Below are 144,179 nucleotides of genomic sequence, written 5' to 3' on the forward strand. Positions count from 1 at the left end.
TGAACGTGACACTACATGTATTTTAATGTTTGGGAGGGTGGTCACTACAGAGTCGCCCGTCCGGCAAGTGTGTCTCAAACGATGAAAGCACGAGCAATGCATGCTATAAAAAGAAAAGTTGTTAACTTCAACTGTGCAAAATGTATTAGGAGAATTGGTCGCTTTAATTAAGAGCCAATTTGAGACATTCTTCTGAAATGATATTCGTCCACTGGGTAATCTGTAAACTTGATCACATTAATTAAACAGAAAACGATGGTGTTAAAATATGCCAAGCTATTCCCTAGATTGACAAGATCCGTGTACTTTTAGAAATAGATCTTGGAATATAACGGTATTAATTTAGAAAGTGCATGACAAACTATGTATACAATGTGTGCTGACTGAACGAGGATTACAATCTGTGCCAGTTGTTATGCTGATAAAACCCATCATCACTGATCAATTAAGTGTATAAAGATGTTTATTAGAAGTTGTTTTAACAACAGAAACGCTTAAGGAATAATAGAGAGTTGTCCAAAATACTCTATATGTTACTATTTTGAAACAAAGAAAACCATTGTGAATAAAACATAGCATATTATATTTATTGTATTATCCTGAAAACTTTCTCACGACAATAATCCTTACTGTATACCGTTAAACTTTCGTCCAAGATACCGTTTTATTTAAGCGTAGAACATCAATCGTAACAACTCGGCCATCTCCGGCAAGCTTCGAGATAGACCTCGTAAATAGTAGTAAGGATATACGAAAGTGCGATGCGGCTGCCGGCGATTAACACCGTTTTCAATCCGCGTAAAGAAGGCCCATTGTAACAACAAGGAAATGGATTGTGTTAAATTAAACGTGCTTATTTTAAAGAATGTTCGTTTTATGAATATTTAGATGTTTCCTTATAGTTGAAGCACTCTATTTTCTCTAGAAAAATCGTGAGCACACAGAAAATGTACTTGACAGTCATTGAAATGATCATACGGTTCATGGCATGCATGAATCATTACATCGGATTAAATGCATGCATGGACTAAATGTCAACATTTTCTCAACAGTTATAGGAATACCCTAGGATGGGTGTGAGCTTGGCACCCAGTCAGCTTTACCAGCTGAAATCTATGCATGCCTTTACTTCAGCATTGTTGGGTTTGGGCTGCAGATTTTTTTTTTGTAAACAGTTCTGTGGGGTTGGGGTGGGGCGGTGACTATCCACGCAGTAAGCTCAATTGTTAGAGTACCAGTACAACGTTCATGTGGATATGCACCAGACAATTGTAACCACGCCCCCCCCCCCCAGGTCTGGGGAATAGTGGGGACTTTGACTTTCAATACAGCCAACCCCGGCTAAAATCCCCACCCTGCGCGGACGATCCAATGGCAAAATCCTTGCCAAATGCCCCCACACCCCAGGGACTCTAGGTAAGGTCCATTTCCCTCTATATTTTAAGCGAAGATAAAACCACCGCATTCACCCAGCACTGCAGGGCCACCTGATAGGTAAAAACACGGCCCATTTCTTCGGGTTAACCCCAGTATTCCCCAGGACCTGGGGTGGGGGGGGGGGGTTACAATTGACTGGTGCACTAAGTTGACAGAACTTGTCTTAAAATTGTATTTGTTCAAGGCAGATCATGCTTCACTTTACCTCCTAAGCTGTGGATAAACCCACTCATTAGAAGTTTCCTTACACATTATATTTGTCTTAATCTATAATTGTTAGTCTCAATATCTTTGAGTAAATTGTCATTTTTTATTAAAAACAACAACACCAAAAGAGTAACTGATAAGATACTCAACTGAATTATTTTTTTGTAAATAAAAGCCTTAAACAAATATTTAGCCAGGTTACTAAGCTTTTCAGCAATGTATACCAGACTTTTTTCAATAATACTTAATCTATTTTGAATAATTAGCCTTTAGATCACTCTTCACCAAATGACTCTTTTATGTCCAACTCCATAAAATGCAAACAAGAATAATTACAGTTTGGATCAACATGTCTCTTAATTTTATTTTTAATATTAGTCAAGTAATAACAGAGCCATCTGTATGCAATCCAATGTAAAATTAATGATAAATTAGGTTTTGCTCCCATTTTTACTTTCATTTCTGTGCCAAGCCCTTTTAAGTGCATTGAGTATTTTGGGAGACTTCACAATATTTCTGGCGTTTAATCCCCATATATGGCTTTAAGTTGCCATACAAATTTAAGTCTTCATTATAAAAAATACTGTATGTCTCCACTTAAACCATAAACACACAATGAGAGGACTATTTAAAGCATTACCATGTGTCAGAATCACAACAATGATGATGATGATGATGATGATGATGATGACACTATGCTATGCCAAAACCTCAACACATTTTCTTCAAACAAAAAAGGACAGTCATTCAGAATAACTTTTATTACATCATTTGAGAAAATAAACTCATACAATCAACGAAATAAACATGCATCTAATAAAGAAAATAAATTGTGGTTGCAGTAAGCAATGCGCATCACTTCTAATAAACATTCCAACAGACTGAAAAATAAATCAACACAAATGGAAAAACTGTTTGCAAGTCAGCTAGTATCTTATTTTATGCCTTATCAGATTGCTATGCAAGCTGGAAGCTTACAAGATCACTCTTAAGTCTGTTGCCTAAGTAGAAACAAGTATGGACATCCTTTTCCTGAGGTCAAGAGAAAGTATCTTGGAGGTCTTGAACTCACAACCTTGAATTTGAGGCTTATCCTCTAGACCACTTTCACCTTTTCACTTTTTAAAGAGCCCAGTTTACAATATGGCATTTGCACGGATGTGCCCTATAAACGGATTTTCTGAAGTCTTAAAAATTGAACTGAACAAAATAGTTCTCCTTTATTTGGTCTGCCGATGCCATCTGTTTCTGTTTTTGTAGTTATCTTCCCTCCATAATATAGGAAAACCACTTTAAGCGTAGATATATCCTTTACCATATTACCCTTTTAAAATATATGTTCGGATTTATTTAATAATCACAGACCAACAGATGACTTTTATCTTCAACTTCACATCAGTATGTAAGTCATCAAATATTTGAGATAACAAGATGTTCCACTGAACGCTTTGTTTCCATCTTGCACTCATTTTTCCAAGGTAGGCATTGCAGTTGTGTTAGATGATTTCCATGCATTGCAGGTCAATCCTCATACCACGGCATTTTTGATTACATTCGGATTCCAGTGCCTGAAATAGAAAACAGAAAATACAACAATAATAGGAATTATATTTTCAGATCAATTATTTTAAAAGCTGGTACAACAACAGAAAAGTATTCACAAAACATTAAGTGCAACACCAATTTAAAGCTGCATCCTCACAGTTTTACTGTTCTGACACCTTTTTTTATTTTTATCTTACGAGCCAATTGGCAATTATTGTGCAAATGTATGGAAACCAGTGATATTAGACTGCTGACATAATATCAGATCACAGTCTTTCATATACAAGTTTGAAAATTTGGTAAAAATTCCTCCAACTAGTCATATAAGGTCACACATAATAGAACAGATTTCAATTGTTTGGAAACTATTTTTTTGCTGCTTTAAGCCATATAATTAATTATATGTGTAAATTTAATTTAATTACTCCTTTGGGCTTTTGAAGAATGACAAGAAGAACTGTCAATCTGTGAGAGAGCAGCTTTTAGCTCTTGACTACTGGTATATTAAAAAATATGAAATGAAATTGTTATCATGTTTAAATTCATCTACAATGTTGATATTTTAATACTGTCGATCCTTGTTGGTTAATTTTACAAACATGCAGGTACTTTTGGGCTTAAACCAATAGGATACTTGACTGTTAAATTATTGTCCGAATTTCGAAAATAGCACAACCATTACCTCATCTGCCTTTTTTCATTAGAAGAAGCCGGGAATCAGAGTCAGCTGTACCCCTGGTACCATACTCTTCTCTGAAAATGACAATAAGATTAAAATTTAAATGTCTGCATTTCATTGGCACAGTAAAAATGTCAGCATTTTTCAATGTTTCTGCATCACCACCACTGGTGGATATCATAGAATTTAGTCTTGAAAGAAATGTGTGCTGGTTTATGCGTTCAAACTCATTTTGTTAAACCAATAGAATGAACTTCAAGATCTAATTTATTTGTAGAGAGCTATATTAGTGAGCAGGCCGAGGCATTCAATTGTGCCATTACATTAAGTTGTTCGATACCAACACTCACGGCATATAAACCATACATCCTTGGTTAAAAGAATGTAAATTTTAATTATAATAATCAAAATTGAAGTTAATGATATGAAATGTATGAGATAAATACACTGAGAAAGAAAGTCTAACCTATTATCGATCTAAGTTAAGTCAGATTCAGACTTATTTGTTATTAAAAAAATCAAATAGAGTATTTGTTTTCTTATTTTTTGCCACTGATCACTGGAGCTTCAAAATTGTTATTTACTATATTGGAATCTGTCAAATGAAAGAAGACTTTACCCCTTTATATAACATATAATGTCAACGTGTATGTAAAGTAACAGATAATGCAATTTATGCATCTCTTGTATTTATGTTACTATCATAAAATAGCTACTATATTAATTGTCATGAAGCTTAAAAGTCAATTTCTAACAGCTAAATAAACATCTTTAACAGTGTAGCGTGTGAAGTCTAGCATTCAAATGGCGATAATTACTATTTATTATCACCTTTCAGGCAGTGTGCCATCACACAATAGCCACTATATAATACATATGTGGTTCACTTGGTCCTGAAATGGTACACTTAGGAACTGGTTCACTTGTGAAATGGTTCACTTCGTCCTGCACCCACCCATTAAGAATTAATGACATTTCCAATTAGTTTCTCATTAGGGCTCTTTTAAAACTATTTTTATATTTTATTAAAATACAATAAGTATAAAAATAACACTTACACACAAATAAGTGGTAAAAGTTCGCTCCTCATTCTGTCTTTGGACTAACATATCTCTTGGTTGTTTGAACATCATCTTGGTCGGCCATGATGGACTATTTTCTTACGACCCGTATTATATCCGAGGCCATATCTTGATACTAGCCGAGGAGTCCCGATTGGTAGAACATAGACACCGGAAAAATCGTACTACAGTCTGTGCTGTCTATGTCTGTGTCTGTATTTCAATTTAAAGCAACTGTGCACCAGATTACTGGGTATGTCTACCTAGTAGAATTCATTCCTTATGCGTGATTGGCTAGTCGGTGTTATCACGTGATTTTTTTGGTGCCAATCTGGTGTAAAGTCCCTTTAAAGCTGCACTCTAACATATTGATCGTTTTGACATTTTATTTTATTTTGTTTTCTTAATCTTGGAATGAGCCAAATTTTGCAAAAATGTCTGGAAACCAGTGAAATAAAAAGGCTGACGAAAGATTATATCGCAGTTATGCATATATGGTCGAAAATTATGTTTAACGGCTAAAGGCGTTACTAACGCTTAAAGAAAATTGAAATATACGGCCGTTTTTCGAACAGTTGAGAATTGTTCTATTGTGAGTTATTTTATATGACTGAATTGAAGAGGCGTTAGTGCCAAAAATCGGCTGATTCTAAGACAAAAATTAAGAAATGCCACTAATTCCAATTTGTGAAAGTGCAATTTTAATGGAAGTGTTTGACAAAAGGCCCAAATTGACGGTGTAAAATGTGTTAAAAACATTAATGGCATTAATTAACACTGTCAGCGCAGTCGATTTGAGACTCTCTTTTGTCATAAAAATCGTCCACTGAGTAAAATTGATCGCATTAGTTATACAGAAAACGATAATGTATAATGTGCAAAGCTATTCCCTAGATTGACGAGATCCCTGTGCTTTTGTTAAACAAGACGATGTTTATTCCCAGAGTTGTCTGTCTGAATTTAGATTATTTTGAAATCATTAAATTTTGCATGAGCAAACATATTTTTGTTGTCAAATAACAAGCCTAGAAACATCATTCAGAGAGAAAATTCTCAACAAATATCTCTTAAAGCAGATTGCAAATAATGAGGGGATAAAATTTGATGGCTGTAGTCAAGTACGTTTCGATGTTTCGAGTTAGAAAGGTTATTTTAGCAAGGAAAAGGGTCAAAATCCACCGTTTTTCTAACTGGAAACTCACTACCCACTAATTAATAAATCTTGTCCAATAAAAAGATATAACCCTTCACAGTCACACAGATAGGCCAAGCCAAAGGTATTTCGGATAAAAGATCATGCAAAATAAAATTATTTCCTTCAACCGTAGTAATTTAACGTTTGTATATTTTCATTGATTGCATGTTTATCTTTTTTATGGAATAAAAGGACAAACCGAATTGAATTGACAATATGGTTTTAACCATCAAAATATGCGTGCCAATTAATGAAACATTTACCACACAATCGTTCGTTGGTCTCCGTTATGACCATAAAAGGTCTGCATATAGCTTCTACAACAGAGAAATTTCGGGTAATTGTTCAAGGCCGTGCCGTCAAATTAGTCCAGCACGTTCATTCTAAATTCATGTTGGTAACCTTTCGGTGTTGATAGGGTCGATACGTTATCGGCATACGTCACGTCACCCGCAAAAAAACCGTTTCAACCGTGCATTGTGTGCAATGCACATAATGCTAAATCCGCGAGAGTCCTCAACCTCCTGCTGGAGATCATCGTTAATAAAACATGTAAACGATCAAACACTCAATTAGTTAATACAGTTTCCAATGCCAGTGACCCCAAAAAAGCGATTAAAGTAAGCCCATATAAACGATGATAGTGAGCCCATATAAACGATGATAGTGAGCCCATATAAACGATGATAGTGAGCTCGTATAAACGATGATAGTGAGCCCATATAAACGATGATAGTGAGCCCATATAAACTGTGATAGTGAGCTCGTATAAACGATGATAGTGAGCTCATATAAACGATGATAGTGAACCCATATAAACGATGATAGTGAACCCATATAAACGATGATAGTGAGCTCATATAAACGATGATAGTGAGCCCATATAAACGATGTTAGTGAACCCATATAAACGATGATAGTGAGCTCATATAAACGATGATAGTGAACCCATATAAACGATGATAGTGAGCCCATATAAACGATGATAGTGAACCCATATAAACGATGATAGTGAGCTCATATAAACGATGATAGTGAGCTCGTATAAACGATGATAGTGAACCCATATACACGATGATAGTGAGCTCATATACACGATGATAGTGAACCCATATAAACGATGATAGTGAACCCATATACACGATGATAGTGAACCCATATATACGATGATAGTGAGCTCATATACACGATGATAGTGAACCCATATAAACGATGATAGTGAGCTCGTATAAACGATGATAGTGAGCCCATATAAACTATGATAGTGAGCTCATATACACGATGATAGTGAACCTATATACACGATGATAGTGAACCCATATACACGATGATAGTGAGCTCATATACACGATGATAGTGAACCCATATAAACGATGATAGTGAGCTCGTATAAACGATGATAGTGAGCCCATATAAACTATGATAGTGAGCTCATATACACGATGATAGTGAGCCCATATAAACGATGATAGTGAACCCATAAAAACGATGATAGTGAGCCCATATACACGATGATAGTGAGCTCGTATAAACGATGATAGTGAACCCATATAAACGATGATAGTGAACCCATATAAACGATGATAGTGAGCTCATATAAACAATGATAGTGAACCCATATAAACGATGATAGTGAACCCATATAAACGATGATAGTGAGCCCATATAAACGATGATAGTGAGCCCATATACACGATGATAGTGAGCCAATATAAACGATGATAGTGAGCCCATATAAACGATGATAGTGAACCCATATAAACGATGATAGTGAGCTCATATAAACGATGATAGTGAACCCGTATAAACGATGATAGTGAACCCATATAAACGATGATAGTGAGCTCGTATAAACGATGATAGTGAGCTCATATAAACGATGATAGTGAGCTCGTATAAACGATGATAGTGAGCCCATATAAAGATGATAGTGAGCCCATATCAACGATGATAGTGAGGCCATATAAACGATGATAGTGAGCTCATATAAACGATGATAGTGAGCTCATATAAACGATGATAGTGAGCCCATATAAACGATGATAGTGAACCCATATCAACGATGATAGTGAGGCCATATAAACGATGATAGTGAGCTCATATAAACGATGATAGTGAGCTCATATAAACGATGATAGTGAGCCCATATAAACGATGATAGTGAACCCATATAAACGATGATAGTGAGCCCATATAAACGATGATAGTGATTCCATATAAACGATGATAGTGAACCCATATAAACGATGATAGTGAGCCCATATAAACGATGATAGTGAGCTCATATAAACGATGATAGTGAGCTCATATAAACGATGATAGTGAGCCCATATAAACGATGATAGTGAACCCATATAAACGATGATAGTGAGCCCATATAAACGATGATAGTGAGCCCATATAAACGATGATAGTGAAGCCATATAAACGATGATAGTGAGCCCATATAAACGATGATAGTGAGCCCATATAAACGATGATAGTGAGCTCGTATAAGCGATGATAGTGAGCTCATATAAACGATGATAGTGAACCCATATAAACGATGATAGTGAGCCCATATAAACGATGATAGTGAGCCCATATAAACGATGATAGTGAGCCCATATACACGATGATAGTGAGCCCATATAAACGATGATAGTGAGCCCATATAAACGATGATAGTGAGCTCGTATAAACGATGACAGTGAGCTCGTATAAACGATGATAGTGAGCCCATATAAACGATGATAGTGAGCCCATATAAACGATGATAGTGAGCCCATATAAACGATGATAGTGAGCCCATATAAACGATGATAGTGAGCCCATATGAACGATCATAGTGTGCCCATATAAACGATGATAGTGAGCCCATATAAACGATGATAGTGAGCCCATATAAACGATGATAGTGAGCTCGTATATACGATGACAGTGAGCCCATATAAACTGTGATAGTGAGCCCATTTACACGATGATAGTGAACCCATATAAACGGTGACAGTGAGCTCATATACACGATGACATTCAGCTCATATACACGGTGACGGTGAACCCATATACACGATGACAGTGAACCCATGTAAACGATGACAGTGAGCCCATATACACGATGACAGTGAACCCATATAAACGGTGACAGTGAGCTCATATAAACGGTGACAGTGAACCCGTATACATGGTGTCAGTGGATCTATATACATGGCGATAGTGAACCCATATACACGGTGATTGTGAACCCATAAACATCGTTTCAGTGAGCTCATATACACGGTGTCAGTGAGCCCATATACACGGTGACAGTAAGCCCATATACACGATGACAGTGAGCTCATATACACGGTGACAGTGAGCCCATATACATGGTGACAGTGAGCCCATATACACGGTGACAGTGAGCTCATATTCACGATGACAGTGAACCCATATACACGGTGACAGTGAGCCCATATACACGGTGACAGTGAACCCATATACACGGTGACAGTTAACCCATATACACGGTGAAAGTGAACCCATATACATGGTGACAGTGGACCTATATAAACGGTGACAGTGGACCTTCATACACGGTGACACTGAGCTCATATACACGGTGACAGTGAACCCGTATACATGGTGTCAGTGGATCTATATACATGGCGATAGTGAACCCATATACACGGTGATTGTGAACCCATAAACATCGTTTCAGTGAGCTCATATACACGGTGTCAGTGAGCCCATATACACGGTGACAGTGAACTCATATACACGGTGACAGTTGACCTATATACACGGTGACAGTGAACTCATATACACGGTGACAGTTGACCTATATACACGGTGACAGTGAACCCATGTACATGGTGACAGTGAATCCATATAAACGGTGACATTGGACCCATATACACGGTGACAGTGAACTCATATACATGGTGAAAGTGAACCCATATACACTGTGACAGTGAACCCATATTCACGGTGGCAGTGAGCCCATATACACGGTGTCAGTGAGCTCATATACACGGTGTCAGTGAGCTCATATACACGGTGTTAATGGGCTCATACACATGTTGTCAGTGAGCTCATATACACGGTGTCAGTGAGTCCATATATATGATGTCTGTTATCTAATATACACGGTGACAGTGAGCTCATAAACACGGTGTCAGTGAGCTCATATACACGGTGTCAGTGAGCTCATATACACGGTGTCAGTGAGCTCATATACACGGTGTCAGTGAGCGCATGTACACGGTGTCAGTGAGCTCATATACACGGTGTCAAGGAGCCCATATACACGGTGTCAGTGAGCCCATATACACGGTGTCAGTGAGCTCATATACACGTTGTCAAGGAGCCCATATACACGGTGTCAGTGAGCTCATATACACGGTGACAGTGAGCTCATAAACACGGTGTCAGTGAGTCTATATACAAGGTGACAGTGAGTCCATATACACGTTGACAGTCAGTCCATATACACGTTGACAGTCAGTCCATATACACGTTGACAGTCAGTCCATATACACGGTGACAGTGAGTCCATTTACACGGTGTCAGTGAGCTCATATACACGATGACAGTGAGTCCATATACACGGTGACAGTGAGTCCATATAAACGATGACAATGAGTCCATATACACGGTGACAGTGAGCGCATATACACGGTGACAGTGAACCCATATACACGATGACAGTGAGCCCATATACACGGTGACAGTGAACCCATATACACGATGACAGTGAGCGCATATACACGGTGACAGTGAACCCATATACACGATGACAGTGAGCGCAAATACACGATGACAGTGAACCCATATACACGATGACAGTGAGCGCATATACACGGTGACAGTGAACCCATATACACGATGACAGTGAGCCCATATACACGATGACAGTGAGCCCATATACACGGTGACAGTGAACCCATATACACGGTGACAGTGAGCCCATTTACACGATGACAGTGAGTCCATATACACGATGACAGTGAGTCCATAGACACGGTGACAGTAAGCCCATATACACGATGACAGTGAGCTCATATACACGGTGACAGTGAGCCCATATACATGGTGACAGTGAGCCAATATACACGGTGACAGTGAACCCATATACACGGTGACAGTGAGTCCATATACACGGTGACAGTGAACCCATATACACGGTGACAGTGAGCCCATTTACACGATGACAGTGAGTCCATATACACGGTGACAGTGAACCCATATACACGGTGACAGTGAACCCATATACACGATGACAGTGAGCCCATATACACGGTGACAGTGAACCCATATACACGGTGACAGTGAGTCCATTTACACGATGACAGTGAGTCCATATACACGGTGACAGTGAACCCATATACACGATGACAGTGAGCCCATATACACGGTGACAGTGAACCCATATACACGGTGACAGTGAGCCCATTTACACGATGACAGTGAGTCCATATAAACGATGACAGTGAGTCCATATATACGGTGTCAGTGAGCTCATATACACGGTGTCATACTGTTATTAGTAATCGTTATTATATGGAAAATTGTACTTTGGTCATATCCTATATATGCAGAAAGTTCATCGTAAACGCTGTGCTTATTCCAATTATACAAGAAAATAAGGATTTGCAGTTCCGAATCATGAGTCTCAAATTAAGACTAGGGTGATAGTGAATATGGGCCCTGTTCATAATCTTCCGCACTCTACTATTACATCAGCATAGATGATGAATATAATGTATCGGCATTCATTCAATATGGTATTTATTAAATAAAATTGATTAAAACAAGCCTAATTTACAAAGGGTTGTTTCATGATAATGATACGTATAGTTTTATAGTCACTCTAAGAGAAAATCGTTTTCATATTTACAAACATTTCAGTCATATTAAAATAAACAGACTCTTGAGTTCAAGATTATCGACATATTTACCCACTGTTATCTGGCCGCTATCATCATATCCCGGACATACCCTTTTCAGGACGTGATAAGAAGGTGGCACATGGCCGCTGTGGCCCCTTAGGAATCAATAGAATGTACTTAAACGTATAACCATCTTAGGGACAAAGGGTCAAATGAGAATGTGTTAATTTACAAGGTGTTTCGATAGTCAAGAATTTTGGAGTACATTGGCTTGGACAACAACGACATCGGCTTAGCTTACGTCACAGCGCGTAGCTAGCTACCTATACACAATTATGTTAAAGCTGCACTCTCACAGATTGTACGTTTTGCCAACTTTTTTATTTTTTGTCTTGGAACGAACCAAATTTTGCGAAAATCCATGGAAACCAGTTATATAAGACTGCTGACAAAAAATAAGATCGCAGATTTTTATATTTAAGTTCAAGAATTGATGTTTTATACATTGTTATTAAACCGTTAGTAACGGTTTAAGCCACAAAACATTAATTTTCGAACGGAAATATAAAAATCTACGATCTGATTTTTTGTCAGCAATCTTATATCATTGGTGTACAGATATTTACTCAAAAATTTGCTCTTTCCAAGACAAAAAATAAAAAAGTTGTAAAAACAGTGAATCTGTGAGAGTGCATCTTTAATACAAGCGTTCATATACAAGGAATATCATGACATGACGTCCTGTTTCATGTCGAGTTCCGTGTTCACACGAATCCGTCGGGACAGAAGATTACGGACTCCATGATATGCCGTCTGTCGTTATATGTCGTGCTTTCCTTTTAGTTTAAACCAACAAAACTCCATCCATAGCTTCTACACAACATTTCACGTAATTAATGAATGCATTTTTCTGAAAACAAACATGCAGCTGCATTCTTTAAGAAATAAATCTTATTTCATAAACGTTTGTTTTTTTAATAATACTTCATCAATAAGTAACAAAATTATGGAAGCGTCCAGGTGCCAGAGTGAAAAATATTTTCCAGTATACTATCTCCTAATTAGGAGATACTAACTCATAATTATGACTTACTAAGTCCTAATTACGAGATACTATCTCATAATTAGGAGATACTATCTCCTAATTACGACTTATTAACTCATAATTATGACTTACTAAGTTCTTACTACGAGATACTATCTCATAATTAGGAGATACTATCTCCTAATTACGACTTATTAAGTCCTAATTAGGAGATACTAACTCATAATTATGACTTACAAACTGCTAATTAGGAGATACTAACTCATAATTAGGACTTACTATCTCCTAATTACGAGATACTATCTCATAATTAGGAGATACTATCTCCTAATTACGACTTATTAACTCATAATTATGACTTACTAAGTTCTTAATACGAGATACTATCTCATAATTAGGAGTTAGTATCTCCTAATTAGGACTTAATAAGTCCTAATTAGGAGATACTAACTCATAATTATGACTTACTGAGTCCTTATTACGAAATACTATCTCATAATTAGGAGATACTAACTCATAATTATGACTTACAAACTGCTAATTAGGAGATACTAACTCATAATTAGGACTTACTATCTCCTAATTAGGAGATACTAACTCATAATTAGGACTTACTATCTTCTAATTAGGAGATACTAACTCATAATTAGGAGATACTAACTCATAATTATGACTTACTAAGTCCTAATTACGAGATACTATCTCATAATTAGGAGATACTATCTCCTAATTATGACAAAAACGATGGTGATGACGTTGATGATGATGATGATGATGATGATGATGGTGGTGGTGGTGGTGGTGGTGGTGGTGGTGGTGGTGGTGGTGGTGGTGATGATGATGATGATGATGATGATGATGATGATGATGATGATGATGATGATGATGATGATGATTGTGGGGATGATTGTGGAGATCATAATGGTGGTAGTGGTTATGATTGTGGTGATGATGATGTTGGTTGTGATGATGTTGTTGATAATGGTGATGATTAATATTAGGGCTTTGCATATTACTGTCATTTTTAAAAAAATATTGGACAAGTTGGCAGCCAAGTTGAGCCAAAATGGCAGTTAAAAAAACCCATGGAGTGTTCAAATGAATAGTGCATAGAAACACAATCAATGAAAGAAAGAAGTCCATGATGACCCTATTATTAGTTTGAAATGACGTTGAAAGTATGTACGTGAAGTTAGCGGCCTAGCGGCCCACCGGCTCAGCGGCGTGAAGTTAGCGTCATCGCGTCCTAGCGGCCTAAAGTAAGCGGCCCAAAATGCTATCCTATTTTCTTAAAAAAAATCAAAGAAATATCAACTGAGTTTTAAGCACACACTATCACTCTGAGGCGATTTTCAACATTTTAAAAAATAATCGAACAAGCAGTCAGCTTTTCAAAGCATGTGAACATGCCTTTCCTTCTATTCTTTTATATGTATATTCTGTTTTAATGCCCAAATTATCACTCTTAAGCAATTATAAACTTTTTTTTTTAAAAAGTCGATCGAGCACTTAAGCGGCCTAGCGGCGTGAAGTTGTCGGCCTGGCGGCCTAGCAGCCTAAAATGGTTTCCTATTTCAAAGTATGTATACATGCGTTTTCTTCCAAAACTGTAATAATCGCGAGTTAGTATCTCGTAATTAGCACTTAGTAAGTCCTAATTATGAGTTAGTATCTCCTAATTAGGAGATAGTAAGTCCTAATTATGAGTTAGTATCTCCTAATTGGGAGATAGTAAGTCCTAATTATGAGTTAGTATCTCCTAATTATGGGATAGTATCTCGTAATTAGAACTTAGTAAGTCATAATTATGATTTAGTTTCTCCTAATTAGGAGATAGTATACTGGAAAATATTTTTCACTTTGGCACCTGGACGCTTCCATACAAAATACATGCGGCTTGTAGTTTACATGTATTCATAGACAGACATCCTGCTAGCAATACAATTATTATATAGAACATTTGGAAGAACTGCAAAATTTTGTGAAAAAGCAACTTGTATCTATGTAACATGATGTTAATAAATAAAAATGACCTCTAATTAGTCATTTTCTTCCAAATTCATGTCAGATCAGATCCAGCATACGCCATACGCCACTGCAATGGCACAGGAGGAAAGGTAGCTGTTAGGACAACCTACAACATTCTGACTACTGTGTTATGGAATGGGTTTATAGCTGATCGGGACAGACAAACATTCAATATATAGTTCCACCCTTAAATATGTATTTTCATGAAATGAAGGTAACCTTGTTATGAATTATATATATTTGCCTGCAGCTGTATCCTGAAGGTACATTTGATTCAGATAAAGTGTTTCTAGCCAAAAAGGTTATGTGATAATTTATCTGGTCGTGGCGTCTATTTACAACTTAACAAAGTACAGGCGCCCAGAGGTCCGCCAGGGGTTGAACTGGTGTTTGTTTTCATTTTGCGACAAAAGAATGTCAAGTACAATCAACCTAATGATCCCACATGTCACATACGGTGGAAGTTCGTAATCTAAAAGTACACCGATCAGTCCGGTTCATCCAGTATTTGGCCCTATCGCCCTGCACTTGTAATCCCACAAGGCTAAGACCCTCACCTGGTCCTTAGATAGCCCCCCGGTAGCTGGGAGATACTGGACCGTGGGAATCTATGCCAATGGAACTATGTGTGGTTTGGGAGCAATGAGGACATATTTTCTTTATTGGTGATTTTGTTATGTAAATATATGCTGGCGGGTCTATAATTTAACCAAGGCTAATAGCCATCTGCAGATAAGGTATATCAAAAAAGTACAATCGACCAGCTTATGACGTATTTAAGTCGGCTTATTCACCTGCATTTTCTCTCTAACTAATTTTACTCTTGAAAGTGTAAAATTTATTAGAGAAATACACTCTATCGAGAGAAAAAAATCGGATGCATAATGAAATAACAGGGATATCAAAGAAAATATATATAAGTGCATTTAATAAGTAAGTCAAAAAATAATTGGTATAAACATGAATTAGTTAAGCACAACAAACATGGTTTCTACAGTTAGTATATACAAGTGCATGTATCTACCATACAAAATGGTCAAAGAAAAAGAATTGTCATCGTTATAATAAAAAATAAGACTGTCAAACGCAAAAAGATAGACGTAATTTATATTTCAAAAAAACTTAAAAATACAGACGTTTTGTTAAAACTTTGTTATTATAGCAAACGATTGCGTATAACATTGCCAAATTTAACCGGTAAAAAACACACCAGTATTCACAACAGTTTATGTGTGCAATGTTTTACCCCCGTCTAAAATAGTGCAGCTTTTATAGCAATAACATTCAAGGTAATTGTCTGTCCTTAATCATTCAGTTTAGGGTCAGGACAGTGCTGAGTCTCTTATATTGCTGATCCATAGACAGAGGGCAATTGAGCACATCACAGGGCAGCCAGCCATCCATAGACAGAGGGCAATTGAGCATATCACAGGGCAACCAGCCATCCATTATGTATTTCGTGGCCGTTGTTTACAGTCTGTTTTGGTGCCAAATTTCAAGAGTCCTCCATCATACTTGTCATCAACAAACGACTGCGTGCCGCATTATTTCTGCTGTAATAGGTTGGAAGTATATCAAGAGGCCTCAGGGAAATAAACCAGAGCTAAATAGCATTTAAGAAACCATGTCATATAACCGTTGTCTAGGAAACAGACAATGAGACATATCTATCAACTTATGAGGTCTTCTGTGGCTTCTGTCGGTGCTATGTGGTTATTACATATATAAAACATCCACCCAGATATGATCCTTTGGAAAAACTACATGTGTATATAAAATAGTTTAGAACACTTTTATGACATTTTGAATAAATGCCCTTTTTTCCTTTAATCAACGTGTTTGTTTTTCCCTTCGTCCATACTAGTTCGCCTTAGACTGGTTTTCGTTCTACCTAACCTTGGTCAATATATAAATAAAACACCGAACCTGAAATGCCACAGAGTGGAAAATGGAATCTTTGCAAGGAACTCATTGTTTGCTTTCGCACCCAATGCAATCCTTTGCACGCTGTGAACTCAAGAAATCAAATCAGCCAGATTATATTTAACGTTAGTATATTTTCCAATTTATCGCAATCAGTTAGTTTGTCGATTTGAAATAAATTGTTTGCGGTATTTGTTTTAGTGTAAAAGCGTGTCCTAATTTTAGCGGATAACCGGGTCATTCATAACACTATTGTCTGCAGATGTTTGGGTTGTAACGACGTATTATCATCAAATCTGAAGTGTCTTGAGCAGCGTATCGATACTCTCTGATAAGCCCGGTATAAAAACATCCTGAGTTGTTTTAAACATTTATTCCATTGTAAGACGTTGAGTTAAGGATGACGTCTGTAACTTCTCTACTGTTGGCATTCAGTGCCATAACATGTAAGCATGTGTCTGATTGGATTATAGTATTAAGTATATTTCGCCTGTTTACATCATGTATTGTATAGATTTCTAATTATAATTAATTTTAAACGTAAAGTAAAAATAATAATAGAAATGATTATGATAATGATGATGATGATGATGATGATGATGATGATGATGATGATGATGATGATGATGATAATAACAATAACATAATAATAATAATAATAATAATAATAATAATAATAATAATAATAACAATAGTAATAATAAGCAGCATAATAAGTAAAATTATAACGAAAATCACCATCGTTATCATCTATATATTCGTTTTATTAATAACCACTTTAAACAAGGTTTCAAAGAAAATTGAATATATAATCATTATCATAGAACTTGGTCATCACCTTAAAAATTGTGTGTGGTACTTCTCATGGTCACTACCAACGTGTTATCAACTTTATTTTTAAATTAGTGAATATCAAATTTATAATACTTATTTATAATTAACATGAGCTCTCAGTATAAAAGCATTTCGCACGCTGTTGTGATTTTCATTTGTATCTGTAGTATGACTAAAATCCAGTTTTCTGTGGATTTCGATCTGTGCTTTACAAAAGCATCTAACAATTTCATCAAGCCATACATCGCATTGTGGTATTATAATACCAGTCTGAATTCTGCCTTGCATGGCCTGCCTTGGGGACACACACCTTAGAGAACTAAGTGAACTTTTCCCTGTCGTCCGTTATATCTCTTTGCAGTAAATATTCCAGAAACAGATGCCTGCCTTCACTAAATAAGGACATATCATGTAAAAGAACACCTGCCGCTACTTACATTCAATCTACTTCACATAAAACGGCTAATATAAATAGAGAATATACTTTACAAAAGCGCCTAGAACTCCTTTGTGAATATTTACTGCCTCTACGTACAATTTACTTAATGTTAAGAACGATTAAATAACTCTTGTTAAACATAGCTATATTGCATAAATAGTACACATACCTATAGTACATCATTATTACACAGACACACATATATATATATTCATATACATACATTATTATACACAACAAATATATTATCCGAGAACTAAAGCATTTCTCCCCTGTAAAATATTGTTTATTTAAGTGTATTTCTCATAAGCCATTTTTAGTCCGTCAATACATGTATACCTGCCGCTGGCCGTCTCCTGTCCACATCAGGACGGTTTGTCTCGTGACCTGTTTCAACTCAACCCAACCCAGTGTGTTGCATCAAACACACTCTATATCATCTTTATAAAAAAAATCAACTTATAATCTTATCTTTGTGAAGGCAAGAATTTATGTAATGTCAAACACACCGGCGGCATTGGATTTGTATTCCAGTTGCTTCTTCGACACGAAACAACCGTAACTAATGGTTCAAAGAGCGTTACTATATGACGTAAATAAGATAAACGAGTACGCTCTCCATAAACCCGCACATTAATTGTAGAAATATGGGAAGATATTTGGGTGATACCATGCAAACCAATGTTCAAATATCATAAAAGATATAAAAACACAAATGGCGAGTCTGGTATGTCGATTGTAAACTATCGAGGGAGGAAATGAGACAAAAGATAGCATTATCAATTCTGAATTATTTAGCACTATGTTCGCAACGCGCGTTTCTATTTAGTGTATTTTTAAATTGAGAGTTTTTAGGAGATTTAGTTTAGAAATGCTAACATGTGTCTATAAATTTAAATTACCAATAGCACTAGCAACAACAGGAAAAAGATACCATCAATATTAGGACACTGTAAAAGCTATATCATTATTTTGCAAATCGAGGAATGAAAACACTGCCATTAAAATAAATGTTAAAGTCTTTAAAAGATACACGCTTACTCACAAATAAGATTTACCACAATTAATACAATTGTTTTAATTTACCAAAAACGATAAAAAAAATATGTCGAAAACAATTATTTTTATGACTGATACCGAGTTTAATTTGAAAGAAAGGTGCAGAAAACACGGTATTTCTACCTTAAACATGTGTATGTATTGATTTTGAATAAGAGTGTCACTTTAAATTTAAAATTTGAATATAGTGTTCTGTTGTCATAGTAAAAATGCACACAATAGATAGACCCCATGTTTACCTGTTGCACAATTATGTGTTAAATAGAGATTTTCATTCAAAACTCAGAAATGATTTAATGAAACAAGTCAGTTTTAAAAATAAACAACAACATGTTGTGTGGTAATCTGAAGTTGTAGTTGTGTTGCGTTTGATGATGTCAGGAAATAGATTTCCAACGATTCCTTCAAACAACAGTTTGGAGGGTGCGGAACATTCCCGCTTATGCAATTTGAATTGAACTTGGAAAACTTGCGAAAACTCAAAAGGATTTTTTTTCATTTTGTTAAAAATCATACATTTTTATTTTTTTTTAACTTTTTGTATGTCTGAAAATAAATTTACTGCTGCGTTTTTATTGTATAGTTTATATGTAAATTATTTTCTGTCTGTGATATTGCTTTCAAGTTTTTCCTTGAACTAATTGAAATAGAGGTAAAACTTTATAGATATGGTAGCGCTTCAACTGAACTAAAACATCTAAAAAATATGTAATTTATTAAAAATACATTAAAATCTGAATTACAAGACAAAATTTCTTTCAGCATCCCCGAAGTTAAGTCGCCAGATTTATGATTGGACATGCGTTATTTAGAGTGCTATTATGTTACCAAATGAACTCTCGTCTGTGATCATGTCCTTGAAGTGGCATGCCCCTTCTGTTGTTGTTGATTTTTTAATTAGACAAAGCAAATTGTTTGAACAATCATGTCTTGAAAATTATTTGCAAAAGAGTCTGGACAAAACACTCCCCATTGTGAACTCTGCACCTATTTTCTAATTTACCGCTAGCGTTTGACAGTGTTGCCTACATGTATATTATATCTGTCAATGAACTGTCTTAATCACATCAATACTTCTGTTTTCATAGTTTGGATGCATATAGTGCTTCCAAAAACATCTCTCTTCCTTAATGAATAATTATACTGGTAACCCCTCGTGTGGGCGTGTTTCAGTGGTAGCAGCGGCTGACCCCGACTGGATGACGTTCCAGCCTATGAGTCAGTGTTCTAACATGGACGCCAACGGCTGTTACACCTGCAAAATGTGCATGACCAAAGGTGAGGACACCTATATTAGCTTAAATGTATATATCAAAAGATGATGGTATGCCGGTTCAGGAACATAATGAATAAAAAAACAAACGACATCGCACTGGTGTATCCTATTTTGTTTGGCAAATAGATACATATATCGAAATGTTTCGATCACCATTACCTGCCGCCAAGTGAAGAGTATGCGAAATAAATTCGTGTTATTTGACATTACAAGTAGAAACAATAAGAACGTTTTGGTTTCGCCCTTCAAACTTTAATGACTGTGTTTAATTTCGAACAAACAGATTTTTATGGTTCGATGTATTATTCTTTTTGTTTCTATGACTTGTGACGAAACAAATCCATTTACATTTTTGAAAATTATATTAATATCAGACTCGTGAGTTATATGTCAATGTGATAAAAACACAAACTTCAGCCTATGAATAACATTGTGTTAATTTATTCCAGTCACACCCATACCTACCTGTGCCCCACCCTCGACCCCGCCTCCACAGATCAAAATCGTCAAAGAGCCGTGCAGCTGTAGCTCAACACAAGGCCCAACTACATCTACAACGACCACAACTCTGCCAACAACAACAACATCTACTACCACTAAAGCTACAACAACAACAACAACAACAACTACTCCGAAACCGACAACGACTACTACGACTACCACTCCAAAACCGACGACAACAACGACGATGAAGGCAACAAGTGCTGCGAACCATTCAGGCAACCATGGGAAATCGCAGAACGCCACTGCTCAGAACAACACCGTCTCTAACTGGTCACAGGTAAAATCGTACGTTCTGAAATCATATTCAAAGAGCATTTCCTGATAAAAATGGGTGGTATTTGAGGTCTGATCGGGAGCAAAGCTTTGGTAAAATGCTTCAAACTATGCTGTTGTGTTCACTGAAATCTTCGGCTGGTACTGCTGCGAGAACTATATTATCTTAACAACATCGTGAACTTTACCGAAAGAAACACAACTATTATTAACTATATGCCGAGAATAAACATAAAAACTAACCCAGCATTCACTATATATGTTCCATCCAAAGCATACACTGTCCTATATCATCCCAAACCAGGGTCCACTATGGGAGTACCATTCGGCGACGACGACGACGACGGATGGTGACAAAGAGACGGTGGTGACCACCAACATCACCACCGCCGACGGCAAGGAGGTTAACAGAACCATCGAGACAACCGTCACACAGCATGGACACGTGACCGGGCACAATGTCAAGGTAGGTCTTCCGTCACACAGCAAGGACACGTGACCGGGCACAATGTCAAGGTAGGTCTACCGTCACACAGCATGGACACGTGACCGGGCATAATGTCAAGGCATGTCCATCGTCACACAGCATGGACACGTGACCGGGCACAATGTCAAGGTAGGTCTACCGTCACACAGCATGGCTACGTGACCGGGCACAATGTTAAGGTAGGTCTACCGTCACAAAGCATGGGCACGTGACCGGGCATAATGTCAAGGTCGGTCTACCGTCACACAGCAAGGACACGTGACCGGGCATAATGTCAAGGAAGGTCTACCGTCACACAGCATAGACACGTGACCGGGCACAATGTCAATGTATGTCTAACGTCACACAGCATGGACACGTGACCGGGCACAATGTCAAGGTCGGTCTACCGTCACACAGCATGGACACGTGACCGGGCACAATGTCAAGGTATGTCTACCGTCACACAGCATGGACACGTGACCGGGCACAATGTCAAGGCATGTCTACCGTCACACAGCATGGACACGTGACCGGGCATAATGTCAAGGCATGTCTACCGTCACACAGCATGGACACGTGACCGGGCACAATGTCAAGGTATGTCTACCGTCACACAGCATGGACACGTGACCGGGCACAATGTCAAGGTCGGTCTAACGTCACACAGCATGGACACGTGACCGGGCATAATGTCAAGGTAGGTCTACCGTCACACAGCATGGACACGTGACCGGGCATAATGTCAAGGTAGGTCTACCGTCACACAGCATGGACACGTGACCGGGCACAATGTCAATGTATGTCTACCGTCACACAGCATGGACACGTGACCGGACACATTGTCAATGTCGGTCTAACGTCACACAGCATGGACACGTGACCGGGCACAATGTCAAGGTAGGTCTACCGTCACACAGCATGGACACGTGACCGGACACATTGTCAAGGTCGGTCTAACATCACACAGCATGGACACGTGACCGGGCACAATGTCAAGGTATGTCTTAAAGGGGTAATACAAGTGTATCTGTATATGAGACGACTAAATTCCAAAACGGTACACAGCGTCTGTTTCAACTGATTCGGCGATACCCGCGTCACCTAGCAAATTACGGGGCAAATGAAACCAAACAACAATCCCATTGTCGTCGTATACAGACAAGGACACTATATTACTGGATTTAATAAAAAGAAAGTAGCGAATGGCACAAGGGAAAATACTCGATGAGGCTTGAATTCCTGAGCTGCTGTGTAGTTATAGCGCATATATAGGTAACTCCTTTATCTTTGATAAACGAACAATTTGCTTTTGATTTGTTGTTTTTTTACAAAATGTTTTCTTGACATGTGCATGTCCATCGTCGGATACCCCCGTCACACGGCTGCACTATGCTTCGTTGTATACCATGGGCGATTTGGCTTTGACAAAATCTCTCATTTTTTCCACGGCATGCATGAGGTGTAACGGAAGAAGTGCCGTGCTTGCAAGCGATGTATGCCTAAGATACACAAACTTACTTGATACGCAGGTTGTGGATTCCAATGCTACAGTGCACGGCCATGGAGGCTCCAACAGCTCCCATCATTCAAGCAACAGCAGCAGTGGCAGCAACGGCAGCAACACCACTACCAGCATCACCTCCAGCCAGACCAGCAGTAACCAGACAGCCGGCCACCACGGAACAGGTAGGAGGGGATAGTAAGAAATGAAACTTAAAGTATGGACAAGTTAACGTATATACTACATGTATAACCATGTATTGACGACAGTTGTGAGAACTAAGACGGATCTAATGATGTGTAGCAGTTTCACAAATGTTGTAGAACGAAAGCTTTTTCTGGCGGTATTTGACATTGCAAATTTTACATTTATAGACATTTTGTCCGCCCATTTAAACCAATCTTGATATTTTTTTCCACTTTAAACAATTTAATTTTCCATTCAAAATAAGTTAGTGAACAAAGAATTTATAACTTAGCATTTGTCGCACGAAAATATTTACAGTAGTAAGTGCGATCATGCTTGCCTTTTCGAACTAAAACTGACTAAGCGAACTTGCCCCTAGTAGGGTTCCAAACCACGACCTCTAGCAGTTTAAAGTCGGCCACATTGTAAGCTTATGCACCATAAAATAATAATTAGCGTTTTAATTGTCTATTTAATATATACGGGAGATGGTAAATATCAAATATCATGAAATCATTTTCTTCGTTGAAGGCGGTCATGGAGGCACCAGCGGAACAAACAGCTCCAGTACGAGTCACACCTCTTTTTCTTCACAAAACAGCACCTCGGGGACGCATGGAACAGGAAGTCACTCGTCTAACACCCACGGTAGTTCCGCTACCAACAACACGGCCGGTACGTCTGGCACGAAGGGATCTGGTGGGAACAACTCCACATCGTCCAGCACATCTCAATCCTCGTCCTCCTCTTCGAAGACTTCCGGTTCAAACACTTCAGGCAGCCAGAGTAGCGGCAGCTCCCAGAGCTCCCAGGCCGCCTCATCGAGTACGGCTGCGACGACGAAGGCTGCTCCTACAACGACTAAGGCAACCCCAACGACCACAAAGGCGACTAAGGCCACCACCCATAGGCCACACACACACCGCCCGCCCACCACCACCAAGCCAACAACGACATCGACGACAAAAGCGACCACGACCAAAACAACTACAAAGCCGACCCCAACGACGACAAAAGCTACTAAGGCCACCACCCATAGGCCACACACACACCGCCCGCCCACCACCACCAAGCCAACAACGACATCGACGACGGCGGGCACCACCAAGAAGGCCAACAGCTCCTCTCACACCTCTCATCAGAGCTCATCCCACCAATCCTCTAGCTCCAGGTGAGCGCTCAGTTTGTTCTCATTGGTTTTTTAAATAAAGAAACATGGAGAACTTAAGCACTTGCTAGTTATTTTCGAATGCCGCATAGTGTGATGATGGGGCCAAATGCATGCTATTTTTGAGCGGCACAATCTGGTATTGCTTATGAGTCACAATAATGTTAAGACAATGTGAAACAACAGCTAGGTAATTAAAATTTAGTCAATCCTTAGCTACCTTTCTCCGTCTTGTTCCTAGCTAAACAGCTCGAAAATGTGTCGTTTTTTTTGTTTTCTTGTATTCTCAAATTTATTCCTTTCAGTCGATAAAATTGACCACATACATATTGTACAATATAGCATAAAATGTATATTGTTTGCAGTTAATCAATCTGGTATATAACTAATATTTATTAATAAGAACCACACTACATGTACCTCTCTTTCAGCTCTTCACAATCCGGTAGCTCCAGTTCCCAGCAGAACGGAACTTCCGCAAACAACCACAACTCGAGGTAAAAAGACAACAACACTTTTTTAAAAACTATTCAGGAAACAGTGCCTAAAGTTTCTTTTGCAAAAATCCATCTTCCCTCAATTGAATTAAAACACGTCGATTCTTTTTCAGCGCATCAAACGCCAACTCACATATGACCCAGCCAACTCAGCCAAAGATGACACAGCCTACGATCCCCAAGGCCACATCACGCATGACACAACCGACAGCACCCAAGGTATTGCATCAAATTAGGCCACTAAATAGCTGACTAACGCAGTTGCCAACAGCTCCAGTTACCGACTGTCAACTGTTCGAGCTACGAAATTGTCAACGGTTGGAGTTACACTCTGGTCAACTGTTCGAGCTACGACGCTGGCAACTGTTCGAGTACAAAGTTGATAACTGTTCGAGTTTTGCAGTTATCAACTGTTCGAGCTAAAAAGTTGTCAAATGTTCGAGTTTTGCAGCTATCAACTGTTCGAGCTACACAGTTGTCAAATGTTCGAGCTACGAAGTTATCAAATGTTCGAGCTACGAAGTTATCAACTGTTCGGGTAACGCAGTTGTCAAATGTTCGAGCTACTAAGTTATCAACTGTTCGAGTAACGCAGTTATCAAATGTTCGAGCTACGAAGTTATCAACTGTTCGAGTTACGCAGTTGTCAAATGTTCGAGCTACTAAGTTATCAACTGTTCGAGTAACGCAGTTATCAACTGTTGGAACACATCAGTTGTCAGCTACGCACTTTTCAACTGATAGAGTTACGCAGTTGTCAACGGTTCGGGCTACACAGTTGTCAGCTGTTCGAATATTAGTTTTAATATATTAAACAAGATATAAACAAGCCGTCTGTTTAAAGAGCAACTGTTGCAAAAAACAAGCTGTATTGTTTAACACAAAAAATGAAAGTAGCATATATGTCACATGCTCGAGCTTCACAGATGCCAAATATTTCAAGTCCCACAATTAACAAATGCCAGTGCATTTTCAGAAACTATTTACCTTACAAAACGCTCTTAGGTTTACTCATAAGTAGCTCCAGCTCTTAATTATTGATTATAAAATTGCTGTTAATGAAACCTCGTTTTCTCGATAGCTGACTGCCAAGCTGACCAAGCCGACGGCAGTGGCGGGAATGACAAGCCCGACAACGGCGGGTAAGGCCGCGACTGCCTCGACCACTCAGGGGCCGACAACCACATGGAATGGTAGGGGAAGACACTCTGTCTTTCAGGCAGATTTTTTTGTTCTCTTAATATATTTTTTAAAATGATTAAAGCGTTCACATAAATATCCTCCTAAATTTAGCTATTTGTGTGAGAAAAATAATGCAAGTTGTTAATTACTTGCTTCTGTCCACCTTGTTAATTCAGAAGTTACAATAATTGAACAACATACTACTTTTATTACCCAACTCGTGTAATTATTTAAATAGTACAGTTTCTTTTTATCGAAATCTATGCAGTATGCCTGTCCGTATTTCTGATACATATATCACTTAAATGTTTTATTATCATTTGTCATCCATCCTTGTGTTTATTCTTTGTATGTATTTTCTATAATAGTGATGTCCACATGGGCCTTGTTCTTGAATGAAAACTGGGACCTATAAAGGTTTAAATAGGTCCGTGATGAAACTGAAACTCAAAACTGTTAAAATTAGACAGGTTTCAGTTAAAATACAAAACCGGATTGGCATTTATTTCGAGGCTTTTCAATATTCAACATAATGTCTTATTCTGGAGATGGTACTAGTTAAATCACATTCTTCTAGATGTACAAGACAATTTTTCATACAATCAATTAGACTTTTTCCAGAAGGGAACTTTTAAAGAACATAAAATTATCTGAATATTATACACCAAAGTATCCGTTAATTAACCATATACAGGTATCTGCCCGGACTTCCCTCCTGATTGCCCAGCGTCTAACGGCTGTGCTACATTCGACGAGAATTGGTGTCCCATCTGCGTCTGCCCCCGTAAGTAGACCGGCATGACCGCAAACCTGTCATAGTCGAGTTCACCCTTGTTTCAGTTAATTAGCATTCTGAAGTTAAATGCAGTTACGTTTAACGCATGGTTGGCGTAAAACAAATCCAATGTTAAAGATATATTAATAACTGAATATGGTAAAGGATTAAGAAAGGGTAAAAATCATTGATTGTGATTAAAAGTTTACAAATGCATTTGCTAATTCGAGACGAAGGTTAGAAGCGAGCATATTCTAAGCATAAGACACACAGTGCTGCATACTTCATTTCACTATAGACAAGTGTACTGTATTCGTGCGTATTTCATGAACAAACACATGTTCTATTTTTTTGTTTCAGCTGGAAAATAAAGATCTTCGAACAAACCATTTGAATCTGACTGTTATACCTCACACAATAAATGTATATTCATCGAATATATTCCGTTTGGGTTTTTGTCTCCCCCTCCTTGCCGAAACAACCTTCTTATTTTGTACACTGCTCTCATTTGTTTGCAAACGAGCATGATCTACATGATGGACTGTTGTTGTGGAATCGTGTAAACTTTAATAACGACATAATTATCTACAATCATAGATGAAAGGACCTACTTTGTTACTCCATCCATTTCTGATTGATTTCTACAAAACGGTCTTCAAACGGGTGCAGGAGAAGTCGTACTACTACGAAATCGTACTAACACGGCGAACTCGTACCATTACGAAGACGTACCAACACGAACTGGTACCACTACAAAGTCGTTACATCTCAAACTCATGCCATTACGAAGACGTATCGACACGAACTCATACCACTACAAAGACGTATTAACACGAACTCATACCATAACGAAACCGTACCAACACGAACTCGTACCATAACAAAGACGTACCAAAACGAACTCATACCATAACAAAACCGTACCAACACGAACTCGTACCATTACGAAGACTTACCAACACGAACTCGTACCATAACGAAGACGTACCAACACGAACTCGTACCATAACAACGACGTACCAACACAAACTCGTACCATTACGAAGACGTACCAACACGAACTCGTTCCATTACGAAGAAGTACCAACACGATCTCGTACCATTACGAAGACGTAGCAACACGAACTCGTACCATTACGAAAACGTAGCAACACGATCTCGTACCATTACGAAGACGTACCAACACGAACTCGTATCATTACAAAGACGTACCAACACGATTCGTACCATTACGGAGACGTACCTACACGAACTCATACCACTACGAGGACTTACCAACACGAACTCGTACCATTACGAAGACGTACCAACACGAACTCGTACCATTACGAAGACGTACCAACGCGATCTCATACCATTACGAAGACGTACCAACACGAACTCGTACCATTACGAAAACTTACCAACACGAACTCGTTTCATTACGAAGAAGTATCAAGACGAACACGTACCAACACGAGCTCGTATCATTACAAAGACGTACCAACACGAACTCGTACCAGATCTCGAACCATTACGAAGACGTAGAAACACGATCTCGTACCATTACGAAGACTTACCAACACGAACTCGTACCATTACGAAGACGTAGAAACACGATCTCGTACCATTACGAAGACTTACCAACACGAACTCGTACCATTACGAAGACGTACCAACACGAACTCGTACCATTACGGAGACGTACCAACACGAACTCGTACCATTACGAAAACTTACCAACACGAACTCGTACCATTACGAAGACTTACCAACACGAACTCATACCATTACGAAGACATACCAACACGAACTCGTACCATTACGAAGACTTACCAACACGATCTCGTACCATTACGAAGAAGTACCAACACGAACTCATACCATTACGAAGACTTACCAATACGATCTCATTCCATTACGAAGAAGTACCAACACGAGCTCATACCATTGCGAAGACTTACCAACACGACACGAACTCATACCATTACGATGACTTACCAACACGATCTCATACCATTACGAAGAAGTACCAACACGATCTCGTACCATTACGAAGACGTACCAACATGATCTCGTACCATTACGAAGACGTACCAACACGAACTCGTACCATAACAAAGACTTACCAACACGAACACGTACCATTACGAAGACTTACCAACACGAACTCGTACCATTACGAAGACGTACCAACACGAATTCGTACCATTACGAAGACGTACCAACACGAACTCGTACTATTACGGAGACGTACCAACACGAACTCGTACCATTACGGAGACGTACCAACACGAACTCGTATCATTACGGAGACGTACCAACACGAACTCGTACCATTACGGAGACGTACCAACACGAACTCGTATCATTACGGAGACGTAGCAACACGAACTCGTATCATTACGGAGACGTAGCAACACGAACTCGTATCATTACGGAGACGTACCAACACGAACTCGTACCATAACGGAGACGTACCAACACGAACTCGTACTAGTACAAATACGTACCAACACGAACTCGTACCATTACGGAGACGTAGCAACACGAACTCGTATCATTACAAAGACGTACCAACACGAACTCGTACCATAACGGAGACGTACCAACACGAACTCGTACTAGTACAAATACGTACCAAAACGAACTCGTACCATTACTAAGTCGTCCCAACACGAACTCGTACTTCTTCAAAATTATTCAGCACAAACTCGTTCCATTAAGAAATCGTACCAACACGAAGGAATTTACATTACGAAAACGTAGCAACACGAACTCGTTCCATTACGAAGTCTTGCAACACGAACTCGTACTACTTCAAAATTATTCAGCACAAACCCGTTCCATTACGAAAACGTACCAACACGAAGGAATTCCATTACGAAAACGTACCAACACGAACTCGTTCCATTACGAAGTCGTACCAACACGAACTCGTACCACTACAAAGTCGTACCAGCACAAACTCGTTCATTACGAAAACGTACCAATACGAACTCTTACCACTCCGAAGTTGTACCATATTTGGAGAACTCATCTCAAATATATTTTATTGTTTAGCTTTTATGTGTTAACATATATAGGGCGCAATTCGTCGTAAATTCGGACTTTCGGCAATGTTTTTATATCAAATTATCTAAACTTTGAAAAACATAAATAAAATTATTGTAGTAACCTTATGTTCGGTAATATTTCACTATGAAGCATACATATGGGACAACGTCTCCAAATACAACGTATGGAACAAATTTGCATTGGTTCGACATCTCTTATTATTCTGCATGAGATATATAGGCAGAAATTATACTGTGTTAACATCCACACTGAACAAGTTTTCAACAAGTCATTTGCTCGCCCATTTCTCAGTAGAGAAAAGCCTCTATCAATATCTCAATTTATGGATTTATGAGTTATGTGACTTAGTACAGGTAATGCGCATAGTTATTGTTTATACATGTACCTGGGATTTCAACGCTGTTTAATGTAATTTGTGTAATAAGAAAGTAAAATAGAAAATACACTCCTAGTGAAATGAATTAACCATTTCATTTGGAATTCTGGCAGTAATGTCGTACAATGTTAGAACTGCATTGCTGACAATCCTCTTAAGTACGAAATGGCTACTAAGATTCTTGGTAAAACGTTACCCAACACGGTTAAAACTCTTTCCTAGGTACGAAATCCGCAAAGGGATCTTGGTAAAACAGTCCCCTGCATTACATTATAGGTGTCTCTAGTGCCATGTAATACATTCTAGATGTCTTTAGTGCCCTGCATTACATTCAAAGTGTCCTTGGTGCCCTGCATTACATTCTAGTTATGCTTGGAGTCCTGAATTACATTATATGTATCTTAAGTGCCCTGCACTCTAGGTGTTCTATATTACAGTTAAGGTGTCCATGGTCTCCTGCAATACATTCAAGGTAGCCTTGGTCCACTGAATTACATTATTTAAGTCCTTGGTGCCCAGAAATACATTTTAGATGTCCTTGGTGCCTGCATTACATTCTAGGTGTCCTTAGTGCCTGCTTTACATTTTATGTGTCTGGTTCCCTGCATTACATTTTAGGTGTTTTCGGTGCCCTTCACAACATTCTAGGTGTTCTACATTACATTATATAAGTCCTTGCTGCCCTATATTACGTTCTAGATGTCCTTGGTGACCAGTATTCCACTCTAGGTGCCCATGGTGCCCGGCATTACACTATACGTGTCATTGGCACCTAGCATTAGACTCTAGGTGTCCTTGGTCCCCTGCATTACACTCTAAGTGTCATGAGTGCCCAAAATTAGACTCTAGGTTTCGTAGGTGCCCAACATTACATTCTAGGTGTCCTTGGTGTCCAGCTTTAGACTCTATGTGTCCTTGGTGCCCAGCATTACACTCTATGTGTCCTTGATGCCCAGCATTACATTCTAGATGTCCTTGGTGCCCAGCATTACACTCTATGTGTCCTTGGTGCCGAGCTTTATACTCTATGTGTCCTTGGTGCCTGTATTACACTCTATGTGTCCTTGGTGCCTGTATTATCTATATGTGTCCTTGGTGCCTGTATTACACTCTATGTGTCCTTGGTGCCTGTATTACACTCTATGTGTCCTTGGTGCCTGTATTACACTCTATGTGTCCTTGGTGCCTGTATTACACTCTATGTGTTCTTGGTGCCTGTTTTACACTCTACGTATCCTTGGTGCCCAGCATTACCCTCTTTGTGTCCTTTGTGCCTGCATTACATTCTAGGTGTTCTTGGTGCCCAGTATTACATTCTATGTGTCATTGGTGCCTGCATTACACTCTATGTGTTCTTGGTGCCCAGCATTACACTATAGGTGTACTTGGTGCCCAGCATTACACTCTAAGTTTCTTTGATGCCTGCATTACATTCTAGGTGTCCTTGGTGCCTTCATTACATTTTAGTAGTCCTTGGTGACCAGTATTCAACTCTACGTGTCATTGGTGCCTGCATTACACTCTATGTGTCCTTGATGCCTGCATTACACTCTATGTGTCATTGGTGCCTGTATTACACTCTTTGTGTCCTTGGTGCTCAGTATTACTCTCTATGTGTCATTGGGCCCAGAATTTACACTCTGTGTGTCCTTGGTGCCTGCATTACACTCTTTGTGTCCTTGGTGCTCAGTATTACACTATATGTGTCCTTGGTGTTCAGTATTGCACTCTATGTGGCCTTGGTGCCCAGTAGTACACTTTATGTGTCTTTGGTGTCCAGCATTACACTCTAAGTGTCTTTTGATCCCTGCATTACTCTCTATGTGTCCTTGGTGCCTGCATTACACTCTATATGTCCTTGGTGCCTGAATTACACTTTGTGTCCTTTGTGCCTGCATTACACTCTATATGTACTTGGTGCCTGAATTACACTATATGTGTCCTTGATGCCTGAATTACACTGTATGTGTCCTTGATGCCTGCATTACATTCTAGGTGTTCTTGATGCCCAGTTTTACATTCTATGTGTCCTTGGTGCCTGCGATACACTCTATGTGTCCTTGGTGCCTGCATTACACTCTATGTGTCCTTGGTGCCTGCGATACATTCTATGTGTCCTTGGTGCCTGCGATACATTCTATGTGTCCTTGGTGCCTGCGATACATTCTATGTGTCCTTGGTGCCTGCGATACACTCTATGTGTCCTTGGTGCCTGCATTACACTCTATGTGTCCTTGGTGCTCAGTATTACACTCTATGTGCCCTTGGTGCCCAGCATTACACTATGTGTTCTTGGTGCCTGCATGACATTCTAGGTGTCCTTGGTACCCAGAATTACATTCTAAGTGTCATTGGTGCCAAGTATTACACTTTATGCGTCCTTGGTGCCCGCAATACATTCTAGGTGTCCTTGGTGCCCTGCATTACACTCTATGTGACCTTGGTGCCCAGCATTACACTCTACATGTCCTTTGTGCCCAGCATTACACTAGGTGTTCTTGGTGCCACGCATACACTCTACGTGTCCTTCGTGCCCTGCATTACATTTTATGTGTCTTTGGTGAACTGCATTACGTTCTAGGTGTCTTTGGTGCCTGCATTACATTCTATGTCTTTGGTTAAACAGTAATCTGCACTGCATTCTTGGTGTCTTTAGTGCCCAGAATTACATTCAATGTGTCCTTGGTAAAACAGTAACCTGCATTACATTATTTGTGTAATTTGTAAAACAGTAACCTGCATTACATTATAGGTGTCTTTGGTGCACTGCATTATATTCTACGCGTCCGTGGTAATACAGTAACCTGCATAACATTCTGTGAATCTTTGGTGCCCTGCATTACATTCTATGTGTCCATGGGAAAAGAGTAACCTGCATTACATAATAGGTGTCTTCCGTGCCTTGCACTCATTCTGTGTGCTTTACTTTACATTTAAGGTGTGCTTGGTCCCCTGTAATGCATTCAAGGTAGCCGTGGTCCCCTGTATTACATTCTTATAGTCCTTCGTGCCATAAACTATATTCTTGATGACCTTGGATGCTCTCCATTAGATTCTAGATGTTCTTGGTGAATTGTATTGCATTTGAGGTGTCATTGGTGCCCTGCATTAAATTCTACGAGTTATTGGTGCCCTGCATTACACTCTATGTGTCATAGATGCCCTGCATTACGCTCTACATGAAATTAGTGCAATGAAATACATTCTAGATGGCATTGATGCTTTGCATTACATTCTAGTTGTTCTTGGTTAAATTTATTATCTTTGAGGTGTCCTCGGTGCATTACATTCTATAAATCCTAACACTTCCCTGCATTACATTCTAGGTGTCATTGGTCCCCTGCATTACATTGTATGTGTCTTTGGTGCTCTGCATTATAATCTAAATCTCCTTGATAAAACCCGTCAACTGAATTACTTTTTAGGCATCCTTGGCGCCATGCAATACATTCTATGTGACATTGGTGCCCTGCATAACATTATGGCCTTGGTATAACAGTAACATGCAATACATTCTATGTGTCTTTGGTGCCCTTCATTACACTCTAGGTATCCTTTGGGCCCTGAAATAATACATTCTAGAGCGCCTTGGTGTCCTGCGATTCGTTCTCGTTGTCCCTTGTTAAACAGAATCCTGCATTACATTCTAGGTATCCTCGGTGCCCTGGATTACAGAGCGCAATTTGTGCACTGCATTACATTCTAGACCAGAGTAAACATTTGAGATGTCCATGGTGCCCTGCATTATATTCTAGCCTGAACTTAACAATCTGAATGTCCTTAGTGCCCTGCATTACATTTAGATACCCTTAGTGCCCTGCATAACATTCTAGATGTCATTGGTGCCCTGCAATACATTCTAGGTGTCCTTGGTGCCCTGCATAACATTCTAAATGTCCTTTGTGCCCTACATTACATTCTAGATGTCCTTGGTGCCCTGCATAACATTTTAGGTGTCCTTGGTGCCCTGCATTACACTCGAGGTGTCCTTGGTGCCCAGCATTACACTACACATGACATTGGTGGCCAGCATTACATTCTAGATGTCCTATGTGCCATGGATTACATTCTAGATGTACTTGGTGCCTTGCATAGCATTTAAGGTATCCTTGGTGCCCTGAATTACATTCTAAATGTCCTTGGTGCCCTGCATTACATTCTGGAAGTCCTTGGTGCCCTGCATAGCATTCTAGATGTCCTTGGTGCCCTGCATAGCATTCTAGGTGTCCTTGGTGCCCTGCATAGCATTCTAGGTGTCCTTGGTACCCTGCATTACATTCTAGGTGTCCTTGGTGCCCTGCATAGCATTCTAGATGTCCTTGGTGTCCTGCATTACATTCTAACTGTCCTTGGTGCCCTGCATTACATTCTAGGTGTCCTTGGTACCCTGCATTATATTCTAAGTGTCCTTGGTGCCCTGCATTACATTCTAGGTGTCCTTGGTACCCTGCATTACATTCTAGGTGTCCTTGGTACCCTGCATTACATTCTAGGTGTACTTGGTGCCCTGCATTACATTCTAAGTGTCCCTGCATAGCATTCTAGATGTCCTTGGTGTCCTGCATTACATTCTAAGTGTCCTTGGTGCCCTGCATTACATTATAGGCCTTACTAACATTTAAGATGTCCTTGGTGAATTAAGCGCGGTATTTAAAACTAATGCGATACTGGTAATGGTGAATCTTTATTTATGAATGAAAAGCAAAGTAAATACTCTCATTTATTTCAACAAATTACACAGTACAGTCACTAGCAGTCTTGAATATGGTGGTCATAAATTATACATTCTCATTGTAATGGATAGATTAGAAGTAATTACTGTAATTATATTCCAGCCTACATGTACATCTTACTATCAAAGTATACAATTTCAATTCCAATATGCATGTACATCTAGCTATCAAATATTAGAAATATTGTTTCAATGTATCTATTATTTGAGAGGGAAAAGTGTACAGAAAAATTGTATAATACCCTAAAATAATACAAACTTATATCAGCCTAATAATAAAAAAAAATACTACAAGTGTACATAACACACAAATAATATGAAATCAGAATGCTAAGTAAAATGTAATAATAATTAAAAGCTCTTAAAGAAGGTATGATACTGTTACAGGTTAATTACTGAACAAACAAGTAAATCACAATGGGAAAAACAACACACACAAACTGAACTATCTGCAATGCTGTTTTTTCATGTGGTTGAATAATAATAAATTTACTCAAAACTTTTATGAATGTTCATTCAATTTCTAGTAGTACTAGTTTTCATGTATTTTGGCACATGGCATTTCTTGATGGGTCTAATGTTGAAGTAAAAGCATTGTTAAAAAAATAAGCTTTGGTTTCAAAGCTTACAAAGTAAAATTGTCGCCAGATATTATTACAGAATACTTTCAAATTTAAATGTAGAAGCTATGGATGTTTCAAAATGTTAAAGCAATTTAAGAAACTTAGTCTTTTCAAAAAATACAAAATTTCAAATATAACCAATTAAGATAAAAACTTGAAAAAGTTGTTTCTGGTTTTCTATTTCATAACAAATTGCTTTAATAGTAACTTTTCAAGAGAATAGAATATCACCTTTTCAAAATGTGGATAACAAATATTCAACATTATAAAGAGGCTAGTATGTAAACAGTGTATAACAGTGAGGATGGCAAGTGCAACAATAAAATTCATCCTCAACAAAAATTCATTCATTATTCTCAAAGTGTGTTAAATGTAGACAATTAATCGACAAAATAATCGATTAAATCCAATGCAAATATCACAGACAACTTCAGTTTAAAGTCCAAGGTAAAAGGAGACAAAAGCATTCAAAGCTCTGCTTGACATATTTTTCCAGCCACCAGAAATACACAAGTTAATATAGAAAGTACACAATCTTACCAATTTCCAAAGCATGTGCAAAGAACACATTTAATTTCTTTTTAACATATACATGCACTTTTACTACTAAAGGCCTTTTATGATGCGTGAGAAGATAAGAAAGTGCAAGTTTCAAATTTAACAACTATGGAAGCGACCAGAGGACTCACACTTCATGTTATGAATGTTGCATTGTTCAAAAACTGTAAAATAAGGCAATGGCATGGTTGCATTATAATTAAAACAACAAAAAAACATTTGATATTTGTATGTTTTTAAGCAAAATGTTTTGCAGAAAAATTTAATGGTCCCAAAACATTTCCATTCTTTAAGCAGAAAATACAATTTTACGAAGATAAATTCAAACTCATGATCTATGTTATTGAAATTGGTTATTCATATCTTACAAGCACTTACCAAGAATAGTCTCCTTTAGTATTTCACCTGAGAAACAACTCAATACAAGAAATACTCAAGATGAGCACTTATACACATGTTGTTGCCTTTTGTGTCACAAAACTGAATGCAATCAAACATTTTTATTAGCTTTTTGTGTACATGTGTATGTTTATGGAGGAACTTTGCCTGGACAACATTCCTTGGCATATGCAAATTATGTATCATTTTAGTATGTATAACCAATTAAGGAACAATTCATTAAACATTGAGTTTGAATGTTCTTTCGTAGAGGTGCACTTTCTGTTTATTTGTCTCAGTATGTATCGCTATTTCCACAATGTCAATACTAAAATGTTGCCTGAACTATGAATCTGTGTATAATATTGTCAGTGTCATGATTTATATTGCCAGTGTTTCTGAGTATGCTCTGCTTCTTCTGCAACTGTATCTATGTAAATTCTAGGTATTTCTAATGCCGTTAACAAACTTCATGTAATATAACCACTAAAATCACAGCTAAAAACAAGAAAATAAATATAGTTCAACATGTGTCAAATTCTTACTTTTATCCTATATTTCTCCCAATATTCTTTGCGCAACAGTTATATACATCTTATTGTGTATATTCTTTGTAAAAAAAGTTTATTCCCGCCTTTTTCCCGGCAATTTGTACAGTATTGTAACTAACAAATTAATAAGCCACTAATGTTAGATGCCACTTTGATGTATTTGATGTGATGAACACATTACTTAGTGTGTTAAAAATAACTAATGTTACCGGTATATGCAATTAGCATTCCAAGCTAAATGCTTTATGAATGTCCCTGATAAGACTTCAAAATAAATACAAATGCTAAATCTCAGCATCTGATAAGAAATAAATGTAATACAGTTAAAATAAATACAAATCTACTTGTAATCAAACACAAATATGAGTACCCCTTTGACAAATGGTTGTTTCGAAACAAGAAAAATGGTAGTTTAGAAACAGTTTGTACCTGTGATAAATAATATACCCGATAAAATCATTTGGTGATTATTCATAAATACTCCAAAACAATACTCCAACATGGGCAGCTTGCAATCAAATTTGGTAAGCAAGATATAAAAAGAAAAAAAGAAAAAAAAGAAACACTTAAGATCAATTTACATGTACAAGACTTAAATAATTTACCAGATTTCTGATATAGAATGAAACCCTTGGATCAATTTAGCTTTATTTCACATTACTCATTATCCCTTTATGAAGAAAAGAACTATCCATAGAAACAAATGCTATAGATATGAAATATATATAGTTACTATTTTCTACACAAACTATCAATAGGTTCAAATGGTAAACACTGTTCGACAATGGACAGTGATTAATATAAGCACAAGCCAACAAGCCCCAAAGAAGAACTGGACTTGTTCAAAAGCACCTGAGTTTTTGTTGTATGTGTTAATATGTTCAGGTTTCCAGATTATTATCTTGTATTAAAATAGTACTTGGCCTTGTTCACAAAAATCTTAATTCCGATGACTGCAGACACTAAGACTAAAAAAACATTTCTAAATGAGGGACGGTAATGACGGGTATTATGTGGATTATCTAATAACCTAAAATTAAGAGATGAACTCAGTTCCAGCTGTTGTGCATTATACACGTGCTTGGGGTGGTTCTCTACATGTGCTCGGGGTGGTTCTTTAGACAGTTGATGAACTCCTCCACAGGCAGCTCCCCCTTGCATATCTTGTGTACAGCTGTGAACATTGGAAACCTGGAATATACCAACGGGCAAAAATAACTTCTCAGGTTAAAAAAACTCTCACTGAAATGAACAAACATAGATTGCACTTTTAAATGTGTACCGTAATTCACCTTAGAGTTAGGACACCTTAAAACAAATATTTTTGCTGTCCGAATTCATAGAAAATTACCATTTTTTACACTTTATCTATGTCCGAAAATAAAAATAAAACTTGCCTTTTTTCATTGTGTTTGCATTTTACCACTTATTAATTAAACCGTAGTTATCAATGGTTATAAACTTATTAATTATGCCTATAAGTGTAAATCCCTTATCAAGTTAATTAAAATCCACTTTTAATAAACATCGATTTATACATGCATCGAAATGAATAAACACCTTCTATCGGCTTCAGATCCAACAGTCACACTGTGTGACGTCACATAACTCAAAGTTATACCCATGAGGATCTCGTGGAGAACATGGACATTGTTATACATGATTGATGTTTCTGAGTGGTGTTTTCCATTGTAAATTCAGTATTGCATTTCTAACTTTAATTCATCACGTTAAATAGTTACCTGTATCATTGGAAGTGTTGACTTTTACGTTCTATTAATGTTTCAATAAGTATAACTGTACGATTATTGCTTCATACAGTCTATAAGTATGGTACAAGTTTTAAAGATTATTGGCAGATTGTTTTTAATACAAACATGTCATGTCTTTGTTTTCTTAATCGCCTGATTGCCCGTGTGGATTCTTTAAACCTCCAATAAATATATCACACCTCCCTTTTCAACAGACAATTAATCATTTAGGATGGTTAGTAACCAATTAACTTGTATTATTATTATTATTATTATATACCAGATTTTTATAGCGCTCATTTCATGTACAAAATACACGTTCAAAAGCGCTTTACAAATTTCATATCACATAGAATGAAAACAGAATAACATTACTTGATATATAATGCTTAAAATATATTCCCAATTCCGAATTGTAAATTAAACAGATAAAACACTTTAAACAAAGATAATTTTATAAAACATTACAAAATAATTAAAACAGTTGTAAACGTTAATGTGGTTTAAATATAAAAACTAGATATATGATAAAGTTTTAAAATTATATATTGTCTTTTTAATATCAATTTGATATTGTAGATATAATCTTGTATATATATAAACTTGTAGTGGTGTATACGGTTAGGTAATCTAGCCAGGTATTGTAAAGATAAAAATCAATACTCTTCCGTCTGTGAAACTTGGTAACTGCGAAAGTTATGATTGATGACCTCTGGGTGTCCGAAAATTAGGTACGCAAAATTAATTATTTTTGAAAATTATTATGGGTGTCCGAATTTTTAGAGTGTCCGAACTCTAAGGTGAATTACGGTAAAATCAAATTCAACTAGAGCTGTCAGAGATGTGATGAATATCCCTATACGCTGCTATGTTTTGGAATTAACAACATTAGCATGTGCATTATAACGCTAACCAACATTTTTATTGTTATGGGCATGTAGTTGTATCGATATGTAAAGTATTGTGTGATGACCATATCATCTCAGGATGACACAAGATAAACAAAAGGGGCTACAATGTTCTTTCATTTGTCAGACACAAATAAGCTTCTTATTTGTTCAACTCTAATGAATACTTCACTAAAGATGTTCTGTTGTCTCTCAGATACTCAATCAATATCAAGCCTACCTGTCCTCATTGTTTTTGCTCTTGAGCATGAAGTTGACCTCTTCTGCAGTGGGCGGGCCCTGCAGCTTCTGGCCGTTCAACATCTCACCTTCCAGCTGCTCTATGGACTATAACAAAAACAACATTTGTTTTATTTGCATTTGTAAAGTTTCCTTTTATCATTTTTTGACAACGATTTCATGCCAGAGGTATACATCGAAATGATGTACACAGGGGCGGGGTGATAAAATATGCATCGAGAAGTTGTAAATATGTTGCAACAAGAGACCAAAAGTTCCAAAACATCCATCTATATTAGAGAGTTGTAAACACTTGAAGTTGTCATCATCTTCAAAAAAATAAAAGTATGCCAGTCAGTGGGTTTGGCTAAAAGTTTGCATCTTATAACTTTGTTTTATATGATCTACAACATCGTACACTTGGTTTTATGTATCATTTTTTGTATGTCAATTTGGGCAATAAAATCACAAACCAGAAAAAAAATCTAAATGTTGCTCAAGTCCCACATGAGACCATTGTACTAAGTCTTGTTCTGCGTTCATGAGCTAGATTAGTAACGACTGTTCTACTCTATACCGGTACTCACCTTTTTAGATTTGACAAACGCTTCAGCGACCCTCCTGTTTCGACCTGCGTAGCATGTTGTGACTAGATCTGCCACTCCACAGCTTTCCAGAAATGTGCTCTGTGTGGACCCTGTAATATACACGATAAGTGTTTGACAAACAAGAATGCAGCAGAGCAAATGCTGGTTGTTGTTTTTTATTCCAATCGAAAAGGGACATAATCCTGACAATTATTAAAATCAGCGTTAAGAGCATTGTTATACATGTGCATACTGTCTCTGGCAACATATGTAGAATGTTTCATTTGAATATCATCTATGGTTTGTGAGTTATGTCTTATATCTTTCCCTATGACAAAGCCGATAACAACAACAAGACGAGGACAATAACTAATTTATTTTCTCTTTGAAAAAATGAAGAGTAACAAAAAACGTTGGATGCTTCTTTGACTTTCTAGGTCAATAAAGAGGTATAACAGTAAATAAATCTAAGCCAAATTAATGGGATTTGCAACACATGTGTTTTATCACTAATAAACATGTAGCAAGTTTCATATTTTTATTTATATGAAAACAGCTTTGGAACACTTTTTGAGTAATGGCCAAGGTGTTTATGTGAAAAAAAGAAAATCTCTTGACTGCAAGCTTCCATGAAAATTTAAGCAGCTAAAAGGTTACCTACCATGATAGAAGACTTCACAGAACTTCACCATCTCCATGAGACCCAGTCTTATCACAGCTGCCTTTGTGTTGTCACCATAGCCAAGACCATCTGCAAACCCTGCACCAACCGCTACTATGTTCTGTTCAGGAGGAGAAATATACTCTTTCAATTCGCTTGAATATAAATTGTAAGATTCAGATTGAGTCTTAAAGCTGTCTTTGAGTAATATCTGAAACTGTCCACAAAACCAGCAATGACTGCCACTAAGTTCTAGAGAAGAGAAAATATACAAAACACTGCTTGAAAACATAACTAGTGAAGATGAATCAGAGCTGCCTTTGTGTTGTCACCACTACGTCCTGGCAAACCTGATGGTTCCTTTGTGTAGGAACAGTTGACTGAAGAAAACAAGTAAAATTTCATTTTGAAACCAAGTGTAACAATATAGAAGACTGAGCTTTTGAATTCTCATAATGCATTAACAGGTATTTTCTATCAAACATACATATTAGCAACAACAATTATTTTATAATTCTACTAAATAAACAGAGTTTGAGTCAAATTGACCCTTATCATGCCCTTGATCTCGAGGACACCAAATTCATGGAGCGACACTTATGAACCTTAAAGTAAGAGTCCAAACTATAAAGCAGAACTAAATTAGTAATCATTAAATAGAGGTTCCATCCCACAAGACAAAAGAATGCAGTACAGTTTTCTGCTTATCCAACAGATTGGAGTGTGATTCATATCAGCTTTCAGCTTTCTTAACAATTTAGTTGTTATGAACAATTATAAACCAAGTAAGCTCCACTCATGTATGTTATCGAGAAACCCAGACATTAAGCCCACCTTAAGGGCTCCACAGATCTCAACAGTGTCTTCATCATCACAAACAACAATGCGGAAATAGTCAGCTTGGAACAGTTTCTTCAAGATTTGACCATGCTCTTTGTGTTTGATTCCTGAAAAACATAGGAGGGGTTAGCTAGATATGTTGGGATACAATAAAGGATCATGTTTAAATGATAAATACTGAAAACAGTTTGAAAATTATTTTTTCATATTTCATTTCACGAAACAAAATCTGGCAACATACACAAAATTACTAAGTAATTTTTTTTTTTATTATATATATTTTATGAGGCGAAATTCCTTTAGTAAGGTATTACTTACATGTCAATTTCAATATTTCAGTTACATTTTTTTAACATAATTTGTCATGTCTAAATCACATGGTGTCTGATTCTGAAAGCATGACTTTTGATTTGACAGTTGTGTTTCCACAGTCAATCAAATTACGCCTTAAAAGCAATCATCGTGAATGGTCTATATCGACCAGGCACTATCAATTTTAATAACATAGAAAGCATCCGATCAGGTTTATTCACTTTTGAAACTCACTATTTGCAAAGCCTAAGCAATGTAAATTTTATGAAACAAGAACAAGTTTTATATTTAAACATTGCAGATTTGTACTTGTGCGCATCAGGGTATGTATTGATATAATGCTACCAGGAAACATAGTTTTACAAGTTGAGCTGCTTTCTATACGAATTATGTCATAAAACATCAAACAAATCTTACGTTAGATTGTGTCCAGATATTTAACAAATATAGCCACCAAAGTAATTCAATATACATAGAGTTCTACCTATGGTTGCTTCACAGTAGTTCTCAGCGGCGACCTCGTTTGCAATATTGGCCCCCATCAGCACGGCGCATGGGATCTTGAGGGTGTCTTCTACCACGGATGAGATGAGGGCAATACCTCCACCTGGCTTCATGTTGAAACCCTGAACACAAATATGTGTATACACCATTAAACTATTCTTTGTGATAGTGTCATATATAAGTAAGGAAGTCACAAAGTCATACACCAATTGACCTGTACACATGTTTGTGCACCAACTTTTATTTACCTGTGTTTAATGTTATCTTTCCTTCATACATTATTATTATTGACAAAAATATACATAATCCTATTAAAACTGCAGTAGTATAGTTATTGTGGACCTAGAAACATTTAAGTACTGTCATAATGCACATTAAAATATTAAGCATTTAAACTATGATTGCAAAAACTACTGTGGTATGTCTATAATGGAGACAACTGACACGACAAGAGTGCCACAAGCAGGGGCTAGCAAGAGGCATAACTCACAGTGTTTAAGCTAAAGCAAACATAAAGCAACACCAACACAATTCTATGACAAGTCTAAATTGTATTTTCTTCTTCTCCCAAATATACCTGCAAGCAGGGCTTCTAAAAAACGGCAATTTGCCAGTCTGGATCGATTTTGACCAAGCCAGACCGATTTCAGTTTCAATAAGTGTAAAAAAAATCAGTACGAAATTTTCTAAAAAAAAATGTAATTTCGGTCCAAAACGACTAAGTCAGTAAAAGATGTAGAAATTGTAATACACAAACATTCATGGGTCATTCACACATTCAAAACTACATCCAATAGGTCATAAAAGTGTCTTGGTTACCATGAGACCGATGCGACCAGCTGCTTTTTCCGCTACGCTGATCACTCTATAGCCTATCTGTTAATTAGCAGACGCTTGCAATCGGTCACGTGTTTTGGTATAAGCAGAAGACACAATTAAACAAACTATGTGTTAATTATCTGCTTGCAGCTTTCCTGATTAAGTGTTAAACTTTCACATGGCAATATGCTATGTCGTTGTCGATCATAACATGATATCCGTTTAATTGTTGATTACAAAACGGTTAAAATTAAATTGTTATAAAGAGATAAATGCATGTCATTGTTAATCCGTGAAAGCATTAAAATACCGAATTAATTAAACGTAATAATATAGGATATCAACAGCATTACGCTTGATTAACTACATAGTCTGACAGCTGCGTCCGCCGCTTACGTCATATTTATTCGCAGTAATGAAAAAATCGTTGTTGATATCACACTTTAAGCTTGTTGCCCCAATTATAAATCTAGATATATATACTATTATTCAAGATTATCAGTTGAATGTTGACCCACTAAAGAAGTATTAAGCAAATAAATCATAATATTGTTTCACTTTTTGTCGTCTGACCGCCTCCCAACAGCCCCAGTTAATTACGATCGCAGTCTTTCTTGTTAGAAATGCCGCAGAACTCGATGAGAATCTCATCTGAATTAAACTTGTATCAATGACTATCCGAATTGGCTATGCTGGCTCTAGAGGCCTCTTACAAATTGCCACATCGCAAAAAATATTGACAGAAAAGACGTCGCGAAAATGTATGACATTTCTATAAAATCGGACTATTGAACAGGTCTTTCTTTTTTTTGAAGGGGGGGGGGGGGGGGGATGGGTTTTTTTTGGGTGGGGGGTCATCGCCTGGTCCAGACCGATTGAGGTTCCAAAGTTTTAGAAGCCCTGCCTGCAAGTATTACCTTAATAAGTGATATGCCGACAGCTGAGGATTTGACAACATCTTTCAGTTGATCGCAAACTTTTGGCAAGAACTGGTGGGGGATGACAAAAATGTAGATGTCTGCGTCCTTTGCAGCATCTACCACATCGGGAATTGCAATCTGTGTAAAAGAAAATTCAATTATAACAGCTTTTGACTGAAGTCAGTGTACCTGTATGTTATTGTCAAATGCCATCACACATTTTCAGATTTTAAAACCTTCTATGAACAGAACAAAATACTATTCATCCACATCTTTCAAATAGTTTTACCAATTAACATCAAAATAGGATGAAGTAAGCAAAATATGTTTTTAAAAAGTGTATTAACTTTCCATTTCAACATGTACATGTAAAGAAAATAATGACATTAACAGCAGCATATTTATATATTACAATACTGGTAAGTTTAGCCTGCAGTGAGCCCACAAGCCCTGCACTTGTATATTGATTTCCAGGCATGTTCAATTTCTGTATTTTATACAGTGGGCTTGTTGTAAATAATTCATGCAAAGCAACAAAATTCAGGCTTATGTTCACCTAAAAGTCTAACTTTGATGACTACCGTAATTTAAGCACGCAATTCATTAATAACTTCAGTATGCTATTATTCTTTAAATTTACACATATCAACCTATTGTAGTCTATAAATATCATTTGAATAGATTAAAATCTACATGTAGAACAGAAAATGTTGTGAATTATATATATTTCATTTTCTGACACAGTAATCTTGTTAACCAAGCTGAGGATATTAACAAAGACTTACTGTTTTTTTTAGTTTACATTCCTAACGCTCTAAACAAGAAAATACTTTGGACTTTGGATCCATTTTATCAACAGGTGTACCACAAAATATTGCAATATCAAGATAATTAGTTGAATAATATATCTGGGCATCCATTTTTATTAAACTTATTAATCACAACATCAATGAAACATTAAAACAAGAGGCCCATGAGGGCATGTGCGCTACTGGCTTACCTAATTTGGTCACTTTCTGTTTAAAGACATTTATAAGTAATTGAAGTAAAGTATAGCAATTCTGACAATTTCAATCCAGTCATTTATGGGCAAATCCTGATGATTTAAGACAGGAACCAAGCTCTTACAGATACCAGTAGCATACAAATTACATTGATTTAATACTTGCCTTCAATACTCGCATGTGCAATTTCCCATTAAGGGGCGTTTACATGCTTATGACTTTGCAGAATTTCATGGGCTAAAATTTCCCACAGTGAAAAGGCTAAGTCTCTTCCAATTTTTAGGTAAAAAAAAAGCCCTGGATCGTATCACTATTTAAGTTTGATAACAAGAGCCTTCGTAAGACAGCGCGCTCGACTACGCCGCTTTGACTTAGAATACAATAACGATGTAATAATACCAAGTTTGGTCTCTTTATGTCAAACCTAACTAAAATTATTCGATACGTAAGGTGACTTTGATGCTGCCCTCCCACCAGCCCGCCCAAACAATGACGCAAGTCATTCAAATAACTTGATTTCCCATTATGAAAATGTGGTTAAGAATATACAAATATGCCTTTCAAAGGAAATTAAATTTTTTTTTTTAAAAATCAAGGGCCATAATTTGTATTTAGGCTTAAAACAGAGTTATGTTTCTTGTTGTAAGATGGTCGCAAATAATTTTGAATTTTATTAAGTGTTTTTTTATTAAAATCCCAACTTGCACTTAACTTTTACTTGCCTAAAACTTTAACCTAAGTCAATCAGGGGCCATAACTTGTATTAAGGATATGGAGTTATGTAACCTCATTGATGATGGTCCTGAACAATTGTGTGAAGTATTAAGTCAATTGAATGAAGGGTATAGAAGTTATTAAACAATATCCCAACCTGCCCTAAAACTTTAACCTAAGTTCCATAGTCAATCAGGGGCAATAATTTGTATAAAAGATAATATGGAGTTATCTAATCTCATTATGTGATGGCTCTGAACATCTGTGTGAAGTATTAAGTCAATTGAATGAATGGTATTGGAGTTTTAAGTGAAAATCCCAACTTGCCCTAAAACTTTAACCTGCCCTAAAACTTTAACCTAAGTCAATCAGGGGCTATAACTTGTATTTAGGATAATATGGAGTTATGTAACCTCATTGTGTGATGGTCCTGAACAACTGTGTGAAGTATTAAGTCAATTGAACAAAGGATATAGAAGTTATTAATAAATCTTCCAACTTGCCCTAAAACTTAAACCTAAGTTCCATAGTCAATCAGGGGCCATAATCTGTGTAAAGAATAATATGGAGTTATCTAACCTCATCATGTGATGGCCCTGAACAACTGTGTGAAGTATTAAGTCAATTGAATGTAGGGTATTGGACTTATAACTGAAAATCCCAACTTGCCCTAAAACTTTAACCAGACGCCGACGCTGGGGCGATTAGTATAGCCCACCTATTCTTCGAATAATCGAGCTAATAAATGAAGGCATGGATAAATGTGTCTGGTTTTTAAAAGGAACAGAGCTTTCATACTTTCATAGATATCAAGCTGCTGTAAAAGTTTGATAAACATTGGATAATAAATGTAGGCTGTATAGTGTTCAAAAGTTCAACGACCATTACCCTGTCATGCATGGAAGGATCTATACTGTAAAAGTTTTGTAAATATTAGATAATAAATGAAGACTTTCTCATGTTAATAAGGTCAATTAGTGCAATTACGACTATTTTAAAGGGTCATAATTCTGGCATGCATGGACAGGTCTGGCTGGTTTTGGAAAGGAACCGAGGACTCATAGATCTCTAGGTACTACATATATTTTTCATAAAGTCAATTATTACAATTTTGCCAATTTCAAAGGGCCTTATACAATCATGCATGTACAGATCTGACTGGTTTACGAAACGAACCAAGCTCTTATAAATAACTAGCTACTGTATAAGCAAGGATAATTTTAGTAAGCAATTTCTCCCATGAAAATTGTTTGAATCACATTGAAAATACATAGATGGGCTGTTTCAAAAAAAAACAACACCAGAGGCTGAAAAAATCGTAATTCTATGTTTACATCACTTCATTTAACATATCCAAATGATGTACAATTATCAAAGTATACAAAAATGCAAATGGTCCAGTGAAAACAACCAACATATTTTTTTTGGCGGAACTTTTAATGAACTTGATCAAGGAAAAACATATGAATTACTTGATCAGCTAACATATCAACAATTTGGAAAACTACTTGAACAGTAAACAAAGATGGTTTTGAGTTTCAGTGGCAAAGAAGTTTTACACAATTTAACACTTCCGAAACATTTGTATGTCCAATTTTGCACTAGAAATATATTACAAAATTGTGTTTTTTTCACAGCGTATGTACACAAAAGTTTATGCCTTGGTTAAAATAATAGCCAAATTAAAATATTACTATCCAAAATGTTTAATTGAATGACAACTTGGTACTATTAGAAAGTTTCAAAACAGTTAATCATTGTTTAACTTTTTGATGCCACAATTCATTAACATACATGTCTAAATTGCCAGAAATGTTGCACTCCTAACAAAAAAAATGAAAGAAACTGGCCTATAACACATTTTTCAAACTATGTGCATCAGCTTATATAAATGATGATCTTCATTCGAAATCAATCATATGTGTTAAAACAATAAACCTTTGTATTCTGAAAAGGAATAATTCTTATTGGAATTACGTGAAAAAATACTTATCTATCATTTACATGATGGGATAAGTTTTGAATTAAACAAACAAAGTGTGATCATATCATTCTGTAATGATGGTTTACCTTGATAAACATACCTAGTTTTTTATATATAGTATGTATGCACTGTGCTGCTTGTTAAGTTTTGTGCTGTTCTTCAATATTTCTTGTTTGTGATTTTATGTTCTATGACTTTGACGTTTACCCAGTGCCATTAAATTGGGTTTATGTTTTAACTTTTTGCTACTGGGCTTGTTTCTGTAGTTTTTCTCATAAATATTGTAGTTTTTCTCATAAATATTGCATAAAGAACAAAAACAGAAACAACACTCAATAACTTTTGTTACTAGAAACTGTGTGAGTTTATCTTTTCATATTTCCTTGTAAGCTTTAACCTTTGTCTTTCACTTGTTTAACTGTTCTTTTTTTCTGTTCACATATCTGTTTAGAACTTTTCTATCTAGTTGTGAATCCATGGTGGAAAATACCAGCTTCTGCTAAACTTAGCAACATCTGACACCCCTTTTCTTGGTCTTCCAACTTTGTTCAAGTTCAATACTGACTGACAGTTCTCTTTTCCTTTCTCACTGCTTTCTCGTCGCAGCTTGGATTTTCTTCTTGGGGTTGCTTTTTTGATCAGGTGTGCAATAGTTTTTCCCCATGCTCTTGGACTAAGGTGCTTGCCTGCATGCTCGGCTCTCTTTTTAAAACCATCTGCTGCTTGATAAACTCTAGACTTACGGTTTTAATTGGAAGTTTTACAGGTTTGTTTTGTTGTCAGCTTTCTAGTCTTCTCTGTTATAGCTTTCCTCTTGCAGCTAACTTTCTGACATCTTCTGATATCTGACTTAGCCTTTGCATCATAAGTAGGATTCAACAGTCTTTGGTGTTTCATTTTTTATTTATACTTCTGGTTTTCCTCTTTCTTTCTGTTTTTCATTTTCTTAAGGTTTTCGCTGTCACATTTCAATTAAACTCCAAATCTCCTGGATCTCTCTGATCAGGCATTTGTTTGCACTTTGGTATGTGTCTTTAGTTTTATTTATGATCTCCTTATGGCAGATATTAGTCAACAATAAGTCTCTTCATTATATACAGTCAAAGTAGTTCTTCAAATAACACTAGAGTCACTGCAAAAAGTTAAAATGTGTTTTTGTTGAATACAACTTTTGCTCTCAATTATAAAATTTTGTCGGGAGTGCAACAAGTAAAGCTGTATTACTTATCAAAAAAATGTGATTGAACCTGTCTTTAAAATTCAACTTAAATTAAATTCATTACATTTATTTCCATGTTATTCATTAGTTAAGTTTAATTTTGAAATGTCCATATTTTTATTTTTCATAGTTCAGATTCAATAAAAATTTAGATATGGATTTAATAAATCAATTTTATCACTTAAAACTCATTTCATAACCAGTGTTGTTATTTAATAAAAATAATTTATGTCTTCTTTAAAACAAACAACAACAGGTTAGTACCAGCAATTAACTTACTTTTTCCTATCAGTCAAAACAGCATGTCACATAAATGCTTCAAAAAGCGTTGCACTCCTGACATGCACATATCAACCTCATGCTGATAGTGAGTGCATCAAGTACAGTTATTAGTATTGAATTCTGAAAGTATTGATCTAATAATACCAGGAATGCAACTTAACCAATTTCTATCTCACCTTTATAAACTTTATACACTGTGGTCACTAAGTAGTAAATGTTGCACTCCTGACAAACTCTGGTTGTCATCATATAGTGTCAGATATTGGAGGGATCGTAGTTCACAATGTACATTTAATGGCCGGAATGGAAAGATTACATGTATAGCTTTACATATTTCACATTTAAAATCTCAAGAAAAATACTTGCACTAGAAGTTTTATCCTTTCTTTTGAAAAGTTTCCTTAATTGATTGGGCGATTTTTTATAGTATATTGTTCATTGACATTGTTTTACAAGATAACTACAAATACCAGCATTCTGAGGAAAATCAGCTCAAGTTAAGATATTAAACTAATGGACAAAGTTCGATTTAAACTTATAAATGAAATATTTTCTTAATAAGGGTCATTTATATTACCCATGTTATTGTAAAAGTCCCAAATATCTGTTGCACTCCTGACATTTTTGCTTTTTTGGGTCTGACATATTTTAATCAAACTTTGCAAAGTAGTGCAAAAAATTGGTACATAAATGAAAAACAGTGAATTGTGCATATTGCTTATCAAGAAATAATTATACAATAGAAAAACTTAAAAGTGCCATTTTTTTAAACAGCCCAGATGCAAGATATTCTCCGGCTCTTTTGCACCCTGGGTATTTTGTGCCTTTCTGCTTTTGTTTTTTATCAAATACAAGCGCCATTGTTGCCTATTCTATTTATAAAATTTCAGCATCTGCAGCTGTTGTATGGTCTGCCTGTGCTCTTTTGAATATTCTCATAGATATCGTCTACGCACTTGTTTTCAAGCGTTTTTGCAAACCGGGTTAGTGCATGATACGTGAACTGTTATCATTGTCCCAAGTGATTAAATAATACTGTGAGATGTAATATTTAAAAACAAGTGTTTCATTCTAGTCAAAGAAATATATATATATTAATACATATAATTGATAATAATATAATCATGATTTCAATTACTGTTTAGTTTTGTTTTATCTTAATGCATTATCAATTTCTCAATTCTTATATATAAAAAAACCTCATTGAAACAAAAATTGATTTTACAAACATCTTGTTCATATTTATCGATAACTACATAATCAAAATTTATTTGAAAAAAACACCACCAAACTTTAATATCTCATTATATCAGGAAGAGTATTGACAGTCTGGAAAATGATTTCTGGCAAATATGTTTTTCAAACAGTATAGTATTGCTCGACAAGGGAGATCACTACATCAGAAAACATCCGTACCAATGAGAAATTATCCAGCAGTCGGTAAAAGGTGTAGAGGTAAACATCAACCTGACAAATGTTTCAATCAACAAGCCTAATAATTTCATCGCAAATCTTAAAGGATTTCTTCATGGCCTGAATGTCAGTTTTTTTACCCCTAGGGCGATTAAGCTACCGTTATTTCGCACACTCGTAATTGAGCTTACCATGTACTGTCAGGTATATATGAATTTGCATAATGAGCAAATTATTGACGTAATAGAGGTTTAATGACAGCTGACACGGTTAGCAAGATCGGTATCAAATGTCACTTTGGGTGTTAATTGCACTTGACATTTGTATACTGTGAATAAAGTTCAATCAACAGGTATTCATCAAACATTTCATGAATTTGGAAAAGAAGGCTTTTTCGTCCCAAAAGCGAATCGGACAGTAGATCTAGTTACTTGAAAATATTGTAAAACCTTTAAACTTTTACCAATCAGGTCTGACAGTTGGACAGGATCAGCAGTGTCTGCTAAATAGAATTAGAATCCATTTCCCAAAAAGACACCTACCACATTTTCTGGTATTTTATGGCCTGGGAGGTATTTGACGTTTTCATGGTCTGTGTTGATTATTTCTGTGAGTTTTCTGCCATTCACTTCCTCCTCAAACACCCACATTTTAATCTCTTGCTCAAAGTCATTCTGTTGTGTCTTTACATTGTTCCCCACAACTTTGGCTATAGCTGAGCCCCTGAAAAGATAAATACAGCTATTTAAATCATGACTAACTTATCATGTTGCTTTTGGTGCTGCCATCCATGTTCTTTTGCATCCTTATTGGGGCCTTTTAGCCCCATACCCCTCCTTTAAGTATAAAATCACCCCTACCCAGGTAAAAAATCAAATTTTAAGGGAATGGTGGCAGGCTTCTTTGATAGGGGAAAAACAGTGTGAGCTTGTTTTCAAACCTTTTATTCAACAAACCTATCGACATAGCCATGAAAAGAACTTTATTGCTACATTTGCTAAATGTTAAGATGTAAATGCTCTTCCAAAAACAAAAAAATAAAGAGGATTTTATGACATGGGTAGGGGAGAAATATACACTTTTTCAGGAAGGGGAATGGGGCAGAATTTAGGCCCTAAAATGGCCTAAAAATCAGCAACACTGTATCTACCATCTATCTAAATGAAAAAGGGGAAAAAACTCACCCAGAATGAAGTGCAATGAGACATACTGCAGAGGTTTGAGCACTTTCAAACAACCTATACAACGGTAAATTCTCTAATAGAATTATGCAGCACTTATATGGCACTCTCTGTCTATGTAACTTGCCTCACTCCACAAACAAAATATTGATGATGCGATTTTTAAAGTTATTATAGAGTTGGACAAAGACTGAATGCTGGGTATATAAATCATTTTAATCCTAGATTAGTTCATATCATTACATTTTTCTGAAAATTATTGTTTTTAAAAAAAAAGTTAAACCTCTACTATCTCTCCTATTTTACTGCGAATGGATTCCAATTTCGGCCAAATTCACTCACAATCCCAAAAAGTACTCTTTTTACCAAAACTGTATCCTAAATTCATGAGACTAAAACACAAAACTGTTCATACCTTAAACCAAGTCGACTAGTGCATGAAGATATTAATAATCACCTTAGTGCAAGAACCTTCTTCTTTTTCTATATATGCAGATTTTATTGCACTAAGGTGTTGTTTAAATGCAGTCTATTTCTCTTAAAAATATCTTCAAACCAAGGATTTTAAAGGACCTTTGCTTTGTTTCTTTATTTGAAATTAACCTTGGTATATTAACCATTTTATGCATTTTGTAGCTATTTTCACAATTCTAGTACCTCTGGCCCCATTCATGAAATGTTAGAAAAAAACATGGTTTAGGTTATTGATACCCTTCATTATCACTTATAAATGCAATAACTTTAATTCTAAATATTAATTTTGCTATTTTTGAAATCACATTATTGATTTACATTGCAATGACCTTCCAGTAGTACAATGTTCATAACATATAGAATAGTATATTTTTGATGATTTATGGAAATACTCTTTCTATTGTAGAGATTTCTAGAAAAGAAGGTTTATACATTGTCCAAACATGGAAAGCTAGTATTGTTACATGAAGATAATCACTAAAGCAAACATTCAACTGCTCCTTTCTGCTCTAAACTGTTTAAAGTATCTAAAATGGGCGGCAGTGAGGTTTTCTGCAGGTGTTGACAACAAGATTGACAACATGCTCCACATAATAGCTTAAGTTACTGTAAAACATTTTTCTGTGCACATCTACAAAATTCCATAATGTTAACATCACCTTCAATGGCGGCATGGTAAAGCCAATATTGTTGCCGATTAACTTTTCTAAAGATAATTCATGTTAATGAATATATCAAAACATATCTGTACTAAATGTTAAGAGCTTTTTTTAAAGGATTGTTAATTTTGAGTTCAATTTTGGTGAGTACAGTGTTCTTTTTTTCTTTAACCCTAACCCTATTGTAAATGGGGCTGAATGTTGGCCCTTTCTCTGTTGGACCCCCCCCCCCACCCCTCCACACACACACTGTATATCCTATTATACATTTGTTTAAAGACAATGTATTAAAAGCATTACCAGAATAGACTGGTTTCAGTTTAAACTACTAACCTAAATATTAATGCATAAAAGTCAGTTTAAAGTGGCCACACAAATTATCAAATTCAGCTGACGTTAGCAAACAAGTTATTTATGGCTTTATCTTTTACTTGTAATACCTGACCTTCTAAAACAAAATTAGAAAGAAAAAAGGTATCTAAAGGTGATTGAAGATCATCTGACATCAATATCTTATGCATATATACTTATCAGTCTTAACTGATAAGAACATTTATTAACCTTATTACATATATACATTTTCAGCCTATACCGATTTAAAAATCATAAAAAAAAAATACTTAAATAACTGGAAAACAAACCAAAATTGAAAAATCTGGAAACAAGATACCAATTTAAATAGGGCTAACACTCAGCTTCTGGCCCCAATTTCTCCAAACTTCTTAAGCTTAACAGGCTTAATTGACTTATTTCAATTAGCCCAAATACATACTTAAATTTGATTTTGTTACATGAAAAATGGTTTATTGTAATTATATTAAACATACTTCCTATCTAAAGTATAAAAATCTTTAAAGAAGTTAATATTTTGCAAATTATTGAAAAAAAAATAGTGAGTTTAGCTTAATCCTGTTATAAGGGACTTAAGAAGTTTCGAGAAATTGGGGCCAGGAGAATAGGGATAGAGACCAATTTTGCAAGCAAAAGGGAAGTTTGAATAAGTAAATTATATATAGATTCTTAAAATTCAATAATAACTTGTCATGTCATATAAATGAAGTCAAAATTTCAGCATAATGCAGTAGAAAAGTGTCTCTGTCTTGGCTTTTTCATCCAATCTTGCATGGTCAAATGTTTTTTCATAAATAGTCCAATCTGATTGAAATTTGTGCTGAAATATATTTCTTTTAAATGCCATTAGCCATAATGTTAAATTTTGATGTCAGGTGAACCACAAAATTTTGACATCATTTGAAAGGGTATTGGTTGGGGTTACAATAACTTTTCAAAAACAGGAAGGGTAAATAGGCTTTTCATTTTTTATTAGGCTTTGGAGAATGGTGTTACGATTAATCTTCTGTAAAAGCTTTAAAGGTTTTTAACTACATATTAATAATGCACCAGTCATTTGTAAGCACGCCCCCCCCCCCCCCAGGTCCGGGGAATAGCGGGGACTTTGACTTTCGGTCTAGCCAAGCCCGGGCAAAATCCCCGCCCTGCGTTGACGATCTGCTGGTAAACCCCTGCCAAATGCCCCCGCACCCAAGGGACCCTTGATAAGGCCAATTTCCCGCTATATTTGGCATGAAGACAAAACCACCACAGTCACCCGGTACTGCGGGGCCACCTGGAAGGTAAAAACACGGCCCATTTCCCCGGCTATCCCCGGTATACCCCCGGACCTGGGGGGGCTGTGGTTACAATTGACTGGTGCATAAAACACACACTTTAAAAAATAAAAAAAGTTTTGTTGGGTTTTTCCAAATGACTAGATATAAACAGTAGGGTCAGCACTTATTTCATAGGTATGGCTGGGTAACTGGAGGGAAATGTATTTTTTTAAGGTCTTACTCATATGTAAAAATTATTATATGATTGAAAATATGATGGTACAGATAAAGTTATGGCAGTTTGTATTTTGTTCCTATATTTCAACAAAAATTGGAAGTGAAATTACCCTTTTTCAATCTTTTTTTTGGTTTGCAATACTTGATTCGCTATGAGAATTTTGTCACTCATGTTTGGCAACATAGTGATTCATAAGCGGTACCTCCCTTATAAAGATAAATTTGACAAGGCACAAAGTCTATAGACCCTATGGGTAAAATTTTAGACAATTTTTCGGTGTGCAGTAAATGAATTATTGCTTTGCGAAGAAATAAAACGAACATATATAAAAGAACTAGTGTCATTATTTTTACAACATTTAATTTTCAACTTTGAGAAGTAACTGACTCTGTGTCATTTTGTCACATGCTGTTCTAACTAGTCATCTGCATCAAATCCTGGCTGCTGGGAAGAATACTCAATTACTCTTACTAGTGTATTTAGCAGTGTCTGGTTTGAAAGGAAACCCCACCCTAACCTGGTGTTGCACTATTCGACTGATTTTCTTCTGTGATTTTGTTTACAGATTTTTTTTTGGTAAATGTCAAAATACCATGTGAATTGAAACCTGCCAAACTTTAATAAAGGCACATTAAATTTAAAAATCACGCACTCATTTGGCCATCTTCAGCAATGTTACAGACGTAAACTAAGGGTTTATTTTTAGAAATGGTTCAAAATGCAAAAACATGCAGATTGATGTTAGCATATAAATTAAGAACAATTCAATTTTGAACATAGAACTTCAGATTGCACTGATGAAATTTCAGCACGCCATGGACCTATAAACCATGTGGATTGGCAACTCTCATCTGTGTTAATGCGATAATCTCAAACTCACGCGTGCAGTGGGATTTCATTCCGAGATCTTACCGGGTGGTCATTTTCGAGACGTCCGACATCGGCCGAATATATACATGTAGTAAAACATTAATTAAAATTGACTCAAATGCGCGGTACTTTCATTTGAGTTGATAATAGTCCAACTGAATCTGATTAAAATCACAGTTATACGAACAAGGCGTTATTAGCAGAGTTGGCGGAAATAACCGAAGATCGCCGTTAATCACTGATTGGAGATTCAGCGGAATTTTCCGATATTTGCCGAGCACACGCTATGGATTGTGGGTAAATTATTATTTCTTATCCTTTCACCGAAATGGGGCAGTTGCCAATCCATGGTTTATAGGTCCATGAGCACGCTTGGTGTCAAATTTTGAGCTTGAAAATCTTTTTTCTAAGTGAATAAACGCACACGTCATATGTTGATCACCTTTCTCAAAATTTTCCTATCACTGTCACTTTTTTAATTGTAACTACCCGTCGCATAAAGGTCATATGTGACTGAAACAACGTATAGATGCAAATGCCAAACATTGACTCGGTGGTTCGAATGAAGTTGGGTACGAGCATTCCGAATTACGTTAAAATCAACTGAAATGTTTTATAACTGGACATAATGTCATAAAATTACCAATTTCCAGAGCCGACAATGCATATACGTTTACGATCTCCCATCTTCCTGAGCGATAACACTTCAGTCTTCCAAAATTTCGTCTGCCCCTGCGTCTCTGTACAATCCGGATATGCTGATTAACCCAAAGCAAATTTAACGACAACTGGCTACATTACACCAAATGTTTGATATGGGGAGCAGGACCTTTCAACCTCTTCAATGAACGATTCTTTTCAAACCTTAGACATTTCAACCCCTGTTTTAAAGACTTTTCAACTCCTACCTCTTTGGACTTTTCAACCCCTATATCGAAGACTTTTCAATCCACAGACTTGTCATGAATATACATACAATCTTCAATATATTGTTAGAAAATGTGTTTAATGTTGTTAATAAACAAATAACAACAACACATCTTTAGCCTTTAAGAACGTCTTTATAGTAAGCAAATCATAAAATAAATAATTCAAAATAGCAATGCGTTTTTTCTCTCCTATCGCTGGTGTACAGTAGTATGTTTTATATAAATAGACTAGCAAATTTGACTCAATACAATAATATTGGGGCAATTATACTCTTATTGGTATCTGATATTCTACCAAGATGGATTTTATGTTCTTGGGAAATCTGTTTATACCACATTTTTAAAAAGGAGTTTATGGTATTCCAAAAAGTGGTTAAAGTAGAACATTGTAAAAAAAAAGTTCACAATCTTCTTCTTCGTGGCAATAAATGTCTTACGTGCGACGTCAAAGACGCAGCAGATCCCTTCAGACAAAAGCATGCTCGACCATGAAGGGGTCCAATGGTCTTTATATACAGTAAATTCTCAATCCACACGGAGCCCTGGATTTGCTTATTTGCAAATTACCAACCAAGTAAATATAATTATGTACGTACTATGAATGTACATTTCCGTTTGTAACGTAATGTTATATTACGAACACACATCCGCTTACAGCGGACCGTTACATATGCACAAAGTCCAGTCTCTTAATTTCTGGCCCCAATTTCTCAAAACTTCTTAAGCTAGACAGACTTATGTAGTCTATTTAAATTAGCCAAAATACATACTTAAATTGTATTTTGATAATTGAAAAATGGTTTATTATGATTATCATAAAGATACTTCCTATTTTGAGTATAAAAACTCTTAAAGAAGTAAATGTAACAACCTATTCGTTCATCATTTCATCATTAAGATAAACGCTCGATAGTAGTCAATGTCTTGTAAATGTAATGTCAATATATCGTCTAAAGGTCGTGCATGTATCTGTCATGTACTTGTATAGTATGCATGTGGTCATTCCGGTTCTCGTATGAGATATATAGGGGGCGCTTTATCTAACCAAATTAACCGTGCTAACCTTCCCGGCTAAATCACTACCAACTAAAGAACCGACATGAACGAACGCACTATCCTGACGTATAATATAATCTTGCAAAAGATTATTTATCATATTGCTGCCGGTACCACTGGTTATATTTACTTTCGTCTATAACGGAAAGTTATACTATGAACGCACAGCCGTTACAAAGGTATTTCGCATTTGGATTGATGTCCAAATACAAAGAAATGAATCAAAATATCTTGAAACGTATTGATACTCAGTTAACATGGCTTGTAGAATGTCCTAGATTACAATAATTTTCGATATCCTTCTTATAAATTCGGTTATCACCTTTTGCGAAGCACTCTGGAAATAACTGTGCTTGACAATCGAAAGACGTTTTCACTAAATCCTTTTTCAAGCGCGTAGTGATATAGATGTCCAAAATCGCAAAAATGGCGGGTAAGAATTGTGTAATTTTCATAAAAATAGAAAGAAGTAGTTTTATATTCGAACAAAAATCAAATTAATAACTTTTAGATACATAAAACTAACGATATCTAAATACTTACGTACAAATTATGCATGCCACCGTCTAAGTATTGAGTCTATACCGTTCTTCATAGACGCTTCATTTCGGTAGCTGTCACTGTCACTGTCAGACTTTTCAACCCAATGACTTCTCAATCCACTAGCGGACTAATGACGGGGTGGGGAAGGGAGTCGTACCCGGTGTGTTCCATCCACTTAAATCGCACAAGTGTACGCTTTATTACAATGCAGAAAAAAGTAATAAAATACCCCCAAAATCCACCATATTGGACTAGAAATTGTAAATTTTTCATGGGGGAGTACCCTTAAACCACACTGCTATCACTTTCAACTTAATGAACACTTGCTTTTGTGGGAGGAATGTAAGTAAAAACCTTAAGTAACACCCCTCTAATGTTAAATCATGGATCTGCACATGCAACCACTTTGTTGTTTGGGAAATCAAAGACTAAATGTCATTTCAACTCTTGAAATGGGTTGGTCTTTTCAACTTCTCCTAAATCAAATACATCAAGACTTCTCACATATAAGAAAGATTATAAATATGTAAACAATTTACAATTTATTTTCAAAATGAATAATAAAAATAGTGACTTTTTATTGAAAATAATAAAATTAACTATTTGTAATAATTATAGGTGAATATGGGTTTTTTTCAGGAATAGTTCCAAATTCCTTTGAAGATTACAAGTGTGATGCAAATGAAGTACTTAAGTTTAGATTGGGTAAGAAGATCTATTTTATATATCAAACAGTTAATTGAAAACAAACTTTATTCCTTGCCTGAGTTACGTCTATATTTCTTTGTTATTGCATAAATAAATCAGAAAAAAACATGGCATTGTTATTGTAGAATGTGTAATGTTGCGAACAAACAATGTGGTTATGGGAACTAGGTGGAATAAACACCTTTTTTTGCGGAGATAACGTAGGTAATAACTTAACATATTTAACATATCAAATAAAAATACACATTCAGCAAGCATTCCACCTTGGCTTGATATTCCCAAGGCTTGAAGTATTTTGGCCAGTCCCTGGAATATCGAGCCATCAGGTTTCAGCTGTATGTGTAGATCTCTAAAATGTTTTTTTATCTTTTTCCAGTGCGGGAGGAGGCGGACATAACAAGCCATCACTGGTTCAGACCAGACATGTCTCATCAGGTCTTTGGAGACCAGTGAGTCACATGATATAATATTATTATACGCCACAAAAATAAAGTTTTTTGGGGGTATATATATAGGAGTTAACCTCTGTCAGCCAATCCCCTGGATTTGTCCGAACAATAACTCTTAAAGGGTTGATGGATTTAAAAAGAATTTGGTACACATGCTTAACACCATGAAATAAAGGTCAAGTTTGACTAAGGCTACAATAGTTTTTTGACAGAGTTAGAGCCTGTTTTCAACAAAATGTGTCCTGGTAATGACCCATGAAAGGGTTGAGCGATTTATAAAAATGATTGTACACATCTTTAATACATTAGATTACATGTCACGCTTGACTTTGGTTAAAAACTAAAAAAATATATGTTGTTGTAAAATGTGATCTCATCAACTGTCATATATTTTTCGAAACTGAAATGCTTATTAAAGGATATCACTATTTTATTTAAGGGAGAGTATTTTTGGGTACAAAAACTTGGAAATTCAGATGTACTACACTGCTGCCCGGCTGAACACCTATCTTAATATACGCTACAAAGACAAAGTCTCCCCAGAGAAGCATGAAGGATTGAAGGTAGCCAACTTTAGAAAGACTATCAGTCTGTCAACTTCATGCATAAAGCTACTTTCACATAGTCTGTGAAGGATAACAGTAATAAATCAGTTTAAGTGAGTGTAACTAGGTAAACGTTAGCATGATTTTTGTATTTGAATCTGTCATCTTTAAAATTTGTTACCTATACATGTATTTGCAAGGCCTTCTTTGCTATTTTACGAAATGCCAGGTAATACTTAAAACATTTATATATATAAGTTATAAATTTATAGAGAATTTTTATTTATTTTACATGTGTAAATAAGGTAAATAAGGAATAAATGGTATTATCCACAGGGCTTTTTCACCAAAAATTGTGAAGAGGCCTAGCCTTTTCATTTTGGGAAATTTAAACGCGGGAAATTTAAATGCGTAAACGTCTCAAAATGGGAAATTCAACATATGAGGATTGAAGACACCTTTTAAACACGGTTCAAGGTATCCATATGAAACTTGGAACTCATGTTAGAAAAAACAGGCTCATATCTTACATGTGAGTCTATTTCTAGCTGATTTTTTTCAATTATGACCTTTTTAATAGAAAGTGTGTACACGCACTCCACAGGGTCAAGTTTGAAAGGTCCAGGGCTTTTTCTATAGTACCCACGGGTCCGACTATCGGACCCATTCCCAAAGCAAAATATAAGATATTTTTCCCAATTTTCATAAAAAAATCCCAATCAAAATTAAAAAAAAAAAAATATTTTTTTTTATTTTTTTTTAGAAAGTCTTTTTACATATACTGGATCATTTTCAACATCATATCAATTATGTGATGTTAAGTTTTTTTTGATAATTGAATTCGGCAATCATTGATTTTCATCACATTCAGATATCTGTATGAAATATTATCTGTCATGATCGATTTATTGCAATAGATATTTACACCCAAGGATTGATATTTCAGCCATTTTGGGTCTTTTAAAGGGAAATAAACTAATATAAACCCTTTCCTAATTCGCTGGAGACTAGACAGATTTTTCTTTTAACTGTAAAATTTCCCAATTTCGGCATTTTCACGACGCAAAATTTCCCAAAATGTCTAGGGTCTTTTTCCCAAATTGGGCAGAAAAAGCCCTGAGGTCTAAAATGTATGGACTTCCAATTGATTCACATGTAGATCTTATTGGGGGAGAAATCATGTCTTTGACTTCGCTTTTTTAATATGACGCAATGACAAGAGAGGGAGAGAGATTAGTTTTAATCTTCATAGAGTTGATTCTAAATCGAGGGAAAGAATTGATAACAATATATGGACTAATTGGTCCTCGAATAACGTTTAAATTATACAGCATTCTTCTTATGTTAATTTAAAAGATAAAAAGAATAATTTGCTCAAACAGAATAAATTTTTATTGTAAATTTTTGAAGTAAGATCTTCCTTTTTGGGAAAAATATCTGGGAAATGCGAAAAAAATATCTGGAGATTGGGAAAATATGCCATTTTCCCTTATTGTGAAGTAGCCTAATTTCGGCCCCTAGCAAAGAAGGTGAAAAAGTCCTGATCCATTAAGCCTAGAATTTCAACCATTAATGATTCACATTGTGGAAAAAAATGTAATTTTTTAGCCTATGAACATTTATTGACAAATAACAGTACTTAACAAAAACAGGTGCATAGGGCCCTGAATTGATAAGTTACATTACATATGTGTACACAAAGGCAGTATTAAACATATACATATTTTGGAGCTCAAGAATGATAAAAAAAAGTGGTCAGTAGTTTGTATTAGTACTATCATTGCCAATCATGTTTCCCTACAGCCAGATGATGTGATTGGGTCTCTGGCCAAGGAGATACCACCGGGATACTACTCAAACATTGACGACTTCAGTGCTGCAATCGCCAAAGACACAACTTTCAAACCATTTGGCGAGAAACTTCACTCATACACTGTCGATGAAGGTATTGTATGTTAAGGGTGTTTAAGATTTCTTAAGCCCTTTATATCCAGTTAGTAATCTAAGAGCAGACCTCTGGTTGCCATGGCAACCGGAAAGAAAAACTTTTTAAAAAAAAACTTGACAAAAACAGGATGCCTAGAGCTGAGATACCTGTGTGTTACATTATCTAGTGCCTAAGTGGTGTTCTACCAAGAGTGTTTAAAGTATGCCCCTTGGTTTAAAATTGGCCCTGCCCCAAGAGTCACCTGTGTAACACATAGATATAAACGGCTTCTTGTCTGAAACCGAAAGTCCTAGAGCTTAGTTATTTGATGTAACATTGTCTAGTGGTAATAAAATTTTAAATCAGGTGAGCGCTCTTGATTTGGACAGCTTTTGGCTTTAAGCTGGTGCATGACTTACTCAGCTTGCCCTAAGGCGCTCGATGTATAGAAAAAAATAAGTCGAGTGCTCCAACAGTGAAATTTATACTCAGATTATGGTGTTGGCTTCTGACAGATCTATAAATAGATGGTGTTAAATTTTCTTGATTTTATTGTTCAGATGGTGAGAAGCGAGAGTTTGAGATTTACAAGACTGACATAGAATGTCCAGGGTTTCGGGAGTACCATCAGCGCCTCCAGACATTTGTCCTCTTCTTCATTGATGCTGCCTCATTCATCGATGTGGATGACGACAGATGGAGTTTTTATCTCCTGTAAGTAAACAATTAAAGACTTATAAATGAAATCAACAATATCACTATCAGTAAATCAGGCATTTATTTTTTAGCCCTGCTTATTAAAATTCACCATTTCAGCAAGCTTTGAAAATGTTTTAAATGCTTGCAAGCTTGTGCTTATTTCGACCACAGTACAATTATTATGTCTCCCCCTCTCTGGGGGAGACATATTGTTTTTGCCCTGTCCGGTAGTCCGTCCGTACGTCACACTTCGTTTCCGATCGATAACTGGAAAACCGCATGACCTAGGATCACCAAACTTGGTAGGGAGTTTGGTCGTGAGGTGTAGAGGATCCCTATTGTTTTTGGGGTCACTAGGTCAAAGGTCAAGGTCGCGGCGACCCCCAATATAAAAAACATTTCTGCTCAAAATCTTGAGAACGGTTTGACCTAGGTTCACCAAACTTGGTAGGGAGGTTGGTCATGAGGTGTAGAAGATCCCTATTGTTTTTGGGGTCACTAGGTCAAAGGTCAAGGTCGCGGCGACCCCCAATGTAAAAAACATTTCCGCTCAATATCTTGAGAATGGTTTGACCTAGGTTCACCAAACTTGGTAGGGAGGTTGATCATGAGGTTTAGAAAACTCCTATATTTTGGGGGGTCACAAGGTCAAAGGTCAACGTCGCTGTGACCTCTAATGTAAAAAAATATTTCCGTGCAATATCAGGAGAATGCTTTGATCTAGGTTCACCAAACTTTGAAGTGAGGTTGGTCATGATGTCTAGATGATCCCAATTGTTTTGGGGGTAACAAGGTCAATAGTCAAGGTCGTGGTGACCTTCCATGTAAAAATCATTTGCGTGTAATATCTTTATGTCTCCCCCATTCATGGGGAGACATATTGTTTTTTGCCCTGTCCGTCAGTCAGTCCATCAGTCTGTCAGTCAGTCAGTCAGTACGTCACACTTCGTTTCCGCCCAATAACTATAGAACTCTTAGACCCAGGAACTTCATACTTGGTATGCTAGTTGGTCATGACTAGTAGATGACCCCTATTGAATTTGGGGTCACTAGGTCAAAGATCAGGGTCAACGTGACCTTGAGGTGAAGAAACGGTTTCCACTCAATAACTAAAGATCCTTTGGGTCCAGGAACTTCATACTTGGTATGCTAGTTGTTCATGACTATTAGATGACTCCTATTGATTTTGAGATCAAAAGGTCAAAGGTCAAGGTTACCTTCAGGTAAAAAATGTTATGTTGGCAGTGACCTTAAGCTTAAAAATGGTTTCTGCTCAATAACTAAAGAAAGCTTGTACCCAGGAACTTCATAGTTGTTCATGACTAGTAGATGACTCCTATTGATTTTGAGATCAGTAGGTCAATGGTCAAGGTCACCGTGACCTTGAGGTGAAGAAACTGTTTCCGCTCAATAACTAGAGAACGCTTGCAACCAGGAATTTCATACTTGGTATGCTAGTTGGTCATGACTAGAAGATGACCCATATTGATTTTGAGATCACTAGGTCAAAGGTCAAGGTTGCCATGACCTTGAAGTGAAGAAAAAGTTTCCGCTCAATAACTAAAGATTCTTTGGTTTCAGGAACTTCATACTTGGTAAGCTAGTTGTTCATGACTAGAAGATGACCCCTATTGATTTTCAGATCAAAAGGTCAAAGGTCAAGGTTACCTTCAGGTAAAAAATGATACGTTGGCGGTGACCTTAAGCTTAAAAATGGTTTCTGCTCAATAACTTAAGAACGCTTGTACCCAGGAACTTCATTCTTGGTACGCTAGTCTGTCATGACTAGTAGATGACCCCTATTGATTTTGAGATCAGTAGGTCAAAGGTCAAGGTTGCCATGACCTTGAGTTGAAGAAATGGTTACCGCTCAGTAACTAAAGAACACTTGCACCCAAGAACTTAATACTTGGTATGCAAGTTGGTTATGTAGATGATCCCTATTGATGTTGTGATCAGTAGGTAAAAGGTCATGGTCACGATGACTGTGAGCTGAAAAATGGTTTCCGATCAATAATTGAATAACGCTTGCGCCCAGGAACTTCATACAATGCAAACTTCGTTTACATTTTCCATGATTAATCAACAACACTTTCTTCTCTTCACTATTTAATATAATCGAATAAACCAAACTTCACTGTTGGTTTGTCTCCAGTCCAAAGTTACAAATTTCATGTCCATCATTTATTTTTTCTCAGCTACGACCACACAATAGGGGAGACAAGCGCTTTTTCAAAAAAGCAATCTCTAGTTAGAACTGACTTTTTCAAATATCCTTATTACACATAATATCCCTAGCCATATAACGCTGAATCTTGAAGCAGCTTATGTGTTGAAGCAGCTTATGTGTTGCAAATACTGTAAAATCATTACATTCGAATCGTCAGCATAAAAAATTGTGGTTTTTCAAGACATTTTGTTGGTACATAAATTTGTTAAATGAATAAATAAGCACAATAAAGATGAGAAAAAATGAAATTGCAATTATTAATCGTCTGCATTATGACCACATGACCGTAGCATGGCTTTATTGCTTCTGTCACACGATATATGATACTACAGTGGGACAATATACCAGTAAAGAGCCATGAAGATGCACCCTAATGATTGACATTGGCGAAGTCATTGAATGTTGATTCAACATTATTGCAAACTGAGAAAAAAAGTGACAAAATGTAATTTTGAGTCAATCATCATAGAAGATAGCTGACCTTTACAAATTAAAGTTCATGTTCATAGTATATTTATTATACCCCCACAAACAAAGATTGAGGGGGTATATAGGAGTGAGCTAGTCGGTCGGTCGGTCGGTCGGTCTGTCTTGTCGGTTTTCATGGTTTCCTGACGATAACACATGAAAGGCTTGACAGATTTATAAAAATTTTGGTACACAGGTGTAACATCAGAAGATACAGGTCAAGTTCGATATTGGGGCTGGTGGGGCCAAGGTCAAGGTCACTGTTACTAAAAATAGAAAAACGGTTTCCGGACGATAAATCATGAAAGGCTAGACAGATTTGAACAATTTTTGGTACACAGGTGTAACATCAGAAGATACAGGTCAAGTTCGTTATTGGGGCTGGTGGGGCCAAGGTCAAGGTCACTGTTACTAAAAATAGAAAAACGGTTTCCAGACGATAACTCATGAAAGGCTAGACAGATTTGAACAATTTTTGGTACACAGGTTTAACATCAGAAGATACAGGTCAAGTTCCATATTGGGGCTGGTAAGGTCAAGGTCACTGTTACTAAAAATAGAAAAACGGTTTCCGGACGATAACTCATGAAAGGGTAGACAGATTTGAACAATTTTTGGCACACAGGTGTAACATCAGAAGATACAGTTTGGTTCACAGGTGTAACATCAGAAGTTATAGGTCAAGTTCGATTTTGGGGCTGGTGGGGCCAAGGTCAAGGTCACTGTTACTAAAAATAGAAAAACGGTTTCCGGAAGATAACTCATGAAAGGCTTGACAGATTTGAACACTTTTTGGTACACAGGTGTAACATCAGAAGATACAGGTCAAGTTCGATATTGGGGCTGGTAAGGTCAAGGTCACTGTTACTAAAAATAGAAAAACGGTTTGCGGACGATAACTCATGAAAGGCTAGACAGATTTGAACAATTTTTGGTACACAGGTGTAACATCAGAAGATACAGTTTGGTACACAGGTGTAACATCAGAAGATATAGGTCAAGTTCGATATTGGGGCTGGTGGGGCCAAGGTCAAGGTCACTGTTACTAAAAATAGAAAAACGGTTTCCGGACGATAACTCATGAAAGGCTTGACAGATTTGAACAATTTTTGGTACACAGGTATAACATCAGAAGATATAGGTCAAGTTCGATATTGGGGCTGGTGGGGCCAAAGTCAAGGTCACTGTTACTAAAAATAGAATAACGGTTTCAGGACGATAAATCATGAAAGGCTTGACAGATTTGAACAATTTTTGGTACACAGGTGTAACATCAAAAGATACAGGTCAAGTTCGTTATTGGGGCTGGTGGGGCCAAGGTCAAGGGCACTGTTACTAAAAATAGAAAAACGGTTTCCGGACGATAACTCCTGAAAGGCTAGTTTTTCTTGTCAGCAGTGTAACTTCTAAATTACTCAACAGATTTAAATAAAAGAATACATGCATGATAAAAGAAGATGCAGTGTGCAGTAACCTTGGAGTTATGGCCTCTTTTCAAAGGAATGGTTTGCCATTCCTGTGTCCAGGCGGCATTTGGGGGTATTCGTCACTCCTGTGACAGCTCTAGTTTGAGTTGTTTATTTTTTTGCCTTACTAAGGGTATTTCATGTTTTGTTCATTGTAAATTTATCCATACATTTTTAATATTTATTTCCATGTTATTTTTATTATTCAATTAATAGGTTTTTTTTAAAGCATTCTTGTTCATTTATTAGTAAAAAATGTCATTTACACAAGGAAGACAACTCAGAAATTAATTAACTTGATTAAAGAAAAAGTTCAGAGATTTAACTCAAGTGTCATTTCAATCAAACATGAAAGATTTACAGTAACACATCATGTGAATATTGAAAAGGATACATAACTTGTATACAAAGCTAGTTCAATTTATTACTTCTAAAAGTTTATTCCATTTCCTTCATACATAAACCTTTTAAGCTAGTCCATCTATCGAATAAAAAAAGTTGTAATAAGGGTGTTGTAATCACGTTGGTGCGCATAAACTTGGCCATAATTCATAAACGGTTCAAAATGTTCAAATGAAATTTGTTACACATGGTGCCATGGACAATATGCACATGTATAGCAATACCCCTTTAACAATACCAAACTATTGTAGGCCTCTGGTAACAAAATGCTAGACTGAAAGCAAAATGGAAAGGAACAAAGAAGAATCTCCCTATAACACTCACTGTTCAATGCCATATTTTATTTCAGGTTTGAGAAATATAAGAGTGCTGGAAACACAATGTATGCAATAGGTGGCTACATGACCGTCTACAACTACTATGCCTACCCAAGCAGACACAGACCAAGAATAAGGTAGCAGGGCTTTCTTTCTAATGTGAAGAACGGATTTGTGAATCTAGGGATTGATTATCAGAAATAGAAATGGGCAGATTGCATATTAGCCCCAAATTCATCCTCGAGTGTATTTCAAAGTTGGCATTTTCGTTCATTTCATTAGCCCCAAATTCATCCTCGAGTGTATTGAAACCAAGAAATGAACGAAAATGCCAACTTTGAAATACACTCGAGGATGAATTTCATTTCCTTCTAGAACGTGCATTATACCATGAATTAAGACTTTTATACATTTAGCAATTTTATTTGCGCAATCCAAACATTAAAAAATTGATCAAACTTATTTCAAGCAAAAATGAAACTATTATATTTATTAGAAAACTTCGTTGTTTTGTCTAAGGGCTTTCAAATGTGTCAGTATAGATACTAGACACTTGTCTCCACTAACTTTACTTTTCTGCTTTATACGCATAAGCAAATGTGTTATAACTTTATTTTGTTTATACATTTAATATCATTGATTTCAAATGCCATTCTCGATTATTGAAAATAATAATGGAAACTCACTTTAAAGTGGGAGGGGGTGTTGAACAATAGTTATTATGTCTCCCCCTCTCTGGGGGAGACATATTGTTTTTGCCCTGTCCGTCAGTCCGGTAGTCCGTCAGTCCGTCCGTACGTCACACTTCGTTTCCGATCGATAAATGGAAAACCGCATGACCTAGGATCACCAAACTTGGTAGGGAGGTTGGTCGTGAGGTGTAGAGGATCCCTATTGTTTTTGGGGTCACTAGGTCAAAGGTCAAGGTCGCAGCGACCCCCAATATAAAAAACATTTCTGCTCAAAATCTTGAGAACGGTTTGACCTAGGTTCACCAAACTTGGTAGGGAGGTTGGTCGTGAGGTGTAGAGGATCCCTATTGTTTTTGGGGTCACTAGGTCAAAGGTCAAGGTCGCGGCGACCCCCAATATAAAAAACATTTCTGCTCAAAATCTTGAGAACGGTTTGACCTAGGTTCACCAAACTTGGTAGGGAGGTTGGTCATGAGGTGTAGAAGATCCCTATTGTTTTTGGGGTCACTAGGTCAAAGGTCAAGGTCGCGGCGACCCCCAATGTAAAAAACATTTCCGCTCAATATCTTGAGAATGGTTTGACCTAGGTTCACCAAACTTGGTAGGGAGGTTGATCATGAGGTTTAGAAAACTCCTATATTTTGGGGGGTCACAAGGTCAAAGGTCAACGTCGCTGTGACCTCTAATGTAAAAAAATATTTCCGTGCAATATCAGGAGAATGCTTTGATCTAGGTTCACCAAACTTTGAAGTGAGGTTGGTCATGATGTCTAGTTGATTTTGCGATCAGTTGGTCAAAGGTCAAGGTCACTGACCTTGAGGTGAAGAACCGGTTTCTGCTCAATAACTCAAGAACGTTTACACCCAGGAACTTCATACTTGGTATGCCAGTTAGTCATGACTAGTTGATGGCCCCTATTGATTTTGGGATCAGAAGGTCAAAGATATTGATTATTTCTCACCTACGACCACACAATGGGGGAGACATGCGCTTTTTCAAAAAAGCAATCTCTAGTTTTATAACTTAATATGACGATGTGACAGTACTGACTGACTCATGTCAGAGGGTATTGGAGTTTTCTGGGGTGGGTTCTTCAGTTAGAAGAGTTGTTGCAATCAGTGGATCCTGGATTCAATCCCCAAACTGGCAGTACTTTTCTGAGCCTGTGACATAAATGTTTTCTAGGTGTGACATTCCAGATCATTATGAATGTCATTAGGCATTGCTGTACAGTAACAGTAACTAAACTCACGAACATACTGAAATTAGACACATGTGTCCAACATTAGACAGTTATATAATTTCAATCACTAGACTTCTGGGTCTAGTTGCTGTTTACAGTACTGGGTTGAAACATTGTACAAAATTTGAATGTGGGTTAAGAAACTTGTGGGCGGAAATTGCAATGTTAAAAACTTAGAAAATAATGAGAGTGAGCAGAAATCCTGGTCATGATATTCCTGGAGAAGTTCAACATAGTTAAAATTGTCCTCATTGGCATCAATCAGTTATGTTTATTATCTGGTTGTCTTATTACTTTCGAAAGAAGTTTCATCGAAGTGTATGTCCCACAAACTTTATGTGTTGGTACAAGGCAAAGATTATACTTTTAATATAACAGTTGTTGACTTGCCTTTCAGTCAGGTTCTGGTGTTGCCTCCATTTCAAAAGCAGGGCCATGGAGCACAGCTACTCCAGACATTCTACAACCGTTGCTATGGCGACTCAGACATACTTGACATCACAGGTACATGTATTTACACTTAGCAAAAAGTTGACTTTTGAAGGAAACGATCTCTGAACAAATTTTAGTTTATTTAGCATAAAAAATTTCATAGCCTCGATGTCATCAGGGGGTAGCTTGAACTTTAGGTAGATTGCTTATAAGATATTCAGCTGCAACTTAATACACACTTTTTTCAGATGATAATGTGCATTATTTTTCAAGGCCACAAACTGTAAATTTATTGAGTGCCTAGTTATGCCCTTTAAAAAACAACCGACTGCTTGCGATGCTTTAGTTGTTTTAATATGAGGATTTAAATAACATTAACTTTTTCTCCGACAGTCGAGGACCCTTCAGAGAGTTTTCAGCGACTTCGAGACTTTGTTGATGCCAGGAACTGCCAGAAATTAAAGAGTTTTCAGCCAGACAAACTGAAGGCTGGCTTTGATGAGGACATGGTCAGGGAAGCCAGATCCAAACTCAAGCTGAACAGGGTAGGTTACATTTCTTTGACTTGTCTGTTTGTCTAAGAAAATGTCTGACAGACTTGACTTCGGTCAAGAAAAAGTCAGGAAAAATTATTTGTTTTCAAGGTCAAGGAATTTTTAATTGGTCAGGAAAATTGGCAAAAATCAGGAAGTTTGGAACCTGAGATCGAGGTCTGTAGAAATAATTTGTAACATATCCAATACACCATAAAATAAGAGGTGTTTATGGTAAGCTGATGGGGTCATAGCTGACAAATTGAGCTCCTACAAACATCAGTAGTTTGCTCAGGGAAAATTGGGATTTGGACAGGGAAAAGTCATGGAATTTTATTTCTGTGATTTCTGGGAGCCCTGTCTGACAAGACTCTGTGTATTGTATGAAAGACCCTTGGGCAAGCTAAGTGGCTGGTTACATGGTAAGCCACCTTACCAGCAATCGCACCTGCCCACTTGTTTGAGGCTTTGTTCTGTCCTGTGAAGGATTTTTACAGGCTACTTCTTCATTATCATACTTTCTAGTACCCATATGTACCTAGAAATTTTAACTTCAGCGTCAGATCAAGCGTGTGTACGAGATCCTGCGACTGAAGGTGACAAATGTCAACAAAAAGGAAGAATACACCCAGTACAGACTGGAGATCAAGAGACGCCTTAACATACCCTTCCAGGTAAATAAACTAACATACTCTTCCAGGTAAATAAACTAACATACCCTTCCAGGTAAATAAACTTACATACCCTTCCAGGTAAATGATCTTAACATACTCTTCCAGGTAAATAAACTTAACATGCTCTTCCAGATAAATTAACAAACACTTTTCCAGGTTAATTAACTTCACATGCTTTTCCAGCCTCCAGGTATAGTTACTTTGATTGCTTTTGAAGGTAAAGCATGTAAAACATCTAAGTTTCTATTTGTGACTGTAATGAAATGCGTTGAAAAATGCACTAAGCACATTACCTTCAAACAAATTCAACCTAACTGACAATGCTCTGTTAGCTTTTCAGAATGATAAAACAATGTTTTTAAAGATTATGAAAGAGGTTGGATAAGAGGTTGGATAAACATGCTTACACTTTCTTACATTTCCTCAGCCTTGATAGTTGCTTAGCAAACCAAGCAACCTTATCAGTCTCAAGATTGTGGGCTTGTGCTTGTTTTAATTACTGATGGATGTTGATGAAATTTAATACATTCCAGAAAAATGGCCGGGACTTTGAAAAACTTGAAAAGGCCTTAATGCCAGATGAGCTGTCCGCCACTCTGAGCTGCATGACGCTTCAACAGCGACACCAGTATCTGCAGAAAGCCTTCGAGGAGCTTGAAGAAGTGTACAGACATGTGATCAACCGCCTGGATATGGCCTAAGCTGGGATGAACAGTTACATTGGATCTGATTATGATTTAAGGTTTAAAATCACTTTAAAGTGATTAAAACAAAAGATATGTGAGTTGCATAAATACAGGGATTTGGATTGGTACAGGGATTAGTGCAAAAGAGTATTTAATGATTTAATGTTTATATTTGATGCACAAATGTTTATGACTTTTAAGGTAATATGCTCAAATTTCATTAATGTCCACATACATTCATTGCTTGTATAATTATTCTACTTGTTTCATTTCATAAACATCACTTCAGTTGTCATGGTTACAGTTGGTGTTGTCTGCTTAGTCCAACCTATAAGACATTATTTTGTGGGTTCTATTGTTCCACTTAGCATAGAGGAATTGTCATATCAGACAATCCTTAAACATCCTTTTAACATATGATTATTTGGACTTGGTTCCTCCTGTTATAGTGTCACTTGATGTATGTCTGTAAAGGTTATACTATTTACTATCTGTGTTTCTTGTGAGTTTTTAAGTACAGTCTGCCCAGGATAACATGAAACACAGGAATATTTGGAATGCTCATTTATAGTTTATGAAAATGTTAGCAGTACATTTGTTTTGACTGCCCTTGTTCGCTTTTTTAGACTGAACAACAAATTATCATTGGTGCACTATAGGAGCTTGTTTTAAAAATGAACATATCTAATACAAATATATCTCATATAGTTTAAGGTACTAGTACCATTTAAAATGACAGCCTTCTGTACACATTCATATACATACATGTTTCTATCACTGTTGTTTGTTATGTAATCATGTTAGTGCTTTTCCATATAAACATACAACCCACCCCAGGAACAGGAAATAAAGAAGTTCTATAGATTGGGAGGCTCCTGTTTGTTTTTGGGTTTTTCAGGTTATATGAACTGAAAGGGGAATGTTCCAGTTTGAAAGTGCCTTCGTTGATGGGTTGTAGGTTTAAATGGGACAGCCCTTTAGCAATAAGTGCTCAGGGGCTCATTTCAGTAAAGGATCTTTGTCATAGATTTAATCATCCTTAATCTGTAGACACTTCATATTAAAATGTCATCAAGTCATATTTTTTATTTAACTCTATACTTTCGTTAAGTTAAATTTGTAGCTAAGTAAGGAAAATATTAGACTTGGTTGATTTCAATTCATGACAGAGAACTTCATTGAAATGGCCCCAATACTGTATAAATATTTATTGTGTGAAAAGATTTACATATGAAGCCATACAGACTTAAAGTCATCATTATAAAGTGCTATCATCTGCAAATGAAGTTATACAGACAACTACTCATTCTTGCATAAAGTGCTATCATCAGCAAATGAAGCAAGCATTGCTTGGGCTACAATTGATAACAGATATGTTGTTTCACCTTCATGGACAAACTCTTTAAAAATATCTGCAACCCAGAAATTGTTTAACCTCTCTGCATTTCAATGTTTTCATTACAGAATTAAAGGATTATGAAGTGAAAAAACTTGCACAAATATTATACTTCCTAGCAAAGATATTGGTCAGGTAAGGCAAGGCAAAGTATGTGTTAATTGTGGTCTTACTGTATATGTACAATTGTACATGAATGTTCCCATTATTATGTCCTATAGCAAGTTTGTTTTCCTACTTGAGGAAGACTAAATAATATGTTTATCATTGTAAGAAATCATTTGTGCTCTGGTTATGTGTGAAAAACTAACAATAAAATGTGAAAAGATCTCTGATTTAGTATTTATAGTACAAAGTATTTAAATAGAAGGCATGAAATGGCAATAAACAAATATAAGAAAATAGGATCATACAGTGTATGATTTATGAAAGTTGAGTTTTTGTCATAGCTTGTGTTTTGTGAAAAACCTTAAATCACACATGTAATAAGGCCTACCTATTACTCTAGCTGTTAATGCCCTGATATCACAGAAACACTCCAGCAAAATCTCAATCTTAACTCATTATCATGTAATAGCATACATGTAGTATGATTAAAGTTTCGTATGTTTACTTTTTGAAAACTTATTTCCTCATAGATTATGTTCATGAAAAATTCTTATTTCTTTTCAAAATTAACTTATTCTAGAGCAAAATATGAGTGATTGCTAAAAAGCAACAACAATTATATTTTTTGCTGTAAAAAAATGAAAAAATGAACTTGTTCCAAGTCTTGAACACACTCAATGAGAAAATGTGTTTTCAAAAGAGCAAAAACATACGGTACTGTATATAATTTTGAATAACTTCAGATTCAACTCCAATAAGTTTGTGAAGTTATGGCCTGTACAAATTTAATGTTTGGCCAGAACCTGTTCCAGGTGCTTACATGTTGGTGAACAGGGTACCAGGGACAAATCACACATCTGTAAAAAGATAACCATAACTCAAGTCCATTATGTCCCTTACTGACAGTAAGATACAGGTTGACGTCAGAATGTACTTGAGGTTCACGTGTATACATTGCACTAGTATTGAAAACCTTTAAGTGGGACGCTGACTTGCTGAAGCAATATGATTATGGTAGGCAGTGCAAAACCATACTTACAATTCAACACTGATTGATTGAGAGGACTGCAAGAAAAAAAGGGCCATGGACATGGCCCTGATTATGAAGGACTAGATTTCCTTGAATTGTATGCGTCACTTGTTTGGAGCACCCATCATAGACATGTATGTCGAACCAATTATAATAACAATTATCATGTAAAAGGCGCAGTAACTCGAGTAATTTATCTCTCACACTCTAGCTTGGTCAGGACATCATGCCTACAATCACTGCCACTCAGTTGCATCCTAATTGGATAATAATTAAGATTCAACATTTACCATCCCAGAAATGACTACAGTATTGTTTGTACGACCTCTCAAGGAGCAGAATTCAGTGTTGTTGGTGACTATCCCTCCTATATGTCACTTCTTCCGGCAACACAATCACCTAGGCAACCCTCACATATCAGACAACATAATCAAAGGAATAACAACAAAAGGTGTAATGATTTATTTACAAAAAAACATGAATTTTCAACAAAGAACATTGATGAAAGTCATTGAGAGTTACCAGTCTACATATCACATTCAAATTTAAATAAGTCAAATAAAAAAAAAGATGAAATTATCACACTTTAAGACATCACTTATTCTACATAAAAGATATAAATACACACTGAAAAGGACAATCATACACCTACAACAAGTTTTGGCTACAATCCGAGTACAACTGTTTTCTAATGCTGGTAAAATGAAGCTGATATTTTGATTATTATTTAAATAATGTAAGAGTAAGTCCTTCAAAATGCAGTAAATCTTTAAAAACGCAAATTGCAGTTTATTCTTGTAAAATGTAAGGTTTGATAATAAGTATAAACATTATTGACATAAAAATGTTTCTGGTCTGTAAGTACAGTTACTTTGAGCAGATTTTTGTGTTAAGTAAAATACTGCAGCAGCATTTTCATATAGAAATTCTAACATTTTGTTAAGTGTTTTAAGACACAATATAACTGCCAGTTTTTGTATTTATAAAACAAAATGATAGTAAAAGAAATAACATTGCGTAACTTTTACAGTGTTAAGTGAAATAATGTTTTTTTTTGTACATAGAAATTTGGTAATTATAACAGTATGGCTATAACTCTTGCTAATAATGTAAAGAAATGAGGAGATTTTGCTGTCACAGGTCACAGGGTTGGAAACTTTGATCCTGTTCCTGCAAGCTGTGTGGTCCAACAAGCGATATCACAGCATCAAACTAAAAACAATGATAAAAAATGAATTCTAAAAGAAATCGAAACTTTCAGCATTTTCATAGGTGAATTGTGTTCCAAATTAGCGTATATTTCCCAGCATTATAGTGTTAAATAAGAATGCCATGGTGACGCTGTATAGCACTCAGTCCATGTTTATAACATTATCCTCGATCTATTATCAGTCTATAAAGATTTTGATTAACAATGATATATTTTACAAAAGTTTCATGATAACAATGTTGGTTTTGTTATAGAGGTTTACATTATTGTTCAGCCTCCCTCTAGAATCCCCAGGATACGCCTGCGTCATTGCCGCTCCCAGATAACCAGTTGCCTCTCTGCTGTGAAGCAACCACTGTCTGGCCCTGCATTGCAGCCATCTGTGCCTGGTTGGGGGCCACCCCAGGGGGAGGAGGCTGCAATGGTCATATTGCATACATGGTGATATAGTTACACTTTAATGTTACACGACTTTCAAACCATTCTGTAGAAAACATAGAAGACATAAACATTCAAAAATCTGAAAAAAGTGCAGTTTATTCAAACGACAAACCTTGTGTAGTAATGTATACAGGATGCAGATTACGGTTTATCAATCTAGATGAATGATGTTATTTCCCTCCAATTGAATTTTTCAAGATATCTTTTAAATTCTAATAGAAAAAAGTCACAAGCAATTTAAAAAAAACATTTTAAAATAAAAAATCATGTTAAATACTCACTGGAATTCTGTTCTGGGCGATACCATCAAAGCGAGCTCCCGCATCAAACAAGCCTGGGGCAACCACGGTCTGAGGCTGCTGCTGGGGATAGTAAGGGGCTTGAGGTGGGGCATAATTGGAGCCCGGTGGCGGGTACTGTAAGATAAGAAAGGGTGAATGTTTAAAATAATATCGATCCTATCATATTAAATGTAAAAAGAGAATGGTGCATATAATATGTAATTAGTTTGAAGATATGGCTGAGGCAGTGTTTATTTCATCAAATGTATGACACTTATTTTAAATATGGAAGTTTGTCTTCTATTATTTTCAAGTTTATTTTGCCATATCAAGAGTTAACATATTATAAAACGAAAACTTTCAAACATGATCATTCACAGTTTACCATTATTGTGAATTAAAGCCAACTGTAACTTGGAGTCTGGGACGAAAAATATTGACACGATTTCAGCTAAGACTTTGAGATCTGTTGGAAGTCAACAAGCCGAACAAGTGGGTTTTAATTCATGTACTCGGTGTCCCTTCCCCCACAATTGGTATAAAATAGTGCCACTGAGCGTACTAAGTGCAATACATGATTGTTATTGTACTAAACGACCAGTCATTGCCAAGAAATGTATGCTTTTGGGTCAGTACGAGTTGTGTGAGGTGACTCACCTGTGGATGGGCGCTGTAAGGTGGGGGAGGCTCTTGGTAGCCAGGTGGACCTGAAGTAGTTTGGGGAATAATTGGATGATGATCAGATGATATTAAATGAGAACAATCATTTCTGAAACTCTAATAAATCACATCTGCAAAAATCATTCAATAATGATCTGTTTGAAAATGCCTTACAATGTAAGTATTTACAAATAGTTATGTTCTGTTTAAATTAATCTGCCTTTATTATAGATACTTCAGTTGACTGCTTAACATGAAGATAATGTCCTATAATGTATGAATTTCAACACTGAAAATAATTGAGTTACTTTTTTGCAAGCTTTAATTTTTAAACCATTAACATTTAAACCACTGTAAATATTCCGCACCATAGGGGTTCTGCTGGTATGGATACGCTCCTGCTGGATACTGTGTCTGGGGATAGGGACCAGCTGGGTACATTCCCTGGCCCTGTGGGTATCCCCCCTGGGCTTGAGGGTGGCTCGGGTAGGCACCTGACTGAGCAGTGGGATAAGGCTTGTTGGACATCTTGTGCGATGTCTTACAGCTACTGCTACTTGTGCCCATTCACTTTGTATGACCTGAAAATTTAAAATAGCATAGATATAAAATCATAACATCAGTTTATCGTAGTAATATATTTCTTTAACCATACCATTCATTTTACATCACAATGTCAAAAGTTGGTGATACATTTTAATATACTCGTGTAATTTTGATTCTGCAGAACGTACGACTTTTTCAATTCCAGCATTAACAGTGGGTGTATACCACGTGATAAATTACGTCATAAATGCTACGTCGGAAGGCAATATTTTGCTTCGAATGAAGACTTTAAACAATGCTAACTTTCCTATTTCTTCACCATTTTAAAGGAAACGTAGCCCAGTCTACGCCACTTACAGAGCCCCGCCTTTGGTCTTTTACCAGAGTTTGATTAAGAGTGTAGTTTCTTAAAACACTTCGACAAACCTTTTTGAAGTACGGCCGTCTGACAGAGCACTGTCAAAACAGTGTTTGGAAGCAGGTTTGTCGAAGTGTTTGATGGAACTAATCACTTTATCAAACTCCGGTAATAAAACGAAGGTGTGGCTCTTTACAGGCTTAGACTGCCCTTTGTTTCTTTCAAAATGGTGTACTTAAAAAAGAAAAGTTATCTTTGATTTAAGTCTTCATTTTAGCAAAATATTGCTTTCTGACGTAGCACATATGACGTAATTCATCACGTGGTATACACACACTGATTAATGCATTTTGATATGTTATAAATGTTACAGGAATATGAGTCATAAAATATGATAAAGTAATAAAACGATTACGCCAATATTTGAGTAAATGATCTGGCTAAAATATTTACTGTTTGTTTACCTATGTTATGATGAAAATAAGCACTCTGTCATTGACAGTTAACACTGGAATAGTATTCCTATAATAACAGATCATGACCTACCTGTTTTGATGTTTGTTTATAAATAAAAAAAATAATAATGTGTCCCTGAAAGTTTATGTTGCAATCAAGCGAAGACGGGAACCGGTATTTCGCCTCTGTCAAAATTATATTACCTGTGAAATTTACAATTTCTCTCATCTGGGAATTTGTCATACCGTCATTCTAAAAACGGTTCGCAAACTTTTAGACCACAAATGTCGGTGTAGGTTAATATTGGAAATCCCTATTAGTACTCGATTTTGTTTACCATATAACACTTTTATCATTTATATCCGTTGAAAAGAACCAGAATCACAATTCAAATTGACTTTTGAATGGTTTATGTTGCAGGTTCTAGAAATAGACTGCTTTATAGCCTTTAAATTATCTTTTTGCATACAGTACTTGTATGCTTGGCCAGTCCGTTGGTCTACATTGCTTATCATATAGTTCGTAATAAACCGTAAGAGGCCACTTGTGTTTCTTATGTATAGGATCTCGTTAAAACAAAACAAGTTCTTGTTGAGCTGGTTTGATATGGAAAGGGAAATGTTCTTTCAAACCAAACTCTTTTCTCTACAGCGGTATATTTGTCAACACCATCACCTCCTTATCGTCGTCTTATGTTCATTAAGTCGGCTTTCTAACATGTTTGACAATGAACTGTGTGTCAAGGGCATTGAGACATAAGTGATTGACTGTGACCAGCAGACAAACCCTAATGTTTTTAGGTCAGTATGTCAAAGGTCAAATTAAAGGTCACCAACTAATGGGGGGGGGGGTGTCCTAGTGTGACCTAGTCTAGCCGTCTTGTCTTATGAACATCCTCCCAATTACTGATCGAAGAACTGTTTTACCGAAGACCATGAAAACTTCAATAGTTAGTTGCCCTTGTTGTTTAACGCTATTTTAATAATATGATTATCGCCATTTTGAAGTAAGTATGGAAAAGATCAAGATATTGTGCAACGATCTTACGCACAGTTTGTCCGTAAACTAACTTTAAAACGGGTTGACCTAGGACCATGCAACTTCAGTGGTAGGTTGCCCTTGGCCAACAGATGATCCATTTTGTTCGATATATCAGTAGATCACAGTTTAAGGCCAACAGACTTAAGATAATGGACCGCACGATGACTCAGAACCATTTTATTTTGACTAAGAAGATTTAGTGGTAACTTACCATCGTTTGTTGTCTCCGCAATACAAAACAAGTAAGACCTCATTCCTTTAACGTTGTTTATTAGATACGACAAGACATAAACTCGTTACAGTAAAGATACGGATCACAATTAGCTGTTGAGGAAGGCTGCAAGCAAGGTCAATGTCGCCAACCAAAGACTCACGGAGGATATCGAGCCACTTCCTGTAGTGTAAAGAGCGACAAGTGAACAAATTGAATAGAACATTCATTTTTCATGGAACAAAGATAAATTGAACAAAAGCTGTCGTAAGACAGCGCGCTCGACTACGCCGCTTTGACCGAGAAGTGAATACAATAACGGTGTAATATTTGCCTGTCAAAAGCAATACAACAATCAAATTAAACAGTGAACACGAATCGCGATGTGACAAAAACAGGTTTTTAACAAGAGATGTTTGTCAAACATTATGCCCACCCCCCGAGCGCCATGTTGTCAGGATTATATGGACAATTGAATGAAATATGCATGGACCGAAATGACAGCTGATTTGTTGCCGTTTAGGCAGTTTTAAGATTATGACCATTAAAGTGTGATGATAGAGTGTGTTATGACCATGACCTTTGACTCTATGAACTCAAAATCCAGAGTCATCAGCTGGTCACCAGAAACCTAAATGTCAAGTTTGGGGGCCATGGGTGCAGGCATTGTCAAGTTATCACTCAGACAACCTTTTATCATTCAAGGTCACTGACCTTGACGTTTGGCCCAATGACCCGTAAAATCAATATGGACCATCTTCTGGCCAGGCCCAACCTCCAAGTCAAGTTTGAGGGCCATGGGTGCAGGCATTGTCGAGTTATCACTCGGACAACCTTTTATCATTCAAGGTCACTGACCTTGACGTTTGGCCCAATGACCCGTAAAATCAATAGGGACCATCTTCTGGCCAGGCCCAACCTCCAAGTCAAGTTTGGGGGCCATGGGTGCAGGCATTGTCAAGTTATCACACGGAAAACCTCTAACCATTCAAGGTCACTGTGACCTTGACCTTTGGCCCGATGACCCCCCAAAACAATAAGGGTCTTCTACTGGTCGGGCCCAATCTCCAATTCAATTATGAGGGCCATGGGTGCAGGCATTGTCGAGTTATCACTCGGACAACCTTTTACCATTCAAGGTCACTGTGACCTTGACCTTTGGCCCGATGACCCCCAAAAACAATAGGGGTCATCTATTGGTCAGGCCCAACCTCCAAATCAATTATGCGGGCCATGGGTGCAGGCATTGTTGAGTTATCACTCGGACAACCTTTTACCATACAAGGTCACTGTGACCTTGACCTTTGGCCCGATGACCCCCAAAAACAATAGGGGTCATCTACTGGTCAGGCCCAACCTCCAAATCAATTATGCGGGCCATGGGAGCAGGCATTGTTGAGTTATCACTCGGACAACTTTTTACCATTCAAGGTCACTGTGAACTTGACCTTTGACCCGATGAGCCCCCAAAACAATAGGTGTCAGCTACTGGTCAGGCCCAATCTCCAAGTCAAGTTTGAGGGCCATGGGTGCAAGCATTGTCACGTTATAACTCGGATCTTTTATCATTCAAGGTCACTGTGACTTGACCTTTGGCCTGATGACCCCCAAAAACAATAGGGGTCATCTACTGGTCAGGCCCAATTTCCATGTTAAGTTTGAGGGCCATGGGTGCAGGCATTGTTGAGTTATCGCTCGGATCTTTTATCATTCAAGGTCACTGTGACTTGACCTTTGGCCTGATGACCCCCAAAAACAATAGGGGTCATCTACTGGTCAGGCCCAATTTCCATGTTAAGTTTGAGGGCCATGGGTGCAGGCATTGTTGAGTTATCGCTCGGACAAGCTTTAAAATGATTTTACCATTAAAGGTCACTGTGACCTTGACCTTTGACCTGATGACCCCCAAAATCAATAGGGGTCATCTACTGGTCAGGCCCAACCTTCATGTGAAGTTTGATGACCATACGTCCAGGAATTGTTGAGTTATCACTCGGACAAGCTTTGGTCTACCTACGGACCGACCGACCGACCGACCGACATACCGACATGCCTGTGCAAAGCAATATACCCCTCTTCTTCGAAGGGGGGCATAATGATTGGCAGAAGAGATTCAGTTTCAACTGCTTTCTTTTATTTTTTTGTAACAGTGACCTTGATTCTAAGGGCCACAAACACAATCCCATGAAAATCCTCCATAAACTCTTCCTACATACCAATTTTGGTCACAGTATGTCAACCATAACTGAAACAGTTATCTATTTTTTTTGTAACAGTGACCTTGATCCCAGGGGGCCAAAGGAAATCCATGAAAGCTCTGCATAAACTTGTCCTATATACCAAGTTTGGTCACACTATGTCAACCCTTACTTGAGTTATTCAGTACTAACCATATTTCTTTTTTTAGCAACAGTGACCTTACCCTAGACCATAGATCTCGGGGCCCAAAACACAATCTCACCCTAGACCATAGATCTCGGGGCCCAAAACACAATCTCACCCTAGACCATAGATCTCGGGGCCCAAAACACAATCTCACCCTAGACCATAGATCTCGGGGCCCAAAACACAATCTCACCCTAGACCATAGATCTCGGGGCCTAAAACACAATCTCACCCTAGACCATAGATCTCGGGGCCCAAAACACAATCTCACCCTAGACCATAGATCTCGGGGCCCAAAACACAATCTCACCCTAGACCGTGGATCTCGGGGCCCAAAACACAATCTCACCCTAGACCATAGATCTCGGGGCCCAAAACACAATCTCAGGAAAGCTCTCTATAAACTCTTCCTATATACCAAATTTGGTCACAATATGTAGACCCTTAAGATATTCAATACCAACCCTTTTTCTATTAATAGTAACCTTGACCTTGATCCTAGGGGCCTCAAACGCATTCCTATAAAAGATCTCCATAAACTCTTCGTATATACCAAGTGTGGTTTCTTTATGTCAAACCTAGCTAAAATTATTCGATACATAAGGTGACTTTGATGCTGCCCTCCCACTAGCCCACCCGAACAATGACGCAAGTCATTCAAATAACTTGTTTTCCCTTTATGAAAATGTGGTTAAGAATATAAAAATGTGCCTTTCAAAAGAAATTAAAATAAAATTCAAAAAATAAATAATATATATATATATATATATTCGAGGGCCATAATTTGTATTTAGGGTTAAAATGGAGTTATGTTTTTTGTTGTAAGATGATCGTCAATAATTTTGCATTTTATTAAGTGCATTGAATGAAAGGTATAGAAGTTTTTTTTATTAAAATTCAAACATGCACTTAACTTTAACTTGCCCTAACACTTTAACCTAAGTAAATCAGGGGCCATAACTTTTATTAAGGATAATATGGAGTTATGTAACCTCATTGCGTGATGGTCCTGAACAACTGTGTGAAGTATTAAGTGAATTGAATGAAGGGTATAGAAGTTATTGATAAAAATCCCAACTTGCCCTAAAACTTTAACCTAAGTTCTATAGTCAATCAGGGGCCATAATTTGTAAAAAGGATAATATGGAGTTATCTAACCTCATCATGTGATGGCCCTTAACAACTGTGTGAAGTATTAAGTCAATTGAATGAAGGGTATTGGACTTATAAGTGAAAATCCCAACTTGCCCTAAAATTTTAACCGGACGCCGACGCCGACGCCGACGCTGGGGCGAGTAGTATAGCCCACCTATTCTTCGAATAGTCGAGCTAAAAATGGGAAAACATGCTCAACATGCGACATGCATAGGACAGAGGATGTAAATAATCTGACAAAACAATATATAACAGTCGCTAGTTTTATCAGTTCAGATTGACGAACTACTTACTCGGTAAATTTTCTCACCCAATTTTAAAAAAACAACAACACAAAACAACAAAAAACATGACACATTTATATAACTACGTTCTTGCAATACTTATCGATCAAGTAATTCTATACTTGATTATCTGCTTGATTAAATCAATCATGGGTTAACATAAACTAGCCAGTCTATGAAGATGACATTTTCCTTTGATGTCTTACCCGCAAGGAGGAGGTCGTCATAAGGGGAGATCACGATGATTTTCACACGGACCTCTTTTTCGAATTCACGCAGTTCAACGGAAGCGCTACCCTCATCGGCCCGCTTCCATCGGGTATCATCGACGAACACCGGAAGCACAGAGTCACGGAAGAAGAATGGATTCCCGTGAGAAGAGCGCGAGCTTTGAATGGATTTTAGAGCGTTTCGACGCTTTCGTTCTTCGGGACAAGTCTAAAATCAAACATGAAATACAAGTAGGACAGTTATAGACAGTATTCTAACAGCATCCAAGAGGAAAAATGTTATCACCAATACATCATCCCGGAGTACAAATATAGCGCCCCCCCCCCCCCCATGCCTCCGATTCATCTTATATCTTGATCAATACATCATATCAGAGGACGACTATCGACGCACATAACCGCGATATATCTTATTTGTTAACAACAGCAGCAGCATAGAGTACGAATTCAGTCGCACATAACCGCGATATATCTAACATGTTAGCAACAGCAGCAGCATATAGTACGATTTTTTAGTCGCACATAACCGCAATATATCTAACATGTTAACAACAGTATCATCCTAGTGTACGAATGTAGTCGCCCAAACCCGCGATATATCTGATATATTAACAACAGCAGCACCGTAGAGTATGAGTTTAGTTGCCCATGACCGCGATGTATCTGATATGTTAACAACAGCAGCACCGTAGAGTACGAGTTAAGTCGCCCATGACCGCGATATATATTATATGTTAACAAAAGCAGCACCGTAGAGTACGAATGTAGTCGCCCATGACCACGATCGGATATATCTTATATGTTAGCAACAGCAGCACCGTAGAGTACGAGTTTAGTCGCCCAGGACCGCGATATATCTGATATGTTAACAACAGCAGCACCGTAGAGTATGAGTTTAGTTGCCCATGACCGCGATATATCTGATATATTAACAACAGCAGCACCGTAGAATACGAGTTTAGTTGCCCATGACCGCGATGTATCTGATATGTTAACAACAGCAGCACCGTAGAGTACGAGTTTAGTCGCCCAGGACCGCGATATATCTGATATGTTAACAACAGCAGCACCGTAGAATACGAGTTAAGTCGCCCATGACCGCGATATATCTGATATGTTAACAACAGCAGCACCGTAGAGTACGAGTTAAGTCGCCCATGACCGCGATATATATTTAATGTTAACAACAGCAGCACCGTAGAGTACGAGTTTAGTCGCCCATGACCGCGATATATCTTACATGTTAACAACAGCAGCAGCATATAGTACGAATTTTTAGTCGCCCATAACCGCGATATATATAATATGTTAACAACAGCAGCACCGTAGAGTACGAGTTTAGTCGCCCATGACCGCGATGTATCTAATATGTTAACAACAGCAGCACCGTAGAGTACGAGTTTAGTCGCCCATGACCGCGATATATCTGATATGTTAACAACAGCAGCACCGTAGAGTACGAGTTTAGTCGCCCAGGACCGCGATATATCTGATATGTTAACAACAGCAGCACCGTAGAATACGAGTTTAGTCGCCCATGACCGCGATATATCTTATATGTTAACAACAGCAGCAGCATATAGTACGAATTTTTAGTCGCCCATAACCGCGATATATATAATATGTTAACAACAGCAGCACCGTAGAGTACGAGTTTAGTCGCCCATGACCGCGATGTATCTAATATGTTAACAACAGCAGCACCGTAGAGTACGAGTTTAGTCGCCCATGACCGCGATGTATCTAATATGTTAACAACAGCAGCACCGTAGAGTACGAGTTTAGTCGCCCATGACCGCGATATATCTGATATGTTAACAACAGCAGCACCGTAGAGTACGAGTTTAGTCGCCCATGACCGCGATATATCTGATATGTTAACAACAGCAGCACCGTAGAATACGAGTTTAGTCGCCCATGACCGCGATATATCTTATATGTTAACAACAGCAGCACCGTAGAGTACGAGTTAAGTCGCCCATGACCGCGATATATCTGATATGTTAACAACAGCAGCACCGTAGAGTACGAGTTTAGTCGCCCAGGACCGCGATATATCTGATATGTTAACAACAGCAGCACCGTAGAGTACGAGTTTAGTCGCCCATGACCACTACATATGTTATATGTTAACAACAGCAGCACCGTAGAGATTGAATGTAGTCGCCCATGACCACGATATATCTTATATATATGCTAACAACAGCAGCATCGCAGGGTACGAGTTAAGTTGCCCATGACCGCGATATATCTTATATGTTAACAACAGCAGCACCGTAGGGTACGAGTTTAGTCGCCCATGACCGCGATATATCTTATATGTTAACAACAGCAGCACCGTAGGGTACGAGTTTAGTCGCCCATGACCGCGATATATCTTATATGTTAACAACAGCAGCAGCCTAGAGTACGAATTTTTAGTCGCCCATGACCGCGATATATATAATATGTTTACAACAGCAGCACCGTAGAGTACGAGTTTAGTCGCCCATGACCGCGATGTATCTTATATGTTAACAACAGCAGCGCCGTAGAGTACGAGTTGCGTCGCCCATGACCACTACATATGTTATATGTTAACAACAGCAGCACCGTAGAGATTGAATGTAGTCGCCCATGACCACGATATATCTTATATATATGCTAACAACAGCAGCATCGCAGGGTACGAGTTAAGTTGCCCATGACCGCGATATATCTTATATGTTAAAAACAGCAGCACCGTAGGGTACGAGTTAAGTCGCCCATGACCGCGATATATATTATATGTTAACAACAGCATCACCGTAGAGTACGAGTTAAGTCGCCCATGACCGCGATATATATTATATGCTAACAACAGCAGCACCGTAGAATACGAGTTTAGTCGCCCATGACCGCGATATATATTATATGCTAACAACAGCAGCACCGTAGAATACGAGTTTAGTCGCCCATGACCGCGATATATATTATATGCTAACAACAGCAGCACCGTAGAATACGAGTTAAGTCGCCCATGACCGCGATATATATTTTATGTTAACAACAGCAGCACCGTAGAGTACGAGTTTAGTCGCCCATGACCGCGATATATCTTATATGTTAACAACAGCAGCACCGTAGAATACGAGTTTAGTCGCCCATGACCGCGATATATATTTTATGTTAACAACAGCAGCACCGTAGAGTACGAGTTAAGTCGCCCATGACTGCGATATATATTTTATGTTAACAACAGCAGCACCGTAGAGTACGAGTTTAGTCGCCCATGACCGCGATATATCTTATATGTTAACAACAGCAGCACCGTAGAGTACGAGTTAAGTCGCCCATGACTGCGATATATATTTTATGTTAACAACAGCAGCACCGTAGAGTACGAGTTAAGTCGCCCATGACTGCGATATATATTTTATGTTAACAACAGCAGCACCGTAGAGTACGAGTTTAGTCGCCCATGACCGCGATATATATTTTATGTTAACAACAGCAGCACCGTAGAGTACGAGTTAAGTCGCCCATGACTGCGATATATATTTTATGTTAACAACAGCAGCACCGTAGAGTACGAGTTTAGTCGCCCATGACCGCGATATATCTTATATGTTAACAACAGCAGCACCGTAGAGTACGAGTTTAGTCACCCATGACCGCGATATATATTTTATGTTAACAACAGCAGCAGCTTAGAATACGATTTTTTAGTCGCCCATAACCGCGATATATATAATATGTTAACAACAGCAGCACCGTAGAGTACGAGTTTAGTCGCCCATGACCGCGATGTATCTGATATGTTAACAACAGCAGCGCCGTAGAGTACGAGTTTAGTCGCCCATGACCACTATATATGTTATATGTTAACAACAGCAGCACCGTAGAAATTGAATGTAGTCGCCCATGACCACGATATATCTTATATGCTAACAACAGCAGTATCGCAGAGTACGAGTTAAGTTGCCCATGACCGCGATATATCTTATATGTTAACAACAGCAGCACCGTAGAGTACGAGTTAAGTCGCCCATGACCGCGATGTATCTGATATGTTAACAACAGCAGCACCGTAGAGTACGAGTTAAGTCGCCCATGACCGCGATGTATCTGATATGTTAACAACAGCAGCACCGTAGAGTACGAGTTAAGTTGCCCATGACCGCGATATATCTTATATGTTAACAACAGCAGCACCGTAGAGTACGAGTTAAGTCGCCCATGACCGCGATATATCTTATATGTTAACAACAGCAGCACCGTAGAGTACGAGTTTAGTCGCCCATGACCGCGATATATCTTATATGTTAACAACAGCAGCACCGTAGAGTACGAGTTAAGTCGCCCATGACCGCGATGTATCTGATATGTTAACAACAGCAGCGCCGTAGAGTACGAGTTAAGTCGCCCATGGCCGCGATATATCTGATATGTTAACAACAGCAGCGCCGTAGAGTACGAGTTAAGTCGCCCATGACCGCGATATATCTGATATGTTAACAACAGCAGCACCGTAGAGTACGAGTTTAGTCGCCCATGACCGCGATATATCTTATATGTTAACAACAGCAGCACCGTAGAGTATGAGTTTAGTTGCCCATGACCGCGATATATCTGATATGTTAACAACAGCTTCACCGTTAGTAACGGGTTAAGCCATAAAACATTAAATATAACAATTAAAAACAAGGGACGAGCGAGTATATAGAGCAGCAGAATAACTCGGTGTGTGTATACCACGCGATATATTGTGTCATAAATGCTACGTCGGAAGGCAATATTTCGATTTGAAAATATATTTTAAACAAAGATAACTTCTTTACCGTAGCATATATGACGTAAATTATCACGTGGTATACACACACTGTAACTGTTGGCGCAAAATAAATTGTTACACCGAAAATAGGCGGTATCTATATAACATCCGGTAGAAGACGAAAATGGCACGTCCACTAATAAAGATACTAAACTCAGGCGGTGGCTATGTGCCCACTTCCTCGCCCTTATTTTAACCCGAGTGACGTACATAATAAGACCCGCCTACGTCCGCTACTGGATGTTATACAGACTTTACGAAAACTAAGTAATGGAGATAACGAATGGGAATTATATGTGTATGAAGTAATAGTATTCACTACAGGTTACACAATGGCACGTACGAAATCGCAGCTTCTGGACGTGAGACGACAGCCCTTCACCTGGCAAGCAAGATTAAGCTCGTTACTCCCCGGAAATCGGAATGCGAACAGATCGGCCACCAAGATGTGGGGTTTCTCAGGGTCCTCCATCCGGAAGTTGGACAATAAGTTCAGTTGCAGACTGCAACTGGAGTGAGAAAGGTGTGAATTATAACAACAGTCGGTGGCACCATATAGAATGTGTGCATAGAATCAAATACGGATAATTCAATGAAATGGATATCCAAGTCAGTATTTGAGATGTTGTGTCCAAATTTCTTTCAAGAACTGTCACAGAGACAGCTTGTCCGACTACCCCTTTAAGAGACGCAAAATATTGGTGACACATGCATGGATTACTGTAATATAAGGTTACATGCAAAACCTTAACCAGAATTTCAAAGTCGAATAATAAACGTACGATAAATATTTTGGAACCTTGGTATAAAGTTTGAATGTAATACAAGAAGTAGTTGCTGATATGACCTATTTGTGCTTACATGCAAAACTGATACTTACATATGTGTGCTTACATGCAGAACTGATACTAACCTATGTGTGCTTACATGCAAAGCCTTAACCAGAAGGACGAATGACCAATGGCAATTCTATGCATCATATGCAACACCGAGTGATCATACTTGATTGTATATAAAGTTGTAGTTTTTGAGATATTGACCTTCATAATCGTACATGCAGTCAAATAAAAAAGGGCCAAAATTTGCATCATTTGCAAGAGCAGATATTCTACTTGAGTGAATAAAGTTTCAATGTAGTAGCTACTGAGTGATGTGGGTTCTATGTGGTAACACGTAAAAAAATAACAAAAATGTCAAAGTCGAATAACAAAGGGACATAATTAATATATTTGCAAGAGTTATTTGATTTGATAAATTTAGAAAGGTTGGTACGGTTGCTTACATACAAACCCTTTACCAATCTTTTTTTTTCAATCGAATAATAAATGGTCATAATTTGCATTATATGCAAAATAGTGTAATTCGAACTTGATAAATTAATTAGGTTTACTCAACTCTGTTTAATGCACAAAACATAACCATGCTTAAAGCAAGAACTGATGCAAAAGCAATATATTTCAGCAGTACTATTTTAAGATGTTTTCTTAGTAATTTTGACAGGTTATTCACAAATGTTTTGAGTTTTCAGATAATAAATTGACAATATTTTGCTCTGTTGGCCACGTGTTCTAGTATTGTTTACATGTTAGCTCAGAAGTCTGAATACTTTGGGCATATCGATAAAAATAAGAATAGATGGTATGGGAACAAGTCTGTTAACCAATCTGCACTCAACTGTATATTGAATGCGGTTGTCTTAATGCTAGTTCTTACATTAATTAATATGCTAGGTTAATGATTATTGAAAATTGAATAAACGATGACCAAACAGCTTTCTGCAATTCGTCGTTGATCGCTTGATTTAGTACATGCGCGCCATGTGCTCTTTAATTGTCAAATTGACCGAGTCTGCTCTCTAAACAAAGGTGCCATAATGTTAGGTAACAGTATGTACTTATATGCTAATAGATGTGTTTTATAATAAGCCTTGCCCGAATGTCTCCAAATTTCGTAAGCGAAACGCTCAAGTAGCTTAGTTCACTATGGGCATTTTTACTGAAACTTGGTGTGTTCTTTTGATACCAAACTAGTTTCAGTTTTTGGTTACAGGGGTTTCGGCGGTTTGGAAACTTGTTTCGAAAGTTTTGCTTGAAGTAACAAACGAATGTTTTTGTGTACAGTTTTAACAACATGGTGGAGCATGTAGGCATTATTTCTGCATTTCCTTTAAACAATGACACCACTAATGGTAGTTGGCCTATTTAAACAAAATTAATGATGTTTCAACACAAGTGCATGCTGGACCACTATCCGCCATTGTTATTTTTCAAAGTGAACTAGTTTTCGGACGGAACGAATCGACGAAACTGTATTCGAAGCATCCATTTTGGGTTTCGTAAAACAAACGAAAACACTAGTAGTTTTTATTTTATTCGAAACTGTAACAACAAATACACGATTCGTGAAACCGATATCAAACCAAAACTAGTTTATTACCAACAAAAACGCCCTTGATTTCACTAAATGGTAATTAATGGCCTGGTCTCATTTTAATCTTATTATGATAAACTTAGATGTTTCAAGAAATTGGGGCCATTTGCAACCCATAAATAATTTTTTTAACATCAAAATATAGTTTTGAGCCTAACCATTGCATGACCAAAACTAGTTACAATCTTTCATTATAGGCATGATATGTGTTTGTTCAATATTGATAACGTTTTCATGTTATACAGCAGACACACGGTAATTTTGATACTGTTTTGACCATATCAGGGTTTAAACAGCGATCTGGTTAATGGTCAAACATAATGCCAATGAACATTGTAAAACAAGTTCGATGATAATTGGATGAAAGTGGAAAAGTTAGAGAACGGACAAATTAAAATAAGCAAATTAAGACAACGTCTGCTTATGGTTACACACCATGCAACATTGTTATTCCCTATATAATTCAATGTAAAGTTTTAATTTTTAGACAACATTTAGGCATTTCGAGCGAATGCAGGCTATGATAACCACATATATTCTTAAAGTACAAGCTTTAAATTACCTTTTAAGCCAATAAGAATGGGGGGGGATCAAGGTATTCCTAAGAAAAATCGCTCCACTTGAAAAACAAACTCTAAAAATTGCACCGTCCGCCATGACAGTTCTTCCAAAATGACCTTTCAACTATAGGGCAGCGGTTTTTGCTTAAATCTCTACTCTAAATGATAAATCAAGCAAGAATAGATACTTAAGGTATAAAAGTTTCAGGAATAATGATAGTTTCGATTTACAGTGTATTGAGCATGTGAAAACATGTCTATCAATCATAAGAACTTTTTTTTATTGAGAAATTTCCACACAACGGAAGTACATATGACGTAATGGTGACGTCATTCCTTATAGCTATAGAGTATCAGGGGATAGACATGTCGATCAACATGTTAACGTTTTGTTTGTTTTTGTTTTTGGACAGGGTCAATTTGGTTGAATTTTGACAATATAAAAGGATTCAGGTTTTACGTTTTAGAAGCGGATTTTGAAACGGTCGTATAAAAAAATGAAGGTATTGTTTATGTTGATAGTGTATTTCAGAACGTGTGTTGGGGAATCACTACTATGCAAACTTTAGTTGGACGGACAAAAGCACATATTTCTTTCAAAACTCAATTTGTATACCATTCTTTAACAAGCTGATACATATATTTATTTTATACATGTTTAGGTGTTTTGAGAACTGCGTTTTTTTGTTTTTGTTTCGAAAGAAGAACTTAATAGCTCCACGTTAAAACACGTTGTGCTGATTGCTTTTATTTCAAGAACAGAATGCAGTGAAAGTTTATTTAGACGTATGCAATAAAGTATCTCGTCGTACAATAGATAATAAAGATACCAATTCATACAAGTGATCATCGCTGAAACAGCTATACAAAGAAAGATGTACATTTGCAGTAGTTCGCGCTTTAGTTTTATATACTAGGCATCGGCAGACGGAAAGTAATGTGTATTTGATGTACGTTTTGAAGGAAAGTTTGATTAAAATCCAATAGTTACTAAGACGTAATTCAAGCATTAATTACTGCTCTGAATGTTTTATAAGAAATATTAGTTATGTAGTTTGATCTTGACATTTGCAATCTTTATAATAATATCAATGTTAAGCTGACTGAAATACCTACCATATACCATTGTCCCTTAAGTGTGACCTTGACCTTTGAGGCAGAAATTAGTATAGGGCTCCATTGCCTTCTGTCATGTTGACCTTTTAGGAGTTGGGATTACGAATGTTCTAATATTCTAATGATGCTCACCATTCTACTAAACTAAGTTGAGATGTAATTATCAAAGAGAATGTTACAGCTGCTATGAACTGCCTTACTGGCTCTATCGACGATATAGTGTGAAATTGATCATTGGGATAAAAGCATAAATGTTAAGCAAGACAAGATGACAAACGGGCGAACGATTGTACGAAAATTGCGAGTGCTATTTGCATTTTAGAAGCTTATTTTTGGCCTTCCCCACCCACCCTTGAAATGATTCCCTTACCCATTTTCCACCAACGTGATACTTTGAACTTCCTGCCCTTCGATAGGTCCTGATGTTGCAGTACACGACAAAGGCATCACTCTATAACCCTCTGCAAACACCATCGTGGTAGTTGAAATATATGAGTTAACATAAAAGTTTCAAATATGCAATTGTTTTAATTAACTTGTGTGCGAAACAATGCATCAATAATGAAGAGAACATTACCAGTAAAAGTTTAGCCTACGGGCTGCAATCGACTTTTTACTTCAGAGTGTTCCCACTTTTAACAAAACAGCAACAACAACACTATTGATCTTCTTAATACGGCGAATACAGAGCCGCCGGTTACATAGTGTACCTGGTCCGCTGACCGTCCAGGGCAGTTTTTCGAACAAACCGACACTGGGAGCTGTAGTGGTGCCGCCGGGTTCGACCGTGGCGCTTTCCGTGGCCTGGCCAATGTTAGCCTTCAACGCAATGGCAGGCGTAATGGGGTCCTGTTTTTGTGTGGAGATCCTACATGGGAAGAAAATATTCAGTGATCAGGGAGGATGATATACCTAAAACGTGACACACATGTGTTCCGGATGGAGATTCTACCCGGAAAGTAGGCGTACAACGTTTCGGTTGGAGATTTTACACGACAAGGGGACCATCAACTTACTCAATAGAGATTCCACCAAGTAAGGAGGAAACAAAATGGTTCGAAGGGAGATCCTACAGGGGATGGAAACATACAGTGTTCTGGGTGGAGATCCTACACGGGAAGAGAACATACAATATTCTTGGAGGAGATCCTACATGGGACGGCGACATACTGTGTTCTGGTAGAGTTTCTACACGGGAAGGAGACATACAGTGTTCTGGGTGGAGTATCTACACGGGAAGGAGACATATAGTGTTCTGGGTGGAGTTTCTACACGGGAAGGAGACATACAGTGCTCTGGGAAGAGTTTCTACACGGGAAGGAGACATACGGTGTTCTGTGTGGAGTTTCTATACGGGAAGGAGACATACGGTGTTCTGGGTGGAATTTCTACACGGGAAGGAGACATACGGTGTTCTGTGTGGAGTTTCTACACGGGAAGGAGACATACAGTGTTCTGGGTGGAGTTTCCTCACGGGAAGGAGACATAGTGTTCTGGGTGGAGTTTCTACACGGGAAGGAGACATACGGTGTTCTGGGTGGAGTTTTGACACGGGACGGATACATACAGTGTTCTTGGTCGAGATCCTACACGGGACCGAGACATACATTGGAGTTTCTACACGGGACGAAGACATACAGTGTTCTTGTTGGAGTTTCTACACGGGACGAAGACATACAGTGTTCTTGGTCGAGATCCTACACGGGACGGAGACATACATTGGAGTTTCTACATGGGACGGAGACATACAGTGTTCTTGTTGGAGTTTCTACACGGGACGGAGACATACAGTGTTCTGGGTGGAGAACCTACACGGGACGGAGACATAGTATTCTTGGTGGAGATCCTACACAGGACGGAGACATAGTGTTCTTGTTGGAGTTCCACACGGGACGGAGACATACAGTGTTCTGGGTGGAGAACCTACACGGGACGGAGACATACAGTGTCCTGGGCGGAGTTTCTACACGGGTCGGAGACATACAGTGTTCTTGGTGGAGTTTCTACACAGGACGAATACATACAGTGTCCTTGGTGGAGGTTCTACATGGGACGGAGACATACAGTGTTCTGGGTGGAGTTTCTACACGGGACGGAGACATACAGTGTTCTTTGTGGAGTTCTACACGGGACAGAGAAATACAGTGTTTTTGGTGGAGTTTCTACACGGGACGGAGACATACAGTGTTCTCGGAGATTCTACACCGGACGAAGACATACAGTGTTCTTGGTCGAGATCATACACGGGACGGAGATATACAGTGTTCTGGTTGGAATTCTACACGGGAAGGAGACATACCGTGTTCATGGTGGAGTCTTTACACGGAACGGAGACATAATATTCTGGGTGGAGTTTCTACACAGGACGGAGGCAAACAGTGTTATGGGAGCAGTTTCTACACGGGACGGAGACGTACAGTGTTCTGGAAGGAGTTTCCACACGGGAAGGAGAAATACGATGTTTTGGGTGGAGTTTCTACACGGGAAGGATACACACAGTGCTCTTGTTGGAGTTCTACACGGGACTGAGACATACAGTGTTCTGGGTGGAGATTCTACATGGGACGGAGACCTACAGTGTTCTTAATGGAAATCCTTCATGTGACGGAGACATAGTGTTCTTGGTGGAGATCCTACACGGGACGGAGACATACAGTGTTCTGGGTGGAGATTCTACACGTGACGGAGACATACAGTGTTCTTAATGGAGATCCTTCATGGGACGAAGACAAACAGTGTTCTGGGTGGAGATTCTACACGGGACCGAGACATACAGCCTTCCTGGTGGAGATCTTACACGGGAAGGAGACATACAGCATTCTTGGTGGAGTTTCTACACGGGACGGAGACATACAGTTTTCTGCGTAGAGATTCTACACCGGACGGAGTCATACATTGTTCTGGGAGGAGTTGGTACACGGGACGGAGACATACAGTGTTCTGAGTGGAGTTAGTACACGGGACGGAGACATGCAGTGTTCTGGGTGGAGTTGGTACACGGGACGGAGACATACAGTGTTCTGGGTGAAGATTCTACACCGGACGGAGACATACAGTGTTCTTGGAAGAGATTCTACATAAGACGGAGAAATACAATGTTCTATGAGGAGATCCTACATGGGACGGAGACGTACCGTGTTCATGGTGGAGTCTTTACACGGAACGGAGACATATAATATTCTGGGTGGAGTTTCTACACAGGACGGAGGCATACAGTGTTATGGGAGCAGTTTCTACACGGGACGGAGACATACAGTGTTCTGGAAGGAGTTTCTACACGGGAAGGAGACATACGGTGTTTTGGGTGGAGTTTCTACACGGGAAGGATACACACAGTGTTCTTGTTGGAGTTCTACACCGGACGGAGACATACAGTGTTCTTGGTTGAGATTCTACACCGGACGGATACATACAGTGTTCTGGGTGGAGATTCTACATGGGACGGAGACATACAGTGTTCTGGGTGGAGATACTACACGGGACGGAGACATATAGTGGTCTTAATGGAGATCCTTCATGGGACGGAGACATACAGTGTTCTGGGTGGAGATTCTACACGGGACGGAGACATACAGTGTTATGGGTGGAGATTCTACACGGGACGGAGACCTACAGTGGTCTTAATGGAGATCCTTCATGGGACGGAAACATAGTGTTCTTGGTGGAGATCCTACATGGGACGGAGACATACAGTGTTCTGGGTGTAGATTCTACACGTGACGGAGACATACAGTGTTTTTAATGGATATCCTTCATGGGACGAAGACATACAGTGTTCTGGGTGGAGATTCTACACGAGATGGAGACATAAGCGTTCTTGGTGGAGTTTCTACACGGGATAGAGACATACAGTGTTCTGAGTGGAGATTCTACACCGGACGGAGACATACAGTGTTCGGGATGGAGATGGTACAAGGGACGGAGACATACAGTGTTCTGGGTGGAGTTGGTACACGGGACGGAGACATACAGTGTTCTGGGTGGAGTTGGTACACGGGACGGAGACATACAGTGTTCTGAGTGGAGTTAGTACACGGGACGGAGACATACAGTGTTCTGGGTGGAGTTGGTACACTGAACGGAGACATACAGTGTTCTGGGTGAAGATTCTACACCGGACGGAGACATACAGTGTTCTGGGTGGAGTTGGTACACGGGACGGAGACATACAGTGTTCTGGGTGGAGTTGGTACACGGGATGGAGACATACAGTGTTTTGGGTGGAGTTGGTACACGGGACGGAGACATAGTGTTCTGGGTGAGGATTCTACACCGGACGGAGAAATACAGTGTTCTGGGTGGAGATTCTACCCGGGACGGAGACATAAAGTGTTCTGGGTGGAGTTAGTACACGGTACGGAGACATATAGTGTTCTGGGTAGAGTTGGTACACGGGACGGAGACATACAGTGTTCTGGGTGGAGTTGGTACACCGGACGGAGACATACAGTGTTCTTGGAGGAGATTCTACATAGGACGGAGAAATACAATGTTCTTGGAGGAGTTAGTACACGGGACGGAGATATAAAGTGTTCTGGGTGGAGTTGGTACACGGGACGGAGACATACAGTGTTCTGGGTGGAGTTGGTATACGGGACGGAGACATATAGTGTTCTGGATGGAGTTGGTACACGGGACGGAGACATACAGTGTTCTTGGTGGAGATTCTACACGGGACGGAGACATACAGTGTTCTGGGTTGAGTTTCTACACGGGACGGAGACATACAATGTTCTTGGAGGATACCCTACACGGGACGGAGACATACAGTGTCCTCGATGGAATGTCTACACGGGACGGAGGAATACAGTGTCCTGGGTGGAGTTTCTACACGGGACGGAGACATACAGTGTTCTGGGATGAGTTTTTACACGGGACGGAGACATACAGTGTTCTTGGTGGAGATTTTACACGGGAAGGAGATATACAGTGTTCTGGATGGAGTTTCTGCATAGGACGGAGACACACAATGTTCTTGGAGGGGATCCTACATAGGACGGAGACAGAGTTCTGGGTGGAGTTTCTACACGGGACGGAGACAGTGTTCTTGGTTGAGTTTCTACACGGGACGGAGACGTACAGAGTTCTGGGTGGAGATTCTACACGGGACGGAGACAGTGTTCTTGGTTGAGTTTCTACACGGAACGGAGACATAGTGTTATTGGTTGAGTTTATACACGGAACGGAGACATACAGAGTTCTGGATGGAGATTTTACACAGGACGGAGACATACCGAGTTCTGGGTGGAGATTCTACAAGGGACGGAGACAGTGTTCTTGGTTGAGTTTCTACACGGGACGGAGACATACAGAGTTCTGGGTGGAGATTCTACACGGGATGGAGACATACAGATTTCTGGGTTGAGATTCTACACGGGACGGAGACATACAGAGTTCTGGGTGGAGATTCTACATGTGAAGGAGACATGCAGTGTTGAGTACCATTGTATAAAGTTTCAATGCAATACATTAAGTAGTTGTTGAGATATTAACCTATGTGTGCTTGCACGCAAAAAAATAGCCAGAATAATAGTCAAATAATAAAGGGCATTTTTTGCATTAAATGCAAACAAAAGTAACCTTACTTGGTTAATTTGGAAGGTTGGATGGTTGAGTACCATTGTATTAAGTTTCAATGCAATACCTGAAGTAGATGCTGAGATATTAACCTATGTGTGCTTGCACACAAAACATTAACCAGAATTTCTAAGTCGAATAATAAAGGCCCATTATTTGCATTAAATTCAAATAAGTGTTATCTAACATCATTAATTTAGTAGGTTAGATAGTCTGGAATACCTCTACATCTAAAGTTTCTATGCAATAAAAGATGTATTTACTGACAAAATGACTTAAAGGTGCTTGCATGCAAAAACGTAACAAAGGTGTGAAACCGCCGCCGACGCCGAAACCGACGCCTGGGTGAGTAGCATATCCTTATTCTTCTAATAGTCGAGCGCTTGAGGGCGGTAAGGCATGGCGTGGTGGGCAGTTACGCCGGCGCTTGAGGGCGGTAAGGCATGGCGCGGTGGGCAGTTACGCCGGCGCTTGAGGGCGGTAAGGCATGGCGCGGTGGGCAGTTACGCCGGCGCTTGAGGGCGGTAAGGCATGGCGCGGTGGGCAGTTACGCAGGCTGCGCTTGAGGGCGGCAAGGCATGGCGCGGTGGGCAGTTACGCAGGCTGCGCTTGAGGGCGGTAAGGAATGGCGCGTTGAGTGGTAACGCCGGTTGCGCTTGAATGCGGTAAGGCATGGCGCGGTGGGCAGTTACGCCGGCTGCGCTTATGGGCGGTAAGGAATGGCGCATTGGGCCGTAACGCCGGTTGCGCTTGAGGGCGGTAAGGCATGGCGCGATGGGTGGTAACGCCGGTTGCGCTTGAGGGCGGTAAGGAATGGCGTGGTGGGAAGTTATGCAGGCTGCACTTGAGGGCGGTAAGTAATGGCGCGTTGGGTGGTAACGCCGGTTGCGCTTGAGGGCGGTAAGGCATGGCGCGGTGGGCAGTTACGCTGGCTGCGCTTGAGGGCGGTAAGGAATGGCGCATTGGGCCGTAACGCCGGTTGCGCTTGAGGGCGGTAAGGAATGGCGCGTTGGGTGGTAACGCCGGTTGCGCTTGAGGGCGGTAAGGCATGGCGCGGTGGGTGGTAACGCCGGCTGCGCTTGAGGGCGGTAAGGAATGGCGCGTTGGGTGGTAACGCCGGTTGCGCTTGAGGGCGGTAAGGCATGGCGCGGTGGGCAGTTACTCCGGTTGCGCTTGAAGGCGATAAGGAATGGCGCGGTGTGCAGTTACGCCGGTTGCGCTTGAAGGCGATAAGGCATTGCGCATTGGGCCGTTACGCCGGCTGATCTTGAGGGCGGCAATGAATGACGTGGTGTGCGGTTACGCCGGTTGCGCTTGAGGGCGGTAAGGAATGGCGCGGTGGGCAGTTACGCTGGCTGCGCTTGAGGGCGGTAAGGAATGGCGCGGTGGGCAGTTACGCCGGTTGCGCTGGAGGGCGGTAGGGCATGGCGTGGTCGGCGGTTACGCCGGTTACGCTTCAGGGTGGTAAGGCATGACGCCAGTAGGGTTGAAACTCACACGTTAGTGACCCAGCTGTTGTCGACTACTGGTCGCGTAAATCCCTCCGGCGGGGAATTCTGGCAGTTGAGGGTGAAGAAGCGGACTACGTCAGTCAACAGCTTTGGTATGCCACTGCCGGGACTAAACACCACGTCTATATCAATGTCCTGCCAAATTTGTAACGATTGTAAAATAAAATTGTTAAGAATTTTACATAAAATGTACATGTTTTATTTGGTACTGGCATTTAGATTTGTATACAATTTAATACATTACCATTAAAGTAATACACTACATGTATCAAATAATGCTCAGGATTAAACATTATCATACCCTAATAACTGCATTTGTTTATTGAGTCAATATGATATGCTATATTCATAATGGTACTTTGATTATGATGACATATTTTACCAAATTACAATGTATGAACCATGGTTTGGCAATGGAGGCGTTTACCATGGGGCAGTCATTTATGGTGACCTCGTCTCGTCCAGTGTCCCCGCCTTGGAACTGGAATGGACACGGCTGACTGCCGGATGTTGATACCGCCTGGAAGAAGGTCAGTTTCACCGGGTCCGGATTTTTAAGTTTGATTACACCGCTCAGGTCACAAGCTAGCGTGGCATGAAATCAAATATTAAGTATATATTATATGCGAACGAAACACTGAGGTAATGCCCATGTATTTAGTATCTGCGTACGCGTACCAACCTCTTGCGTATCAAACACTCCGGAGTTAAACCATGGAATACCGCGTACCTGAACATGCGCAGGGCGGGGCGGAGGGAGTCAACCTTAAAACACATCATTATTTTAAACTGGGAGGTGTGTGTGTTTAACTCTAAAATTGTCACACTTTCCACTCTCACATTTGTGCAAAGTATTTTTAAATCCCCTAAGTATAACCCGGACAAGACAATGTAAAACTAGTTTTGACCTATGACCTACGAATTTGACCTTGGATTTTGAGACACTAACATGGATCCTGCACAATAGTTGTTTCTTTTGAAAAATGTTTTACTTCTAAAGCACATGCTGTAATATGATACCATGTTTGGGATAAAACCTTACTTTTTGATCAATTAAATAAAAAAGTATAAATCACTTAACTTCAAACGCCAACCTAATGCATTGAGCAATTAAGTTGATGGGAAAACACCCCTTCGCAGTTGATTTTTTTCATCTTTACATAGATTGACTGTCAATGTCAACTCTGTTTTTGTTTTATAAAATTGTGATTGAAAACTTGATTGAAAATCATGTAAGAGTTTTTTGTTTCCCGTTTGCCTTTTAACTACATGTACCATAATTTCATGTTTTTGGTTTTAAGACATTTGATTTGATTGTTTAGTCAGACAAAACGATTGTTTTAAAATAGTTTTACTTTATCAAATAGAGGTCTTTTTTTCTATGTACAGCTATCAGTTTTACCATATACGACTCATTGATTGAACAGAAATGACTTTTGAAAGTCATTTACGACAGATACTGACCAACACGACCATTACAGTTGTCCGGTTACCGCAGTGGTTAGCGCACTCACTTTTCGTTTTTGGTTGCCAAGCCGGACAAGTGGGTTTTCAACGGGTACTCCTCTTTCACAACAAAAGACTACAAGTATCTTCCATGGCCGAAAGTGTAAGATAGGTTCATTCCGACCCGAGAGTAGGGTGTTTTGCGAAAACGAATAGATCTAAGAAGAGAGAAGCACTATTTCTTGAAAGGTGCGTGAAAACTGGTTTCTGGTGCTATTTGAAGCGAGAAATAATTAAGTAGTGTTTCTAAATATTGCCACAAGACAAGGATTCCATGATGCGCTACAGACGACAGTCTTCAACAAGGGAGGTAATTACAATGTGATGACCATTAAAAGAATACTTTTCTGAGGTGGAGAAAACACTCTCTCATAACATCTTGCCAACGACAATACGGAACTTTTTTCACAATCGTTGTAAAAACGGCATTTTTCACAAACATCTGATAAAAAAAGCTTTATTAAAGTGTTGATAAAGCAAGATGTCTTTGTCCAAATAGGTTGTTTTTACTCAACACTGATAGCGATTATTGCCCAGATTGTTGTTGTTTTTGACATTATTTAATCCCAAAAGTGACTTTCAAAACATCACATCGGACCAAACAGTGTCATGAATTTCTGTGCGTGTTATTGCCTGACAAGAATGATAGAAAACGTGTTTACTTATCTGGAAGTTTAATGGCTACAATTGTGATTTGCAGTATTTCTAAAACTATTTGGGAGATATATTCCAGCTGTACCTGTTATATTTAAATGTAGGAGTACACCAGGGAATAATTCCTTTTTAAAATATAACAACGATCTCGTTTATCATGTTGATACCTTAATAAGTGTTTTGAATTATCGGACTATTAAAGATGCACTCTTATTCCCAAATAAGATTACCAAAATTAATAAAGTTGTTTTAATTTATCAAAAAGGATGAATAAATGTCAAAAACAATGGCTTTTATGAAGGATACCGAGTTTAATTATAAAGAAATGAGCATAAAACACGGTATTTCTACCTTATGAGACTATAGCAGACCGCAGTAAATCTTTTAGCATTCACCAATCCAATTAATATTTTTGCACTTTCTGCTATTAAATACACGGTTACAATCTTGTTATCAGTAATGAATATTTTCCATAAATGCATTATTTAGTAAGTAGTTAAAGGTATATATGTCAAAATTGATATTTGTTATACATGTGTTTGCATTGATTTTGAAGAGTGTCACTTTATTAATACATACAGTATTCCAGCTCCTCAGCGACCAAAGACTGTACCACGAGGAAGACGGTCAGTACCCGCATCATAAGATATCCTGCTGCCTTACTACCGGGAGCCATCGGCTTCGTATCTAAATCGGGTCACAAAAAGTAAATTTACCAAAATGAACACAAATATCAAAATTGTATACAACTTTAAACGAAATATTACGATACTACCAACGTTATGAATAAAACACAATGTACTCGGTTTGAATTCAAACGAATTACTGATCAACTGTGGCTTAAAACCACCCGACAAGTTCTACACTAAATCAACACAGCACGACTTTCACGAGCTTTTGCATTCTTCGTGTACGAGAATCACGGGTGATCTACTATAACAAAACGTAAACTAGTTCGTTGGGTACTAAGGTTACTTGAGGCAACTTAAATCATGTTATTTTCATTGTTAAATCGCACAAATCTACATTATTTGTGCTTGTTTATGATCCGGGAGATTCAAATGGCAAAGTATACGTTAGTGATTTAAATGGCAAGGTAAAATTAAGTGATTAAAATGGCACGGTAAAGTTAAGTGATTCGAATGGCACGGTAAAGTTAAGTGATTTAAAGGCCAAGGTAAATTTAAGTGATTCATACTTCTAGGTAAAGTTAAGTGATTCAAATGGCACGGTAAAGTAAAGTGATTCAAATGGCACGGTTAAATTAAGTGATTCATATGGCACGGTAAAGTTAAGTGATTTAAATGGCAAGGTAAGGTTAAGTGATTTAAAAGGCAAGGTAAAGTTAAGTGATTCAATTGGCAAGGTAAAGTTAAGTGATTCAAATGGCACGGTAAAGGTAGGCGATTCAAATGGCACGATAAAGTTAAGCGATTCAAATGGCACGGTAAAGCTAAGTGATTCAAATGGCACGGTAGATTTAAGTGATTCAAATGGCAAAGTATAGTTTAGGGATTCAAATGGCAAAGTATAGTTTAGGGATTTGTAGTTTGCGATAGAATTAACAAGGAAACAAGGGGCAGCAATTAAGCTAAATTATCTGGCGGTCAGTTTTTCGAGCAAGCAACACCAGGCGCATTTTTGTACAAGTAAAATGGTAATGTATGAAACCTTATTGTAATTTATGAGCATTTACAAAATTAATATTAGTCCAATGCAAAGTAAATGATAAGTGAATTATACTGATGTTGGCGTAAGTATACACAGAACAGAACAGAAAAGAACAAAAGTTTATTTCGTATTTATCAATTCACACAATAAAGACAATGATATAAGTCAAAGACGAGCCTTGATCATTGTTAAATTGAATATTCTGCATACACACATTGCGATCGGTTATAAAATGAATGAAAGCCTGAAAACGGGAAAGATAAAGCATTTGAACATTTGATATAAAAAATAGTCAAATATTGTTTAAGCTATATTCCTTTACGTTGTCTTGTGTAGATATATCTATGTGATGGTGTTAGTACATATGTCATCAATAAACAACAACAGATTATAATCAACGAAGTACATTTTAATATGCAGTTCGTTGAAACTATACATTATGATAAAGTGCAATTTATAATATGACAGGTAAGAGAACAACAATTAGTGTAACAGTTGAGCATTTCTATTTCTCAATTCAAAAGCCTACATACACGTATGTTTCTCGTGGTTACCTAGAAAAATATGAATTCTTTTTTCATCAGAACGTATAATAACGTATATCGGCGATACTGTTTAGAGACCGATATTTTGAGCTATATTATTACTTCGAAAATATATCAACGATGAATGAAACCACAACTATAAAAACAAAAGAATGCAACATATTTTTATGAGTTTACCATACAAGTAAACATAATCAAGATTATATTCCGAGGTGTAATTTGAACATAATCAATAAAAGTCTGACTGTCAACTCCAAAAGAATCTTCCCAAATAATAAAAAAACATATATTTTTTACATGTTTTAATTATAAGGATATGCATGGCCAGTGCATGGTGAATATACAAAAAAGTTTCAAGAAATGTAAGCTTTTGTCAGAAATCTTCTTTCTTTTGTCCTTTTATTAACTTAAAATAAAAAATACTATGTAATTGACACCCCCCATCCCGCTTTAAAGGCACGACTTATATCTTACGTCATAAAACATCGTTTCTTTATAAAGTTTTTTTAACAATTATTTTGTTCTATGCGAATTGATTTTTTTAGATATTCCAAAATCTTATTTTAATACTTTTTTTTTATAAACATAAAATATTTAAATACCACTTTCTAAACCTATCATTGAATAACACGTTACCTTTGAAGCTACAAAAACCTGTGTTAAAGCCCACTCTGTTTCAACCAATGCACATTAATCCGTGTCTCATAGTTCCGTTGGTGTGTCTTTACACTCATTGTAACACGATTTCCTTGAGATCACTAAACATGAAGTTGTTATAATAGACCAATACAATTCAGTCATAAGTTTCCTGTGCACGTTTTTTTAAATGGCGAATTGCTTGAATTATTCCATTCTCTTAACACATATACCTGAAAAAGACATGGATATATCAAAACAGATATTGTTTTATTTTCCTGTAAAAAACCGTTTCCATTCACAGCCGTTTTTACCACCTCATTTCCACTCGAACTTCTTGCACCGAAGTTCAAGATACTTCTGGATAAGAAGTCATGTCTCAATCTAAGGTAGGAGTCTAATCTAAACCTAATTTGTGTAATGAATGTTAAAAGTGTGCAAATCAGTTTCAATGTTATGGGAGTATAACATGTTGTCCGAGGATCAGTCTTAATCCGTATTTTCATTTTGCAGTGTGCGTATTTTGTTTGACTATGGTGTGATGGAAACGTTAATGGAACATGCAAAAAAGTGTGTTACTGATCATTTCAACATCTGCATATAAATTGTTATACACATGTTCTGTTGATTAAGGACATTTTGGTGATTTTGAATGTTTTACCTCGTCTATTTTGATGGATGTTTCAGGTTTATTCCATGTTAGACTAAAGGATGTATAATATAATGCCATATTATCACTCTGTCAACACTATCAAAGTCATATAGGGCCATACTGTACTGTGCGATCAATGTTTTGGACCATTCGAGTCAATGTATTTGAATGTAAAAATAAAGAAATGCAACTTTGACTTGCCAAATTCACAGACTAATAATATATGATTTATTTTACTTGAAGACTGATTAAATATGTGACCAGACAAGTGATATTGACACAAGGTTTTGATATTATTAACTGCCAATATTTAGTTTTGGAAGTTTTCTTCAAACTTATGGAAGCTTTTGTACTTGCAAGGAATTAATCATGGAAGCTGGGACCAATTTTAGGGAGAAAAATCTTTAAAGGAAGCCTTGTGATTCTAAGGTCATGTTAACATGATTTGGACACCGTTCCCTTATATCAGATTCTGTTTGCATGATTTGGACACCGTTCCCTTATATCAGATTCTGTTTGCATGATTTGGACACCGTTCCCTTATATCAAGTCCTCTGTGCATGATTTGGACACCGTTCCCTTATATCAGATTCTGTTTGCATGATTTGGACACCGTTCCCTTATATCAGGTCCTCCATGCATGATTTGGACACCGTTCCCTTATATCAGGTCCTCTGTGCATGATTTGGACACCGTTCCCTTATATCAGATTCTGTTTGCATGATTTGGACACCGTTCCCTTATATCAGATTCTGTTTGCATGGTTTGGACACCGTTCCCTTATATCAGATTCTGTTTGCATGATTTGGACACCGTTCCCTTATATCAGATTCTGTTTGCATGATTTGGACACCGTTCCCTTATATCAGATTCTGTTTGCATGATTTGGACACCGTTCCCTTATATCAGATTCTGTTTGCATGATTTGGACACCGTTCCCTTATATCAGGTCCTCTGTGCATGATTTGGACACCGTTCCCTTATATCAGATTCTGTTTGCATGATTTGGACACCGTTCCTTTATATCAGATTCTGTTGGCATGATTTGGACACCGTTCCCTTATATCAGATTCTGTTTGCATGATTTGGACACCGTTCCCTTATATCAGATCCTCTGTGCATGATGTGGACACCGTTCCCTTATATCAGGTACTCCTAGCATGGTTTGGACACTATTCCTTTATATCAGATTCTGTTTGCATGATTTGTACACCGTTACCTTATATCAGGTCCTCCGTGCATGATTTGTACACCGTTCCTTTTATCAGGTCCTCCATGCATGATTTGGACACCGTTCCCTTATATCAGGGCCTCCATGCATGGTTTGGACACCGTTCCCTTATATCAGATTCTGTTTGCATGATTTGGACACCGTTCCCTTATATCAGGTCCTCTGTGCATGATTTGGACACTATTCCCTTATATCAGATTCTGTTTGCATGATTTGGACACCGTTCCCTTATATCAGGTCCTCTGTGAATGATTTGTACACCGTTCCCTTATATCAGGTCCTCCATGCATGATTTGTACACCGTTCCCTTATATCAGGTCCTCCTTGCATGATTTGTACACCGTTCCCTTATAGCAGGTCCTCCGTGCATGATTTGTACACCGTTCCCTTATATCAGGTCCTCCTTGCATGGTTTGGACACCGTTCCCTTATATCAGGTCCTCTGTGCATGATTTGTACACCGTTCCCTTATATCAGGTCCTCCGTGCATGATTTGTACACCGTTCCTTATATCAGGCCCTCCATGCATGATTTGTACACCGTTCCCTTATATCAGGTCCTCCTTGCATGGTTTGGACACCGTTCCCTTATATCAGGTCCTCCTTGCATGGTTTGGACACTATTCCCTTATATCAGATTCTGTTTGCATGATTTGGACACCGTTCCCTTATATCAGGTCCTCTGTGCATGATTTGGACACCGTTCCCTTATATCAGGTCCTCCTTGCATAGTTTGGACACTATTCCTTTATATCAGATCCTTTTTGCATGGTTTGGACACCGTTCCCTTATATCAGATTCTGTTTGCATGATTTGGACACCGTTCCCTTATATCAGATGTTGTTTGCTTTATTTGGACACCGTTCCCTTATACCAGATTCTGTTTGCATGATTTGGACACCGTTCCCTTATATCAGATTCTGTTTGCATGATTTGGACACCGTTCCCTTATATCAGGTCCTCTGTGCATGATTTGGACACCGTTCCCTTATATCAGATTCTGTTTGCATGATTTGGACACCGTTCCCTTATATCAGGTCCTCCATGCATGATTTGGACACCGTTCCCTTATATCAGGTCCTCTGTGCATGATTTGGACACCGTTCCCTTATATCAGATTCTGTTTGCATGATTTGGACACCGTTCCCTTATATCAGATTCTGTTTGCATGGTTTGGACACCGTTCCCTTATATCAGGTCCTCTGTGCATGATTTGGACACCGTTCCCTTATATCAGATTCTGTTTGCATGATTTGGACACCGTTCCCTTATATCAGGTCCTCCATGCATGATTTGGACACCGTTCCCTTATATCAGGTCCTCTGTGCATGATTTGGACACCGTTCCCTTATATCAGATTCTGTTTGCATGATTTGGACACCGTTCCCTTATATCAGATTCTGTTTGCATGGTTTGGACACCGTTCCCTTATATCAGATTCTGTTTGCATGATTTGGACACCGTTCCCTTATATCAGGTCCTCCTAGCATGGTTTGGACACTATTCCCTTATATCAGATTCTGTTTGCATTATTTGGACACCGTTCCCTTATATCAGGTCCTCCTTGCATGGTTTGGACACTATTCCCTTATATCAGATTCTGTTTGCATGATGTGGACACCGTTCCCTTATATCAGGTCCTCCTTGCATGGTTTGTACACCGTTCCCTTATATCAGATTCTGTTTGCATGATTTGGACATCGTTCCCTTATATCAGGTCCTCCTAGCATAGTTTGGACACTATTCCCTTATATCAGATTCTGTTTGCATGATTTGGACACCGTTCCCTTATATCAGATTCTGTTTGCATGATTTTGACACCGTTCCCTTATATCAGGTCCTCTGTGCATGATTTGGACACCGTTCCCTTATATCAGATTCTGTTTGCATGATTTGGACACCGTTCCCTTATATCAGGTCCTCTGTGCATGATTTGGACACCGTTCCCTTATATCAGATTCTGTTTGCATGATTTGGACACCGTTCCCTTATATCAGATTCTGTTTGCTTTATTTGGACACCGTTCCCTTATACCAGATTCTGTTTGCATGATTTGGACACCGTTCCCTTATATTAGATTCTGTTTGCATGATTTGGACACTATTCCCTTATATCAGGTCCTCCGTGCATGATTTGGACACCGTTCCCTTATACCAGGTCCTCATAGCATGGTTTGGACACCGTTCCCTTATATCAGGTCCTCCTTGCATGGTTTGGACACTATTCCCTTATATCAGATTCTGTTTGCATGATTTGGACACCGTTCCCTTATATCAGGTCCTCCTAGCATGGTTTGGACACCGTTCCCTTATAGCAGGTCCTCCTAGCATGGTTTGGACACTATTCTCTTATATCAGATTCTGTTTGCATGATTTGGACACCGTTCCCTTATATCAGATTCTGTTTGCATGATTTGTACACCGTTCCCTTATATCAGGTCCTCTGTTCATGATTTGTACACCGTACCTTATATCAGGTCCTCCATGCATGATTTGGACACCGTTCCTTATATCAGGTCCTCCGTGCATGATTTGTACACCGTTCCCTTATATCAGGTCCTCCATGCATGATTTGGACACCGTTCCCTTATATCAGGTCCTCCATGCATGATTTGGACACCGTTCCCTTATATCAGGTCCTCCATGCATGATTTGGACACCGTTCCCTTATATCAGGTCCTGTTTGCATGATTTGGACACCGTTCCCTTATATCAGATTCTGTTTGCATGGTTTGTACACCATTCACTTATATCAGATTCTGTTTGTATGATTTGGACACCGTTCCCTTATATCAGGTCAACAAAGTTCCCTTATACCAGGTCCAGTTTATATGATTTTGACAGTGTTCCATTTGAACACCATTGCTCCCTCCTATCAGGTCTTATTTGTATGACTGGGTCACCACTGTTCCCTTATATCAGGTCCTGTTTGCATGATTGGGGCACCACTGTTACCTTATATCAGGTCCTATTTGCATTATTTGGGCACCACTGTTACCTTATATCAGGTCCTATTTGCATTATTTGGGCACCACTATTCCCTTATATCAGGTCCTTTTTGCATTATTTGGCCACCACTGTACCCGTATATCTGGTCCTATTTGCATTTTTTGGGCACCACTGTTCCCTTATATCAGGTCCTATTTGCATGATTGGGGCACCACTGTTACCTTATATCAGGTATAATTTGAATTAGTGGGACACCACTGTTCCCTTATATCAGGTCCTATTTGCATTATTGGGGCACCACTGTTCCCTTATATCAGGTCCTATTTGCATTATTGGGGTACCAATGTTCCCTTATATCAGGTCCTATTTGCATGAATTGGGCGCCAATGTTCCCTTATATCAGGTCCTATTTGTATGAATTGGGCACCAATGTTTCCTTATATCAGGTCCTATTTGCATTATTTGGGCACCTCTGTTTCCTTATATCAGGTCCTATTTGCATGACTGAGGCTCAAATGTTCCCTTATATCAGGCCCTATTTGCATTATTGGGGCACCACTGTTCCCTAATATCAGGTCCTATATGCATTATTTGGCCACCACCGTTCCCTTATATCAGGTCCTATTTGCATTATTGGGGCATCACTGTTCCCTAATATCAGGTCCTATTTGCATTATTGGGGCACCACCGTTCCCTTATATCTGGTCCTATTTGCATAATTGGGGCACCACTGTTCCCCAATATCAGGTCCTATGTGCATTATTTGGGCACCACTGTGCCCTTATATCAAGTCCTATTTGCGTTATTGGGGTACCACTGTTACCTTATATCAGATCCTATTTGTATTATTGGGGCACCACTGTTTCCTAATATCAGGTCCTATTTGTATGATTGGGGCACCACTGTTACCTTATATCAGGTCCTATTTGCATTATTGGGGCACCACTGTTACCTTATATCAGGTCCTATTTGCATTATTGGGGCACCACTGTTCCCTTATATCAGGTCCTATTTGCATGATTAGGGCACCACTGTTCCCTAATATAAGGTCTTGTTTGCATTAATTTGATACGGGTCAAGCTACTGCTTCCATGTGCTTCGCAGGCTTCTCAGTAAGTATGACGTCACGAAAAACTCCGTCAAGTTGGCAAAGACCGACATAACACTGCACAATCAACCTTAGCTTTGATGAACAATGCATACAATTAAGGACAATTCCAGCTCTGTTTAGGGATGATGATTTAAAATCTTTAACAGAAGAATCTCAGCGAGAATGGAAAGTCACGAGCAGCTCATGTTCCTTTGGGTGTTGAAGTTGTGTCGGGATTGACGGCGGCGTCACGCCATAATGCAGCTAATTCACACAGAAACACACGTACTATAAAACAAAAACAACACAGCGCTAGTCAGTTTATTGATTTTAATTCATGAACAAATAAATTATGATCATGTTTATATAAAAATACTTAAGACAATTATATATAAATATTTTGTCAATATTCATTGACTGAAACAAACGATTGGTTGAAATTATCTCGAGTTTATTATATACGCGTTCGAAATGGGTAATAACTGCAGACGTTCTATGTACATACAAGTCTATATTTATAATTGTATATATAACGAGTACAAATGTTGGTGAATGCGTCAATTTACGTACTCTGGTGGACCCGATAATAAGACTCGCCAATGTACTTATTCTGATGGAAACTTCAATGTACGTGTTCAGATGAACCCGCCATTGTATGAATTCGGATAAACATCTACATGTACGAATTCTAATAAACACGTTAATGTATGAATACAAATTGACCTGCTAATGTATATATTTATTCTGATAGACCCGTCAATGTACTTGTTCTGATGGACCCCTCAAGGTACGTATTCTGATGGACCCGTTAAAGTAAGTATTCTGGTGGACACTTCGATGTACGTATTCTGATGGACCTGCCAATGTACGTATTCTGATGGACCAGTCAATGAACGTATTCTGATTAACCCGTCAATGATGTAGGTATTCTGATAAACCCGTCAAAGTACGTAGTGTACGTATTCTGGTTGGCACGTCAATGTACGTATTCGGATAGACCCGTCAATATACGTATTCGGATGGACCCGTCAATGTACGTATTCTGATGAACCCGTCAACGTACGTATTTTGATTGACCCGTCAATGTACGTATTCTGATGGACAGGTTAATGTACGTATTCTGATTGACCCGTCAATGTACGTGTTCTGATGGACACTTCAATGTACGTATTGGTATTTATCCTGTCACCTGCATACAAATCGGTCCAATAACAAGGTGCCGTGTAAACTTTAGTCTATTAGGATAGTAGACCACGTGATGTTTATCTACAGTCAGGTGGTCATGTGACCGCGAAAACGAACTTCTTTTATATATTATGCAATGTCAGAAGAAAAGCAGAACTGCCGTTTAAGTATCTTATCAATGGACCACTAACAGCCGACCTCAGCAATCACTCGCCCATAAAGTCCCATCATTATGCAAAATAATGACACTGGCAAAACAATCGACCAGAAATCTTCATGAGATGTGAAAATCTTACCCCACCCGCAAATGCTGGAAACTGTGAAACAGCATTCAACGATACTCGTCGATAGTTTATTCCATTTCTGTGGTGAATGACAAAATCTCACTTACAACAGAAATGAATGATCTCTTTGCCGGTGCAGTTATGATCATTCAACACTATCAACATCATTTAAATCCATTTAATATGTTGCGACTGTTTGTAAACACTCGTGATCTTGAATTTTGACCTGTGTACTGTACTCTGACTTGCGGAATAATTGTTACATCATCAGATAATGTTCAGAGACTGATCCATGCTTATGCACGTTTAAAAGTATTTTTATGTTTTGAATTGATATTGACGTATTAAAATGCAATGACTTTGAATGTAAACTTACTAAAAAGTTGAACAGTTTTACGAACTATTTTGGGGGCGATTTAAACATGGATACCGAGTGTGATGAAGTCAACAGGGAAAAACAGTTGTCCCCCTTACTTTTAAAGATTCTTATTAATTTTAAGGTTTTATAGTGTTTAATTAAACAAAGTAACAGGATAAATAGAATACTAGGTTAGTGCCGTGGATGGAGAAAGTTTATCTGGCTCGGCTGCGGATTTTATCGGGGTTACCCGATAAATTCCTCCGCCTTGCCAGATAAACTTCCTCCATCCACGGCACTAACCTAGTATTCTCTATGTACCCGTCAATGTACGTATTCTGATAGACACGTCAATGTACGTATTCTGATGGACACAACAATATACGTATTCTGGTCGACCCGTCAATGTACGTATTGGGATGGACCCGTAAATGTTCGTCTTCCGATGGACCCGTCAATGTACGTATTCTGATGGACCCGTCAATGTACGTGTTCTGATGGACACTTCAATGTACGTATTGGTATGTACCCGTCAATGTACGTATTCTGATAGACACATCAATGTACGTATTCTGATGGACACAACAATATACGTATTCTGGTCGACCCGTCAATGTACGTATTGGGATGGACCCGTCAATGTTCGTTTTCCGCTGGACCCGTCAATGTACGTATTCTAATGGACCCATCGATGTACGTATTCTGATGAAAACTTCAATGTACGTATTTGGATGGACCCGTCAATGTACGTTTTCCGATTGACCAGTCAATGTACGAATTGGATGGACCCGTCAATGTACGTATTCTGCTGGATCCGTGAATGTACGTATTCTGATGGACCCGTCAATGTACGTATTCTGATGAACTCGTCAATGTACGTTTTGTAATGGACCCGTCAATGTACGTATTCTGTCGGACCCGTCAATGAACGTACTGTAATGGACCCGTCAATGTAAGTATTCTGACGGACCCGTCAATGTACGTATTCTGCTGGACCCGTCAATGTACGTATTCTGATGGACCCGTCAATGTACGTATTCTGATGAACTCGTCAATGTACGTTTTGTAATGGACCCGTCAATGTACGTATTCTGATGAACTCGTCAATGTACGTTTTGTAATGGACCCGTCAATGTACGTATTCTGATGAACTCGTCAATGTACGTTTTGTAATGGACCCGTCAATGTACGTATTCTGATGAACTCGTCAATGTACGTATTCTGACGGACCCGTCAATGTACATATTGTAATGGACCCGTCAATGTACGTATTCTGATGAACTCGTCAATGTACGTTTTGTAATGGACCCGTCAATGTACGTATTCTGAGTAACTCGTCATTGTACGTATTCTGATGGACACGTTGATGTACGTATTCGAATGGACCCGTCATTGTACGTATTCTGATGGACTCATCAATGTACGTATTCTGATAAACCCGTCATTGTACGTATTCTGATGGACACGTTGATGTACGTATTCGGATGGACCCGTCAATGTAGGTATTCGGATGGACCCGTCAATGTGCGTATTCTGATGGACGCATCAATGTACGTATTCTGATGGACTCATCAATGTACGTATTCAGATAAACCCGTCATTGTACGTATTCTGATGGACACGTTGATGTACGTATTCGGATGGACCCGTCAATGTACGTATTCTGATGGACACGTCAATGTAGGTATTCTGATGGATACGACAATGAACGTATTCTGATGAACCCGTCAACGTACGTATTCTGATAGACCCGTCAACGTACGTATTCTGATGGACCAGTCAATGTACGTAGTCTGATGGACTGTTCAATTTAAGTTTTCTGATGAACCCGTCAATGTACGTATTCTGGTGGACCCGTCAATGCACGTATTCTGATAGACACGTCAATGTACGTATTCTGATGGACACAACAATATACGTATTCTGGTCGACCCGTCAATGTACGTATTGGGATGGACCCGTCAATGTTCGTTTTCCGATGGACCCGTCAATGTACGTATTCTGATGGACCCGTCAATGTACGTGTTCTGATAAACACTTCAATGTGCGTATTGGTATGTACCCGCAAATGTACGTATTCTGATAGACACATCAATGTACGTATTCTGATGGACACAACAATATACGTATTCTGGTCGACCCGTCAATGTACGTATTGGGATGGACCCGTCAATGTTCGTTTTCCGATGGACCGGTCAATGTACGTATTCTGATGGACCCATCGATGTACGTATTCTGATGAACACTTCATAGTACGTATTTGGATGGACCCGTCAATGTACGTTTTCCGATTGACCAGTCAATGTACGAATTGGATGGACCCGTCAATGTACGTATTCTGCTGGACCCGTCAATGTACGTATTCTGATGGACCCGTCAATGTACGTATTCTGATGAACTCGTCAATGTACGTTTTGTAATGGACCCGTCAATGTTCGTATTCTGTCGGACCAGTCAATGAACGTACTGTAATGGACCCGTCAATGTAAGTATTCTGACGGACCCGTCAATGTACGTATTCTGCTGGACCCGTCAATGTACGTATTCTGATGGACCTGTCAATGTACGTATTCTGATGAACTCGTCAATGTACGTTTTGTAATGGACCCGTCAATGTATGTATTCTGATGAACTCGTCAATGTACGTTTTGTAATGGACCCGTCAATGTACGTATTCTGATGAACCCGTCATTGTACGTATTCTGATGGACACGTTGATGTACGTATTCGAATGGACCTGTCATTGTACGTATTCTGATGGACTCATCAATGTACGTATTCTGATAAACCCGTCATTGTACGTATTCTGATGGACACGTTGATGTACGTATTCGGATGGACCCGTCAATGTAGGTATTCGGATGGACCCGTCAATGTGCGTATTCTAATGGACGCATCAATGTACGTGTTCTGATGGATCGTCAATGTACGTATTCTGATGGACATGTAAATGTACGTATTCTTATGGACTTGTGAATATACGTATTCTGATAGACATGTTAATGTACGTATTCTGATGGACTCATCAATGTACGTATTCAGATAAACCCGTCATTGTACGTATTCTGATGGACACGTTGATGTACGTATTCGGATGGACCAGTCAATGTACGTATTCTGATGGACACGTCAATGTAGGTATTCTGATGGATACGACAATGAACGTATTCTGATGAACCCGTCAACGTACGTATTCTGATGGACCCGTCAACGTACGTATTCTGATGGACCCGTCAATGTACGTAGTCTGATGGACTGTTCAATTTAAGTTTTCTGATGAACCCGTCAATGTACGTATTCTGGTGGACCCGTCAATGCACGTTTTCTGATGGACCCGTCAATGTACGTATTCTGATAAACCCGTCAATGCACGTTTTCTGATGGACCCGTCAATGTACGTATTCTGGTGGACCCCTCAATGCACGTTTTTTTATGGACCCGTCAATGTACGTATTCTAATGGACACGTTATTGTATGCATTCTCGTCAATAATTGAATTCTGGTAGACACACCAATGTATTAATTCTGATGGACTGTTCAATGTGCATATCCTGATGGAGCCGTTGATGTACGTATTCTGATGGACCAATGTATGTATTTGGGGATGGATGTGCCGGTGTACATATGTTTATCGATAACTCAGGCTGCTCCATGCAGGGCCACCGCATCAATCTCATACCAATAGCTGAGACCCGGAATTTCAAGCCGAATTTGATTGCTGAAACAACCACTTGCCTGCAATATAATTGAATTGATATATTAGGTTCATGCTTTGTTTGTAAACTTATCTTAACACATATTTCATATTTGGAATGTAACTACCGGAGCATTACCACTATATATCTTTATTAGGGTTTCAGCCAGGTTTCAATGGGATATGATGATGCAGTAGAGGCACAGGGTGGGGAAAAGTGCACACTGTATCGTTCTTATTAGAATTTTAAATATTATGAACTTCGCAGAGAACGTTGCGAATTGTGTTTTATTGTATATGTAGTAATATTAATTTTCATCTACGAAATACGTTAAGTTTGTATACAGTCGAACCCCGTTGGCTCGAAGTCCAAGGGATCGGTGAAAATAACCTCGAGCCTCGGAAAATTCGAGCCAAGTTGGAATGCTTATCTTCAGTATATAGAAATCGGGCATTTACATCCAGTTCCAGACAAAGAGGAATTCGAACTAAGCGAGTTCGATCCAACGGAGTTCGACCGTACAGCACCCTTCTATAACTCTAAAGGTAAAACCCTATATCCTATATATATTTGTGTTCAATGGCATGTGCACCACCATATATGCTACAAGGCCCATATAAACAAACGTCTTTGGGTCTAAATTTGATTTCAAGGCTCAGAAAAGCAAAATCTTACTTTTGTTATTTTAAAAATGTTTTAAGGCAGCAAATATTCTAAAATCTGTCTACGATCAGGGACACATTTTTTGACAATATTAGTAGCATCATAGATATTTATTTAAGGATTAAAATTCGACATGTTGCATTTTATTGGGGTATGGTATGCAATGGGGACTCCACCCATTTTGAACAGCCCCATTGCATACCATACCCCAATAAAATGCAACATGTCGAATTTTAATACTTATATTTACATTCATTTAAATCTACATTATGATTTCTGCTAAAATAAATTGATAATTCAAGAGCATTTTCTTTTTTCTTTCTCTCGTTGTTCTCAACTGTGGGTAAATTAGAACGGCAATCGTAACCTAATTTTATACGACAATGAATGCACAGATAAAATAGTTCTTTATTTATATGTTTATTTTCTATCTTTTCAAGAATATTATGAATACGTATTATTGCATACAATGTGTGTTTTTGGTCCGTTATCGTGGTGTATTAAAACGCAAAAACCCGGGCGTTATCGGTAGAAAACGTGCAATATTCAGTAAATTCACGTGCCGTTAATGCCAGTTTTTTTGTTTTACATATGCGCTTTCAGGGCCCGCATCATAACAATGAAGGCTGAGCGACCTGGTTTCTGACCGAAAGTTGGTCAACGATGCAAACTTTTGCACAAAAACATATTTTAGCTTATATAATGTAGCTGCATACAAATACCAAAACAGGAAATAAACCACAAAAGTCATATAACTTACTTATTTTCTGTTTAACAAATAGTTTTTTTCTGCAGTTGTTTTGACTATTAAAATCACTAAATTATGTCTAAAACGACTAACTCCTCCGAACTTTTAGTTATTTCTCTCGATTTTATTCAGAACATACGACTTATATGGACATGATTCCATTATGTCGTATGCAATGAACAAAGAAATTTCAAATATGTTTTTCTCTGATGCTGAAGATGCTGTACATTTTATCAAGAACATGTTTACAAGATGTTCAGGCTTAAATTAGTTATCAAAACAAATAATGGTTAAAGTAGGACTGAATAGGTAATTAATTGATTACCCAATAGGTACTGTGTGTAAATAATCCCAGTAATCCAGTCAATTTTCGTAAAAAAAAAAAAACACTTTCAAAACGAATGAACACTGCAAAAAATGGCGTCGAAACAAGTTTCAAGTTTTTATTCGTCAAGGCATAAACTATGCATGTGACATAACAAAACAATGAAACACATATTAATTAACATCAAATAAAACAGTGAACAAATATGTTAAACACAAGGAAAAAAAAGATTTTTTCCTAAACAACATCAGTGAAGATATGAAGTAATAAGGCACAATGGAATGGTATTGTAATTATCAATAGATCTTTGGTTAATTGGGGTATGGAGAGTGAGTCTATGAATTTCAGTAAGATGATTTTACAGAACAATGCCAACTTAATAAAGTTAGGTTTATTGTTACAGTTCATAAGTTCATCTAATTTAAAAGAGTTAGGGTGACGAATGTAATAAGGAACAATAAGTTTTTTACGTGTGATTGAAAAATGATTACATTCAAGTAAGTAGTGAAGTTCATCACCAATAACATTTTTAGTACATAGCTGACATAATCTTTGATTTCTCTCAATGTTCAAATGCCTGCCTTTTTCAATTGGCAAAGAATGATTTGTGGTCCTAAACTTACAAAGTATTTTACAAAGGTTACTAGGTAACAAGTCAAGATAATCTTCAAAACAATGATTACTTTTAAACATTCTATATAGAAGACATTTGGAAGAGCTATCAACAGTACTAGTCCAGTTTGATAAGAATTGGTCATACAGTCTACTTTTAACAATTGACTTAAAATTAACAGAACTAACGACTGTTTGACTTCTAAAATAATCAGACAAACCAAGTTCATTTAAGGTATTGTTAACGAAAGATAACCATGGAGAAACAATAACATTACTATTATGTAGTTTTAGAACCGTATTATATAGTAACTTAGATATTTTACAATCTTTTTCGTTCACTATCTTACTCCAATAACATAAAACTCTCGATTTAATTTGTAAAGCTATGGGTTTTACACCAAGTTCACCATACACCATGCAGTTAGGGGTGGAAGCCTTGAGATTGAGTATTAATTTGCAATATTTCAGCTGAAACTGTTCAATTATTTTGATATTTTCAAAACCCCATACTTCGCAAGAGTATAACAAAATTGGAGCAATCATAGAATCAAACAAATGTAACTGAACTGAAATGGGAAGATTGAGTTTTCGGGACTTTTGAATAAGTGAGAACATAGCTCTTCTAGCTTGTTCAACTAATCTTTTCTTAGCTTTACAAAAACTGCCATTATAATTAAAAAGTATTCCCAGATAAGAGAATTCTTCAACACACTGTAGTATTTTATTGTTATAGAAAAATACTACATTATTTTTAACTTTTGATTTACTAAACAGAACAACTTTTGTTTTATCCTCATTGACTTGCAAATCCTATAACGTACAGTAATCAAACATAACATTTAAAGCATTTTGTAAGTCATGACTACTTTCAGCCAATAATACCGTGTCATCTGCATATAACAATATAAAAATTCTAAGATAAACTTCAACATCATCATCACTAAGGCATTCAAAAGTAACCTTAGACATAGTAGCTAATCCTTCAAACTTTGTAGACATAAATTGGGATAAATCATTCAAAAATTTTGAGAACAAAATTGGAGACAAATTCTCACCCTGGCGTACTCCAGTATGACTACTAAAAAGTTAGACGATGTATGTTCACCTTAACACATGATTTTGCCTTAGCATACATATTACGAATGATTCTAATACATTTCCCATCAATATTATGTGCAAGAAGTTTTTGCCACAAATGAATGTGATTCACAGAATCGAAGGCCTTTTTATAGTCAACAAAAGCACAGTATAACTTTTTCCCTGTACCTAGGTAAAAGTCAATAAGTAATTTTAGTGAGAAGATATGATCTATTGTGCTATACTTTTTACGAAACCCAGCTTGTTCTTCACAAAGTAAATTATGACTTTCTAAATAACAATTTAATCTTTCATTAATAATATTTGTAAATAACTTGCCAAAACAACTTAAAATAGTAATACCTCTATAGTTATTTGGATCTTTAACATCTCCCTTATTCTTATATATATAGGTAATATAACTCCGCGGCTCCAGACATCAGGAAAAATACCAGAATCCAAAATAACATTAAAAAGTTGACAAATAATAAATAAAATATCATCTCTGTCTGCATGTTTTATAAACTCATTCAGAACATTATCAAACAAAGAAGGGCATTTGTTATTTTTCAACAGTCTAACAACTTTTTTTAATTCTTCAATGCTTATTACAGCATTTAAAAACTCATTGCTATATTCAACTGAAGTATCATCAAAGTCTTGGGATGCAACATCATTATCATCAACAACAGACTGGTTCAATTTGATAAAATGTTCATAAAATACCTGGCTAGAAATCTTTGAAACGGTATCTTTCCTATCACCAGAATACTTGTTTAGCAAATTCCAGAATGCTTTAGGATCATCAGAGCGTAAATTAAGTTTTTTACTTACATCATTATTAAACAATCTTACTTTCTTGTTAATTGTCTTTTTATAACATTTACTACTATTAACCATAGTATCATAACTATCCACAGTTTTTATCCTTCTATAATAATTATTATCATGTAAATATCTTTTCCTAGCAGTATCACAGTCAGCATCAAACCAAGGTTTCTTCTTAGAAGTATGTGGTTTGTACATAGAGGTCTTCTTAGCAACAATTACTGTTATCAGCATTAACAAAGAGTTCAGATACTTTATTTGTTAAACTATTAATACTATCTTCAGAATACTTTTTATTGTTAAAAATAGAATCAACTTCTAACAGTAAATTTAATAAGGCATCTTCATCAAAGCTAGACAAAAATCTCTCTTTTACAGTGTTATTCCAGATCGGTTTTTTAACTTCAACTTCTATAAAGTCAACATCAAAGTCATTATCATGTTCTGGACTATCAGTAATATCTGATAAATTATGACAACAAAACTTTAAAGAAATAGACGAGTGTGCATCCGATAAGATAGGATCAAAGTCATTTACATCAAAGTTATTAACATTTGGAAAATTACAATGTGACAATAACAAATAGTCAACCAAACTCGTGTTTTAACATGTACATTTACCCAAGTACATATCGTTTCCACATCTACCATTAGCAATACAGAGACCAGTAGATTTGCACAATTCCAACAGGCGATAACCATAGTTATTAATATTACTCTGATCCAATGAGAATCTTTCTAATGGAATACCCAGATCCAAAAGATTCTTAATTGACATTTGTCTAGTAGCAATATCATCTAAATTATTATCTGCTACATAAGGGTCAAATTCAACATAATCTAACAGCTTGCCGCAGTATGCATTAAAATCACCAAAAATAGTAAATGATGCATTGTTATTCTGTGAAAGTAAATCAACAATGTTACTTTCAATGCTATCAAAAATCTCTAATGAGCTATAAGGTGAACCCTCGGGAGGAATATAGACAACTGCAAAAATATTGTCAGCATTATTAAACTTATACCATAAAGTATTGTCATTACTAACATTGAGTACAGATAAATGCTTAAGTAAACAATTTCTTATCAAAATACCAACACCTCCAGATTTCCTTTTAAATACTTCACGATTTTTGCCAAAAAAATGTATAGTCATCAACTGAAGGACTATCAAAACATTCTGACTTAGTTTTAGCAAAATGAACAATATCAAACTGCTTAACAAATGCTATAAAATCTGGATTGTTCAATTTTGAGCATAAACCACAAACATTTACATATGCAAGACTAATAACATTATTATTTGACAAATGACAATAGTTATGTTCTAAAATAATATTAGAATTATGACTAGAAGAAACATCAATATCATCATTTAAATTAGAATTTTGAGTAGTAAGATTATTAGATTCAACAAGTTGAACATCAACACTATCATTGCGCACATTAGAGTCAGTACAAGAAGTAGTGATGCAGCTCTCTGTTGGCTGAAAATGTCCGACAACTTCTTTCACAACCGTGGCACTATCACTCTCCGACCCATCCTAGACATACTTATCAAGGTCAAGGTCACGCAGCATTCCGTCTGTCATCTCCACACCTAACTCCTTGAAAATGTCATCGGGCGAACTAAGTTTAAAATGTTTCTTTTTGAAAATACAATGCACGTTTCCATCCCTAAAGAAAGATTTTTTCACACCTGGAATCTGACTGACCACGTTCTTCATCCTGAGCCGCAGTGGGGTGATATCATCAGTAATAAATACTGATTTATACGCCGGAATTGGAGAATCTCGCAGCTTCCTCTTGTGCCGATACACAGTTCTTACAGACATCCTGGAGACAAAACGAACGATCTGTTTCTTCTTACCACTCTTGGGATTCGTGAAATGGCAATCACTAATGTCCACTCTTGAAAAAGGACCATCTACCGAAGGAGACCCAGTGTCCAAACTCTTCTCAAGCGATAAATCGACCTGGCTATTAAACAAAGACTGAGAGCTTTGTACAGCTTCATTGTTCTCACCAGGTTGGGAGCCAGCAGTCTTTTCCTTCAAGCCAACCATATGATTGAGTAAATTAACAACCTCATCAACGAGATCACCACTTGGCATGAAATTGCCAATTCTGATATTTTCTCTTTTCTGATACTGATCATTATTGTCAATTTTGTACACATTTACCAAAATGTTTGATTTAGCTTTTGTCAAATCGGACGACTTCGCACACTCATCAATCATAGACTCCAATGTATCAAATCTTGAATCCAAAAGCAACCTCGTGGCTTGGGCAACCTGGTCAAGATCTTCCTTTGAGAATTTTGAACCTTTTCGGGAGCTCATGATAGTTTAAATATGCTTATACAATGGAGAAAAGTTTATACTTCATACTGCATATAATCACTGATAGTTATTTCAAACAGAAAGTTAACAATATTCAAGTTTTTGACGACCACGTTTTTCAAACAATATCGGCCATGTTTCATTCTCAAGTTTCTCAAACAAAATGCAGCTGCCGGTTATGTTGCGGCCCGAATCGAGCTTAATGTAAAACTTTTTCAATGACATCACCCATGACGTCATACAATCACCCGTTATAGAGGTTATTTTGAACTAACTGTTTTTGCATGTTCGTGACATTTAACAGCATTTTTAAACACAAACGTTTCTTCAACTATTCCATCCATCATGAAATTATCTACATTAAAATCAATCAAATTATCGTTGCTTATTTTGTTTTAACTGCTTTACTGCAGATTACAGTTTTGCATGTTGCCAATAATTGCACTACGATTTCATTAAAAAAGTTCCTTAGTAAATATGCCCCGCCCCTTTGGTATTATTGGGCCTGATGACAGGACAGAAGTATCGAACAAACGCACGCGATATCGATGGGAAATGCCATTGCACTTTATACAGAACTAAAGTGCAATTGATAAACAACAACCATCGTTAAGGAATGAAGTGTGGATGTAAATATAAACATTTAATAATTCAGTTTTTTTAGCCTGAGTCTGAAACTCAAACGTTTGTTAATATGGACCCTGCTAACTAACCTGTGCGCCAATGAGTTAAAAATAGCACCTTCATTTTGAGATTTTGACCGATTATGAGAACTCGTATGTAATATCGCTAAATCTTATGGTTGCTTATTTCTGCCTGCTCGTATTTATATTTTGAATACGAATATATGCACACCGGGCATACTGAAGGCGAAAAGCCGCCAAACGAGGACGAAAACTCGAAATAAAAATATGGTGGCCAAATGTTGCAATCGACTTGTCGCCTTTTTATGGCATGTTTTCGTATCTTCGTACCTTCGTATATCCGCGAAGTGGCAGAAATAAGCAACCATACAACTAAAACAGCCACACTCAATTCTAAAGTCGTGTCGGGGTTATGCCTAGCGAATCCCTGTAATGACAGAAATCAGCAACCACACTAACTAAAACAGCCAGACTCAAGTCGGAAGTCGTGTCGGGGTTGTGCCTGGCAAATCCCTGAAATTACAGAAATCAGCAACCACACAAACTAAAACAGCCAGACTCAAATCTGACGTCGTGTCGGGGTTGTGCCTGGCGAATCCCTGTAATGCCATAATTCAGCAACCATTCAAACTATGATACTCATTCGGTTGTGCGTGTCGTAGACCCTCGTCACCATTTCTCTCTTTATTTGGCGTTAATGGTTCAATTAACATGTAAAAATCCCGGCTAACTGCAGGAGGTAATACATTACACCCGAGGACAGGCATAACAAGGAGTTGGTCAATGCCTCACATATATTAAAATTAAGGCAAAACACCCATTTCATGACACATATTTCCATGAACTCTGAAACCAACAAAGCGTATAAGGCAAACATCGAATCTTGTTAAGGCAGTCATGTTAAACACAGATTACAGTCTAGAACGAAATGCCATAGGTTGCGAGATCAATTCTATATACAAACCAGGGGTGGGGAAAAGATGCGCGACTCTGTAAGCTTTATAACGCTGGACGAAGAGGACCAAAGTGTCTTGTATGTTCCATCCTCCTGGAAACACTGGATGACTGCTAATGCCCCAGGCAAGTATGTCTCGTAAACATCCACAGACCCTACCAACACCTTAGTGTCGTACAGCAACTGTCAATGTAAACATAAAGTAACCAACGAATAGGTAGAATCTTCTCAAGTGACTCTGTCATACAATCAAAGATAAACTTTGTGAACAATCATAGTTATATAGGCTTTAAGCGTTATTTTGCATGCTACATAGGTTTCTGGATGGCAAGGTAGACAGTGTCATGGGTTTTTGGGAGCTACACAAAGTCACTGGTTTCAGGAATGCTGCACATTATCATAGTGTTTCTGGGAGGCAAAACAGAGTACTAGGATATTACGGAGGCTAAACGGAGTCATAGGGTTTCTGCGAGGCTACACAGAGTCATTGGGTATCTGCGAGGCTACACATAGTCATAGGGTTTCTGGGAGCCTACACAAAGTCATAGGATTTGGGGAGCCTACACAGAGACAAAGGGTTTCTGTGAGCCTACACAGAGTCATTGGGTATCTGCGAGGCTACACAGAGTCATAGGGTTTCTGGGAGCCTACACAGAGTCATAGGGTTTGTAGGAGGCTACACAGAGTCATTGGGTATCTGCGAGGCTTCACAGAGTCAAATGGTTTCTGGGAGACTACACAGAGTCATAGGGATTGTGCGAAGCTACACAGAGTCAAAGGGTTTCTGGGAGGCTACACAGAGTCATAGGGTTTGTGGGAAGCTACACAGAGTCAAAGGGTTTCTGCGAAGCTACACAGAGTCATAGGGTTTCTGCGATGCTACAGAGAGTCATAGGGTATCTGCGAGGCTACACAGAGTCATAGCGTTTATGGGAGGCTAAAAAGAGTCCTGGGGTTTGTGGGAGGCTTAACTGAGTCATAGGGCTTGTGAAAGACTACACAGACTCATAGGGTTTGGGGGAGGCTAAACAGAGTCATAGAGTGTGGGAGGCTAAACAGAGTCATAGGGTTTGTGGGGGGCTTCACAGAGTCATAGAGTTTGTGGGAGGCTACACAGTGCCAGACGGTTTGCGGGAGGCTACAGCGAGTCATAGGGCTTGTGGGAGGCTACACAGAGTCATAGGTTTCTGCGGGGCTTCACAGAGTCATAGGTTTCTGCAAGGCAGCACAGAATCATAGGTTTCTGCTAGGCTTCCCAGTGTCAAAGGTTTTTGCGAGGCATAACAGAGTCATAGGGCTTGTGGGAAGCTAAACAGAGTCGAAGAGTTTCTTCGAGGCTACACAGAGCTAGTGGGAGGGTACACAAAGTCATAAGGTTTGTGCGAGGCTAAACAGACACATATGGTTTCTGAAAAGCTACACATTATAATAGGGTTTCTGCGATGTTTAACAGAGACCTACTTCTGTGAGGATAAACAGAGTCATAGAGTATCTGTGAGGCTACACAGTCTCATAGGGTATCTGTGAGTCTACACAGAGTCATAGGGTATCTGTGAGGCTACACAGAGTCATAGGGTATCTGTGAGGCTACACAGTCGCATAGGGTTTCTGTGAGGCTACACAGAGTCATAGGGTTTCTGCGAGGCTACACAGTCTCATAAGGTTTCTACGAGGCTTAACAGAGACCTACTTCTGTGAGGCTTAACAGAGTCATAGGGTATCTGTGAGGCTAACCAGTCTCATAGGGTTTCTGCGAGGCTACACATAGTCATAGAGTTAGAGGGGGGTACACATAGTCATAAGGTTTGTCTGAGGCTAAACAGAGACATATGATTTCTGGAAAGTTACACATTATTATAGGGTTTCTGCGAGGCTTAACAGAGACCTACTTCTGTGAGGCTAAACAGAGTCATAGGGTATCTGTGAGGCTACACAGTCTCATAGGGTTTCTGCGAGGCTAAACAGAGTCATAGAGCTAGTGGGAGGGTACACAAAGTCATAAGGTTTGTGTGAGTCTAAAGAGACATATGGTTTCTGGAAAGTTACATATTATAGGGTTTCTGCGAGGCTTAACAGAGACCTACTTCTGTGAGGCTAAACAGAGTCATAGGGTGTCTGTGAGGCTACACATGGTCATAGGGTTTCTGCGAGGCTAAACCGAGTCATAGTGCTAGTTGGAGGGTACACAAAGTCATAAGGTTTGTGTGAGTCTAAACAGAGACATATGGTTTCTGGAAAGCTACACATTATTATAGGGTTTCTGCGAGGCTTAACAGAGACCTACTTCTGTGAGGCTACACAGAGTCAAAGGGTTTCTGCGAGGCTACACAGAGTCATTGTATATCTGTGAGGCAACACAGAGTCATAGGGTATCTGTGCGGCTACACAGAGTCATTGGGTATCTGTGAGGCAACACAGAATCATAGGGTATCTGTGAGGCTACACAGAGTCATTGGGTATCTGCGAGGCTACACAGAGTCATTGGGTATCTGTAAGGCTTCACAGAGTCATAGGGTATCTTTGAGGCTACACAGAGTCATTGGGTATCTATGAGGCAACACAGAGTCATAGGGTATCTGTGAGGCTACACAATCTCATAGGGTATCTATGAGGCTAAATAGAGTCATAAGGTATCTGTGAGGCAACACATAGTCATAGGGTATCTGTGAGGCAACACAGAGTCATAGGGTATCTGTGAGGCTACACAATCTCATAGGGTATCTATGAGGCTAAACAGAGTCATAAGGTATCTGTGAGGCAACACATAGTCATAGGGTATCTGTGAGGCTACACAGTCTCATAGGGTATCTGTGAGGGGTACACAGAGTCAAAGGGTTTCTGCGAGGCTACACAGAGTCATGGGGTATCTGTGAGGCAACACAGAGTCATAGGGTATCTGTGAGGCTACACATAATCATATGGTTTCTTGGAGGCTACACAGAGTCATAGGGATTGTGGGAGACTACACAGAGTCAATGGGTTTCTGTGAGGCTACACAGAGTCATAGGGTATCTGTGAGGGGTACACAGAGTCAAAGGGTTTCTGCGAGGCTACACAGAGTCATGGGGTATCTGTGAGGCAACACAGAGTCATAGGGTATCTGTGAGGCTACACATAATCATATGGTTTCTTGGAGGCTACACAGAGTCATAGGGATTGTGGGAAACTACACATAGTCATAGGGTTTCTTGGAGGCTACACAGAGTCATAGGGATTGTGGGAAACTACACAGAGTCATAGGGTATCTGTGAGGCTACACAATATCATAGGGTATCTATGAGGCTAAACAGAGTCATAGGGTATCTCTGAGGCAAAACAGAGTCATAGGGTATCTGTGAGGCTACACAGTCTCATAGGGTATCTGTGAGGGGTACATAGAGTCAAAGGGTTTCTGCGAGGCTACACAGAGTCATGGGGTATCTGTGAGGCAACACAGAGTCATAGGGTATCTGTGAGGTTACACATAGTCATAGGGTTTCTTGGAGGCTACACAGAGTCATAGGGATTGCGGGAAGCTACACAGAGTCAAAGGGTTTCTGTGAGGCTACACAGAGTCATAGGGTTTCTGCAAGGCTACAGAGAGTCATAGGGTATCTGCGAGGCTACACAGAGTTATAGCGTTTATGGGAGGCTAAACAGAGTCCTGGGGTTTGTGGGAGGCTTAACAGAGTCATAGGGCTTGCGAAAGACTACACAGACTCATAAGGTTTGGGGGAGGCTAAACAGAGTCATAGAGTGTGGGAGGCTAAACAGAGTCATAGGGTTTGTGGTGGGCTTCACAGAGGCATAGAGTTTGTGGGAGGATTCAGAGTGTCAGACGGTTTGCGGGAGGCTACAGCGAGTCATAGGGCTTGTGGGAGGCTACACAGAGTCATTGGTTTCTGCGAGGCTTCACAGAGTCATAGGTTTCTGCAAGGCAGCTCAGAATCATAGGTTTCTGCTAGGCTTCCCAGTGTCAAAGGTATTTGCGAGGCATAACAGAGTCATAGGGTTTGTGGGAAGCTAAACAGAGTCGAAGGGTTTCTTCGAGGCTACACAGAGTCATACGGTTTGTGCGAGGCTACACAGAGTCATAGGGTTTGTGCGAGGCTACAAAAAGTCATAGAGCTAGTGGGAGGGTATACAAAGTCATAAGGTTTGTGTGAGGCTAAACGGAGACATATGGTTTCTGAAAAGCTGCACATTATAATAGGGTTTCTGCGAGGCTTAACAGAGACCTACTTCTGTAAGGCTAAACAGAGTCATAGGGTATCTGTGAGGCTACACAGTCGCATAGGGTTTCTGTGAGGCTACACAGCGTCATAGGGTTTTTATGAGGCTACACAGTCTCATAAGGTTTCTGCGAGGCTTAACAGAGACCTACTTCTATTAGGCTAAACAGAGTCATAGGGTATCTGTGAGGCTAACCAGTCTCATAGGGTTTTTGCGAGGCTGCACATAGTCATAGAGGTAGTGGGAGGGTACACATAGTCATAAGGTTGGTCTGAGGCTAAACAGAGACATATGGTTTCTGGAAAGCTACACATTATTATAGGGTTTCTGAGAGGCTTAACAGAGACCTACTTCTGTGAGGCTAAACAAAGTCATAGGGTATCTGTGAGGCTAAACAGTCTCATAGGGTATCTGTGAGGCTACACAGAGTCATAGGGTATCTGTAAGGCAACACAGAGTCATAGGGTATCTGTGAGGCTACATATTCTCATAGGGTATCTGTGAGGCAAAACAGAGTCATAGGGTATCTGTGAGGCTACACAGAGTCATTGGGTATCTGTGAGGCAACACAGAGTCATAGGGTATTTGTGAGGCTACACAGAGTCATTGGGTATCTGGGAGGCTACACAGAGTCATTGGGTATCTGTAAGGCTACAAAGAGTCATAGTGTATCTGTGAGGCTACACAGAGTCATTGGGTATCTGTGAGGCAACACAGAGTCATAGGGTATCTGTGAGGCTACACAGTCTCATAGGGTATCTATGAGGCTAAACAGAGTCATAGGGTATCTGTGAGGCAACACAGAGTCATAGGGTATCTGTGAGACTACACAGTCTCATAGGGTATCTGTGAAGGGTACATAGAGTCAAAGGGTTTCTGCGAGGCTACACAGATTCATGGGGTATCTGTGAGGCAACACAGAGTCATAGGGTATCTGTGAGGCTACACAAAGTCATAGGGTTTCTTGGAGGCTACACAGAGTCATAGGGATTGTGGGAGACTACACAGAGTCAATGGGTTTCTGTGAGGCTACACATAGTCATAGGGTATCTGTGAGGCTACACATAGTCATAGGGTTTCTTGGAGGCTACACAGAGTCATAGGGATTGTGGGAGACTACACAGAGTCAATGGGTTTCTGTGAGGCTACACAGAGTCAAAGGGTTTGTGGGAAGCTACACAGAGTCAAAGGGTTTCTTTGAGGCTACACAGAGGCATAGGGTTTCTGCGAGGCTACACAGAGTCATAGGGTATATGCGAGGCTACACAGAGTCATAGGGTTTATGGAAGGCTGAACAGAGTCCTGGGGTTTGTGGGAGGCTTAAAAGAGTCCTGGGGTTTGTGGGAGGCTTAACAGAGTCATAGGGCTTGTGAAAGACTACACAGACTCATAGGGTTTAGGGGAGGCTAAACAGAGTCATAGAGTGTGGGAGGCTAAACAGAGTCATAGGGTATGTGGGGTGCTTCACAGAGGCATAGAGTTTGTGGGAGGCTACACAGACTCATAGGGTTTAGGGGAGGCTAAACAGAGTCATAGAGTGTGGGAGGCTTAACAGAGTCATAGGGTTTGTGAGGTGCTTCACAGAGGCATAGAGTTTGTGGGAGGCTACACAGTGTCAGACGGTTTGCGGGAGGCTACAGCGAGTCATAGGGCTTGTGGGAGGCTACACAGTGTCATAGGTTTCTGCGAGGCTTCACAGAGTCATAGGTTTCTGCAAAGCAACACAGAATCATAGGTTTCTGCTAGGCTTCCCAGTGTCAATAGTTTTTGCGAGGCATAACAGAGTCATAGGGTTTGTGGGAAGCTAAACAGAGTCGAAGCGTTTCTTCGAGGCTACACAGAGTCATAGGGTTTGTGCGAGGCTACACAGAGTCATAGGGTTTCTGCGAGGCTACACAGAGTCATAGAGCTAGTGGGAGGGTACACAAAGTCATAAGGTTTGTGTGAAGCTAAACAGAGACATATGGTTTCTGGAAAGCTACACATTATTATAGGGTTTCTGAGAGGCTTAACAGAGACCTACTTCTGTGAGGCAAAACAGAGTCATAGGGTATCTGTGAGGCTACACAGAGTCATAGTGTATCTGTGAGGCAACACAGAGTCATAGGGTATTTGTGAGGCTACACAGTCTCATAGGGTATCTGTGAGGCTACACAGAGTCATATAGTATCTGTGAGGCTACACATAGTCATAGGGTTTCTTGGAGGCTACACAGAGTCATAGGAATTGTGGGAGACTACACAGAGTCAAAGGGTTTCTGCGAGGCTGCACAGAGTCATAGGGTATCTGCGAGGCTACACAGAGTCATAAGGTTTATGGAAGGCTAAACAGAGTCCTGGGGTTTGTGGGAGTCTTAACAGAGTCCTGGGGTTTGTGGGAGGCTTAACTGAGTCATAGGGCTTGTGAAAGGCTACACAGACTCATAGGGTTTGGGGGAGGCTAAACAAAGTCATAGCGTGTGGGAGGCTAAACAGAGTCATAGGGTTTGTGGGGTGCTTCACAGAGGCATAGGGTTTGTGGGAGGCTACACAGTGTCAGACGGTTTGCGGGAGGCTACAGCGAGTCATAGGGCTTGTGGGAGGCTACACAGTGTCATAGGTTTCTGCGAGGCTTCACAGAGTCATAGGTTTCTGCAAAGCAACACAGAATCATAGGTTTCTGCTAGGCTTCCCAGTGTCAAAGGTATTTGCGAGGCATAACAGAGTCATAGGGTTTTTGGGAAGCAAAACAAAGTCGAAGCGTTTCTTCGAGGCTACACAGAGTCATAGGGTTTGTGCGAGGCTACACAGAGTCATAGGGTTTCTGCGAGGCTACACAGTCTCATAGGGTTTCTGCGATGCTACACATAGTCATAGAGCTTAGGGGAGGGTACACAAAGTCATTAGGTTTGTGTGAGCCTAAACAGAGACAAATGCTCTCTGGAAAGCTACATAATATTATAGGGTATCTGCGAGGCTTAACAGAGACCTACTTCTGTGAGGCTAAACAGAGTCATATGGTATCTCTGAGGCTACACATTCTCATAGGGTATCTGTGAGGCTACACAGAGTCATAGGGTATCTGTAAGGCAACACAGAGTCATGGGGTATCTGTGAGGCTACACAGTCTCATAGGGTATCTGTGAGGCTACACTGAGTCATAGGGTATCTGAAGGGCAACACAGAGTCATAGGGTATCTGTGAGGCTACACAGTTTCATAGCGTATCTGCGAGGCTACATAGAGTCATTGGGTATCTATGAGGCTACACAATCTCATAGGGTATCTGTGAGGCTACACAGAGTCAAAGGGTTTTTACGAGGCTACACCTAGTCACAGGGTATTTGTGAGGCAACACAGAGTCATAGGGTATCTATGAGGCTACACAGTCTCATAGGGTATATGTGAGGCTACACAGAGTCAAAGGGTTTCTACGAGGCTACACAGAGTCATTGGGTATCTGTGAGGCAACACAGAGTCATAGGTATATGTGAGTCTACACAGTCTCATAGGGTATCTATGAGGCTACACAGAGTCATGGGGTATCTGTGAGGCAACACAGAGTGATAGGGTATCTGTGAGGCTACACATTCGCATAGGGTATCTGTGAGGGGTACACAGAGTAAAAGGGTTTCTGCGAGGCTACACAGAGTCATGGGGTATCTGTCAGGCAACACAGAGTCATAGGGTATCTGTGAGTCTACACAGTCGGATAGGGTATCTGTGAGGCTTCACAGAGATATCGGGTTTCCGCGAGGCTACACAGAGCTATAGGATTTGTTGGAGGCTTAGCAGAGTCATTGGGTTTGTGCGAGGCTACACATAGTGATAATATTTGTGGGAAGCTACACAGAGTCATAGGGTTTCTGCGATGCTACACAGAGTCATAGGGTTTGTGGGAGGCTAAACAGAGTCCTGGGGTTTGTTGGAGGCTACACAGAGTCATAGGGTTTCTGCTAGCCTAAACAGTGATATAGGTTTCTGCTCGGCTTCACAGTGACATTTGTTTCTGCTAGGTTACACAGAATCATAAGTTTCTGCTAGGCTTCACAGATTCATAGGCTTCTACAAGGCTACATAGTGTCATAGGTTTTTACGAGGCTTTACAGTGTCATAAGTTTCTGCTAGGCTACACAGAGTCATAGGTTCCTGCGACGCTTGACAGAATCATAGGGTTTCTGCGAGGCTACACGGAGTCATAGTTTTCTGTTAGGCAACACAGAGTCGAAGTCTTCTGCTAGTCTACATAGTCTCATAAGGATGATCATATCTAACTTGGACTAGACTCTTTTATGTTATAAACCCCACCTTTTCTGCAGTAAGGAGAGTATACTCAAACATGAAACTCATGAAAATTGTACAGAATTTCAATTGCTTGTCTTTTATTCTGTTTAGATACTTTCTGAATGGAGTATATACTGTTAGAGCATAATGGTTGTGCATATAAATATATGTCTGTTGGTTGAAGTGAACAATATGTCAAAACTAAAGTTTAGATGTTTAAAAAATATATATTAAACTTGATTTCGCACCTCTAGGAACTGTGGATTCATCTTGTCGGTTAAAGAGGCAGCCCAGGCTCTAACGATATCGCCGTGAGCAGGATACACATCAGGTTTCCCAATAACTTGTTCAGCCGACCAACTGAAATGATCATTATTCTATAATTTGTAAGTCTTCCACATTGTTGTAGTTTCGTTTAAGTAAACAGAGTTAAAATGTAACCGACAAAACTGTGTGGGTGAGATTCAAACCTACCACGAAATGACCTTTGGCGTTCGAGTGCTGCTAACTTTAAAACCGTTCTTTAATTGTTTTCATTATAAACGAACAATGTTTATCGCTCAAGTAGTTCTATTTCTTAAGATTATTACCTTGTTGTAGTGTACTCTGATGAATAACTGTGTATTGCGCTAACCCACTGTTTAAGCGGCGCTCTAGTAGTAGCAGTTGTTGTTGTTGTTGTTGATGTTGTTGTTGTTGTTGATGTTGTTGTAGTTGTTGGGGGAGAAGGACCTGTTACGTATTTAAAGAGACTTTAAGTAGGCATTACCTTCTGGAAGAGGGATACACATGAATACATTTTGTAACGGTTTTAGAACGAATAAGAACAAAATAGAACGATTTGTCAATAATCTTAGAATGTTTTACTCACAAGCAGGCCGTGCCGACCAGATTCCATCCAAACACCAACTTGTTTGTGAAGACCCATACTCGCACGATGTAACCATTACAGAACCGTTCGTGTGCATGTTTCCTAGTGTTGAACCATAGCTTACTGGACCAATTGGCGGGCAATCTGTAACAGTTTCAACTCTTGTTTATATTAAAGCAGTTATACGGTAGAATATTAAATATGACGTGTACATGGTTTAAGTTCTGTTTGCAATTTAGCATATTAACTAAAACCGCATTATAGTTATTCAGTTCCTTTCTGTCGCATTCTTTGATGTCTGGTTTGAGTTTACAGCTATTGCATTTATAACGACTTCGTAAAACTGGATTGATAAGTTCCTAATTTTAATACTGCGATGCAGGTCAATCCATCTCTGCAGACCTGGCGTGACGGCATATTGGTGTGGTTATTTGAGTTCAAATAAATGTGCCGATTTCTTTCATGAACTATTTAAATTAACTTATTACCTCATCTCAGTATAGTATTACATTTAACTCGGAACCTCATAAAGAGCTAGTTTTATTTTTTTTAGTGTTTTTAAGTGACCATTTCTGTAATTTGAGACAAAGCAAAGGTAAAAGACAAATACAAATAAAGGGGCAAAGTAAGCGACCGTTTCAATAAGGGATTTTATAACATAAAATACCGCGCAGGAGTGATATAACCCCATGCAATATTTTTCATAAATAACTAGTGTAATTACCATGCAAATTAGGTAACCGCATCACAGAAAAATGTATTCATACGCGCTATCAAAAAACGTAAACAAACATCAGAAACAATGTTTCAAAAGAAATCCTGTCTATGCCAACAAACTCAGCTCCACGATGAAACGAATGGTGAAGAAGGCTGGGTTTAATCCAAACAAACGACCCCCTGATCACAGCGCCAGAAAATACCTCGTCCAGGAATTGAAACATTGATGACAACAATGCTCCTGTGAACCAGATTATGTAAATATCGGGACACAAAAACATTGCATCTTTAAACAAACATAGCCAAATAAATCCAAATCAACACAAGGAAGTATCCAACATCCGGTACTCCAGTGAAAATACCTGTACAATTCTCAGTCTATGCACTCAGTTCGCCAGCAATACTCAAGTTCACACAGTCACTGATTCCACTTTTTATATTGGATTTTACAACATTGTTTGTGCTCCAATTTATGGAGGTAAAACTCTTGCGCAAAATTGGTATACGAATAGAAGAGCATATGCCCAATTAGGGAGTGTTTTTACATTTTCAATATTCGGAACAGTTTTGAAACTATGACTCCTAAAAATATACCACTGACGTCAATTTCGAGACGTCTCTCATATTTTTGCGTTCCAGCTACAATAACCGATATTTTTACCAATTCTTCGTTTACCGCTAAGAAATTTAAACCTCAAGTGCGTCTTGTGAAAACTTTCACGCACATATATTTTTCGATCTCTTGTTTTACGTTATTTATTTAAAATTCTTCTTTAACGACATTTTTCGCGGGAAAAACGGCGTCGTGTTTCGCTGAAAAAAGTGCGCCTTTCTTTAATTCTTGAAAAAAGTGCTCGTTTAATTTTTGATTTTTTTAAATACATGTATTTAATGTTTTATTGCAAATCGCATGATATCAAAAAAAGGGTACCACACCGAGCTCGTTTCTGCGCAGTATCAAATAATCTAACCCCTATACCTTTTCTTTTACATTACGTATTATTATAAAACGTTTAGCATGACGTAAATCGAACTATTATTTACGCTAATAAGAGCTTAGTTTTGAATAAACCACTGATCAATAACATATAACAGTTGTTGTTAATTTAGTTAAATTGATAATTCAACAGTGTTTTCTTCTGTTGAATTACGAATAGTTAACATTATCACTGATTATAAATGAACTATAGTTAAAGTGATATGCTTATCCAAAATCCATGCATAAACATGTATAACAAGATCAATTTTGTCTAATAAAACTTTAACTTCTTACTCAATTATGCATTTATGGAAAATATTAATTACTGGTTACAAGATTTTAACCGCGTGTTTAATAACAAAATGCACAAAACATTAAATTATTGGTGAATGCTAAAATATTTACTAATACTCATAATGTAAAAATACCATGTTTTATGCTCATTTCTTTCAAATCAACTCGGTATTTCTCATAAGAACCTTTGTTTTCGACAAGATTTCTGCATCCAAGCGTCAGTTCACATACGACCTTACTATCATGGAAGTCAAATAGACTTAATACATATTTTATTTGCATGTAGAATGTAAGCTTTTTATTTATACTTATATATAGCTATATCCTACCTATATAAATATTTTGACAACAATATGCTATAATTTTAAACTGTACTATTATTGTAAATAGTATTATTTATGTTCTATGTCTATCAATGTTTGGATATATTATGAATATGTCCAGCCATGGGGAAAATTAAGATATTGAGTTGAGTTGAGATGGGAGAGTGAGTGTGCATCTTTAAATAGTTACTATAAGCTCATTTTGTTAAGGGTTGTTATAGCTTACATACAAACACACGCATAAAACGTACAATAAAGTCACGTACGCACGCGTAAAAACGCACCCCACACACCATCCCACACTCAAGCACGCGTGCCCACGCATGCATATATGCGCACGCGCTCTCGCACGCACACGCACACGCACACACACACACACACACACACAAACGATCATACGCACGCCCATACACACGCACACACACACACGCGCACACGCACACACACGCTCTCACACACATGTACGCTCTCACACGCAGGCATGTATGTACACACGCTCGCGCGCGCACGCACGCACTCACGCGTGTACAATACGCACGGCAGGGACATTGAGTGCGCACCCCACACACCATCCCACACAACGCATGCATATATGCGCACGCGCTCGCGCTCTCGCACACACACGCACGCACGCACACACACACACACACACACACACACACACACATACACACACAAACGATCATACGCACGCCCATACACACGCACACACACGCACGCACACACGCACACACACGGTCTCACACACATGCTCGCTCTCACACGCAGGCATGTATGTACACACGCTCGCGCGCGCGCGCACACACACACGCATGCACGCACGCACGCGTGTACAATACGCACGGCAGGGACATTGAATGCGGGATAAGGTAGCTATGTTGTTTTAAACATATTTTATTGAGCAAAATTTATCAACATTTCAATACAAATACATAATCAAATTTCAGGATTGGAACGGTAGAAATAAACTAATAGAGTTCCTTTCCCTGTTATGATAAATTACAATTAGCATTTGAGGCGGATACTAGTGATGGAGTTATAATCATATTAATATACAAGCTCATATTAAATAATGTTTAAAATTTAGGCAATTGAATGATAGACGTTAAATGCAAAAACATTTATTGTAGAAAAAAAACAACTTTATTCTAAATTAATCAACTGTATTGAGGTAGAAAAAATATAGTATGAGAAAGAACGAAGAAGAAAAGAAGGAGAGGCAAAGTAAAAGATGTGTGAGTGTTGGTGGTTTGAGTCGATCACTGGCTTTCAAATCTTTTTGACAAATAAATAAAACGATGAACTGCATCAAACAGAGTATTATTTTGCTCTTCAGTCAGTGTGTCATCACCGTATAGTAAGCAACGGAGGGTAACTTCAGTTAGAGATTGAACAGTATTAAACATATTTTGCCTTTGTTAAGTAAAGAGAGGACAACTAAAGAGATAGTGGTATGTAGTCTCCTGTCTTCCACACATGCAAAATGGTGAGGGAACAATATTTTTAACATAGAGATGGTGATTCAGGGAACTACAATCGTTGCGTAGGCGAGTATGCAGGACCTGAAGCCGGCGTTTCCCGTAATAAAATATTCTAAGTGTTTTGGGCTTATCAGAATAGAGGTATGATTTAAAACTAACGATATTGTTTATAGCCTTTGCGTCAACTGGAAGAGAATTCCATGCAGATATTGTAGAAGGAAGGAATGAATTCATAAACAAAGATGTGCGGGCTCGGAAACTAGATATATCGGATGAACTTTTAAGTGTTCTTGACAAATGAGCATCATACTTAAAATATGTTTAAACTTTATTAGAAATATGGTGTATCCATATAATGCGTTTACTAGAAACGGATGAGTCAATAGTATTTATTCGAACATTTTTCCATTGTCCAGTAGAGGTTCAGTTCAAATTCAGATTGTATTAAAATGGGTTAAGGGGCATTTATATTGCACAATCTTATCAGTCTTATTGATATGGGTTGTAAGAAAACAATGCATAATTTTTCGCTCTTCGCTCGCTTCGGGGTTTATGAAAACTTGTATTATTTATTTTGCTCACTCTATCGAATTTCTTTTGGAAAAATCCGAGGAACAAAATATTAATTTGGTGTGGTCTTATCATATTACGTCATAATAACGCGATATCAGATGCCATGGAGAGAGGATGTAATGTAAACTCTCGAACATTTATTTGATAATATTATAACTTAAGTCAATGCAAAATTCATATCAAACAAGTCAATAACACCTGGATCATGCGGTATCATATAATAAAACATTTTTTTCTAATAAGCTGTGAGGCGATAGCTGGGGTCAATAAGGATTTTTGACAGCATATTTCACAGCTAATAAGTAAATAAGCGTATATTAGTCGTAACTTCAATCTAAATATCTTAAATTTGTATAAACGTCACAAACACTATTTTCCTTTTTTAAACCTCATCTTTCTATTCATGTTCAATGCTGGCTAACGTTCGGATCACATAGTAATGAAACTATGACACTAAGATAATTTCAATTTACGATTAAAATCGACTAAACTATGAGTGCTTCTATAAGGCCATATTATTTTTCTTTCGTAACCATAAGGCGCATTGTCTTTGGCAACATGTGTACCATGTATAATTTAAACGGTTTACAAGTTATGATCGAGGAAAGAGTTGTTGAACGGCAAAATGACCAAAGATGACAAGAAGAGAACGCCAAAGATGACGCCGACGATGCCGAGGCTATGACCACATCTCGTCTTTGTATTCTTCGAAAATCAGAGGAGCTAAAAAGTGAGACCAATGCAAAGGAATGTAAGCCAAATTTGGTCTATGTTGCTTTTTATAAACAACCAAAGAAATCTGAACATATTGTGCAGTTTAAATAAGTTCAGTCCATTACCATTAAAATAATATACAACACATGAAAGTTTATTAGAAAAAGAAAACTGAATCGATTTAACAATGAATCCAATCAGTGGTATATTTCAAAGTCAGAGATGTAGTTTGACTCATTAATTCTACGATTTAGACCCTGTTTGAAAATAATGTTTTATGCCAGGGACAAATAACTTTATAAATGGTTCTGCACAATACTGACCGAAGTTATATGTAGGGTTGAATGAACAATTGAAACACTGCGCGATACTGACCAGAGTTATTATGGTTGTATGTACAATTGAAATGCTTCACATTGCTGGGCAGAGAAATGTATAGGTCAGAGAAATATGTAGGGTTGTATAAGCGAGTGTAATGCTGCACATAACTGACCAGAACAATATGAAGGGGTTGTATAAGCGATTGTAATGCTGCACATAACTGACCAGAACAATATGAAGGGGTTGTATAAGCGATCGTAATGCTGCACATTACTGACCAGAACAATATGAAGGGGTTGTATAAGCGATTGTAATGCTGCACATAACTGACCAGAACAATATGAAGGGGTTGTATAAGCGATTGTAATGCTGCACATAACTGATTGTATTGCTGCACATAACTGACCAGAACAATATGAAGGGGTTGTATAAGCGATTGTAATGCTGCACATAACTGACCAGAACAATATGAAGGGGTTGTATAAGCGATTGTAATGCTGCACATAACTGACCAGAACAATATGAAGGGGTTGTATAAGCGATTGTAATGCTGCACATAACTGACCAGAACAATATGTAGGGTTGTATAAGCGAGTGTAATGCTGCACATAACTGACCAGAACAATATGTAGGGTTGTATAAGCGATTGTAATGCTGCACATAACTGACCAGAACAATATGTAGGGTTGTATAAGCGATTGTAATGCTGCACATAACTGACCAGAACAATATGTAGGGTTGTATAAGCGATCGTTATGCTACACTTTGCTGACCAGAGATAATTAAAAGGTTGTATAAACAATGCTGCACTTTTAAATATGTTAGTTTGTATTGACAATAGCTGTATCGGTAACGGTTACTGAAGGATTCACGTGATCCAAGCATGACCCTAGTTTCAGGGACTTGCATGGGATTCGAATTTGAAATGTCTTCATGACAAAACTCGACGTTGATTATTAAGGCATCCGCAGTGAATTTACTTAAAACGACTACGTTCTGGTTCAAATGTTTTGGTAGAAAGGAATTGTTCATTTGTCTATAAGTGTTTATTTTAAAAACAAACATATTCCAGTAGTTTCTGAACTGTGTTTTACAGCACGTTAGAGTATTGATGCTTGTTATATTATGCTTGTTATTATGCATGTGTCGCTTTCAAACGAACGCTTCCGAAAACAACATATAATATACAAAAAAAGGTTTTTAAAGGCCGCAGGATTTAAGCTCTACAAACAAAAGACTTGAAAACACAATGTACGGTCTTTCCAAACCTCTTTAATTTAGAGCTGCTCCACGTAATTTTTGGAAAAACATTAGTTTTTAAAAATCCAAAAAGGGGATAGAAATGTACTATTGCGTAAAATCTAATGGATATAACATTTAAAGCATTCATTATTCAAGTTTTCTAGAGATGTGTATACGATATAACCCTTTGATATATGAAGCCATTAAACAATAGTCTCTGAACGGGTCGAGATCTGCATGAATACAGTTTCCTTTTGTTATCTTACTAACATATCATTTGTCATGACCATAACACTTTCGGTAAAGAAGGGCGTGCATTAGGCTAACAATATAAACAATAAACAGATCATACTTTTCCCATGAATATTTTATTCGACACTTATGAGGTATACAAAGTATTCCATTCAACAATGAGAGATAATGACAGCTGTGTAGAAGTGTATTCAAATATTATTGCTATACTCAACATCACAGTATATATATTATGCTATCTGGGACCAATAATATCTTACTCCCAGATGCTATGGAATGTGCGCTGTATGCTTTTGATTTTCCACAATAGCTCAATGCATACTTCAAGCACTCCAAACCCTCTGGAGATATTTGCTGTAAGCAGATAAGAAATGTCCATTCGTGATATTGTTTTAGTTATGGTTATTGCAAATCTTCACTATGTGCAAGAGAAAAGAGCATGTAGTAATCAGTGGTCTTTCTTATTAAGTATGCCCTTGAGGTTATAATGTTAGTGTTCAATAATAGCGTTTCAGCGGGCTAGGTACACCCGCTCTATTTTCTGTAGATTTCCGAAAGTGTACTCTTACATATACTCATGAACAAAACATTCGACAAATCCATGATTGTCATTGGTCCACACGTAAATGAAAACACAATGCAAGGGTCTTGTTACAATGAATTATTCATCCTAAAACGGCTCAGATCCTACACTCGGGACAGCAAAAAAATCATCTGAACAAAAATGTTAAAACCTGTATATTTAAGCATATGCTGTTATTTATTATACCTCACGTGACATGCCCATGTTAAATTTTCGTGCACCAATAATGGGCTATTTAATGCTGTCACATACTGACAGTACGGTTTTGACCTGTTTACATAGCACGTGTGTCTAAAAAAGACAAATTTGGTTTCGCAAGTTTGAGTTGGAAAACGCTTATCAAATGTGTTGTAAATCTGTAAATTCCATGTATGCTCACCCTTCATGGCATCTGATATTTTTTTATAATACTGAACACCAATTTGTATACCGATAACGTCTGCAATTGTGCAAGGAGTCAACAAGATCATATCGACTATGAAGTGATTATCTTTTTCCGGCCTTAGTGCTACGTCATATGACAAACTGTTTCCGGTTTAAATGATATTCTGTTTCAAAATTTATGTCAGTGAATTTGCTGTTTTTTGTGTAACAACAATGTCATTGTTACATTTTAAGGCCACACCAAGTTCATGCTTCATTTTTTGAACATGTAAAAATATATTTAAAAAATATTTGTGCGACCGCACCGATACTTCAATCGCCAACCAGATTTTGTGTGGTAATAAAAAATCAAAGGGTAAAATAATCAATTTTCGTACGTTAGTTAAATTATTTTTGAAAAGGGAAGTGATCGATGCATTGGTTTAAATAAATTCAATCAAGATGGCTTCTTCCGGTATAAACACCGTGGCTCGAATTTTGGATTTTTATTCTAACTTTGACAAAAAAATACGTTGTGACCATACTCGAAGTCATTGTTCATCATTCCATGCACTAAAGAATTTTAATTGTATCATTTATTATGCAATATAACATGTGTATCTGATACTGGTAGCTATTATAGTGCGTAATAAGTGATTCTTTTTCGATGGAAATCGGAATGATGAATACAAACCAAATTAACTTATCAAGTATTATTTGATTCAAGACATGATACACGTGACCAGAATTTGATATTACGACGCCGATGCTGAAGAAGACAGCTTAACTTAACAGGAACATGTTTCATTGATGTTTTTTGGTCATTTTTTGACCAAATTCAGACAAAAAAAAACAGTTTCGAACAAATATCTTTTCACAAATACTGATATAAACACTGGTACGGATAGACAAAAAAAATACGTCAGTCTAACCTTTACTATGTTTACTACCTTTATTTTTGTTTTGTTTTACAGCACAATCTATGATTATAAAAACAACTCCCTGATCATAAAAGTACTCTGAACATACTCTTCATACTTTTCATTTCGATAAGCAAATGCCATTGCATTAACTGTGATATTCGAAAGGAAATTAAGATGTATATGGAGTCTGATTTTTGATGCTGTCTGTCTAAAACATCATTTTTAAACATCCGAAATCAATCCTAATAAACGTCTAAATACAGTTACAAATGATGTTAAAGTGATTCAGGCAGATTTATAAATAATTAGTTGTTCAAACTTTTTCTTTAAAGCAGGGTTATTTTTATTGTGAATGATTATCATACTTAAAATATGTTTTAAGTATGTTAAGAAATTGTATTTATCCATTTAATGCGTTTACTAAAACGTATGAATAAATAGTATGTTCGTATTTCGAATATTTTCCCACTGTCCAGTAAAGGTTCAGTTCAAGATTACATTCAAATGAGTTAAAGGGCAACTATATTGACCAATCTTTCTTATTTATATTGATTATAAGAAAAAAAATTCTTCGCTCGCTTCCGGTTTTATGAAAACTGACAAAATTGTATTATTTTTTTTCGCTCGCTCAATATAAAATTTGTTTTGGCAAAAATCCGAGGAACAAAACATTTATTTGGTGTAAACTTCTATCAATTGTTACAGAAAAAAATAAAAAATAAACTTGGAAGTTAAGTGATGGTGAAAGGACTTTATGTTATTGCGTTAGGTATTATTATTATTATTATAATAAATAGTGCATGTCTACCAGTTTGACAGTACATATTGTAAACATTCGGTAAACTGTAACAGTATTTCTCCGAAGTTCACATTATGTACTGTCACACTGGAAGCCATGCAATATTTATATAAAATGCTTCTGTTGACATTTGTAATTACATCATCATTGAATTATTAACTTTCATACCAATCGTTCACACATGTCCATTACGAAAAAATATTCTTAAAAAATGCTTGTTAACAGTGTTAATCGATTTTGGTAATCCCTAAAGTTGTCAAGGAACTG

General features: G+C 38.0%; 5 protein-coding genes and 1 long non-coding RNA gene across 6 annotated transcripts; 2 read left to right on the forward strand and 4 right to left on the reverse strand.

Moving 5' to 3' along the window:
• Positions 1-2,396: 2,396 nt before the first annotated feature.
• On the reverse strand, positions 2,397-4,971 carry LOC128236055 (uncharacterized). The gene is made up of 3 exons (XR_008261232.1): positions 4,927-4,971; positions 3,872-3,942; positions 2,397-3,212 (listed from the first exon to the last, which is right to left on the reverse strand). It is a non-coding gene; the product is annotated as an uncharacterized LOC128236055 (long non-coding RNA).
• A 12,391-nt stretch (positions 4,972-17,362) lies between these two features.
• Positions 17,363-27,149, forward strand: LOC128235747 (uncharacterized protein DDB_G0271670-like). The gene is made up of 10 exons (XM_052950546.1): positions 17,363-17,415; positions 20,475-20,579; positions 21,027-21,358; positions 21,659-21,820; positions 23,353-23,509; positions 24,042-24,681; positions 25,110-25,175; positions 25,289-25,394; positions 26,257-26,368; positions 27,052-27,149. Exons 1-10 carry the CDS (start codon positions 17,370-17,372, stop codon positions 27,147-27,149), a joined length of 1,824 nt encoding a protein of 607 aa, XP_052806506.1. The 5' UTR covers positions 17,363-17,369.
• Positions 27,150-35,271: 8,122 nt separating this feature from the next.
• LOC128235234 (glycerol-3-phosphate dehydrogenase [NAD(+)], cytoplasmic-like) lies at positions 35,272-57,323 on the reverse strand. The gene is made up of 9 exons (XM_052950016.1): positions 57,220-57,323; positions 52,087-52,267; positions 44,926-45,066; positions 43,170-43,311; positions 42,368-42,480; positions 41,534-41,654; positions 40,873-40,982; positions 40,287-40,393; positions 35,272-38,598 (listed from the first exon to the last, which is right to left on the reverse strand). Exons 1-9 carry the CDS (start codon positions 57,261-57,263, stop codon positions 38,502-38,504), a joined length of 1,056 nt encoding a protein of 351 aa, XP_052805976.1. The 5' UTR covers positions 57,264-57,323; the 3' UTR covers positions 35,272-38,501.
• A 1,631-nt stretch (positions 57,324-58,954) lies between these two features.
• LOC128236030 (histone acetyltransferase type B catalytic subunit-like) lies at positions 58,955-74,300 on the forward strand. The gene is made up of 11 exons (XM_052950830.1): positions 58,955-58,994; positions 59,744-59,809; positions 60,189-60,261; positions 60,701-60,824; positions 62,610-62,751; positions 63,294-63,447; positions 68,348-68,452; positions 70,648-70,754; positions 71,076-71,227; positions 71,773-71,889; positions 72,423-74,300. The coding sequence occupies exons 1-11, from the start codon at positions 58,970-58,972 to the stop codon at positions 72,588-72,590; spliced, it is 1,233 nt and encodes a 410-aa protein (XP_052806790.1). The 5' UTR covers positions 58,955-58,969; the 3' UTR covers positions 72,591-74,300.
• A 1,256-nt stretch (positions 74,301-75,556) lies between these two features.
• LOC128234789 (protein lifeguard 1-like) lies at positions 75,557-79,255 on the reverse strand. The gene is made up of 6 exons (XM_052949306.1): positions 79,152-79,255; positions 78,070-78,282; positions 77,699-77,748; positions 77,042-77,176; positions 76,582-76,735; positions 75,557-76,321 (listed from the first exon to the last, which is right to left on the reverse strand). The coding sequence occupies exons 2-5, from the start codon at positions 78,266-78,268 to the stop codon at positions 76,601-76,603; spliced, it is 519 nt and encodes a 172-aa protein (XP_052805266.1). The 5' UTR covers positions 78,269-78,282; positions 79,152-79,255; the 3' UTR covers positions 75,557-76,321; positions 76,582-76,600.
• Positions 79,256-80,422: 1,167 nt separating this feature from the next.
• LOC128235748 (uncharacterized) lies at positions 80,423-103,189 on the reverse strand. The gene is made up of 8 exons (XM_052950547.1): positions 103,093-103,189; positions 100,781-100,938; positions 100,340-100,488; positions 93,976-94,133; positions 93,636-93,726; positions 89,503-89,668; positions 84,344-84,575; positions 80,423-80,496 (listed from the first exon to the last, which is right to left on the reverse strand). Exons 1-8 carry the CDS (start codon positions 103,187-103,189, stop codon positions 80,423-80,425), a joined length of 1,125 nt encoding a protein of 374 aa, XP_052806507.1.
• Positions 103,190-144,179: the final 40,990 nt, after the last annotated feature.

The sequence above is a fragment of the Mya arenaria genome, chromosome 5, assembly GCF_026914265.1.
Source record: "Mya arenaria isolate MELC-2E11 chromosome 5, ASM2691426v1".
Lineage (NCBI taxonomy): Eukaryota > Metazoa > Mollusca > Bivalvia > Myida > Myidae > Mya > Mya arenaria.

What these genes read in the sequence shown, in the direction of transcription:
- LOC128235747 (XM_052950546.1), top strand. Translation starts at nt 17,370, where the DNA reads ATGACGTCTGTAACTTCTCTACTGTTGGCATTCAGTGCCATAACAT. An exon ending in TGACCGGGCACAATGTCAAG is followed by an intron (nt 21,821 to 23,352) that starts GTAGGTCTTCCG and finishes CTTGATACGCAG; the next exon opens with GTTGTGGATTCCAATGCTAC. An exon ending in CACCAATCCTCTAGCTCCAG is followed by an intron (nt 24,682 to 25,109) that starts GTGAGCGCTCAG and finishes CCTCTCTTTCAG; the next exon opens with CTCTTCACAATCCGGTAGCT.
- LOC128234789 (XM_052949306.1), bottom strand. Translation starts at nt 78,268, where the DNA reads ATGGGCACAAGTAGCAGTAGCTGTAAGACATCGCACAAGATGTCCAAC. An exon ending in CTTACAGCGCCCATCCACAG is followed by an intron (nt 77,177 to 77,698) that starts GTGAGTCACCTC and finishes CTTATCTTACAG; the next exon opens with TACCCGCCACCGGGCTCCAA. An exon ending in TCGCCCAGAACAGAATTCCA is followed by an intron (nt 76,736 to 77,041) that starts GTGAGTATTTAA and finishes TGACCATTGCAG; the next exon opens with CCTCCTCCCCCTGGGGTGGC.
- LOC128235748 (XM_052950547.1), bottom strand. Translation starts at nt 103,189, where the DNA reads ATGGCTCCCGGTAGTAAGGCAGCAGGATATCTTATGATGCGGGTACTG. An exon ending in AACAGCTGGGTCACTAACGT is followed by an intron (nt 94,134 to 100,339) that starts GTGAGTTTCAAC and finishes CTTCCCATGTAG; the next exon opens with GATCTCCACACAAAAACAGG. An exon ending in CGTCCAGAAGCTGCGATTTC is followed by an intron (nt 84,576 to 89,502) that starts GTACGTGCCATT and finishes GTTTGATTTTAG; the next exon opens with ACTTGTCCCGAAGAACGAAA.
- LOC128236030 (XM_052950830.1), top strand. Translation starts at nt 58,970, where the DNA reads ATGTCCAAAATCGCAAAAATGGCGG. An exon ending in CATCAGGTCTTTGGAGACCA is followed by an intron (nt 60,262 to 60,700) that starts GTGAGTCACATG and finishes ATTTTATTTAAG; the next exon opens with GGAGAGTATTTTTGGGTACA. An exon ending in AGACATACTTGACATCACAG is followed by an intron (nt 70,755 to 71,075) that starts GTACATGTATTT and finishes TTTCTCCGACAG; the next exon opens with TCGAGGACCCTTCAGAGAGT.
- LOC128235234 (XM_052950016.1), bottom strand. Translation starts at nt 57,263, where the DNA reads ATGGGAGATCGTAAACGTATATGCATTGTCGGCTCTGGAAATTG. An exon ending in ATTGTCGGCTCTGGAAATTG is followed by an intron (nt 52,268 to 57,219) that starts GTAATTTTATGA and finishes TTATCTTTTCAG; the next exon opens with GGGCTCAGCTATAGCCAAAG. An exon ending in CGTTTGTCAAATCTAAAAAG is followed by an intron (nt 40,394 to 40,872) that starts GTGAGTACCGGT and finishes TTTTTGTTATAG; the next exon opens with TCCATAGAGCAGCTGGAAGG.